The sequence below is a fragment of the Chionomys nivalis genome, chromosome 14, assembly GCF_950005125.1.
Source record: "Chionomys nivalis chromosome 14, mChiNiv1.1, whole genome shotgun sequence".
NCBI classification, from domain to species: Eukaryota; Metazoa; Chordata; class Mammalia; order Rodentia; family Cricetidae; genus Chionomys; species Chionomys nivalis.
This window is the reverse complement of record NC_080099.1, coordinates 24452969-24589331: the sequence shown is the minus strand read 5'-3', so window position 1 is coordinate 24589331 and position 136363 is coordinate 24452969. Positions and strand designations below refer to the sequence as shown.

Genomic DNA, 136363 nt, shown 5'->3' with positions numbered 1-136363 from the left:
TTTTTTTTTTTTTTTTTTTTTTTTTTTTTTAGACAAGGCTTCTCTATAGCTTTTTGGAGCATGTCCTGGAACTCTTTCTGTAGACCACGCTGGTCTTGAACTCACAGAGATCCTCCTGCCTCTGCTTTCCGAGTGCTGGGATTAAAGGCATGTGCCACCGCCACTTGGCATACCTGTGACATCTTTATTCATCTTCGAACTTCCTGATCACTGGCTCCAACTTCCAATTACTAATTCATTTCACATAGTGTTTAGACCCATGAAGCCGGCATCGGTTGTCATTAGTATGTTGAATCACTAAGTAAATTCTTACCTAACCCTCATATGCTAGGCTAGGAGCCAGCTAGGCTGGGGATATGTAAAGAGAAACAAAACAAGCAGTTGACCTCAAAGATCACCCAGTCGGAAGATACAGTGAATCACCAGACAATTACAGTTCCTATGTCTGATGCACCTTGTGGAGAGAAGGCTGAGCCCATGGAAGCTTGGAGGAGGGGCACCTAACCCCAAAGAGACTATGAGTTTAGACTCAAAGAAACTTTTGTTGTTGTGGGGTTTTTTGTTGTTGTTGTTTTTTTTTTTTTTTTTTTTTTCGAGACAGGGTTTCTCTGTGGCTTTGGAGCCTGTCCTGGAACTAGCTCTGTAGACCAGACTGGTCTCGAACTCACAGAGATCCGCCTGCCTCTGCCTCCCGAGTGCTGGGATTAAAGGCGTGTGCCACCATCGCCCGGCTGTTTTGTTTTTTTGAAACAGGGTTTCTCTGTAGCTTTAGCGCCTGTCCTGGAACTTGCTCTGTAGACAGGCTGGCTTTGAACTCACAGAGATCCACTGGCCTTTCTGCCTGCCTAGCGCTGGGATTAAAGGAGAGTGCCACCACTACCCAGCGACAGCAGAAACTTTTGCACACTGAGGAGAGGATAAACTGAAGTTACTGCCTGAATCAGAATGTAGGAATCCACCTTTGGTGTTCGGTAAAGGAATCCCAAGCAGAGCTCTGTATTGCGAGGGTCCAGAACACCAGAGGATGGAGAAGCAGGCTTAGAGTACCATTCTCCCACAGAGTTCTGACATGCTCCAAGGAAAATATAAAACCAGGTGTGGTGCCCATGCCTTTAATCCCAGCACTCGGGAGGCAGAGACAGGCGGATCTCTGTGAGTTTGAGGCCAGCCTGGTCTACAAAGTGAGTTCCAGGATGTCTCCAAAGCTACAGAGAAACCCTGTCTTGAAAAATCAAAAACCAAACCAAAACAAAACAAAACAAAAAACCTCCAAAAACAAAAAAAAGAAAACAAAAACAAACAAAAAATAGGTGCTAGTAGGCGAACCATGCCTTTAATCTTAGCACTCGGGAGGCAGATCTCTGAGTTTGAGGCCAGCCTGGTCTACAAAACGAGTTCCAGGACAGCCAGGGTTACATGGAAATACCTTGTCTCAAACAAACAAACAAACAAACAAACAAACAAACAATGTGGGCTACTGTGTTTGATGAGGGGACATTGACAAGGAGAGAATAGGAGTGTCTTGGGCATAGCTGAGACAGCCATTTTTAATTTTATGGACGGGCTGGACATCTGCTGATAGCTTTTACTCTAGGAATATTATATGTGTAGACATCCATTTCCACCCAAATTTAGGACCCACATAAGCATGTAGGATGATTAATCTTCAGTGGTGACTGGACTTTAGAATCGCCTAAGAGATACTCCCATGGGCGTGTCTGGTAAGGCATGTCTGGGTAGGGCAGCCAGCCTGGAAGCCTAACAAAGGCCTGTCTGCATTTTTCTTTCTCTGCTTCCTGGCCTGCTGACGTGTAGCTGAAGTTCCTGCCACCTTACCATTTCCTTCCGTGATGGGCGGAGTCCTGTGAACTGTGAGCCAGACTAAAGCTTTCCAATTTAAGTTGCCTCTTGCCAGAGATTTGGTCATAGGAACAAGAAAAGCGACAAAGGCGCATTCTAGGGAGAAACACAGAGGACCAGGTGACCCGAGTGAATGCTGTGCGTGAGGAAGCAGAGTAATCTATTCAGACACTGAGCAAATGTTTATTGAAAACCTGCTATGGGAAACCAAATGGTCTGTACTTCTGCAGAGCTTGCAAGGCAAGCGAGGCAGACACATGCTAAACAAATAACCATAGCATACACTGAAGAGCAGGAGAGCCTTTTCTTGGGGGAATGGTATAGTATTTGAAAGCCACACCGAAGTCACCGTATCTAGGTTTAAATTTTGGCTTCTTAATTAAATGATCTTGGCCAGTTCTATAACTTCTCTGTACCACCAAGAAGTGGAGACAATTACCCTATCTACCTCATGATGGGGGATAGAGTTCTAAGGAGAAATGTTTAGATAGAGTTCTAAGGAGAAATGTTTAGAAAGCCCCTTAATGATAGAATGGAGTACCTCAGCAATTACTGTAAAATAACAGGAAGGAGGGATACCACTCTTCTTAGGGGAGGCAGAAAGATTCCCAGAGAAAGTGGTTGTCACGAATATTTCGGTGCGGGTGTGTGAGTTCACGTGGGTCTGAGAAATGAAGACTCAGAGACACATGAGAATGAATGTAGCCTCTGTGGCTGCAGGGGGCTCAGTCTCGGTGAACTGAAGTGCCCTGCCTTCACCTCCCAGCATCTTTATTTTTGCTTATATTTACACTTTAGCTAGAAGGTTTCCATATCTCAGCCAGGCGGTGGTGGCGCACGCCTTTAATCCCAGCACTCGGGAGGCAGAGGCAGGCGGATTTCTCTGAGTTCGAGACCAGCCTGGTCTACAAGAGCTAGTTCCAGGACAGGCTCCAAAACCACAGAGAAACCCTGTCTCGAAAAAACAAAAAAAAAGATTTCCATATCTCAAAACAAACTGATAGAAGTTTCCGACAGTACAATACCAGGTGCAAAGATCTGATTCGTGAGGTACCACGGCTTTCCATGTTTCCCCTGAATCAAGTTTTGCATAGGTTTTGTATTCATGGGACTCTCCTAGTCAAGATTCACATAGGACGACAAAAGTAACTCAAAAGAAGGCCTAGGGGCTGTGTGAAAACTCCAGAGCCAGGCCAGGTATAACCTAGCTGGGTTTCATGACTAGTGGAGGTTACTTGCTATCCCTTTGGCACCAGGCCATTGGGATATTCTGCAACAGATCCCCTTTTTTTCTATACAAAATTTATTTTTTTCAAAGGTTATGCAGCCTCACAGTATATACAGCTTTTTTTCTCTCTATCTGACTTATAATCTTACATAAGTAGGCCAAAACAAGTAAGGCAAGACCACGAACAAGAGCAACACCTGATACAATAAGAATTCTATTAAAATGATTCATAGGGCTGAGTGAAGCTATGGTATCTGCAAGACTTTCCATAATATCCATTTCCATCATATCAGGTAACTTTTTTTTTTGTTTTTTTTTTGTTTTTTTTTTTTTTTTTTTTCGAGACAGGGTTTCTCTGTGGTTTTGGAGCCTGTCCTGAAACTAGCTCTTGTAGACCAGGCTGGTCTCGAACTCCCAGAGATCCACCTGCCTCTGCCTCCCGAGTGCTGGGATTAAAGGCGTGCGCCACCACCGCCCGGCTCAGGTAACTTTTTTTTAAAGAGAAAGGTGAGAAAGAAGGTGCTACCAGAGGTGGTTTTGAGGCGTGTTCACAGGTTGGAGCCGTTCAAAAGACAAGCCTGCTGAAGCTGAAGAAACAAGTCAGAGGATGGGCTCCTGGGAGGGAGCTGAGCAAGGAGTTTGGACGTCTTTGGTGGGGAGTGTTCTGAGATGCCAGAGGAGACGGACATGACTTGGTTAGAGCACCATCATGGAAGATTGACTCAGGAGTGCTGCTTGCAGAGCAGGGAGGACGGTGGAGCTGCTTGGCTCTTGGGAAGTTTCGTGTGGAGTGGAGAAAAGAAGTGTGTGTGTGTGTGTGTGTGTGTGTGTGTGTGATTTGAGGAGTTGTGTTTTGAGTTGGGAGAGACCTAAGCTGGTTTAAAAACTGATGCAGACTCGGGAGAGAGCTGTGAGAGGCGTTTTTGGTGGAAAAGCTGGGGAAGGAACGGGGAAGTGGTGTTCAAGGGCAGGTGGGAGGGAGGGATGGGGGTGTGGGTGGAGGGCTGGTCTGAGAGAGGGGGAGGGAGGACGTCAATAGAGCCCCAAAGCCGGAACCTGGATAGAATGGGTGCACATGTGGATGTAGGTTTGGCAGTGGGATGCTAAGGGAGATTTCATCTTGAACTTCTATTTTTCTCTTCGAAGTGGGAGGCGAGGTCTGCTGAGAGTGAAAAAGAGGGGGTGAGGAGTTGGAAGGAGGGAGAACAACCATTCAGAGCATCAAGTAATTTGCCCACAAGATCCTTGCTAGCTTGCTGGATCTCATGACCCAATAGGGCCTGAGAGTGGTCAGTGTGCTGTGTCCTAGCCTGTCCTGCTGAACGATACCTATGGCCAGGGCTCACCTGCCAAGATGCAGGCAAGGAAAGCACTTAGAGAGTTTTTTCAGGGCCGGGATTTTGTCAAATGGCCAGGAAACAAAAACATGTGGGAGGGCCCAAAAGACCATAGTGCCCCACCCCAGAGCCTAGGAACTAAGCCAACAGGGGAAGGATGTGAAAGGATTCAGCCTTAAGTTTTGGGAACTAGAGACCAAGATCTAAGAAAGCTGGCAGTGGGTGAATGACTAGCCTGGGATTCTGCTTGCTTGCTCAGCTGGTTGTGTGATGGGCATGAAGAACGAACAGACAAGATTCAAAGACCTGTACTATTTCTTACTACCCTCTCCTCCCATGTTTCTCCTCCTACAAGGCATTCTCACCCCAAATGATAAAGAAAAGGTAATGTGGGATTTCCCTCTGTATGATGTGAATATCACTGGTTAATAAAGGAACTGTTGGGCCTATAGCAGAGCTATAGGGGAACAGAGCTGGGGGAGGGGACTAAACTGAATGCTGGGAGAAAGAAGGGTGGAGTCAAGGAGAAGCCATGTAGCCCTGCTGGACATGGACACACCAGGACACACCAGAACTTTACCCAGTAAGCCACAGTCTTGTGGCAATACACAGATTACTAGAAATGGTTTAAATTAAGATGTAAGAGTTAGCCAATAAGAAGCTAGAGCTATGGGCCAAGCAGTGGTTTAAATAATATAATTTCTGTGTCATTATTTTGGGTCTGAGCTACTGAGTTGGCAGGAACCAACAAGCAGCCACCCTCCAACAAAACACCGTTGAAAGGGCCTTGTGATGTTGTGTGGCTGTGCACAGTAGGCTCTGGTCAGTAGCAGTGAGCGCTTTGAGAAGAGGTCAGGATGCCTTCCACCAGCAGGAGTGTGAGCAGAGAAGGAGCTGGGCGTGTATCCCCAGCTGACCCTGGAAGGAATGGAGAGCTAGTATTAAATTAAAAAACCAAACCTACCCTAAACCAGAGCGCTCTAATACTTCAGTCTGGCGGCAGGTTGTTTTGTTTTGTCCCTAATAAAATTCATTGTCAGATGCCTCTTTGGTGGACAATTTCTTTATTTCCTGGGTTTTCTAAATCATATCCTTCAGTGAATCGCCTGAGGACCCATGCACAAAATTAAGACCCATAATATGTACCATGGCAACAGTTAAGGTGGAAGCAAACAGCGATGCACATTAGAAACATTAGCCTTGGAGCATTTCTCTACCAGTTAGGAAACCTTGACTTTGTTCATGGAAGAAGCTAGAAGCTTCCAGAGCACTCAACTTAAGTATCCTTGGGCAAAGCAGCCTGCCTTAGTCACCTCAGGTTCCCAGGCAGGTCAGGAAAAGAAGGGAAAAACCAGGCTGGTGGGATGGCTCAGGGGGTAAGAGAACTCCATGCTCTTACGGAGGACCAGTGTTTGGGTCATAGCACTTACATCAGGTGGCTCATAACTGCCTGTAAATTCAGCTCCAGGGAATCCAATAGCCTCTTCTGGCCTCCTTGGGCACCTCTGCTTATGGGCACATACCCACATACATACATACATACATACATACATGCATACATACATACGTCATTTAAAATAATAGTAATCATTTAATTTATAATTAATTAATTTGAGACAAGGTCTCACTGTGCAGCACTGGCTATCCCGGAACTCACTATGTATACCAGGCTGACCTAAAGCTCACAGTGATCTGCCTGACTCTGCATCCAAGTGCTGGGATTAAAGGAGTGCACCCCTCTGCTCAGCATAACACTACATTTTAAGAAGAAAGTTCGTTCAGCGGGTGGGTCTTTCTACACTCTTCCCAGCAGGAATGGTTCTGTTGCTCAGGGGGTGGTAGCAGGACCAGGGACCACTGGAAAGCTTTTATGAGCCAGTTCTGCTGTATGGCCTTGGGCCAGTGTCTCCTGTCCTCTCTGCTCGGAGAGCCGCCCATCTGGTAAGGTTGCTTCTGTCATTAAACCCACTCAAAAGATAGCGCGGAGCCGGGCGGTGGTGGCGCACGCCTTTAATCCCAGCACTCGGGAGGCAGAGGCAGGCGGATCTCTGTGAGTTCGAGACCAGTCTGGTCTACAAGAGCTAGTTCCAGGACAGGCTCCAAAACCACAGAGAAACCCTGTCTCGAAAAACCAAAAAAAAAAAAAAAAAAAAAAGATAGCGCGGTTTCTCTCCGCCTCAAGTCGCTTTGGCTGCAGTTTTCCTAGTTCCTTCTCTCACAGGGCGATTTCTGTTTGTTGCTCTTCAATCAAAAGTTTTTGAAGGTCGTTAAGTTGTTACTAAAGTAGCAGGTTAAGCAACTCCAAGATGTACCTAGACAGTTAACTCCTCTCCCAACACCCCCATCCTTGGAGGCTGCCTTCCTGCTATAGCCCTTCCAGCCCAGCACACCTCTGCCTTGTTCCCACAAATAGCCTCCCTCTGTCTTGAGTACTGTTCTTTCTCACCTACCCCCTCCTTTCCTTCTTTTATTCCTTAGGGTGTTCGCAGTATACACAGAACCCTGTGACCCTGTCTTTTGCTTACCAGTAACATGTTAGCTCCATTTCTCCTGACACTGAGGTCTGCCTAGGCTCAGCAGTGGACTCCAAGTGGGCTTATTTTTGTGACACGGATGCGCTGAGCCGGAGTTAGCCCTCCAGGCCGATATGCACGCATCAGTTCAGCACTGCAGAAAACATCTGAGCTAGTTACTGGCCCTGCTAGTGGATGAGGAAAGAGATGCTTTGAGAGGTGGAGGCCTGGGCCACCGCTGGTGGTATATGGCAGGATTTGGGCCGCTACCAGCTGCCATGGCCTCTTAACCTGACCCAGGCTGGACCATAGGCATAGATGACGGAAGTAGGACATAAGCCATATGATTAGCCTAAAAACCAAGCGCATGAAATACATACGTATGGACTGGTCTTCCTTCCTTCCTTCCTTCCTTCCTTCCTTCCTTCCTTCCTTTCTTTCTTTCTTTCTTTCTTTCTTTCTTTCTTTCTTTCTTTCTTTCTTTCTTCTGAGACAAGGTATCTCCATGTAGCTCTGACTGTCCTGGAACTCATTCTGTACACCAGGCTGGCCTTGAACTTATAGCGATCCACCTGCCTCTGCCTCCCGAATGCTGAGATTAAAAGCATGCACCACCACTGCCAGGCTTGGACTGACTGGAGTTTTAATTCTACAAGATGTAATCAGCGGGCAACAGGTAGATACACATTCTATTTTAACATGTAAAGCCAATTTAATTGCCCAAAGCAAGTTCTCCTCAGCATAATTTCTTTCTTTTTTTTCTCTCTTTATTTGGTGTGTGTGTTTTTGTTTTTGTTTTTGTTTTTGTTTTTTTTGAAGAAAGGGTCCATGGAGAGCACCTAAGCTAGCTCTATCCTTTCATGGTTAAGGAACGAGGCCTAGGGGCAGGAAGTGAGTGGTAAGGTCCATCCCTCTGGGCTGCTGTCCTCTGTTTTTTATTCTTGGTGCTTTTCCTCCTCTTCCATTCCCTCCTCCACATAAGTGACCTCACAGCATATCTTTGCTTATCAGACTTCCCCAGTGGACCCATTGACGACAGGCTCAGGACCCAGCTGCTGTTTCATTTTAGAGACAGGGTCTCATGTAGCCCAAACTTGATGCATAGCCAGGGATAATCTTGGGTTTCTGATTTTCCTGCCTCTACCTCCTAAGTGCTAGGATTAGAGGCATGTGCTAATTTAGTGTGTGTGTGTGTGTGTGTGTGTGTGTGTGAGAGAGAGAGAGAGAGAGAGAGAGAGAGAGAGAGAGAGCGCCTTATATGCATGTCAGAGGATAACTACTTTCTCGTTGATACTCTCCCTCCACCATATAAGTTCTGGTACTAAACTCAGTGTCCTCAAGCTTGGCAGTAAATACCCTTACCTGCTGAGCTATCTTGTCAGCCCCAAATCCCAGCTGCTGCTGCTGCTGCTTCTCTTCCTTTCCCCCTCCTCCTTCCTTCCCTCTGCTACCTCCTCCCCTTTCTCGTCTTCCCTCCTCCCCCTTCTCTTCCTCCTCCTTCTGATTTTTGGTTATGTGCTTGTGTGTGTGTGTGGTCTGTTTATTCACATGAGTGCAGTGCCCAAGAAGGCCAGAAGAGGGCGTCAGATCCTCTAGAGCTGAAGTTACAAGCAGTTGGAGCTGATGATGTGGGTGCAGGGAGCTAAACTCAGGGCATCTGTAAGAGCACTGAGTCGTCTCTCCAGCTCGGTCCCAGCTTCTTAACAGTCACTCTCTGTGTTCCCGCCTGAGCCAGAACCCAAATCCTGAGAACATGGGAAGGTGTTGTTCTCAGAACATCTCACTCCCTTCACCCCATTTGGGTAGAATTGCCATTTTCTTTTCTGAAGCTGCACTGTTTCTTCTTTCTGCTTCGAAGCCAAATGTAAATGTCATTTCTTCCACAGTGTTTTCTCTGAGGCCCCAAGCTTTCCACTGTGGCCAGTCATCTCTGCTTGGTCTGTAGAGGAGGCCCCTACCTCCAGGCACTCCTTTCCAGACACATGCTACCAAAGGACTAGCCAGGAGGGGGCAGTACACAACCAAATAAAGGTCTTTGAAAGGTCAAGGTCACTAGGGTCTGTCTAGTCAACTGCCCAATAGGGAGGGCGGTGGGCACACGGGGTTCAGCCCCAAGGCCAAGACCTCTGGTAAGCTGGGTCTCCTCCCTTGGATCTTGATTTGTTTGCGTCTCTGTGCAGTGGCTGGGTTGAGCTAGTTCAGTGTTTCTGAAAGCTTGGTAACACACAATGTAACTTCAGGAGAGAAATAGATGGACATATTTAAATGGAAGTCATTATGTATTTATTTTAATGCGTATTAGACAAAAAAGAACCAGCATATCAAACCTGTTATTTTGCAGATATTATTGCTTAGGATGGTGCTAAATAGATATTCAAGTAAAAAAAAAATCCAGTGATTCAATGTAAAAGAAAGTACCAATTAAATAATACTGTACACAGAAAGCCAGCAGTGAATGGCTGTGATCATCATGGGTCTACCTTCAGCTTCTAGATGCTGTGATCCGCAGGGACTGATCTGCAGGGATGTCTGTCTTTGGTGGGGGTGGAATGGGGGAAGGAATTGCCTGAGGAGCTAGGGATAGTGTAGAAGGGCAGGAGCTTAGCAGCTGTACCTGCTGTGTCCTCACCCCAGACCCTCCTCCAACCTGTGTGTGGAGGGGTGAATGCTCGCTCCCCTCCGCCTCTTTTCTCGGCTTCCCTGCGGTTACCAGGGAGTGGGAGGCTCAAAGGGGCTGCATTCTGGAAGCTCATCTGCTCCCTCATTCTCACTCAGCACCCTGCTTGGCATAAGCTATTCAGGGCGATGATTAGCAGAGCTGCGGAGAAGAACTGGGGCTGAGGGGAGGGAAGAGGTAGACAGCATTTTCCTGAATGCATGCACACCCAACCTGGAATGACTGTCCAATGATTCTCAAGCTTGGCTGTTGGGTGGAATCTCCATGCTACCCAGTGGAAATGCAGTTTCAAAGTTCCACCGTGGCAGTTCTGATCCCAGGTTCCCTGCATCTGCATTTTTAGCAGCTTCCTAGGCAATTTGGAGGCTTCTGGGTTTGGAACCACTACGATCATCAGCATATCTCCTTCATGCACGAGAGGAGGATCAGAGAGGTTGTGCCATCGATTGAATTCATCAAGTCAGGAGCAGTTACCCAGCCCAGACACAGAGCTATCCACTGGCACATGGAGTTTATTTCCATTTTCCTGGCATCTGGCCTGGTCAGGGACTTTCTCAGCCACCTGCTGAAGAGGCCAGAGGGGTAGTGAGAAATGGTGGTGGGGAAAGGTGTTTGTGGGGGTGCCAGTAGAGGCGGTAACTAAGAGGTAGAGCTTTCTCATAGTGGCTGCCAGGCTACCAAAGGCAAGAGTCAGTGTATCTGTGTGTATACCACTCAGGACCGGCTTTCACTTGGGATTTTTACAGTGCAGAATTCAGACTAATAAGTAGGTGGCAAGTTCTACGAGGAACTAACTCTCTCTTTTCCTTCCTTTCTCACTCTTTTTTGTTTGTTTGTTTGTTGTTTTTGAGACAGGGTCTCACTATGTAGCTCTGGTAGTCCTGGAACTCACTATGTACACCAGGCTAGCCTGATCCACCTGCCTCTGCCTCCTGAGTGCTGGGATAAAAGGTGTGAGCCATCACTGCCAGCCCTAGGGGAACTTTCTAACAGTGATCAGTGGCTCAGAAGGCAGTTAACCTGGGACAACTGACCTGCTCCCTACCACATATTAAATCATGAGATGTTTGACATATTTTGAACCAACAATAGTAACAAGGAGGCCGCTGACAGATCACCATGGCCCAGATTATGAAGAAAGATGTTAAAGGTAACGAGGACCTTCTTGCTCATTCCCTTCTCTGCTGGCCAGAGAGACTCATGGACTCCTTTCTCTGAGAGTGAAGGAATCATTCCTATGAGTGGACTTATGGGTGTGCAGCTCATGGGTGTGCTCATGAAACAGAGACAGTGTTGCTTTCAGATTCTTTTCTGCTTCTTTGTACATGACATAATGCATAAGGAGCCTTCTCATTTTCACCCCACGTTATGTTTGGAATTCATCTGTGATGATGTACAGAGCTCCAGCAAATAATTTATTCCCAGTATCCAGTTGATTGTGTGCGAGCCACAGTTTATTAATCCGTCCTCCTGTGGGTGAGCATTGAAGCCGTTTTTAATTCCCCACAATAAGAACCACCCCACTGTGACTACTCCCTACGTGTGTCCTGCATGGGCCCGGAGAGGACACACGTGAATGTCTTGGGTTCATCCATGTGACCCAACTGCTTCTGCTGGCATGTGACAGGTTTCAAACTGTTTGGCACCCTGATGAGTCAAGTGATTGTGCTTCTTGCGGGTTTTATTTTTTTGAAGCAGGGTTTCAGGCTGGCCTTTGAAATCCCTACTTGTTCCTCCCAAGTGCTGAGATGACAGATGTGGCTCTCATTCACTCACTCACTCACTCACTCACTCACTCACTCACTCACTCATTCATTCATTCATTTAAGTTTTTGTTGTTGTTTGAGACAGAGTTTCTCTATGTTACAACACTGGCTGTCCTAGAACTCACTCCATAGACCTCATACTCACAGAGATCCACCTGCCTCTGCCTTCCAAGTGCTGGGATTAAAGTGCCTTTCTGTCTGTCTTTCTTATCAGTCTTTTTGACAAGTAGATCTTATCTTGGGTTCTGTTGCCAGGGTATTCTGTCAGTTTGTGGCTTGACTTTTCTCTTTTTCTTTCCTTTTAAAAATAAAGACAACTCTTATGAACTGGGTGTGGTGGCGCACACCTTTAATCCCAGCACTCAGGAGGCAGAGGCAGGTGGATCTCTGTGAGTTCAAGGCCAGCCTGATCTACAGTGGGCATTTCAGGATAACCACGGCTATGTCTCACAATAAATAAATAAATAAGGAGAGGAAAAAAAGTGAGGGGGGAGAGAGGGGGAGGGGGAAGAGAGAGAGAGGGAGAGAAAGAGAGGGAGTGGGAGAGAGAGAGAGAAAGGAAAATGAAGTCTTATGTATCCCAGTCTGGCCTTGAACTTCTAATTATAAGACTGCATCCACCTGTATCCACATGCCTCTTTCTTTCTTCCTTCCTTCCTTCCTTCCTTCCTTCCTTCCTTCCTTTTTTCCCTTTTTCTTTTGGTTTTTCAAGACACAGTTTCTCTGTGCAGCCCTGGCTGTTCTAAAACTTGCTCTGTAGGTCAAACTAGCCTCAAACTCAGAGATCCTGTCTGCCTCTCCCTCCTGAGTGCTGGAACGAAAGGGGTGTGCCTCCACTGCCCAGATACTGCTTGTTTTTATACACAAAGGATTATTGTATTCTTTAGTATATATGTGTGTGTAAATATATATATATATTATATGGGTGTTTTACCTGCATGTGTATATATATATATATATATATATATATATATATATATATATATATATATATATATGCCCGGTACCTCAGAGGCCAGAAGAGGGTGTCATATCTCCTGGAACTGGAGTTATAGATTGCTGTGAATTGCTATGTGACTTCTGGGAATTGAACCTAGGTCCTCTGGGAGAGCAGCCAGTGTTCTTAGCTACTGAGCCATCTCTTCAGCCCCATGAATGTCCTCTGTTGTGGTGTGAGACACTGTGATCCTCACGAAGCTGGGGCTATTTGACAGTATGGTATAGTCAGGAGTGGAGCTGAGTTACAGGCAAGTGAGCTTGGGTGAGCTGCTTTTCCTCTGGGCTTTAGCTTCCTGACTAATGAACCAGGGACAGGAATAGCCCCCAGCTCCCAAGGAAGCTAAGAGGCTGTAAAGGGGAGGTCGAGGGAGCACTGACACCTCCACAGAAAGCAGGGTTCACACAAAGCCTTGAGAGAAGTTGCCGCCTGAGAGCCATCCAGGGCAACATCCTCATCTTGATTTGCCCTATGGGTTCAAAGGTTCCCTTCTGAACTCAGCTTAGGAGACACGGACCTATTTGGACAGGCAATGGTGACCTCTCTGGAAAGCAAGGTAGTAGGAAGGTGTGTTCATGACCTCTACATACCCCACTTGCTCAAGCTCCTTGGTCACCTGTGGTGTCACGCTTGAGAGAGTATCAGGTGGGAAAGAAAAGGACACATATGCCTGGTCACTTCCATCCTATCCATGCTAGCCCTCACACACCCTTGTCACTTCTGAAGCAGTTCATTCCAAGCACAGCACACACATATTGGGGCAGAAACAAGCTGGGGATAGGGTAGACAGAAGGCTCTAGGGTCAGCAGCCTCTTGGACAATGTTGCAGAACCTACGGTCAATAGGTTTTCTGGACCCAAATTAGACTGCTGCCACCACCTCTGGGTGGTCAGCCTACTCCAAGGGAGGAGAATGCCAAACTTGGTTAGCGTTAGCAAAAAAAGTTGTTTCGAGTGGGATCTATGCACAACCGGGTTCAGAGATGAGTGACCTCCTGTCTCTCACGCCATCCCCTAGCCTCCCAGCAGGAAAGCCGTGCTGCCAGAGATTGTAAATCTCTGCTATATAGCATCCATGGGGTGTGCTATAGATTCACAGTAAACCTTGCTTATTTTTACCCTCTTGTCTTTTCTCTTCTGAATTTAGTAACTGGAATACAATAGACATCCGAAAATGAAGAATGGATGAGTGGGATGGGTGGTGGATGGGACCCCTGATGTCCATCCAGGTTTAAGCTCTTATACCCTGCATGTCTAGACTCATCCCTGCCCTCCAGAGTATCTTTCTCTTTCAGCATGTCACTAGAGATGGATAAATCTAGGCCTTCTTGACCCTGGCGTGGAGCCATAATGGGGGAACTAAAAGAACCAGGCAGCTGAACAGCCTAATTGTCATTTCCACCAGCGATGGTTACCAGGGAAACTTGAAAACTGTTAGATTGAGGAGGGGCCTCTGGGCAATGTGAAGCTGCAAGACAGAATCCCAGAATAGGGAGGGGGAGCTTCCCACAAGTTCTTCAAGACTTTAAAATTTAAATTTCCTCCAGTGATAATCTGAAACAATTAGGTATTATTTTTGGATCATTTTGACAATCTACCTTATATATAAAACATCCTTTGGTCATGTGATGTGGAAATCATGTTGCTGTTTGTATTACAATCATATTAGCACCAGAGTCTGCAATGAATAGATCCCCCCAACAGTAAACTGGGATTTTGATGCTAATCAAATTGAGCAAGTTTGTGTGCGTGTGAGACTGTGTGTGTGTATGTGCATGTGTGTGTACGTGTGTGAGTGCGTATATGAGTGTATGTATATGTGTTTGAGTATATGTGTGTATGTGAGTATATGTGTTTGTGTGTGCATGTGTATGTGTGTAGAGTGTATGTGCATATGTGTATACACCTCTGCTAACGTATGCAGGGGTCAGAGGTTATCACTCTTTACCTTACTTTTTTGAGGGAGTGTCTCTCCCTGAATCTGGGACTGCCTCTTTGTTTTGTTTTTGTCTCAGATAGGTTTGTAGGCAGCAAGCTCCACTGATTGTTCGGTCTCTGCTCCTCACAGAGACAGAACATGCCAGGTTTGTTCCCTGGGTGCTGGAGTCCAAGCTCAGGATGACTTACAACACACCACAGTGCTACCTCTCTAGCCACATTCTTATTTTTTTCTAATTTTATTTATTTATTATTTTATATGCATTGGTGTTTTTTTTTTGTTGTTGTTGTTTTTTTTTTTTTTTTTTTTTTTTTTGATTTTTCGAGACAGGGTTTCTCTGTGGCTTTGGAGCCTGTCCTGGCACTAGCTCTTGTAGACCAGGCTGGTCTCGAACTCACAGAGATCCACCTACCTCCCAAGTGCTGGGATTAAAGGTGTGCGCCACCACCACCCGGCATTGCATTGGTGTTTTGCAATGAGTGTCAGGTCCCCTAGATCTGGAATTATAGACAGTTGTGAGCTGTCATATGGGTGCTAGGAATTGAACCCAGGTCCTCTGGAAGAGCAGCCAGTGCTCTTAACCACTGAGCCATCTCTCTAGTCCCATTCTTCTTTCTTTTAATAGATACATAACAATGTACAGTTATGTATACTAGTGGGTGTTATGTTACATTGAGTAGGTATTCAGATTTGGGTTCAAGATCTTTAAGATTCCTTAACATACTCTGAAAGAATTCTTCAAAGAAAGTTTTTCTAAGGCTCCTGTACATTATTCAAGTTGAGAAATCCCAGAGAGGATGAGAGGCCCCATGTGAAGGCAGGGGCCTCCATTATAGTTGCTGGGTGGCACATACCTTTAGCCCCAACCTTTGGGAGGCAGAGGTAGGCAGATTTCTGTGAGTTTTAGGACAGCCTGGTCTACATAGTGAGACCCTGTGCGGTGTTTTGAATAAGAATGGCCCCTGTAGGCTCATATATTTGAATGCATAGTTACCAGGGAATGGAAGTGTTTGAAAGGATTAGAAGGATTAGGAGATGTGGGCTTGTTGGAGGAAATGTTTCATTTGGGGGTGGGCTTTGAGGTTTTAAAAACCCATGCCAAGCCCAGGCTTTCTCTCTGCCTGTGGATCAGGATGTAGCTTTCAGCTACTTCTCCAGCACCGTGAATGCTGCTATGCTCCACATTATATTAACTGTCAAACTTCTGAAACTGCAAGCAAGTCCCCAATTAAATGTTTTCTTTTATAAGAGTTGCCTTGGTCGTGGTGTCTCGTCACCACAATAGAACAGTGACTTAGACACCCTGTTTCAGCAAAACAAAACAAAACAAACAAACAAACAAGAACAAAAAACAACCAAACAAAAAACCCCAGGGCTCCAGTTGCCTTCAGTCCAGGATACCATGAGTGTAAAATGGGATTGTGTGTGTGAAAGTTCTCTTTATCAGCATGTTCAGCTCCATTTTCCAAATGTGGATAAGGAGTCTTGAAGAGGGGAACTGATGTCTCCACCGCCATTACCCAGGCTTCTTGTCCTCTGCTGCCAGGGGCAGTGGGTCACTAGCAGTAATGCTGGATTCTATTTCTGGAAAATTAAGAATAACAACCCAGGAAGAGCCTGTCAGCATTTGGGCAAACATATTACATTTTTATTTGTTAAAGAGATTAAATTAGCAAAACCAAACAAATAAATGAGCACCCTGTATTCCCCACGGTCATACCTCTCTTCTTGAGCAAAAATAAATTCATTCTCAGGTGAAGGGTCAAGGAAGAGGCACACAGTGTCAAGACACCCAAGTCCTTCAGGGCTGAGTACCTGGGCTACATTTTGCTACGTGGAAGTGCCACTTTATTACCGCGTACAGTCACTTGGAATGTGGCTTCATGGCGGGGTCGCCTAGGTTATGGTGAGGGCTCCAGAAAGCAGGGGCCATGTCTGGTCACTGCCAATTCTCACAAGCTCATCTCTGGCTTTGCAAATACATCCGAACCAAGAACGAAAGGGCAAATTAATGAAGTCACATTCTTTGCATTTAAATATTTGGAATAGTGAACACATTCAAGTGACCAAGACAGGAGGATCGAGAGTTTGAGGCCAGCGAAGTCTATATAGTAAGTCCTAGATTATCCTGGATAAAAGCACGACCCTGTTACAAAACAACAAACAGATCGGAGGTTCTCAAAGAAGGTACATTTCTCACATCCAGGTTTATGTCAGGGAACAAGGGAACTCCAAAGTGATTCCTGGTCCAGCCTTCAGGGATCAGGGACGGGTCACCTCAGGGATCAGGGATGGGTCACCTGGAAGCCACAGTTGGCCTCAAGAGACTGGTGGCCTGATTTGTTAGATCTTCCATAGGTCAGACTCTGTGATACTTGCTGGAGGTCCCAAACCAAAACAGTCCTGATCCCCAAGAACTCACAGTAGTGGAGGACTTAGGCTCTAGGGTCACCAGATCAAGTGTCAGCTCCAAACAACATGTGACCTTGGGTGTGTCCTATCTTCTCTTTGAAGTAATACCAGGAGTAGTTAACTGCTAACCCAAGTGAGAAATAAAATGTAACCACAAGGCACAAAGCACCAGCCCAGAGAGCCCAGGACTGGGCCCCCTGAAAGACAGATTGCACTCTTCCATCTGCCCTGAATCCCCAAAGGGGCACGTGTAAGCTGGCTACAGGAAGCAGCTGGGGCCCATGCCTCCCATCGGAAGAAGCCAGGTTATTTATAATGGTTTAGCTATTGCGGTTGTTGGAGTTGCTCCTGTGAAAAACACTGAGGCTATGACTAACCTTGTGCACTCCTCTTGTGCATGTGAGTCAGGGTTCCTCCAGGGTGAACACAACAATAAACAGCAGGAAGTAAGGGATCCAGGGAACCAGGTAATAGCTATAGCCTGTGTGTGTGTGGTACATGGACATGCACCCCTGTGCACACATGCTTTCTGTGGTCATGCTAATCTTATAGAGAATCAAGGGGACCTTGGGAGGATGCCCAGAGAAGCGGCTGAGTGAAGGAGACTGAAGGTAACAGTTCTTTGGCAAGTGAAGCATTTCGAAGTAGACAACTTTAATGTTGTTAAAATCATGAGCACTAACGAAATGGGATGCGTAGATATTATCTGGGAAAGGAGTTACTATGTGTTAGGAAAGGGCCACCAATCTACAAGATAATAGTGAATTGTTTTCCAAGTTACTTGCTCCTTTCCATATTCCTCCCAGCTCTGGATAAGCATCTGCTGAGCTACAAACCCTGCCAGCACTTGGTATTATCTGGTTCCCCACTTTCTTGCCAACCCAGTGGGTGTAAAATGATATTTCATAATTGTCTTAATCTTCATCTCCCTGAATCTTAATAGGATTGAACATCTTGAGCCAGACTTGCTAGCACAGGCTCCTGGAACCCTAACATTTGGAAGGTGGAGGCAGGAAGAGCAACAGTTCAAGGCCAGCTTGGGCTACGATAAGGGGGAAACAAGAAGTCTGGAGAGATGGATGACGCAGTGGTTAAGAGCACTCGCTGCTCTTGCAGAGGACCCAGGTTTGATTCCCATCACCCACATTGCAGCTCACAGTCGTCTATATTGTAATTCTAGTTCTAGGGGATCTGACATCCTCTTCTGCATTCCAAGGGCATTGTATGAATGCATGCACATGGTGCACATACATGTATGTTGGCTACTGCACATAGGTTGTACACATACATGCCAGCAAAAGCACTTGTCTTAGTTCGGGTTTTTTTTAATTGCTTTGAAGAGGCATCATGACCACAACATTTTATTGTGTGTGTGGGGCTCACTTACAGTTTCAGAGGTTCAGTCCATTATCATTATGACAGGGGCGTGTGGTGGCATGCAGATAGATGTAGCTGAGAATGCTACATCTTGTCTCAGAGGCAACAGGAAGTCAACTGACTGTCAGTCACACTTAAGGAAGCTTGAGCGAAAGAGATCTCAAAGCCCGCCTCCACAGTGACACACTTCCCCAACAAAGCCGCACCTCCTGATAGTGCCACTCCTTCTGGGGGCCATTTGCTTTCAAACCACCACAGCACTCCTATACATAAAATAAAAATAAAATACTGAAAAAGCTCAATCAGCTGGGCAGTGGTGGTGCACACCTTTAATCCCAGCACTGGGAAGGCAGAGGGAGGTGAATCGCCAAGTCTGAGGCCAGCCTGATCTACAGAGTGAGTTCCAGGACAGCCAGGGTTACACAGAGAAAGCTTGTCACAAAACAAAACAACCCAAACCTACAGAAGCTCAAGTCTCTCACTCTGCAGAATACTCTGCTGCGTGCTGTAGGCCTGTAGCACCACAGAACAAATAGTGAGGAGCAAAGAAACAAGATTTTAGTCACAGCGGAGTCAGACCTCACTCTGGCCTTACTCAAGCAGGTATCTTTTTAAAGCTTCAGTCTACCATTGGGGATCTAAGTTGAGTGCAGTGTTAATCCATTCATAGGAGGGTGTCTAAGGCATCGTCTGAGACAACGGGAGTCAAGAATAAAGACATTTATTTTTTTAAAGACTTTTTTTTTTTTTCGAGACAGGGTTTCTCTGTGACTTTGGAGCCTGTCCTGGAACTAGCTCTGTAGACCAGGCTGGTCTCGAACTCACAGAGATCCGCCTGCCTCTGCCTCCCGAGTGCTGGGATTAAAGGTGTGTGCCACCATTGCCCGGCTTTTAAAGACATTTTTATCTGGGTATGAAGACTCACACCTGTAAACCAGGGCTCAGAAGGCTGTGGCAAGAGGATTGTCATGTGTTTGAGGTCAGCCTTGGCAACACAGCAGGACCCAGGATACCCAAGGCTACAGAGTGGGACCCTGTCTTAAGTAAATAAAAAAATTAAGTTAAATAAATGAATGGGGCTGAAGAGATGGTTTAGTGGGTAAAGGGCTTGCTGGGCAACCATGAGGACCCAAGTTAGTATCCTAGGTATTCATGTAAAAGCTAGGCATTGTGGTGTAGACTTATAACCCCAACACTGAGGACAGGGCAGAGATAGACAGATCCTGGGAGCTCATTGGCCAGCCAGTCTAACTAAAACAGTGAACTCTAGATTCAGTGACAGACCCTGCTTCAAAGAATAAGGTGGAGAGTAATAGATAAAGAGAACAGACGTCAATTTTTGGCTTCTACATGTACACTCAAGTGAGTACACACACACACACATATGCACACAGCATATATATTTTTATTAATATATATATATTAATAAAAAGATAGGTAGGACCAGTGAACTAGATGACTTATTGGGTAAAGGCACCTGCCACCATATCTAATGACTTGAATTGAGGACCCACGTGGTAGATGAATAGAACTGATTCCTGTAAGCTGTCCTCTGGCAGACAAGCTATGACATGAGTGTGCCTTCCCTCTACATACAAACAATAAATAAATGTAAAAAAATAAATAAACAGGGAACTGAGAGATGGTTCATCAGCTAAGAGCACCTGTTATGCTTACAGAGGACCAGGATTTGGTTCCTAGCACCTACAAGGTGGCTCACAACCATCTGGAACTCCAGTTCTAGGGGATCTGGTTTCTTTTGACTTCTGAAGGCATCATTTCCTCACATGGTACACATGCATATGTGCAAGCAGACACACTTAGGACATATAAAATAAATCTTTTAAAAATTAAACAAAGACCACTAAAGAAGGCTCTGGTGAGTAGGAACAGCCAGCTGACATCCTGGAGGCAGAGAGCATCAGTTCCTAGCTAGGGTAAATGCTTTCTTCCTTCATCATCTCCCATCAGACACCTCTCCACTCATCAGCTTCTTACTGATGTCTGTATGCCTCAGGCTACCCCAGTAGTTACTAGAAATCCAAATTCATTCCCTTTTAGCTCTCAAGGGAAGGTGGCAAGTACTCTAGTTTGGAGCTTTCCCTAGAAGGCCTGTCATTGAGACTGCTGGACCAGGAAGTGACTGGGCTGGGCTGTCCTGGTCCAGCCATAGTGCCTAATGCTGAGGTTCTCAGTTCTTCTTCCTGGTCCTCTAGCGTCACATTCTGCTCCTGCTCCAAGGTAAAAGGTCAGCCCGCACAGGATTTCCCTAAGCACGCGCTATGAGGCATTTGCTACATGATAGTGGTTGAGTAGAATCTTGGGGGAGGTGCTTGTCAGGTCTGAAAGTGTCAGGCACTGAGCCAGGTGTTTTACAAACAGGATCCTTTGGCTTCCTGTAGTAGCTGTGAAACCGGAGCTGACCGCTACACAGGTAAGGAAACTAAGGCTTTGTGAGCTTGGGTCTGTCACCCAAGATCCCTTAACGGGCAAGTGGCAGATCCATCTTTAAATCCAGGCAACATGTCTACAGAGCCATGTTTGTTGTCAGCTGCAGGAACACTCTTGGTGACGGTTGCGTCATGGGGTCTGGGAAAAAAGAAAGAAGCAGTCTGATTCCTTTCTTTTCTTTCCCCTTCCTCCCTCTTTCTTCTTTCTTTCTTTCTTTCTTTCTTTCTTTCTTTCTTTCTTTCTTTCTTTCTTTCTTTCTTTCTTTCTTTCTTCGAGACAGGGTCCTTACTTTGTAGTCATGAATGCTTAGAACTCACCACGTAGACCAGGCTGGCCTTGAACTCTCAGAGATCAGCCTACTTCTACCTTGTACAAATTAGAATTGAAGGCATGTGTCACCACACCTAGCCAGTCCTACCCCGTGATTCAGATCAGTGCCAATTTGTGTGCTGACAGCTGTTGGAGGGTTAGAATGAAGTGAAAGAATCGCTACCCTTCTGGAAGGGACTTTAGAGGGTAATTCACTGTGGTTTAGTAGATGGGGACGCATGCCAAGACGGGCTAGTGAGACTAGGCTTTCTAGGATGTTCTTCAAGAGAAGCCTTAGGGCACCTGGAGACAAGGCAAGGAGCATGAAGCAGAGGCAGTAGTGAGGGAGCACACAAGCCACAGTCACAGGGGATGGAGAGGCCAGAACACAGGAGACGGGACCAGACGTGAGTAGCGTCTGTTACCCAAGTCTTCACATTTAGGTTTCTGGGTGAGTGGGGCAAAAGGGCACTGTCAAGAAAACAAATACCAAGAACTTGGTAGGGCCGTGTACACTTTTAATCCCAGTACTTGAGAGGCAGAGGTAAGCAATCTCTCTGAGTTCCTGGCCAGCCTGGTCTGCAGAGCGAATTCTGGACCAACCAGAACTACCATAGTGGGGACACTGGCTGAAACTGGATGGGAGAAGAGATGGGGCAGGTGTGTGAAAGCAGGGGTTGGTCCTGATGCGCTTGTCTTTGGTCTCTCTGGAACTGGGGGTGCTGCTGAGCGCTGACCTTCTCAGCTTCCCTGGAAGGAAGGCATATCTTGCTGCTGCAGCCCCTCCGCTCCAAAATATCCTGGGCAGGATGGAGCAGGATCTGTTTTGTCAACGCAGCTTGCAATAAAGACTCTCACCCAGAGAAGCAAGCAGCTGCTTGACTATTAATAGGCAGGGGCCTGAGCTGACGCCTGCTGGGAGGGCTTCCTGCAGCTCTACAAAGGTGAATCTCTCCTTCTGCCTGGCTGAGTCTTACTCCCTGCGGTGGGACAACTGGCCTGATGCTTATTTCTCAGAAGGCCAGTAGTCACCTCGGGTTTTTCACAGAACAACTACATGACCTTGCCCCGCTGGAGTGTTGCTTTCTCCCTGGCGCTAAGCATACCTGAAAAGGGAAGGGAGCATCTCCCCAGTCCTGGCCAGAGACACAGGCGCTCCTGACCAGAATGGGGATGCCTGGTTGGGGTTACCACAGCTGTGCTGAGTGACAGGTCAGGCATTGCCCTCATTGGAGATCAGAACTGTTGTAAGGTCTAGGAACGGGATGGCTGGACTTGGTGTACCATGCCTTTAATCCCAGCTCTCAGGGGGCAGAGGCAGGTGGATCTCTGAGTTTGAGGCCAGTCTGGTCTATATAGTGAATTCCAGGACAGCCAGAACTACATAAAGAGTCCCTGTCTAAAAAACAAACAAACAAAAACAAAAAACAAACAACAACAAAACAAAAAAACCCAACAAAACGAGTTGGGGCAGGGATTATTGAGAAAACAAGAGAGTCTATCATCAGGGTAAGACAAGAGAAATGGGGCAATCTTGTTCCAGAATAGGGCTGTAGAGAGCCTCTCAGACCAGACCCGAGAGTAAGGTCTAGGGAGGTCCACCATCTCCCGTTGGCACTGCCATCAGAAAACATGGCCTCACTGGTCAATCTGATGTCCCCTCTGAAGGAGCCTGTGGAGAGTGGGAGCAAGTTAATGGGAACCCACTGGGTGCCCTGAGCCACATCCAGGCCAACTCCTACTGTGCTGAGAGCCCATGGCTCCTGCCCAGGCAGTTTCCAAGATTACAGGCTGGCATTGTTACCTGCTTTCTCAGGTGGTGGCTTTGGATGGTGACCACTTCAAAGAAGCCCCATTTAAAGCAGGGCCTCCCTCAAGTTTCCTAAGGGCCTTGTCCTGGCTAATGAGATCATTTAGAGCCTCCTCGTTAAGTGGGTTTAAATAGAGTTTGCCTGTAAGGCTCGTGGTTGGGCCTTGGCTCTGGCTGCTCTGTATTTAATGTGTGCTGTGTGCTTTTGTACTTCGTGGGCACTCAGAAGGCTGGAGAGCACAGGCTCTGGCTCACACTGCCCAAGGTTCCAGCCCCCAGGTACCCCAGGGTGTGCCTTCACAACTGTTACCTAACTATGCCTCTGTGCCTCAGTTTCCAAACCTGTAAGAGCAGGGTCATTACTGCTGAATCGTGCTGGAGAGCCCGTCCGCATCTTCCCGATGTGGTCAGAAAAGTGCTGGGGTTTCCTAGAACACAGCTGCGGTGGCCTACTCTAGAAGGCTCATAGCCACATTTCTGATACCCATCTATCTCTCAGCATATGAACTCATCCTTTTGACTACCTTTTTATTTTCCGTTTCCCCAGTCAGGGTTTCCCTGGTAGCCTCTGGCTGTCCTGGAACTTGCTCTGTAGACCAGGCTGGCCTCAGACTCAGAGATCTGCCTGCCTCTGCCTCTGTAGTGCTGGGATTAAAGGTGTGCGCCACCATGTCCAGCTATGTCCACTTGACCTTCACACGTGCACCTTATCTGTCTCAGAATGCTTCACCCTGGGCTCTCATCCCTCCTAACCTCTCTTCTCCTTTGGGCCTCAGGCACATCCTTCCCGCCGAGTCCTTGCTACGCTTCATTCCAGGTCTGGTCTGTCGGAACAGTAGAACAACATGATAATGCCTAGCACACACATGGCATTGCTGGGCCAACTTGTCAGCGTTCTAGGCTAGACTGTAAATCGCATGAGGCCAGGGATTATGTCAGCTTCTCGCTGCATCCCTAATGTTGCTTGGCAAAGTTTCTTTGTAAATCCGGTGGCTGGCTTGCAGTGAATTTAAGGTGGAGGCTGCCTCTGTGTCTCCTTCCGTGTGCTTTTCCTTACAGTCATTCTTTACAACCTCTCTGTCCTTGACACAGAATCCTGTTCTCTCAAACGCTGTCCTAAGGGCAGGGCAGAGGAGACCCCGCTCCAGATGCTATGAGCTTACCCATGGGGCCTTTCCCTAGGAGAAGATGTAGATTTACAGCTGTCCACATTTGTTATATATTCTGCAGGTTTCTAGGCCCTGGATGCTTCATGTCTCTCGATGTTGCACTGATGGTGTTAAATGGGCCTGGTGGGCAGACATGTAGGGAGGTCTAGAGGTAACATAGAGCTCCATGGGGGGGTGGGGCTTGATGATCTGCAGGCTTCCTGGCCAGCAGGAGTTGAGCCAGAGCATTTCCCAGTAGAGCTATAGGGAAAGGGAAGGAGGAATGAGAGGCAGAGTGGGAAAGTCAACCTGGAAGCAGGGCCACTGGGAGAGCATCACCACCATGGAGGCTGGCAGTTCAGCATCAAGGCTGTAAGCAGTGTGAACAATCTGCCTACCCTGTGCTTCTTGGGGAGAGCCTGGTGGCTCAGAGGGGCCACCTGGGATAAATACATGCCTCTTTCCTGGGAGTGATGGATATATACTCTTCATGTCTGTATCCTCTGGATTGAAGAATGAATCCCAAAGTCTTTCAGCAGTCAGTCCTCAGCGGGAGGGTTCCATCCCCTGGGTGCTTTGCAACTGATGATGCTTTGCTACCGCTAATAAAAATAGATATCATTTGTGGGGCAATTCCGTGTACCAGGCACCGTGCTAAACACTTCACATCCATCATTTCAAAGACTGTCAGATCCACGGGAGCAGGAACAGGGCCTGTTCTGTCTCGCTGTTACATCCCTAGGGTCTAACACAAGGCTGACACAGTAGATACCTAATGCATATTTATTGCCTAAACAAACAATCCTGCCTATTATCCATGTTTTATAGACTAGGAGCTGAGTCTAAGACAGCGAAGTGACTTAGGTTACTAAGCCATTGGGACAGGAAGGCAGGATTTAGACCCAGGCCTGATTCCAAAGCCTATTAATGTGGTTATGTTCTGCTCTGTCTCCATTCTTGCTATTTGGACTGGTAAGCGGCATTATTGACATCACCTGGGACATGCAGGTTCTCAGATCTATTGAGTCTGCGTCTACACAGCAAAAAGGTGACTCAGATATACATTAAAGTGTGAGAAGCACTGACTGACTCCTGGACTATTCCACCCACACAGGCTCCTAGGGAGTCTGTCCTTGGCAGCCAGGCAGCCTCAATGCCTCAATCAAACTGCATTTGATAGTTGAGGCCTTTGTCCTTTGCCACAGACCGCTGAGTGGAATTGGAGGGCTGGCAGCTTTGACTTCAACTTTTAAAATGATTACACTTAAACATCAATAGTGTATTTCTTCTTCCTTTCTTCCTTCCTTTTTTTTTCCCTTGAGTTTCTCTGTGTAGCCCTCTCTGGCTGTCCTAGAACTCACTTTGTAGACCAGGCTGGCCTCGAACTTAAAGATCCTCCTGCCTCTGCCTCCCAAATTCTGTAATTAAAGGTGTGCACCACCACCACCCAGTTTATTTTCACCTTTTCAATCATGCATATCTATCAGGCTTCTGCCACCCACAGGCACATATTCCTAGGAATTGAAGCAGGGTTTTCTAGCTGGTGGTCTTGTCTCTGAACAGGACCACCTTAGTATGAGATCCTGTGGGGGAGATGTTTTGATTCTCCCTTCTTCTGCATCCAATTACCGAAGGTGTGGGGTTTCAGTCTACACTCTGTTTATTGTGAACAGATTATTTAATCCAGTGATTATATTCAGAAACAATTCCCCCGATGACTTAAGAGGCTTTGCCTGCTTGTGTTTTTACAGCTTATGGGTTTTAGTCTTTCAAAACATCGTAAAAACTGCTTATCCAGCAGAAGAAGTCGAGAAAGCGGTTTATTCACCCAAGTTCCCTTCGTCCCTGATCAGCTCCCCAGGCGGCTGTTGACCTCATTGTGTCACCGTGGCCACCGCATCTCTAGTCTCTTGCTGGAGAATTCAAGTCCCAGTCTGCTCCAGCTGTGCTGGACTTCTGCGTATGAGTTTACCTAAGCCAGCTGCCAGCTCCCTTCAGCACACGGAGGTTGTGCATCAGACGTGGTCCATTTTGTGTGGAGGGAAGTCAGAAATTTGCGTAGACTCTCGTGAGATCTCTGCTTGCCTTGGTCGCTCCTGTCTCAGAGCTACCACGGCTGCCCCGTCTCTCTTGCCGGATCTGAGTTTACTTGGATTTATGTTCTTTGCCAGGCAGTGGCCTGTGTTCAAGTCAGGGAGAAAACCAGTGGTGCTCACGGCAGACATTCTGCTGTTTGGAGTGTGAGGTCCTTTTGCAAATAGCATGGCAAAGATCTTCTTCATGCCAACAGACTCGGACGTCACTGTCATTTTGCCTGCACTCTTTTCTAGACCTCTGAAGATGCTCAGGCCCTGCCTGTTTATTCTACGGATCTGCAACTCACGGGTCGGACAAGATCATAAGATAGTAGAGAAGACCCCAGATAACAAGAGAAGATGTGTCCTTGGAGATGATTAAGTCTCCGCTCTCTGTTTCCTAGGCTGACAGAGGAGACGTGACTGGCCCAAAGAGCTCCTGTCAGTGCTGAGACTGTGCAGCAAGGGCTCTGATTCCACGCCTGCCTGCCACAATCCCTCTGTAGCCTCAGCTTTACAGATATTTCGAGAAGTGTTTGCAAAGCCAGAGATCAGGCAGGGCAAACAGCTGAGAGGAAGCAAGGAGGCTTTGGATCTGAAACTTGCTTTATTTACCAAAATAAAATAATAAAACTCTGTCCTCTCTCTTATGGTTATGTTTCTCTGTCTCTGTCTTCTCCCCAGCTCAGTTTTTAACCACGTTACAGTTTGAGCCTGAAAAGACAGAGGACTTTTATTCTTGGAGCACAAGGCTAAAGAGCATTGATTTGATTGCATTTGACCACAATCTCAGTCAGTAATAAGGGAATTTCTCACCTCACCACTGAAAAATGCATGAATTCATCTGCTTACTAAGATATGTTTATTTTTATAGTGTATGTATGAATGTTTTGCCTACATGTATGTTTTGTATCACATGCATAGAAGCCAGAAGAGGGCATAGGATCCCCTTAGAACTGAATTGCAGACAGATGTTGGCCACCGTATGGGTGCTAGGAATTGAACCTGGGTCCTCTGGATGAGCATCCAGTGTTTTTTAGCCCCAAGCCAGCCCTCCAGCACACTGGCAGTGATTCAGTGAGCCATGTTTCTGTGTAGGCACTGAGCTTGTCTGAGGAGTGACAATCAGTATGTATAGGATTGAGTCTGTTTTCTGGCTACGCACAGTCTATGAGGCGAAGGCTTCACCTGCTCCAGGTGGTAGAGCCACCTGCCTCCACTCTCCCAGTGGCAAGTCTGGCAGGGTCTTCACTGAACCAAAGCAGCCAGCATGGCGCCCCTCTATATGATCACCTTAGCAGTGGTGGGCGTGAGTGCACTCACGGTTCCCAGTGCCAGTACCGAGAGGAATTTAGAAGTCATGGTCTTCAATGGATTTATTCCGTGTGTGCACATAAAATGTTTTAAGGCCCAAAGAAGCCAAGGGAATGACCCAAAGTATTCAGTGTATCAGACACCCAAGTAGGACCTTCATCTGTGTCTCATGCTGCCCTTGAGAACCGCATCAGAAAGGGAGGGGTGGGCAGAATGAAAGATTGGAGGATGGGGGCAGGGTGCAAGGCAGCCCTGGTTTCTATGGCAACAAAGAGAGGCTACCTTGGTGGTGGCTGAGGTTACTGTCATGGAGAGGTCGTGAAACTAGGTCCTAAAACTGAGCTATGGCCATGCCTGATGCCTAGTCTGATTTCTTGCAGAGAAATGAAAAAGAAACATGGTTGATGAATTTATGGAGTGCTTGTGTGTCTCTCAGCCATCACCAGGCATCCCGCCTTCTGTGGGAAAATGGTTGTACACCCTGCCCTTCTTGACAGAATCACCAGGTTAAACGGTGACTGCTGTTGTTGTAGCAATCACGCAGATGCCATCTGAGAAACATGCTAAATAGAGCTAGGCACAAGACTCAGCTCTTGTTGGGGTCACAGCACACATCACACAACACAGTGTGTGTCCTTGAAGAGACCTTAAGGAGACTGGGCCACACAGGAGTCACTTGCCTGAGGTCATGTAAAGAGCCGGGGCTAGGTGGGATTAGAACCTGGGTCGTCCTGCCTAGAAAGCGGGGTCTGTTCTGATACCATCCTCACTCTGGCTCAGCAGCCAGCTCCATGAGGCCATATACACAGTCTGGAATCTCTAACCTTGTATGGAGTAAGCATGTGCTGTTTCCATAACATTCCATACTTGGCTTGGGGGAATCAAGGGTCAGCACTCCAGAGCTCTTTCCTCACAGGCAAAAGTGTCAACCACAGGCCCAGTTGTCTCCTAACTTCGTGCTAACACAGGTGCATTCTTCTTGCTGAGTCCTGGGGTATCTTTAGGGCCACTGCAGTCTCCAGGGTCTTGGCCTTGAAGGTTTTTAGCTTCCTAATGCAGAAGGAGATGAGCAGGGAGAATCCCGAGGTAACCCCAAATCAACAGACGGGTTTTGTCATCGTGCAAAGAAGAAGAGGAACCAGCTGCACTCTGGTTGTTTGAGAGTTCAAGTTCCTTTGCCTAGACAGCCGAGAGGCACTTTTTGCCCAGTGGAGGGATACACTGTGTGGTGAACACAAACTTGAGCATGTTGGGATGGCACTGAAAAACACGAAATCACTTCTTGAGAGAGATGCAAAGTTTAGCTCTGTTTTCAGGTCTTTTTTAAAATAATGTTTCCATTTGACTAAATGTGTATAGACATACACACATATATGCACACATATACATACTTTTTTTTAAAAGAGCAAGCCTTGGGCTTGGAGTCTTTGGCAAGCCACAATATCTAGTTAGAATTTAATGGCATTGTTTTATTGTATTTATTTTTACCTTTACCTCTATTTATGGTAGGTGAGACTGGTTTTCCATTTGCAACACTGACATAAAGTTTCCATTTTAAAGACATTTATTTAAGTTAAAAAGCGTCTATTTAAAGAAAAACCCTAAACGAATAATAATACAGGTGCCATGCAGACATACCTACAAGGTACAGAAATGAGCAGAATTTGGGAAACACGGATACAGGCAATAATGGAACAAAAAAGTCATATAGTCTCTGAATCAAAGACCATTGAGTTTTAGAAGCCCAGGATTCTAGAACCCCAGGACACAAAATCTTAGCACCATAAACCCTAAAATAAACCAAATAATATGTGAGATACTATAAAACAGTCTCACACAAAATGCTGGCATGTGGGGGAGAGAACCTTGATGCCATCTGTCAATTCAATGCCCACATCTTGAAGTGGGGAAACTGAGGCCCTAAGAGGCTAAGAATAGAATGAATTAGCACATGGAAAAGGGCCTGTGAAACAAGCCATGTTCCTCCAATACTAGATAATTTGTAAAGCTTCCCCACCCCTCAAATCACAGTTAGAATTGTGACTGAAACGAAACTCCTTGACCCTATCCTGTCCTTGTAAACTGCGCAGGCTCCCTGAGTGTGACAGTTTTTGAAGCTCTTGTGTCCTTGGCCTGGCCTTTGCTAGGACAGGTGCCAATCTGAGGAGCGTTAGCCTGCTGAGTTCCCACCAGAAGTGGCTGCAGAAGGAGGAGAGGCCTTGCCTGGGGATCCTCAGAGAGTAAATGAGTTTAGTTCACTGGGTTCTTTTGCAGAACCAATGTATGCCAGGAAGTTTCCAGGGGAATCCAGTCTGCGACTTGAACTCGACTTTTTTGGGACCTCAGATTTTCCTGTACAATAGGTGGACACATAAACAAGTCTTTTTTTCTGCCCTGTGGAGCTGCAAGCTTGCTTCCAGGGTCTCTTCTATAAAGAGAGGGGGGGCTTCATTTCACTGGAGTTCTAGTCTATGTCAGGACCGTGAGGCAAGGCAAAGGTTTGAGAGCTGTCAGTGTAAAGAAGGAAAACACATCACATCTTGTTGGCAAAGCATCACCTTGCTCCTTCAGGAGTGAATTTCACTTCTCCATAGACCTGGAACATAAGGCTATTCTTGGTCAGCAACACACGACCCAGAAAACTGGGTCTTCAGGGTAGGCACCCGGCTGGGCGGTGCGGCTGTTTTGTTTTGGTACTTCTACATATTCAGCTTTTAGAACTGCTTGTCTATCCAGAGGCACAAACAGGGCCCCCTGTGGGGCTTAGGCCTCAAGACACTGTAGGGTCAAAAGCAGGCTGGGCCAACAGTTGCCATGGCGCTCACTTCCTGTAGGCTCTTTCTCCCAGTGACCATACTTGGCCCTCATCGAGATCTACAGGAGGTCCGAGGCCCCCGTGTTGCCCCTTCTCATGGTCTGTGTCTTGTCTGCCAGGCCCAAGTTTTCACACTCACTTCTGCCGTGTGTGCACCCTCCCTCTCCCCCACTAGCCATTTCATGTGGCTCTGGGAAGGGAAATACTGCGTGCAGTTGCTTCTCCGTAGCTGCCGCGCTGAGGGTACAGCAGGCCTCTCTCCCTGAGGTTGCCCGCAGCCTGTCTCCACGGCTTCCAAGGGCCCCGGCCGTCTGCAATGTGGATTCCTGCACAGGTTCCAGGTGGCCTGCCGACATGCTGACCTTTCCCTGCCCACCGGCCCCCAGACAGGCGCCTGGGGAGGAGGGAAGAAAGGACCACTTCTCCTCTATGAGGCCTCTGAAGCATCTCAACCATTCTCTCCGCATTAATCATGGAAAAGACAGCACTCCCTAGCCAGGGAGGGAAAAAGCACCCTTTTCATCTTCCCCACTACACAGTCCCAAAATACAAGCTCAGCCCCCATCAGCTCTGAGCTTACCAGTTATCCCCCCATCTCAGACCCTGACAGTCTCTGGTCTTTTTCCCCTGTGGGACTCAGGACTAAGTTGATGCCACTTTTCCGAGAAAACGGTCCATGGCCCATCTTGCTCCTTGTACTTTTTGGAGGCCAGTTAATGACTCCTTGGCACAGAACCCAACTTCCCACCCACCCTACCTGGCATCACCCTGGACGAGACTAGAACTGTTAAGTATTTCCTCATTAAAGCCCTGGCAGCTGGACCCGGGCCTGCCAGCCAACACCAATAGTTCCCACCGCCCAGGAATGTTTGGACAGATTTCTGCTGTTACGAGTTATGAAGTTGAAAGATTTTTATGGCAAGGGGACCATGTTGGTGTTAGGGAACCCATTTCTCTGGGGGCTCGAGTCTGCCTTAAGATCCTGGCAGCAGGAAGTGGAAGGGAAAGGCCCAGAAAGAGAAGCTGGAGGCCAACCAAGAAGCAAAACTAATCAAGTTCAGCCCAGCTGCTTGCTCGGCTGTGTTAGGGGCTGAGCTGTGCGAGGGAAGGGATACTGAGCTGGAAGTCGAGGCCCAGGTGAGAAAACATGAACTTCACAAACAGTAACACCAAATTCGGAGAACCCTTTCAAGTCAAAGGAGCAGCTATTTGATCTCCGTTGCTTTCTGTTTTCCAAGCCGTCAAGCTCAGAGCAAGATCAAGGGCTCCGGAGCAGGCTTCGGGGAACGGAGATTTCGTCTAAATGATGCAAAACGTGACATCTGTGCTTCAGTACGCAGAGGGCCCCTAAGTCGCAGTCGAGTTTAGAGGCATCTGTGCCCAGCAGTACTGAAACTATCAGTCTCTGTGCATACTGATAGGCAAACTGAGGCCCATTCGTTCATTCACTCACATTCTCGTTCATCAAACAGATGAGCTGTGTATGAAGTAAGGACCTTCTGGGGAGTCAATGAGGCTCCATTGCTCCATTGACGACTACGGGGCTGGGGAGTAAGCATGGCAGTAAGAGGACCAGGCTGATGGCAAGGGGTTCTGGGCAGGCGCTGGCACGGGCTGGTGGGCAGAGATTGTGGCGTTTCAGTTGTGACATCTCACAACTCAAGCAGGCAGCCAGTAGAGGGTCCGGGGAAGAAAGTTCTCTGCAAAGTCTCATTCAGGGCAAAGATCCCACAGGGGAGCAAGCTTGAGGGCCAGGCAGGGAGACCAGATGGCAGATGGAGTATGAACAAGATGCAGAGACAGGAGCAGGTGAGGCCAACAGGTAAATCACATCTGGCCATGGGGATGGAACAGGGAATCTATTCTGGGTCAGCTGGGAGCAAGAAAGAGAGTGACGCTGATGTAAGAGGTCCTGAGAGGACCAGATAGGTTCACTAGAGCATCTCTTCCCGCTATAGCTATTACAGCTGGGCAAGGAGGTGCATGTCTGTCATCCCAGCACTTGGAAGGCGGATCAGGAGCTCAAAGCTAGCTTTGACTGTATAGCAATTTTGAGGCCAGCTTGGGATACATGAAACCCTACCACAAATATACAGCAATTGCCACCCCCAAACTCAAAATGCTCCTGTTAACTAGGAAGAGTGATACAGGCTGATAATCTCAACCATTCAGGAGGCCGGGGCAGGAGGATCGTCTCCTGTTGTCTGGGTTTGAGTGGCCAGTGCACGCACCACCTAAAGAAACCTTGCTCAGCTCCCTTCCCTGGTAGGATTTTCCCCGCAACAACTGTGATTTTCAGGTTATTATTTTTTTTAATTTTTATTTTTTTATTTCACCTTGAAAGAACAGCACTGTCCACGGGTTCCAAAAACTTATTAATCCTCACAAAAGTTCTATGTGGCCTGCTTCTCGATGTTTGTAATGCTGCCCTGTCCCTCTCGGAGAACTTCAAAGGCTGTTTCTTTGCTGAAATAAACACGGGCTGGATGGCAGAGAGAGCAGTGGGGGCCTGGGGAGTGGAAACGAAAATCACATTTTTCTTCTAAGGGGATCCAGGTCCAGTTGCCGTACAAATGGCTTCTAATCTGAAGCACAAACGTTTCAAAGGTTGAGGAGATAATGACTGGGAGTGTATATGGGCGGTGTTGACTGGTCCCTGCACCCCTATGTATTCCAGGACTGGCATCTGGATGGCCTTGTGGACAGGTATGTGTTAGTGGGTAGGAAAGACTGTGTCCATATGCCTGAGCTGGGCTCAGGGACTGGCTAGGTCCAACCTCAGCTTCCTCACAAAGTAGCTGTGTAGATCAGGCTCTCTCCCATGCCTCAGTCTCCTTGTCTGTAAATTGGGAGAATAGTTTTGGTGAGTATTAAACCAGTTAACACAGGCTCAGCTGCTCATAACAGCTGCCGACACATGCAGAAACCGTACAGGTAGCGGCTGCAGTAGTCACTCATGGAAAACACACGGACAGCCCCTCCCCCCTCAAATTACCTGTCCCATCAAACTAGACAAGTTCTACATTCTGGGTCTTCCATTTGGGAAAACAGATTGAAAGAAAGGAGGCCCTTGGTCCAGGCAAGGCCCTCAGGAGAGAAGAGCAGACGGGCTCCGTGTGGCCTTCTCCTCAGGACAGAAGATGTGGATGAAGAGTTACAGCATCTTGGGATTTCTGGTGCTGTGATAAAACACCACAGCCAAATACATCTTGGGGAGAAGAGTGTTTATTTCATTTTTCACTTCCAGGTAACAGTCTGTCACAGGGGGAGATCAGGGAAGGAACTGAAGCAGACAGGAACTGACGAGGAGGCTGTGGAGGAGTGCTGTTTACTGGCTGCTCTCTTATGGCACCCTGGGCCACCAGCCCAGGAGGGGCATCATCCACAGTGGGCTGGGTCCTTCCACGGCAATTAGCTATCAAGAAAATGCGCCACAGGCTTGCTACAGGCTAATCTGGCAGGGACATTATTCTCAACTGAGATTCCCTCCTTTCATGTGACTCGAGTTTGTGTCAAGTTGACATGAAACTAGCCAGCACACACAGAAAACTCCACACCTCCCTCCTCCAGTGTGGAGCTCCTGAGTAGTCTCTAATTAGATAAGTATCCCAGGCCTTCATGAATAAAATGGGAAAAAAGGAGGAGTCTTCGGGAAGAATCTGATTTATACTAAGTAAGATCTTCCTGAAAATGGCCCCCTTAGATGTCCTGCAACACCTCCTAGCAGGGATATTCCAGAGGCTCAAGCTGAAGGAGAAGGTGGGTGAGGGGAGAGAGAGTGACCAGGGTCAGGTGGGGGTGACCCTGGGTTGTTGAGGGGAAGCTTCAGAGTCTGGGAGATAGGGCAGAGCAGGAGTTAGGAGGGACTCCAGAGCAGAGGACATGGTTGGGAGGAAAATGGAAGGGGCTCCCGAGGGAAGGGCCAGGCAGCCAGGAATCAGCAGCAAGGCAGGGAAGGGACAACTCCCAGAACAAATCTGTGCAGACATACGCATTACGCAGACACAAGGTGGTCCTGCTTCCGTTGTTGTGGTCCACTGGCAACCAGGAAAGGAGCATTTTTGTGGAAACAGGCAGAGAAGACCAGGTTGAGGAGGCTCAGCCCTATTCCCGAACTGCCCTGGGCCTCACCAAAACAACTCAGGACCCTGTGTGGCGCTTCCCAGCTCCTCCTTGCCCTACTTATCTCCTGATCTTCATTTGCTGGCTGCTGACTGCAGAGCAGAGCTGTCTCACTATGTGAGCTGCCTGTCAACTCTGGTCTTCCTCAGGAGATGTAACATCTGGGGAAAAAGCCTGAAGCATCAGGATCACATGCACAGCCCCTGGGCACAGCACGGTGCCTCAGTAGAACTTGCCACAACAATGATTGTACAGATAGATACAAGAACAAAACAAAACAAAAAACGAACAAAACTGCCCGCGACTCAATGGCGACAGTGAAAGTGAGGGGAAAATAGGTGTTTTGGTGACTGCTGGCTCAATTAGTGCATGTTGACACAGTTTCCCTGCTCCCTTCTAAAATACGTCAAACATGAAAGCATGGGATTCAGGCATAGTGGTACGTGTGTGTAATCTGTGAACTCGGAGGTAGAGGCAGGAAAATCAGGAGTTCAAAATCTTCCTGGGTGTATAGCAAGTTTGAGGTCGATCTGGACTATATGAGACTCTGTCTCCAAAACAAAAATGAATATAAATAAGCAAGATTTAAAAGACACACACCAAAACCCAAGCCAAACAAAACGGACCAAGTACTTGATCAGTGCCTGTCCTACCTCAGGCCCAGGGGCTGCATCCTGAACAAGGCAGAGACAGCATCTGGGTTTGCATTCTACCGAGGGAGCCTGGCAAAAAGCTAAACTATAAATGAATATTTATCATGGCTATTCAGGGGAAAGAAAGCACCAGGGTTGTCTATCCACAAATGGTGTCAGGTGGGTGGAAAGGGATGGCCTTGCTGAGTGCTGAGGACCTGAGTAGGCTAGGAAATGCATCCTCTGGACTCTGACAACCAAGTTCCTGCTAGAGAACCCATTGTGTACTTGGGTCATTTGGGAACCTTGACTAGGGTAGGTCAAGGGTTACCTCGACACGTTCTGAAGGAGCTGGCCGTGGAGAAGTAAGTTGGAAGGGCGTGCATCCCAGCCAGGCTCTGCCTTCCATCAGAAGCCCAGAGTCTGGGAAGGGAGGAAATTGCCCAGCTTGTTAAAAGGCAGAGCAGGAGACAGACCCAGGGTCCTGGCACTTGTCCAACTCCCGTCACGAGCCCGTCACGTCAGTCAAAAGTCAAAAACATCCTAAAAGGCAGCCCTTCAGAGAGACTGTGCAGACTAGAGGCCCCTTGTAAGGTAAAGAACAAAACCAAAAGTGGTGGCAGGGCAGGTACTGAGTATCAGTGATTCAGGGGTGCCGGGTAATGCACACAGGAGAACCAGGAATGAGGAATGGGAAGTGAGATAGTAGCCTTGAGGTACTTCTGCTGTCTGACTCCTTGGGGACATCACTTGCTTTCCTACCAAATCTAGATTGATGAAGACTTAATCAAGCTTGCCATGCGTCAGCCACATAATGAATTAACGTGCTGCTCTGAAGTTTCATCTTTGCAGGAGAAGGAGATGGCTCAGTGGATAAAATGCTCGCAGCATAACCATCAATACCCGAGCTCAGGTCTTCAGCGCCCACCTCAAAGCCATGTGCCCTGTGCATCTGTGACCCCAGTGCTGCTGGTGGGGGTTGGGAGGGGGAGGATGGACAGGTGAACCCCTGGAGTGTTGGCCACCCAACTTAGCTGAGCTGATGAACCGCAGGTCCAGTGAGACACCCTGTCTCAAAAACAAGATGGAGCGTGGTTGAGGAAGAGACCTGATGTCGACTCAGGCCTCCACACACATTGCCCGTGCTTTCATGAACAGATGCGCTCGCGCGCTCACACACACACACACACACACACACACACACACGTCAAAGAATAAATCATCCTTGCAACAACCACATGGAGTGGCAACCACTGTGCCACTTCACAGAGGAGGAAACTTAGACTTGGGGCACTAAACAACCCGATTACGGGAGGGCAGGAGAAGAGGCGAGTTTATAGAGAAATTCAGGTCCACCTGGGAGGGCAGAGCGTACAGTCTGTGTGAGTTTAAGTTGTATACCTGTGCAGAGCCAGACCACATGGGCAGTGGCTAAGCCCATCTCACTCAGAAGCATGAGAAGCATGAGGGATGGGCGGTTGGTCTGCAGGCAAGAGTACCTAACTGGGTCTGGCCTTCCACTGCAAAGCCCCTTCGTGGTCCCTGGCTCACACAGGTCTCCCAGGAATATAGCTGTTACTGTTAAAGTGTGTGTGTGTGTGTGTGTGTGCGTGTGTACACACACACTCTTCTCATTTCATCAGTAGAAAGAGTAAGGCATAGGAGAAGGGAAGTCCCCATGATCATGTTGGAAGCTGAAGGCTAAGTCCTAGTGGCCTCGTTCCTGGGCTGCTGCTTCTCCCCATTCCTGAAGCTTCCATGGAGAAAGTCTGAGGTCAGTGGCCTATGTCTTCTGACTTCTGGTGCTATGGGTTACATTTAGTGTCCCATTGCCAGAATTTCTCCCTGGGGAGATGTAAACATCTACCCCCTTTTCAAAAGTTCCCAACAGGGGCTGGAGAGATGGCTTAGCGGTTAAGAGCACTGACTGCTCTTCCAGAAGACCAGGTTCAATTCCCAGCATCCACATGACAGCTAACGACTGTCTGTAACTCCAAGATCTCACACCCTCACACATACATGCAGACAAAATACCAATGCAAATAAAATTAAAAAAATAAATTAAAAAAAGGTCTCAACAACAACAACAAAAACAATGTAAGATTCTCCCTGGGGAACTAAGGAGTTTATTGGGTTTACTCACATGAGTGAGAATTACTTCCCAGAGCATCGGGAACCCCAAAACAGCTGCACTGGAGAGTCTTGACCCAGGATAGACGATAGCTTCCCCATAGGAGTTGCCCTTGGTTAACCCTTCCCAGCCTATATACTTTTAAACCTCCAGATGCCCCAAGGCCAGGCACACTTAGGACAGAATTGCATGCAAATGACTAGGAGAAATGGATGAATCTCAGGTGAGGGTACTTCTCTGAGGCAATGACAGGCCCATTGGTGAGGTTCACTTGCAAGTACGCACAGCTACACAGCTGGTCTGACAAAGATGGCGGCTGCTTTGCTTAGAGGACTGCATCCCGTCCGTCTCTCTCCCAAGCATCTCTCATAGCGCCAATTCTAGCAGTGTCTGTAATCCTCAGATTATCTGGAAATGATGGAGTCTGGCCTATGAAATAAAAACACTGTTTTATTGGATTGGTGGCTGCAGGAGCTAATCCAGTGTAACTAGTGTGATTATGATCTTTAGAGAAGAGTAAAGCTGTGGTACTAGGTCACGGTCCCACAGGAAGGACAGGGCACAAGAGCAGAGGCAGACAGAGGAGAGGCAAAACCAAGGCCTGGATTCCTCGTTCCTTATTGAGTCCCACTGTGTGCAAGCCCCCCCCTCCAAGCATGCCCAGTGGGAGGAAGAGATTAGTGAAGACCATAGATGATGGGTGCGCTGTTGCCCAGAGAGGAAGCAGAAAGCGCTGCTATTGGGGAGGAGAGAGCGTGGAAGGCCTCATGGAAATATGAACAGAGCCCCCAAAGATGGGCAGGGCTTTGCTAAGCAAAGATAATGCAGGCAGTTAAATCGATAATATCTCTCTGCGTGTTCCTATGTGCCACTTGCTGTAGACTTGTCATAGCTCCGTGTGCAATAGAATCACACTTCTGCTTCCCTTCTACAGCTGAGGAAACAAGCCCAGAGAGGTTAAGGACTGGCCCCAGAGAACAGGGCTGGCAAGGCTCTCATCCAACACAGGAAATCTTCTCATTATAACCCTGGGTCGGGCAGAGAGGGAAGTGCGTGTGGTTCCCGGCAGGTGGGAGTGTGCGCAGAAGCAGAACCCTAGGGGAGGAGTTATCAAGGGCATTTGGGGGAGGTGGGTAGTTTTCCAAGGCAGTGGGTTTGGGGGAAGGAGACAAAGGAGAAGCCAGCATTCTCCAAGGAGCCGGAAGGCTCTGCTGCAGTCTTGGCTTGGCGGGTGTTTCGTGTTCTAGCACAGTACGGTAATTAAGGCTGTGGGTTGTACTGGGGGGGGGGAGCTGTATCTTCAGTGTGATTCTGGATGGCATGCTGCATTCAGCAGAAGAGCTTCCATTATGCTGCAGTAAATAAACATCTGAACTTCTTAACGGCCCTAGCATCCAGGCTTATGCCTCTCTGGGGTTACATAACCAGTGCAGCTCAGCTGAGGGCTTTTTCTCCTCTGCACTGGCCTCACTGGGACCCAGTGCCCTGGAAGGAGAGTGCGGGACAATATCACACTATGAATTACATGTTCTAACCCAGAATCAATGTGCAGTTGACAAAGAGCTGGACCTCATCATGTGACCTCACCAGACATGAAAAAAGCCAGAGATGGTGTCTTTCCAGGAGCCATGGAGGCAGAGAGCCGGAAGAGTTCATTGAATAGCACTAATGACGCCCATGTGGTCCAGCTACAGTAACAAAGAAGCATACAGTAAAACCTCACCTTACCCCGGCTGCTTTTGGGGAGGACTTATTTCATTGCCCCTGGACCACCAACCCCCCTCTCCTACCCATGCATGTGTAGATGCATATGGGGGCTGGAGCTCCCCAGGGGACAGCTGCTTTGTGCTTTGAGACAGGGTCTCTCACCGGCCTGGAGGTTGCCCTGTGAAGCTAAACCGGCTGTCTGTCTTTCCCCAGTGCTGGGATCACAATCAGATGGAACTTAGGTCCTTGTACTTACAAAGCAAACCGTCTCCCCAAATCCCCTTTGTCTCTTTCTCCACAGTGGTGAAAGAGCAGCTTGCAGCTCAGTTCTCAGGATAGCAGCAGTTGCTAGCCAGTAGTTACTGGCATAATTAGGTTCTTGTTGTTTTTACTGTCAAACTCCATCTGATAAGGAGTTGTGTTTGCAGTAATAATAAGTAACTTCTTTTGACCAAGGGGATTTAATGTAGCCAGGCATAGGGGCAGGTGGATCTCTGAGTTGGAGGCCAGCATGGTCTACAGAGCGAACTCCAGGATAACCAAGGTTACACAGAGAAACCCTGTCTTGAAAATCCCAAAACAAACAAAGAAATAAATAAAAATAAAATGGGCTTTAGTTAGAATACCTGGGCTTAAATCCTGAACTCTGACCTTGGCCATAAAATTGAAATTCTTGAATCATCAGTTTTCTATTTGTAAAAATGGCAGTCACCAGAGTAACCGTGCCACAAGGTGGTTGGGAAATGCTGGCTGACCTTTTAGCAGATGGCTTGACCCATTAAATTCTCAGGTGGGAGGACCCTCCTCTCCCTGGCCTCAGTTTCTCAGGTCCTAGGCGGGGTTCATAGACACACAGTAGATTCAGACCCTCAAAGACTGGGACAATTAGACTCCATAGGTAGAAAAGGAGTCCCAAAGAACCTGGGAATTCCTCCCTCCCTTGCCCTGTGCCTCCCTGCAGGTGCTGTGCTTGGCTCTGGCTCACAGCTGTGTTTGCTCTGTTGAGCAAAAGCCTTAATCATAAACAGGAGAAAGGGGGTGACCCACCCCCTTAGCTCCCGAAAGCCTTGTCCTAGAGGTCTAAGCAAGAAAAGGCTCCTTGTGTCTGGGTGGGGTGAGCTATGCATTCCTTAGGTCCATCTGCTTGACAGATTGGCTCTTGGCACGCAGCTCAGGGTCCTTATGAAACAGCGAGGCACAGGGCCGCCTTGGCATGGTCTCTGTTTCTCTAACGCCTTGCTGGGGCTGTGAGGGCTGGGGGACACAGCTGCCTGTGCAGGACATGGGGTTCCACGTTGGGAGGGAGCTAAGCCCTGCCCTGCTTAGTCCTGCTTCTGGTGTTTAGGAGCTTGCTCTGACACCTCAAGTTACAGAGGCATGGAGTCACATTTAGGAAGAAGCATCAAGCGCCTTGCCCTCCTTGACCTTATTCCTCTCATCCTCCCCTCCCACAGCCTCTGACCTCTAGGGCAGTGGTTCTCAACCTTCTTAATGCTGAGACCCTTTAATATAGTCCTTCAAGTTGTGGTGACCCCAAATCATACATTTATTTTCGTTGCCACTTCATAACTGTAATTTTGCTACTGGTATGAATCGTAATGTAAATATCTGATATTTGACTCCCAAAGGGGTCAAGACCCATAGGTTGAGAACCGCTCCTCTAGCGGGCCGGTCTACACCCAGCCTCCTCCTGTTTGTCTTCCTGCCTTGTCATTGCTCCATCTGAAACGCTGCTGCCTCTTCCCAAGGCTGGCTACTGCATGTCCACCTTCCCGTCTCAGCAGAGCTGCCATCGCCTAGCCTCCTAGTTCTTCGGTGTACAGCGGCCCACACAGCATTTTCCACCATCTCTGAAATTTCTTCTTATGATCTCTTGATCTGTCCTCCATTTCCTCCTCTGACAAAGCCCACTCTGATGGTTCAGACCATGTCTGTGGGTGTCTGTTGGCCAGCATCAGCAATTGTTAAATCCTCGGTTTCTGGAAAGCTCTGTGCTCATTGGCAAGCACTTAATAAACACACATTAAATGAAGGAGCAAATGACTGAACTAAGGGAACACAAGAGGACACCCTGGGCAGCGTGTTCTATTATCTTAATCATAACCACCAATTCTCCAACACTTTCTCAGGGCCCTGGGCTGTGCGCATGGCATATAAAGCTTCCAACTAGCTCTGCAATTCTGAAGAGGTGACCCTGGCCACACTCAGCAAGAGGCAGAGATGAGGCTACAAGTCCACCAACCACTTTGTCTGTGGCAGCTTGCGCTTTTATTCCCTGCCCCTGTCACCCAGAGGTAGGAAACAATTTGTCTAAAGAGGGGTGGTGGGGTGCTAGCGAGGCTTTTTATTGCCTCGCACTGTCCTCTCCAGTCCGTACAGTGGCTAGAAACGTTTGCTTTGTATGCCCTCGCAGAGAGCATGCGAGGTTAACAACAGCTCTGCAGACAGTAGAGGTTACTGGGGTCTCTGAGTCATGGAATCCTTAAGACCTCGTAGGTCAGCCCCCAGGCCTTCAGGCCATGACCTGAATCTGCTCATCAGGCTAGGACTTTCACCCCAGCTAGCTGGAGGACACCCCAGGCTTACCAAGACTTACAGGAAGAGCCTGTGGCTGAGCTGTCGGGCTCCAGGCTACCAGGAATGCTGCTGACTTACGGAACAGGACCTCTGTGACTCAGAGACTGCATAGGCTCAGCCCCCTGGAAGGGGCATGTGAGGGTCTCAGTCCAGTGCTAGACATGCCTAAGGGACTATACACATAGGCAATACAGTATTGCTAGCTCAGAGACAGCAGGCACCTCGTCCTCCAGGCCTTCATTTCTCTGTGCACAGAGCGCATGCATATTCACAAGGTGAGCCTTGGAGTGCTGGAATCCCTGATTGGTGAGAGACAGGCAAGGCATGGCCTCAAAAACCAGAATCAAGTCTGGACCTTATGGGTACCAAATCTCTGAGCTGACAGCTGCAGGTTCTAGCTCCATACCCGAGAACCATTCACTGTGAGACCTTGTATATGGGTGGAGCAAGCTATGCATTCCTCGGGTCCGCCTGCTTGACATATTGGCTCCTAGAGTGTAGCTGGGGGTCCTTATGTAACGGTGAGACAGACACGGGGCAGCCTTGGCGTGGGGCTGTGAGGGCTGGGGGACACAGTAGCCTGGGCAAGATTGTGATATGATGTCATCTTTAGCGCACCTACCCCTCACCTCATTCCTGCATCTACGAAGGCCAGCTCCTAGTGGACAGAATGTCCTGTCACCGCTTGGACTCTTAGCACGTTCTATTCTCTGCCGAGCAAGCCCTGGCCCCCATCCTTGTCTCCGGATTTCTTCAAGGGCCTGTGCAATGCCACACAGCACTTTCAAGCCTTTCTGAAGCTTCCACTCAGGATTCATCTCCCACAGATATTAAAATGATGGCAAGCATCTACAGCTGATGACATAAGAAATGTCTGAAATACATTGTAAAAAAATCAGGAGACAGAATAAAATGCATTTCTCTCCATATATACCTCTCTATAAGTAGAAACGCGCAGGGAACAAAGTCTAGTGGGGTATGTATATATACACGCATGTTAATTATGATAATCTCTGAGTCATGAAAATCATGTTGATCTTTACTTTTTTTGAGGTTTTAAAATTTGTGTGCAACAGGAACATTGCTTCTATAAACAAATAATCGAGCTTCTCTTTACTGAAGAGTTCCACCCGTCCTTCTCTGACACTGAGATCTGAGCTGATCTGGTTGCCCCTAAATTGTCAGATTAAGTCCCCACTTCTCACTTCACGGCCCTGACTAAACACCAGAGGTCACTGACTTGAAGGACAGATTTGTTTTAGCTCAGAGTTTCAAAGGTCTCAGTCCACCATCACCTGACTCTATTGCTCCTGGTCCTCAGTGAGGCAGTCCGTCATGGCAGAGCAGAGCCACCCACTTCCTGGTGGCCAGGAGGAAGAGAGAAAGATGGGTCAGAGAATAAGCTGTGTCCTTCAAAGGCAAGTCCCTCAGGGACCCACTTCCTCCCACCAGGTCACACTGCCTCATAGGCTGTTCAACATGAACTCAGGGTGCTCTCATGATCCATTCACCCCTCAGTCGCACCCTCAGCTGGAGATCAGGGCTTTATCGAGAACACTTTATAATGCAAACCATTAACGCTAGGTAGGCATCATTATCCAGAGAAGGAAGAGCTGTTCTCTGTAATGCCTGAGTTAGCGCTCTTCCTGATGGGAATTTTACAGTTTTGGGGCTGGTGAGATAACTCAATGGGTAAAGATGCTTGTCGCTGCCAAGTATAACAATCTTAGTTTTAACCCCAGGACCTTCGAGGTGGAACGAGAGAACCAACTCCCGAGACCTCCCCATACGCACCCCGGCATTTTTACACCTGAACATGCGTACCCAATAACTTTTTTTTTTTTTTTTTTTTTTTTGAGACAGGGATTCTCTGTGGAACTTTGGAGCCTGTCCTGAAACTCGCTGGCCTCAAACTCAAAGAGATCCAGCTGCCTCTGCCTCCTAAGTGCTGGGATTAAAGGCGTGCGCCACCACCGAGCGGCCACAGTAACATTTTTATTTATTTATTTTATTTTGGTTTTTCGAGACAGGGTTTCTCTATAGCTTTGGTGCCTGTCCCGGAACTTGTAGACCAGGCTGGCCTCGAACTCCCAGAGATCTGCCTGCCTCTGCCTTCCGAGTGCTGGGATTAAAGGCGTGCGCCACCACCGCCCGGCACAGTAACATTTTTAAATGAGTGAATAAATGTTTTAAAAGCTAAAAACAGGGGGTTGGAGAGATGGCTCAGAGGTTAAGAGCATTGCCTGTTCTTCCAAAGGTCCTGAGTTCAATTCCCAGCAACCACATGATGGCTCACAACCATCTGTAATGAGGTCTGGTGCCCTCTTCTGGCCTTTAGGCATACATGCAGACTGAATATTGTATATATAATAAATAAATATTTAAAAAAAAAGCTAAAAGCAGAGTTATACATTTTTTGTGCCCAGTAAGGTAGCACCAGTTCTTACAAGCGCATCAGCACCATTTATGAGCGAAATGATCTAAATCTAAATAGCCACAGGACCTACCACGCTGATGGAGTACCGCTAAGCTTCCTATACTCTGATAGTTCGTGGAGTCATCTTATTTATAGAGCTCAAGTTTCAGTCTCTTTGGGCATGTGATTCCCCCGAGCCATCTACTTTCAATGGGACCGGCCATCTCAGCTCTAAAACCCACCCCTCAGCTGTGTTCATTGGTCAGGATGGACACTTGACTCAAATTTGGCCAATCAGAGTTCCTCTCTGGGAAATTTAATTTTTTACGTGGCAAAATTGATAGAATCTAAAACTCGACATTCTAAGGCAAATAATTCAAGAGCATTTAGTGCGTTTATAACATACAGCTTTCACATTGACCTAATTCCAAAACCTTTCTGCCATCTCAGAGAGAAACCCTGCCTAGCCTGGCTTCCTCCCTGATCCCTGATCCACACTCTAGCTCTACGGATTTACAGATCCTGTGTCGTTCACACACTATGTGAACTTTTGTTGTGGTTTCTCTTACTCAGTGTAGCATTTTGGACATTTATCTGTGCTGTAGGTGCAACAAGACTGTATTTCTTTTTATAGCCAAGCAATATTCCATTGTATGTATTTACTAATTTGTATATTCACCCACAGAAAGGACATTTCTGCTCTTTTCACTTTTGGGTTATTATAAATAGCTCTGCTATGAATATTCATATAAATGTATCTATTTAAGTCCCTGTTTTCAATTATTTTGGGTGTTTACCCAGGAAGGGTGTTGCAGGATCCTATGCTTACCTTTGGTAAGTACCTATGCTCACTGTCAATCTGTTAAGCACAGTGGCTGCCCTATTTTATGGTATTCACCGGCAGCGGCGCATTTGAACTTGGGCTTTCCTGGCACTCTTGAGGGCAATTTACATGCAAGAGTGGAAATTATTCCCAGAGCTGTAAAGACAAAAGGTGAGCAAGTCCCAGGCACCCCCCGAAGCTTGGCTTTGTCCTGTGTCTTGGTTACACTGTTGGAGAATCCCTGTTTGCCTGCCTGCTGGTCGGGTTATTTCTGAGTCCTGATGGACTCCCTCCTAGTGTTATGAGGTCTTGATGGCTCAGGCTGTGCTTGACGGGGTTCTGGGGAGACCCCAGCACACTGTCGGTTGTGGAGTCTCCATGAAGACCCCCACAACTGTATCCTTTTCGGTTCTCCTTACGCCTCCTCACGCCTGTAGACAGGACCCCAGGCAAAACCTAGAAGCCAACTTGAGCCCTGGCAGTTCATATGACTAGAAGGAAGGCGGAAGAGGCTTGTGGTTAAGGTGGGTGGGAGATGCCTGGGGTTCCCCTGAGGACAAGGTGGAACAAGGAAATCAGAGGGAGGCCAGAGGCCAGGCGGAGGTGTAGGGGGGTGTGTTGGGTGGAAAGGAAAACCCAGCAGGAATGCCAATGTTTAGATGGCCTTTTCTGAGGTAATTGAGACAGCTTGGCTGTGGCCAAACACGGTTCTGAGGAGAAGTAACTTCAGTTTCGTTTTCTGGGTGAAGGGAAGGAACGGAGGGTGATGGAGAAAGGCGGTTGTGGGGGTCAAGACCAGGCCACACTGCCACTTAATTCTCTGTTCTTACCTCTGACCTTCAGCCCCATCCTCTCTTCTTCCAGAAGAGAGCACAGGCAGTTGTCTCTCTTAATAGGACTTGGGAAGCACAGAGCCTCAGGAAAAGGGTCCTCAGAATGTGTGAAGGGGCGCCCCGGCTGTAGGAAATGGGGGAAAGGCTTAGAGGGCAGAAGAAGCAACCAGTGTCTGGAGGAAGAGGAGGAGGAGAAGCTTGGGCCTGCCTTTGATAGGAAGTGATTTCAGAATTATCATCTGTAAAGAAAATAGAAAGATAATCTGCTGTTCCCCCTTGCATGGTGAATTGAAATTCTCGCTAGTATTTTTAAACCGTGTGCATGTGTGTGTGTGTGTGTGTGTGTGTGTGTGTGTGTACAACTTACCAGATTTGGTTCTCTCTTTCTACTATGTGGGCCCAGGCAACAGAACTCAGGAGTCAGGCTTGGCAACATGTACCTTTACCAGTTTTACCCACATACACAGCATACCCTACGAGCCATCACATAGGTCCCCCTTTTTAACTTTGTGAACCTGAATGCAGAAAAATGGGCTTCACATGGGGCCATGCTATGTGGCCTCTCTCGTTTACCCTAATTCCCTAGGACCACCTTAACCTAGCACCTCCAGGTGGGTGCTGTCCACAACAGAAGCCTGCTGTCTCACGGAGCTGCTGACAGGGTCAGAGGTGAAGACAGGGTTGAAGCCCTCTCAGGCTGGCCTCTCCCCTGGCTGCTGGCAGTTTGCTGACAGTCTTCCTGTGTTCCTTGGCTTGCAAAGTCCTCACTCCATCGTCAAGTGGCGGCCTCCCTCTCCCTATCCGCCTCTGTGTTTCGGTTTCCCGGTTTTTAGAAGGACGCCAGTTGTGGTGGACCAGGGATCCATCCTGAAGGCCTTTTTAAAACCTGGTTACCTCTGAAAACCCCTTGTTTCCTAATAAGGTCACGTTTTCAAGGACTTCAGGTCCAATGTTTCTATCTCTGTGTAGTCCTGTCTGTCCTGGACTCTCTCTGTAGACCAAGCTGGTCTTGAACTTACAGAGATCCACCTGCCTCTGCCTCCCGAGTTAAAGGCATGTGCCACCACTGCCTAGGATATTTAAAAAAGTAATTTATTAATAATTTACTTTTATTTAATGTTCATTGGTATTTGCCCGCTTGCCAGTCTGTGTGAGGGTGTTGATTCATTCCCTGGAACTGGAGTTACAGACAGGTATGAACTGCCATGTGGGTGCTGGGAATTGAACCCGGATGCTCTAGAGGAGTAGTCAATACTATTAACTACTGAGCCATCTCTCTGCATTGCCCCCCCCACACATATCTTTTATAAGGGAATATAATTTAACCTATAGTATCATATTTATTGTAAAACGCTGTCCTCCAAGCGAAATGGCAGCTATTTTTGTAAGATCAGCTGTATCTGCTTGCAAAGTATCACAGACACTCACAAACAAAACAAACAATCACCACAGTTGAGGCTTGTTGACTTTTTTTTTTTTTTTTTGGATTTTCGAGACAGGGTTTCTCTGTAGCTTTTTGGTTCCTGTCCTGGAACTAGCTCTTGTAGACCAGGCTGGCCTTGAACTCACAGAGATCCGCCTGCCTCTGCCTCCCGAGTGCTGGGATTAAAGGCGTGCGCCACCACCGCACGGCTGAGGCTTGTTGACTTTTGACAATGACATCCTCTCATAGGAGGTGGTAGGGAGGGTCATTCGATCCTCAACTGAATATCCAGCCACTCCTTTCTTGTAGTTTTGCCCTAATTGCGCATAGTCTTGGGGTCTCAGGGAGGGTCTGGAGTACAAAGGCTAGGGGAGACTAGGGAAGGGGACTTTATCCATGCAGCCATTAGGAGGCCATCACCCATGCTGGGAAGAGACTGTCCAGGGCATCTGTTTTAGGGTCACCTTGGCTCCTACTGTAACCCCTTACCCATGCTCTATAACTCAGACTAATAGACTCATTGATTACCTAGGGTGAACTTTGGTGGAATCAAACTTTGATTTGTCTTTGGTACATTCTGAAGAGGTTGTGAGCATTGCATAGTCCTCCTCCAGGAGAAAATTCTCGAAATCCCATCAGGAAAGAAAAACCCAATTATGGCACATTTGTAACTGTATCCATTCTATTAGAGAGACTCCTTCTGATGGGAAATAGTTGCCACTTTGTCTAAGTAGTATCTCTGAGCACTGAGCCTTCTGCTTCCAATTTTACAGGCCCAATAACTGGAAGAATTTTCCACAGCCTAGTGTCTGTCTCCTCTGATTTCATTTCTCTCTGTTAACGTGATGGGGCAAGACAGGGCAAAGATTCCCCCATCTTGGATTCTTGCTGAGGCTTTCTATGTTTAGCGAGACTCAAATCTTCTTGATGGAGAATTCCACGGAAAACTACCCAATTCTGTTCTAGGAACCAAAAAGGCCAGAATGTCCTAGCACATTTATCTTAGCTTCTGTTACAACCGCTTGCTTCAAACTGCCTGCTCTGCGAAGCCCCCACTGCAGCTGCTGAGTGAGATGCCTGGCTGAGGTCTCTGCCTCTGGACACTGGGGGACACACCTAGGTCCCCAAACATTTAGGTGTGTTCCCATCCAGCTGGCATAAAGACTTTCAGTTGGCTACACACTGTCTGAATGGTCATCTCTGATGGGTTTGGGTCCTGTTTCTGGGATCTTGGTAGGATCTCCAAATGTTGTGGGTAGACACCAGAGATGACCAGATGACCATTCAGTTCAGACACAGTGTATAGCCATCTGAAAGTTTTTCTTCTTCTTCTTCCTCTTCCCCTTCCCCTCTCCTCCTCCTCCTCCTCCTCCTCCTCCTCCTCCTCCTCCTCCTCCTCCTCCTCCTTCTTCTTCTTCACAGAGTTTCTCTGTGTAACAGTCCTGGCTGTACTGGAACTCACTCTGTAGACCAGGCTGGCCTCAAACTCAGAGGTCCACCTGCTTCTGCCTCCTGAGAGCTAGGATTAAAGGCATGCACCACCACCCAGTGAAAATCTTTATTCTAACAGGCTGAGACCACACTTAAGTGTTTGGGTATACAAAGGGATTTGGAGGAGGCAGATGGCTAGAATAAAAACTTTCAGTTGGCTCTACACTATGTCTGAGTGGTCATCTCTGGAGATCTCCCTGTAACATCACTTCTATTACTAGGCATTGAAGGACACATTGGCATCACCATCTAAGCTCAGAGCTTGCATCTTTGTGTTGCTGTACAATGTAAGTCATTTTATTGTGTGTCAAGAGTCCCGAGAGGGCTGGAGAGCTGGCTCAGTGGTTAAGAGCACTGGCTTCTGTTCCAGAAGATCTAGGTTCAATTCCCACCACCCACATGGCAGCTTACAACTGTCTCTAACTCCAGTTCCAGGGGATGTGACACCTTCACATAAACATATATGCAAGCAAAACATGGAATAGAAATAAAGCTAAAAAAACAAAACAAAACAAAAGTTAAAAAGTCCCAAGAGAGAAGAATCAAGCCTTAAGCACACATGGGTGCATTAGTCAAGGTTCTAAAGGAACATGGGATTTATTATTCAACTATGTCTCCTGACAAAGGCCAAGGGTCATTTGTTCATCCCATAAGACTGGATATCACAGCAGTACCAGTCTGGGGCTGGAGTCCCGGAGAATCCCTAAAGAGCTGCCAGTTTTCAGTCCCATGTTGGCATCCTGAAGAATTGGGGTTCCAACACCAGCAAAGGAATGCCTCAGCTTTAAGGTCTGTCTGGACTGCTTATCTAGACCCTCCCCAAAAATAAGAAGCAAAAAGAGGACTGGGATGAAACTCAGTAAGAGAACACCAACCCCAGGCCCTGGGTTCAGTTCCCAGTGCCACAAAAATGAGTAAATTAATTACTTATAACATTTTTAAATGAAAACCCAAAACTGAGCCCCTTTTTGGCAAATTTTGAGCCTATTTTTCCCCTCTCTCTATCATTCCTGAATTAGTCACTGGGGCCTGGGACAATGATACTCTGACGGTCCAAGCCTGCTCCTAGAGTTGACCCACCAGTGGAGATTGGAGTAGTTTACCAAGGAAACTCTCTATTCTGTTACTGGGGAAAAAGGAAATGTTTGTGACAAACAAGTCTAACATACCGTTGGACAAAACTCTGAAGGACTAGGAAAACCTTCCAAGCCTAGGTCTCCTTGCATGTCGCTGATGCTTGGTGACACTAACTAAAACTTGAGTCTACGCATGCTTTCTTCTAGGAGCAACTGTGAGGTCCTGGGGAGATCAAGAGTCATGGTATTAGTTTACACTGAGGTATTGCCAGGCAGACCCTGCGTGAGGCAAAGCCTTTCCATCTTTACTTTCACTTGCAGAGCCATCCATCCTGCGGATAAAAGGCAGCCTGGGAGAGGTTACAAGGCTCCAACACTGTCACAGGGCCAGGAAGGGTGGAGCTGGCATTGAAAGCAGTGCCCTCAAGCATGAAGCTATATATAAACTGTAAATAATTTTACAGGCATAAGGGATTATTAGTAACGGCCTGGGCTGTTAATAATAGTAATTTTTTTAAAACCCTGAAAGGGAAATTCAAATAAATTCAAACAAATGTTTGTTTAGCACCTACTATGGGCTCCCCAGGGGCTCTGAAGGAGACACATAACTAACTGGGAAACAGGTTCACTCTGATCTGTAGAGCCGTAAACAGGCCCCAGGGGGTGTGGAAAAGGAAGGCCAGGAGGGCTGAGAAGGTTCTCTTGGAAGAAGTGTATGTGTGTGTGTGTGTGTGTGTGTGTGTGTGTGTGTGGAGAGGTTCCTTAGACTGATCTAAAGAGTTCTTAGATAAGGGTTCAGTTCAGTCTTTCTATGCAAAACAACTTTCACACCAGCAGGAGCTTCAAAAGTGATTGACTAAGTAGAGAGCAGCAGTTACCATGGGAACAGAGGCATGCTACATCTCTGTCATTTGTGAGCATCCCTGGCTTCTAGCTGTTTAGCCGAGGCCAGGAGGCAGCAGGAGAAGTGGGGTGGAGAGGGAGGCTGGGTTGCAGTGTCCCTTAGAAGAAGAGAAGATTGCTGTCCTGGGGTTGTGAGTCTTTAACGGGGAGGCAGGGCCGGGGAAGATTAGCAAGTGGAAGCCTCTGTCTCCTTACAAACCTCCTGAAGGAACCCTAGCAGGCCTGGGAACTCAGGGAGGGACTTGAGAGGACAGGCTCAAGAGCAGCTTCCAGGTAAGCAACTGCTCACCGTGAATGTCAGTGTGCAGGGTAGCTTTCCCCGGCCTGTATCAGTCAGTCCCAGGCCTAGTCAGTCCTCCAGTGTCTCAGAGGGGTGTTGGTTTGTCATCCTTCACTTGCAGAGGGGATACTGTAAGTGAAACCTCAGTTGTCAGGCCTGGCAACAGGAGGGACCATGAGGAGTCTTACAAAGCAGGCAATGGGGATGGGTGAGGCCTAGGGTCAAATGTGAGCTTTGACACTGTTAGCTGTTTGAGTTGGGATGAACAGCCTACCTTTTCTGTGTTTTTTGGTTTGCTTTTCTGGGGGATATAGGTGATAATAATTTTGCCTAGTTCCTAGAACTGTGTGAGGATCAAGTGAGGTGGCTGGTTTATGAAGAGTCATGCAGACATTCAGTTCCTGGCACATTCAACAAATGCTAGCTATTAAATTACCATTGCTTGTGTGTGTGTGTGTGAGAGAGAGAGAGAGCGTGCATGCACACGTATACATGTCTGTGTGAGTGCTTAAAATCTGTGTTGGTATGCTTGCAAGTACATGGGCATACTTGTACATGTGTGTACCCGTGCATGTGGCGGTCAGAAGACAGCCTCAGGTCTGTTCTCAGGCACCATCCTTTATGAATGTATGTTTGTACGTCCTCTTGACAGGCTCTCTCACTGGCCTGGAAATTACCAAGTAGACTGCCTGGCCAAGAAGCCCCAGGAATCCACATTTCTGCTTATCCAGTGCTGGGATTCTAAGCATGTGCCACTATGGGTGCCTTTTTTTTTTTTTTAATAAATAGGTTCTGGAGATCAAGCTCAGGTTCCAGTGCTCGCAAGGCAAGCGTTGTACTGACTGAGCTCTCTCCCCAGCTGGTACTATTGCTTCTGGATGTCAACTGGGTATGAATTCAGAGTGTTCTGCCCCTTGTAGGACCTCCTTGTAGCTTGTGCTAACAGCCTGCTTCAAGTAAGGTTGGTGACGACGATGAAAACAGAGATGACATCTCCCACGTACCCAAGAACTGTTCTGCAGGGAAACGCGGTTTGTACTGAATGCCAGCCTTCAGCATTTCATTATAGGCAGCTCAACCCATTGAAAATTTGGGGGGAGGAAAACAATGGGACCTTGGCAATTCAATACCTTAGTATTCTCTCTCTGTCTCTCTGTCTCTGTGTCTCTGTCTCTGTCTCTCTCTGTCTCTCTCTCTCTCTCTGTGTACACGCATGTGCTTATGCACACAGGTCTTTGTTTATGGAGGTCAGTGGTCAATATGAGATTTTGGGGAAGGGGTTCTGAGACAGTTTCTCCATGAAACAGCCCTGGCTGTTATGGAACTCACTTTGTAGACCAGCCTGGCCTCGAACTCACTGAGATCTACCTGTCTCTGCCTTCCAAGTGCTGGGATTAAGGGCATGTGCCATCACTCCGGCTCAACATCAGATATTTTGCTCAACTACTTTCTACCCTACTTTTTTTTTTTTTTTTTTTTTTTTTTTGGTTTTTCGAGACAGGGTTTCTCTGTGGTTTTGGAGCCTGTCCTGGAACTAGCTCTTGTAGACCAGGCTGGTCTCGAACTCACAGAGATCCGCCTGCCTCTGCCTCCCGAGTGCTGGGATTAAAGGCGTGCGCCACCAACGCCCGGCCTCTACCCTACTTTTTGAGACAGTGTCTCTCCCCAAGGACCTGGAGCTCCACAGTTTGGCTGGGGAGACCTGGAGATCCTCCTATCTCTGCCTTGCTAGCACCGAGACCACAGGTATGTGCTAGCATGACAGTTTTCATTTTTTAAAACTATTATTTTTATTTTTTAAAGCGAGTTATCATCTAGTGATAACATAGGTTCTCATGGTTTATAGACTGAGCCATTTTCCAAGCCTGGTATCCGTTTTCACTTTTCTGAAATTGTGAAGCTCTTGGGCTGGGGGGCTGGGACAGGTTGGGAACTGGGGGACCAGAGGACAGCCTGTCAACCCCCTTTTTTTGGGGGGAGAGCCTTCGATTTGTCTTGGTAACCCCACTCTCTGTTTCCCTGGGATTTTACCTTTTTATGAGAGAGAGAGAGAGAGAGAGAGAGAGAGAGAGAGAGAGAGAGAGAGAGAATGTGTGTATGTGCACAAGAAAACTTTGGCTGACCGTCGAGGATGGTGGCTTCCAGACATCAAAGTGGGCAGAGCCCCGGATGGATGGGCTGGAGGTAGGCCTGAGTCCCTTTAGGCTTTCCTTCCGAGGCTGGCAGAGGCCCCGGCGGGAACTTCTAAGAGTCCAGAGAACAAGTCCTTTCATGTGGCCTCCCTTTGAGCTGGCCTCTGGGTGGGGTCGGGGTCGGTGGGTGGAGGGTGGGGTGCGTGTGGAGAGGTGAGGCCACAGTCAGGTTGGGAAAACAGATTGGGCAGTGGCTGCGAGCACAGGGCGCCCATTGTGCAGCGAGCTCTTGCTTTCAATAACTGGCTCTGAAGAATGTTTCATTGAATACCAGAGAAAGGAGCCATTGAAATGCCTGGGGCTGGGCTCCACGAAGGGTTAAAGACAGGGGCTAAGTTGCTGGGGCTTTTGCTGTTCCTGACTTAGATAGGTGCTCCATACAGGGATCCTGACCATTAAGATGGGACTCAGGGCAGGAAGCAAGGGTCAAGAGAACGTGAATTCACCCAGAAATGCTAATGGGTGTCGGGGACGAAGCCCCTTTCTTCCATGAGCCACCTTGTCCAAGTAATATTTAGTAAGCATCCGGCCCCCAAGATGCCTGTGGGGTTGCCTTCTGGGGACAGTGGCGTGCACACGTACATGCGCACATGCACGCACGCGCGCACAAGGACTTTTCTGAGAGGCACTTACCAGGTACTCCACCACTCTCTCCATGACACAGCCAACATGGCTTTCTTAAACCATCCCTCATCTTTCTAGTGGTCATTAACTATTGCAATTACCATTGTCCTCCTAGAGAGCCTGCACAGTGTAGTAAGAATAGCAGTCACTAAAGCAGGTGACCCTCTTTGGAGGGTCTTTTTCCAGAAGGAGTTGCTGGTTAGGAAGTCATGGCTGGGCTGACAGAGGGCACCAGAAGTGGGGTGCAGTAGCTTTTTTTCAGGACATTATGCATTGTTCCCAGCTCTGGAGGAGTGTATAACCAGAGGTGTGTGAACAGCTTTGAGCTGCGGGCACCTGTGTGGAGGCTACGAAGAACAGGAAGAAGGTAGATGACCGGGATGGACGCACAATGCTGGCTTGCTGTGAATAACCCCCATTGCCACAATGGTGTAGCTTCCTGGTGGCTACAGAACCCTCGGAGGACTTTACTGTCCCCAGAGCCCCAGTCTGCCGGAAGGATGCCTCACAACTGAAAGGGAGCTTTGACTTACACATTAAACTTACTTATTAAATATTCTGGATTAAAAACCTTAAAAAAAAAAACAGACCAGGGGCTTGGGAGATGGTTTGCTTGGTAAAAGTCCTTGCCATACAAGCACAAGGATCTGAACTGGATCTCCAGGACCCGTGTTAAAAAGCTGGGCATGGTGGTGCACTCATGATCTGCTAGGAGGCAGAGCCAGCAGGATCCTTGAGGATCACTAGTCAGCAAGCCTAACCGCTTCAAAGAACATAGTGGATAGTGTCCTGAGGACACACACACAAATACACACATGCACACAATGAGGCATTTCAAACACCCCCCCCCCACACACACACACACACGCCATCAGTTCCTCTGTGCTGGGTGGCAACTGGGTGAGGTCCCTGGGTCCCTGGCTCTCTTTGCTATAGTACCACGTGCTCGCAAATTTCCAGACTTTTGGAACTCACCTGTCTGATTTTGTTTATTCTTGTATTTCTCTCTAATGCTTTTCTGGGTGCTTATGTTACTATAAAATAGGCAGTTACCTCCAGCCACTTTTAGATATGTCCTCTGAGCTGCGTATGATACTCATGGACTGGGAATAAAATGATGTCCTTGCAATAATTGTGTACAAAGTAAGAGGCAGGGACTTAGAGCAAGGAAGGCTTGAGGGGTTCCCTTCCCAGGTAAGGGATTGGACTCTGTGATATTTATGCTGTAAATCATGTAAGTCTCTGATTAGTCCGGCCTTTCAAATGCCCTTCAGTGAGCCAATGTCAGCATGCATAATTAGTGGACAGAGCCTTTGGCAAGGACCATAACCAGAAAGCTATATCTAGCTGTGTATAAACTAAGATCATTTTGGTTCAAAGGTGGTTAAATATACATATCTATGTATCTATTCACACATATGCGTGCTGTGTATGAGCATGTATACACACAATGACTCGTCTTTTACTTTATTACCTTTTTTTTTTTTTTTTTTTTTGGTTTTTCGAGACAGGATTTCTCTGTGGTTTTGGAGCCTGTCCTGGAACTAGCTCTGTAGACCAGGCTGGTCTCGAACTCACAGAGATCCGCCTGCCTCTGCCTCCCAAGTGCTGGGATTAAAGGCGTGCGCCACCACCGCCCCGGCTTACCTCTGCACCCTAAGAAGCTGCCTTGGAGACAAAGGACTAGGATAATGACACTATTGAGCTGGAAAGCCCTTTCAAAGACCATTCAAAGACTTTCCATTTTGATTCAGGAATCTCACTTCCAGCCAGGTGGGTATCTTACTCCCTTCTTGCTTAGATCCGGGAATGGGGAACTCACTTTTTTTTTCTGAGTCTAACTTCATGGGTGGAAATGAAATCTCTGACAGCTAGGAAGTAACAGAGCGACACCCCTGCCATGTCTGATCTGCATTTCGTGGGAAGATGTTAAGTTTCTTGCAGTGTTTTGATGTGGATGTCTTGTGGGGAGTAAGGGATAAGAACATGTGAATTACGTGAATGGGAGGCCGCTATTACCTGAGTGAGGTGGGCATCCATGATGGCAGCCATAGGAAGTAGCTAGGTATGGAGGCATCAGAAGGTGCCAAGTCTGCCTGGGCTGTGGTGGCGCACGCCTTTAATCCCAGCACTCGGGAGGCAGAAACAGACGGATCTCTGAGTTTGAGGCCAGCCTGCTCTACAAAGTGAGTTCTAGGACAGCCAGAGCTGTTGCACAGAGAAACCCTGTCTCAGAAAAGAACAGAAAACAAGCAACATAACAAAAAGGAATGTGCAAAGTCTGAATTAAAGATACCTTAATATACTGTGGTGTGTGTGTGTGTGTGTGTGTGTGTGTGAGAGAGAGAGAGAGAGAGAGAGAGAGAGAGAGAGAGAGAGAGAGAGAGAGAGAATTGATGGACTTCGTCCCAGGAAAGAGGGCAAGTACCCTGGGGAAGACACAAAAGATAACCAGCTCGTCTTGAAAGCCACATGACCTGGATCTGCATTACACTGTGTGTTTATTTCCACCCTGTGGTCTCTGAGCGTTTGGAAAAGTCTGCTCGAAATGTTCCAGCCTGGCAGCTTAGTAATGGTAGTCAATGGTATTTATTTCCCCAGAGCTTTGGTGGGGAACGATGACTTCTGAGACACACTCTAGGTTTTAGGGATTACCAAAAGACTCCTAAAAGAAATATGAATGTTGGGAAGCAAGAACTGGGCCCCAGCGGTGTTCTGCCCGCCTCTCTTCACTGGTCACTCACCCGTTGCTGGTATCCTTTTGTTAAGCAAGCTGCCAGCGTGCTGAAGAAAGTCATCCCTTAAACTGGCCTGGAATCTGTCTCCTCGTGACTTTACCCACAAGAGTCAGTTCTCTGAAGTGGGGAGCAGAACTGTTAACCAGCCACAGCCACTGAATGCTGACATCACGAACGTGGTAGAATGTCTCATTGGTGTGATTATCCCATTTCACAGATGGGGAAATTGATAGGCAGGAAAAGCAAGTAACTTGTCGAGGCCAGACTTTAAATAAGTGGCAGGATTTGGACTTAAACAGTCTGATGTTAGAGCCACAATCTTGTGCCCTAAAATACTGTCTTATATGACAGCCCCATGGAGATATGCAATCTGTGATCCTATCCTTTTAGGCCATTTTGTGGGGACAGAATAAAACTTCAGCCTGTTCGCCCTTTACATATGAGCAGGGGGAAGGCCACCTCGGCCAGTGGTCTGGGGACAAATGTAGAGACTGCAAAGCCCTGGTCTCTGTGACCTCTAATGACCTGCCTGTCTCACCTTGTCACCCAGGACAACCTCCCAGAAGCCTCCGGAAACACCATTTTAGCAACCCTCCCCTCAGGAGGCTGTACTTTTCCTGTCTGTCTTCAACATTTCTTTTGCCAGAACAACAGGCTGCTTTCCCTTCTGATAAATCTGGTCACCCTAAATATGGGGCTTGGAGCACACAGGAGCGCTGGCCCCACGCAGCTCTCATTTCCAAATGCAGATTCACATTGGGCTACTATTTTGGAGGTCTGGTTTCCTTCCACACACAGTGGTTTTCAGTAAGAGAGGAGGAATCTTGGCAGGGAAAAGGTGCTAGGCTGGAAGGCGTACCTGGGAGTCTTTGTCCCTAAGATCCCGGCCCTCAAGATGATCACATAAAGGTCACACAACAGAGGGAGATTTGGCATTGTACATCCCCTTTGTTGGCCAGTGGGGTACATGTTAAACAGCTAAAGTCCTAGGAACAAAGAAACAGCCTAAACACCAGCAAGATGGCTCAGCAGGTAAAGGCCCTTGTCACCAAGCCACAAGCCCGATGACCTGAGTTTGACTCCCACAAGCTGTCTTCTGCTCTCCACGCAAGGGTCATGGGAATCTCCGACTCATCCATATACATACTCATAGAGAACTAACTAAATAAACAAATACAAATGAAAAATGGAAACTTATGCCGAGCCACATTAGGGTCCCGGTTCCCCCAAAAGTACATTACCACTGATGTGTCCAAAATGACAGTCTGTGGCTGTCAGGGAAATAGAAGAATTGCTGGGGGAGACAAAAGCGTTCTCTCAGCGTTCCTTAGAAACCTGTGAAATGGGTTTCTGTCTGCCAGGAAGGGCCACTTCCTTCTCTCCCCTGCCTGTGATGAATGGAACAGGGCATCTGGTTCTCTATGCCTCCGGTAATATCAACACCCATGTTAACTTTCAGGCTCCTTCAGTCCCTATGAGCACAGACTGTCATGCATATCAAAGCCACTGGGCTCTTCTGCCCCACAAGCCCCCTTCCGGCTCTTCTTACCTCCCTGATTCCTCCTCCACTATGAGAGCTCCCAGACTGTTCCAGCCCTGCCCCCCCCCACAGCCCCACCCATCCCAGCAGGTTTCCTTTATAACAAATAAGGCTTGCTTCTCTCTGCCCCTGAGATGACCCTGGCAGTCACCAGCCTGCTGGCTTCAGTGCCCCCACCCCCAACCCTGTAGCCATGGAAGCTTTGGACTCCACCAAAGGGCTCTGGCTCTTCTTTTTCTACAACCTGAGAGATAGGCATGCAGCGGTTTCATATTTACAATAAGCCTTTCTTCTCTGCATCTGTGAAGTGGTCTACTTCACTGTACCCGCAGGCTTACAAGCCAAAGTTGCACATGGGCACTTGGTGCTCAGCCGGGTTCGCTGTGGTCTAGACAGGACTTAAATCAGTTGCACTTAGCAATCGGAACAACTGTCCCTGTCTCACCGGAACACTTGGCTTGACTCCGCCAGCTTACCTTCTCAGAGGGGAGTTGGCCTAGGTGATCCTCATTCATGCAATAGACAGGACTGAGCTCCTACTGTGCATGGAGGGAGCTTCTGGGTAGAAGATGCATACAATGCCTCTGCCATCTAGACCAGGGCGTGCACCCTACCAAGCACCCTACAACTAGCTGAGAAGTGGTGTGAGGAAGGTGAAAAGTGGAGGGAAGGGAAGCTGGCAGAACCTGAAGAGAGCTGCCACTCAAGCGGTACCTTGGTCTGTGACTTAGCAGAGTTAGCTCCTGGTCACCTCAGGACCTCGGTCTCTCCATCTCTAGAAATGACCTAGTTGGCTTGGAAAATAAACCCTTCTAGGGGTGGCATTCTTATGCTAAGGCTCCATGATCAAGGAATGTCTGGCCGGACCATTCCGGAATTGTTCCACTGAATTCCAAGCAATCCCCCTCCCTTCTCTGGGTAGTCCTGGCCAGGAGCAGGCCTTGGAGCTGGCGGCCAGCCGCACGGGGCCTGGGCTCTCTGCCCGGGGGCGGGACGCTTTTCGGCGTCCCACCCCTTCACCTGGGGCTCAGCTAGGCAGATGTTACAACTTTTTTGCCCTCTCTTGGGCTGTGTCCCTTCCCAGACCCGCCCAGCCCGTGTCTCCCTCCCCTTCCCTTGTGGGGTCCTGCCCACCTCCCTGTGGGGAGCACTGCTTTGCGGGGACTCCGGGCGGGGTCAGAAGCTAAGCTGGGGGGAATTGGGGGTCGGGGAGGGAGGAGAAAGGGAATGCAGAAGTGAGAGAAATTAAGAGGCGGGAGGGATCGAGGTAAAAAGGCAGCGAAGAGTCCCGGGATGGTGGAGAGCACTTTTGGGAAGCCGCCACTCCACGACTCGGGCTGGCCCGGCTGAGCTGGGGGAGAGGGAGCGAGGGCTACGGGAGGCGGCTCGGCGCGAGCTTGACCTTCCCGGGACGCCCAACTGTTTCACCGCGGATCCCAGACGAGACCCCCAGGGGCTCTCACTGCATCCAGGAGGGCGGACGAGCAGGCGGGCGGGCGGTGCGCCCCTGGCGCGGGAGGCTCTGAGGCCCTGGGAGCCCCGCGTGCCCAGCTAGGCGTCACGATGCATGCCCTCTCTGGATTCTCCCTGGTCAGCCTGCTCAGTTTGGGCTACCTGTCCTGGGATTGGGCCAAGCCCGGCCTCGTGGCCGATGGGCCTGCTGAAGCCAGCGATCAACCTTCGGCCGCTCCACCGCAGCCTCCTCACATCATCTTCATCCTCACCGATGACCAAGGGTACCACGACGTGGGATATCACGGCTCAGATATCGAGACCCCAACGCTGGACCGGCTGGCAGCTGAGGGTGTCAAGCTGGAGAACTATTACATCCAACCCATATGTACACCTTCTCGGAGCCAGCTCCTCACTGGCAGGTAGGCACGACTCAGACTCACGGGACTGGGTGCCCAAATCCCCAACTAACCCAGCTGGTAGGTTGCAGACCCAGCGGAACAAGGCTGTGCACGTGTTATAAGCTAGCTTTGCCTGTGACATCCGTTATCGATAAGTCCCTTGCCTTCTTTGGACCTTAGTTTCCCAACCCTCATATTCACTGCTTCTGATGGTTCGAGACCTACTCTGTAGTTCTAGGATAACTCACGTTCCACACGTCTGTTCCTTTCTTTATCAGAGGACTCTTTTACACTTATTTTGAATACTTAGTGTATTGACAGATGGGGAGTCAGTTAAAATGGAGTGAAGGGCAGTTTCTATCTTGAAAGGGTGAAAGGTGAATGAATTATGTGTAACTTTCCTGACTCTCAATAAACGACAGCATCTGTCTTTGTTACTGAAAAGATTCTGGTCCCATGTCATTGATGGCTCCGTTGGGAGAAGATGAAGAAATCATGAGATGCAGAACCCTTAGCCTGAGGCTGTTTGATTGCTTCACTCTCCAAGTCTCCAAGTTTTTTACTGGAGACTCCTCCCCAGTGTTGAATCCTCTTACCATGAGCTGTTCCCTGATGGGACTGGAGATTACAAGAGCAAAAGAGCTCAGCAACAGGAGGGAGTTGTGGAAGGCAAACTCCCTTCACTTGGGAGAAAATCCCTGGACTGGGCTGAAGCTAATTCTCCTTGGAAGGAAGCTCTGGAATGCTTTGGGATCACTACTGAGATCCCAGGACTGGAGCCCATCTCTCCCTGTTTCCTGGGTGGGACAATGAGGCGTGGAATCAGAGAGAGAGAGAGAGGCCAACTTAGTGTCTCTGCCCAACTTCAGACTCTTACGAAAGAGAGGGTTGCGAGGTCAGATGCTGGGCTGGCGTCACAGAGCTGGAAATCAGCTGGCGGTGCTTTCCCTCTTTCCATCTGTGTCCCGAGTTTAGATCCAGGGACTGTGAAGAAGAGCAGGAAGAGGGAGAAGGGTGGGCGGTTTTGTTGCAGGTGTGGCTTGGTAGTGGGGTCAGTGCAGGTGTGGCCTGGCACGGGACAGTGACTAACCCCCTGAAGAGGGAGGAGAATCTGCCATTGTGCTTCCCTCCCCGGAGCAACAGGACTTTGGGAAGCAACTGAATGGGCAGCCAGGCTCTTATTGGAGAAGTCAACAGAGCATCACAGGGCCAGCCGGTGTCTGCTCTTGTCTTGCAGATGCTTACTCCGTGGCTTCTGTAGCCAGTCCTGTTTGGTGGACCTGGAGAGACCCAAAGTTTCTCATGTTACTCCCTGACAAATGGACTTTGGCAAGGCTTAGCTGGCCCACCCACATTACAAACCAGTGCTTCAGGCACCCCGCCCTTATACAGAAATGCTCAGCTGGGAGTCTGGGCTCCAGGATGCTTCTCCCATCAAATCCAATCATTTCTCAGCTTGCCTGAGGCCTGGAGAAACTGTATCACACAGATTTTGAGCATGAGTTGGGTAGGTTTGGGTTTAAAATAGTTCTAGTTGCCAGTTGTCTGACTTTGGGTCACATATTGCACTGGTGGTGGTGAGGGATTCAGTTTCATTATTTGTAGATTGGGGATTGTGATAATGTCCCATGTTTTCATTTCACAAAAGAGGTGTAGGTCGGTGAGATGGCCCAGGAGGTACAAGTGCTTGCTTTGTAAGCCTGGTGACCTGAGCTTGATTCCTGGAGCTTACTGTGGAAGAGTGCTGACTCTGGAAAGTTGTCCTCTGACCTGACCTGTGCATGCCTTGGTATGAGTAGACCCCAACTCATGAACACACACACACACACACACACACACACACAGTGAGGGGAGAATTAAATCAGTGTGTGGCACGCAAAGTCTTAAGAATGGTCTTAAGGAAAAACTGGTGTCAAATACCAAGTACTCAGGCTAACTCAACTGCCTAGGGGTAAGGAAAGGTGTGGGAATTCAAACTGCCTTGTGACATTCCAGTTGGTTTATTGACTTGCAACTTTTAAGACACTTTAAAGCAGATCACACAGATCTCTAGCCACAGCAGCAGAAGATACAATGTAAACGAATAAGGGAAACCAGGATTCTGCTACAAACTTACTGCGTCATCCCCTGGTGGCAGGCCTTGGACTCTCAGCAGGCACCTGAGGGCTGGTCTCATAAAGCCTGGGAGTACAGTGCCTCTTAGGGATTTCCCATTCCAGTCAGCTCACTTACACGTGTAAACATCAACTGGTCCCACATGTGAGGAGCTGGGCAGGTGACTTTGCTTGAAAACACTGCTGCTCAGACCGTTTGGACTCCTGTTCAAGCCTCAGTGCTGCCCCTGACTGCTGAGTGGCCTTGAGCAAAAAGTCCTTCCTTCCTCCGACTTTTGTTGTTGCTTTTTTTAAATTATTTATTTTTATTTTATGTGCATTGGTGTTATGCCTGCATTACATGTATATCTGTGTGAGTTACAGACAGTTGTGAGCTGCCATGTGGGTGCTGGGAATTGAAACTGGGTCCTTTGGTTTATTTAACTTTTTATTTTATGTGCATTGGTGTGAAGGTGTCAGATCCCCTGGAACTGGATCTTCAGACAGTTGTGAGCTGCCATGTGGATGCTGGGAATTGAACCTGGGTCCTCTGGAAGAGTAGTCAGTGCTATTAACCACTGAGCCATCTCTCCAGCCCCTGTTTCTTTCTTCTTCTTTTTTTTTAAAGAAGATGAAAAACCTAGAAGAGGACTTAGTTCACTCTGACTCCCATAACGTCCAAATTCATTCATTCACTTGCTCAGCCAGCCAGCCATTCCACAAGTAACTGAGTGAGCTTTACATATCACTGGGGTGCTAGGAATAGAAAGACAACCCTATTCTGCATCATTGGGCCCCAAAGCATATACAACTGTAGTCCCAGGGTCAAGCAGTGAGCAAAGATGTGCACCAAATCCATGGTATGGGGGAGGAGGAGGACCCAGAAACAAAGTAACTCGCTCTTTGAGTGAGTTGTAAGAAACTACTGAGGGAATAATACTGTCGTGGGTTTTCAAGGAGTAGGGGTTTGCCTTGGAGAGCAGGACTTGGTGTATCCAGGCTCTGCTCTATGTTTATAGCTTAGAGCTCAGGGATGGGGTCTGGAGCCTCTGCTGGGATACCCAGCCTACACTTCGTACTAGTCATGTCAATCATTGAGCTTTAGTTTCTTTATTTGGGAGGTAGGAATAAAAATGTGTACTTCTTAGTTTACAGTGAGGATTTGGTGAGCAGGATTCAAAGGGAGCGCGATGCTGAAACACACGGGCAAGAACCTGGTATTAGCTCTTAACTGTTGTCATTAGCGAGCCTGGCTCAACTCATAACGTGCTAACTTCTATTAACGTGGTCCTGCCTAACTGTTCTGAGCTGCAGTTATTCCATCCCATCAATAACCTGGCATAGCTACTTCACTTGTGTGAGGATTTGACAGTATCTGATACTTTTGTTACTGTTCTTGCTGGTGGCACCAGACCAAGGACCATCTCAGGTTGCTACTGGGGGACAGGGTTGGGAGGAGTGGTCTACAGTTCACTTGTATTTCCCATGTATCCATTCTCTACTACCAGGTACCAGATCCACACTGGATTGCAACACTCCATCATCCGCCCACGGCAGCCCAACTGCCTGCCCCTGGACCAGGTCACACTGCCCCAGAAGCTGCAGGAAGCAGGATACTCCACCCACATGGTGGGCAAGTGGCATCTGGGCTTCTACAGGAAGGAGTGTTTGCCAACCCGCAGGGGCTTTGACACCTTCTTGGGCTCCCTCACAGGTAATGTGGACTACTACACCTATGACAACTGTGATGGCCCAGGGGTCTGTGGCTTTGACCTGCATGAAGGCGAGAGTGTGGCTTGGGGCCTCAGCGGCCAGTACTCCACCCTGCTCTACGCTCAGCGTGCCAGCCACATCCTTGCCAGCCACAGCCCTCAGAAACCCCTGTTCCTCTACGTGGCCTTCCAGGCAGTACACACACCCCTACAGTCACCTCGAGAGTACCTGTACCGCTATCGCACAATGGGCAATGTAGCGCGGCGCAAGTACGCAGCCATGGTGACCTGCATGGACGAGGCTGTTCGCAACATCACCTGGGCCCTCAAGCGCTATGGTTTCTATAACAACAGTGTCATTATCTTCTCCAGTGACAACGGTGGCCAGACTTTCTCAGGAGGTAGCAACTGGCCCCTTCGAGGACGCAAGGGTACTTACTGGGAAGGCGGTGTGAGGGGCCTGGGTTTCGTCCACAGCCCCCTGCTCAAGAAAAAGAGACGGACGAGTCGGGCCCTGGTGCATATCACAGACTGGTACCCAACACTGGTGGGTCTGGCCGGTGGTACTACCTCGGCAGCTGATGGACTGGATGGTTACGATGTGTGGCCAGCCATCAGCGAGGGCCGGGCCTCACCACGTACGGAGATCCTACACAACATTGACCCCCTCTACAACCATGCCCAGCATGGCTCCTTGGAAGGTGGATTTGGTATCTGGAATACAGCTGTGCAGGCTGCTATCCGGGTGGGAGAGTGGAAGCTGCTCACTGGAGACCCGGGCTATGGCGACTGGATCCCACCACAGACACTGGCATCCTTTCCTGGCAGCTGGTGGAACCTAGAGCGGATGGCCAGCATCCGCCAGGCTGTGTGGCTCTTTAACATCAGTGCTGACCCTTATGAGCGAGAGGACCTGGCTGGCCAGCGCCCTGACGTCGTCCGCACCCTGCTGGCTCGCCTTGCTGATTATAACCGGACTGCTATCCCTGTGCGTTACCCAGCTGCGAACCCTCGGGCCCATCCTGACTTTAATGGGGGTGCTTGGGGACCATGGGCCACGGATGAGGAAGAAGAGGAGGAGGAGGGGGAAGGCAGGGCTCGAAGTTTCTCCCAGGGTCGCCGCAAGAAGAAATGCAAGATTTGCAAGCTTCGATCTTTTTTCCGTAAACTCAATACCAGGCTGATGTCCCACCGGATCTGATGGCTGGGGTTGGCAGGGAATCTCAGCTCCTCCTCAGATACTGTCCCGTTGCTGCTTCTCAGGGAGAAGGCCGAGGTCAAGTCTCCTCTGCAGGCATGTGGAGGGAGGGCACAGAAAGGGCTGAATCATGTGGGGCTTGCGAGAGGGCACCAACCCAGCTGGGATGCCTGGGTCCCAATCCTGCCTTTCTCCCGATGTGTTTGTTCTGTGACCTAAGGTTACCTATAGCAGTCTTCTGCCTCAATCTCCTCACCTCTAAGATGAGCTCTGGTAACTTTATGACTCCAGTGTATACATGTGACTGGGCTCATGGCAGAGTTCCTTGCTGATCTTGCCCCCTTCGGGATGACGTGAGTCCGTGACTTCTTTCCAGGTCTCTGTGGTGCTCTTGGACATCAGCTGGAGCATAGCCAGCTGCTCTGTTAAAGGACCCGATGAGGATGGACAGTTTAGGGTATGAGAATCTTTACATTCCCAGAGCCCTCAGATGTGGGAGCTAGTGGAACACCCTCTTTTTGTCCCCAGCATCCAGGAGGACCTGCCTGGGTCCTGAGGAAACAGCTGTGAAAAGTCTTTGAACCAATCATCTCCTTTGGCCTTGGGCACAGTCCTTTCCCCCGGGGCCTTGATTTCCCCACTTGCAAAGGGGTAGGGAGATGCTAGTCCTGGCTTGGCCTACCTCACAGTGCTGGAGAAAACTGGCCACGCTAATGGTTGTGGAGGAGCCTGTGAACTTGATTAAAGTGCCTTTTCCCACGGGCAAGAGATGCTGGTCTCTGTGTGTGTGCATGCATGTGTGTCCTGGGGGCCTCGTGTGAGCTCTCTGTTAGCAAAGGGAACGGGAAGAAAGGTGGGAAGGGAGTCCTGCCATGGGTTCACTGTGTGGCTGCAGGCAAACCCATGACCCTCTCTGGGCCTCCGTGTTTCTCTGCGTACAGCGGATGATCCAGAAGTCTTTACTTCTGGTTGTTCTGGGCACCACTGTGTACATTTGCATCTGGGGGACCCAGGCTCAGTAGTGGTGAGGAGGGGGTGGTGTTTGTAAAGCTTGCTTGCTGCATAACAGCGCTCCATCCGCACACTGCGTTCTGCATATCTCCCTTCAGGTTCCAGTCGGCGCAGTGTGTGTAGGCGAAGGCCCTGCTGTGAATTTTGAAAATAGTTATTTTTGTCACTGGCAAAGGAGGCCTGTTAGGACTCGTCAGCTTGTGGATGAGCGGGATGGGTGGGGTGGGGTGGGTGCAGTGCCGTGAGGGTTTGGGTGGCTGGTTGCAGGACTGCATCACCCCGGCAGCGACTGAATTCTGCATGAGGGTCTGGCCTGGGCTGCAGGGAGGAGGTGACCATTGCATTCTAGGTGCCTCCTCTCAGCCCTGTACTTTTTTGCCTTCCTCAAGCGTTATTTTTAATGATGTGTAGATGTGTGTGCTTATGTGTGGGTATATGCGTGTGAGCAAAGGACCTACAGAGGCTAGATGCCTCAGATTCTCCTAGAGATGGAGTTGCGGAAGGTGGGAATTGTCCGACACAGGTACTGGAAGCGACTTCCGCCCTCCGGAAAAGCAGTGTGTGCCCTTCACTGCTGAGCCATCTTTCCAGCCCAGTCCTGTTCTTTTTGCCTTTTCTCATCTCTCCCCACCTGTATGTTTTCCCTTCCCTGGTAATGTTAATGCCCAGATGGTAGACAGGGCCCGGGACTGGCAGAGGTCTCTGGGCTCCTATGGCTGTGGCATTTTTGCCAGTTCAGGAGCTCTGAAGAAGATGTTTACTAAGGTGGTGTCTTAGCCTAGTGTGTCCAAGAGGGGCTATTCATAGTCTGCCCACTGCCCAGGACACTTCAGGCCTGCTAGAACCTGTTCTAGCTATGCCTGCTGGCTTGTCACACTGGCACCCAGCCTAGGCTTCCCTGTAGATCCAGGATTTAGGAAACTGTATGGATGCTTCTTTGAGGACAACTGAAGGGTATCTGACAGGGCTTTCCAATGTCCAGCCCCATCGTCTATTTCCCTTCTGCGGACCCCTTTGGGGCCACAATAGCAGGACCATACATGGCCCCTAAGCTCTGTTCCCTGTAGACAACCTGGCCCCAAAACATAAGGAATAATTGGTGCTAGGGCTGGTATCGATTTCTGAAGTCTTGAAGAGCAGGCTTGGCTCAAGCCCTCCTCTGCTCAGCCTTACGCTCAATGTAGAACTCAACAAACTCTCGGTTCTCCTCAACCCCGATGCTGCAGTTGAGCTTCAGTCTGCAACCTGGTCCCCAGGAACTAGCGCCTGAGAGGCCCAGCGTAGCAGTCAGTGTGCCTGCTACCTGTTCTCTATTTGGTCCGGGCCCCCTCAGTGAGCACACCTGAAACTGTACTATGTCAGTTCCCAGTTGACTACGGTCTTAGACTTACTATTGCTGTGGTGAACACCATGACCAAAAGCCAAACGGGGAACAAAGAGTGTATTTTTCACTCACAGTTTCTTATAACAGTTCATCATTAATTCAAGCAGCAATTTAAGCAGGGCAGCAACCTGGGGGCCAAAGCTGATGCAGAGGCCATGGAGAGGAGTGCTGCTTACTGGCTTGCTCCTTGTGGCTTATTTGACCTGTTTTCTTATAGAACCCATGACTACCAACCCAGGGATGATGGCACTACCCACAATGGGCTGGCCACCCCCCATCAATCACTAATGAGAAAATGCCCTACAGCCTGGTCTTGTGGAGGTGTTTTCTCAATCGAGGCTCCCTCCTTTCAGATATCTCTAGTTTGTGTCAAGTTGACTTAAAACTAGACAACACAGCACCTCTAGGTTTTTGTTTGTGTCATCCAAACCCACCTGAAGAGGACAGAGTGGAGAGGCACCCAGAGGCAGTCCCTAGGTCAGGTCTCTTCTGGGGCCTCTGTTTCTCCCTGGGCTGGATTAGATGGAGCAGACCCATTAGCTGGAGGAGTGAGGTTCGGGTGGAAGCCTGTATTAGCTGCATCCTGGTTATGGAGTCCTTGCCTCTAACGACCAGCTCCTCAGAAGCCAGGAGGAGACTTAGACCTACCTACCTCTTCTTCCAGGCCCTTCTGACTTCCCTGGGGCACAGGCTAGCATCTTGGCAAATACCAGGAAGGGGCAGGGCTCAGGGAACCTGAAACTCCAGGCCCCAGGCTATTGCCCTGGCTACCACTAACTTGTGCTCCCATGAGAAGGCTGCCTCTATTGTCTGTACCTTGGTTCCCAGCTCTAAGGGACATGTGGACCCTAACGGTCTACTCAGCTCTATATGGGACCTAATCACGCAAGCCAGGAGCAGTGTGGTCACACAGACATGGATTTGATTCCTGGGTGTGCAGTAAGTAGTTTCATGGCTCTGCAGAATGGGACCACTCTACCTGAATTTACCACTTCACTGCAAGCTCCAAACAGTGTCATGGAAAAATGCTTAGGACAGGGCCTGGCTCTGATGTAGGAGTAACTGCTTCGTGTCTTTGGGGTCCAAGAATGAGTGTTTTGTCCCTGACCTTTCCAGGAGGAAATGAGACCTCTGGGAAACCTCTGTTTCCAGCTGTTCTGGCATAGGAATGGAACCTCCAGCTGTGGGCTGCGCATTGCTGTTCCCCTCAGGGGGCATGGGACACCCCAGGGCACAGGGCTGCCTCCTTTCTCTCCTCTCTCAGGCCTGGCATTACTGCCCTAACTCGGTCGCTCTCTACCAGACCCTCACAGCATCTTTCTCTCCTGGCCCACTTTCTACTGAGCCTGCTCCCCACTTTTTGCTGTCCTTAGTGGGACAGGCCCCATGAGGATCCTTCAGATGGCACGCTTTCTGTGGTGTGTGCTCAGGCCCTGCAAGACCCCGTGACATTTAGCATATGCATGAGAACACACGGAGGAGCTGTCACGGTGTCATCAGGGCTGTAAACCTCCCTCCCATCATTCCCCATCTCCTGGAACTCAGCCCAGCCTCCTTCTGTCCCTCCCATTGACACAAGGCACTGTCTGTGTACACGGCCAATCTCTCTATGGCATTGTCGTGCTGGCTCAGCAAACTTCAGGGTTCCCACACCTGGCCACCAGCCCACGAAACACAGGCCTGTGCTTGAGTACTGCACACATGTTGAAGATGGGGTGTACGTGCTGGACTGTTATGCCTACTGTGGCCCTGGGGAGTGAGAAGTCTGGCAGAACCAGTCCCCCTACCCTGATGCCATCATCAGCTTAGTCTCATTGCCACACAGGCATGGCTGACTCCGTGGTGCCCGTTGCCACTAGGCACAGCTGCCAGCTTTGTGGGCACAGAGGAGGAGAATGAGTGGTCGCACCTCCTCAGCAGAGTGGCAGTTGCACTCAGTATGTGGTGTCCAGCAAAGCCAGCGCCTGCAGCCCTGAACTAGTCTCTAGAAGGCCCCAAGAGGTAGGCACACATACAGGTGTAAGACAGACCTCCACAGACAGCTTCTCCGGTCTAGCTAGTTCTCCACCATCAGGTGGGCCTAAGGTCCTGGGACCTGCCTCTCCCCTAGCTCTGCATGCATAGGAGAGAAAGGTATCAGTGAGAGAGAAGAGGTAGGGAAGGGAGGGTGCTAGGACAGAGGACATGAGGGAGAAAGGGAGGAAAGGGAGCCCGAAGTTGAAGAACAAAGAGACATGGTGACCACAGTGATGTTAGGACCTGTGGTCCCTGTCATAGCTTCACTGAGTCCCTGGGTTTTTCTAAACACTCTACTGGCCTCTGACCCAACCCCTGCATTTCATCTGTGGGGAGCAACAGGAGCAGTGACCAGGCCAGCACTGGTCCGAGAGGATGGCCACCTCTGTTCATGAGGTTGCATTTCCATGGTTACAGCCTTAGCAATTCCCTTTAGTGTTTAACTGGTTTTAAAGCAGCTGCCATGCCCTTGGGCCCTAATAAGTGAGGGTCCCAGTGACCTCAGTTTTTTTTTAGTTCTTGATGCTTGTTTTGCAGGCATTACTGCAAATAAGGCCAGCACCAGGCAATGTCTAACACGAGCTAACACCCAGCGATGTTTCGGTGAACAGTGTCCCAAAGTGCTTTCATGGCCCAGGGAGGATTTCAAGGAGAAAGGATTTCTAGTTCCTTCTGTAACAGCCGCTGTGCTCATCTCATTTGAACCACAAAATAGCCTTATAGGTGAGGGACATTATTTACCCAGTTTTGTACTTGAAGAGGTTCAGGGAACCTCAAAAATCACAGCACTGGCTGGGTGGTCCCAGTGATTCTCCCGAGGACAGGCTAGAGCAGCTGTTCTCAGCCCTTGGGTCAAGACTCCTTTGGAGGGGGGTTGTCAATCAACCCTTACACAGGAGTCATCTAAGACCATCGGAAATCACAGCCATTTACATTACAGTTTCTAACAGTAGCGAAATTACAGTTAGGAAGTAGCAATGAAAATAATTTTATGGTTGGGGGTCAGCACAGCACGGGAACTGTATTAAAGAGTTGCAGCCTTAGGAAGGCTGAGACCCACTGGGCTAGAGGATCGGAGGCAGAAGGATGGCAATACAGCCCTACCCCACCTCTGCCTTTCTCCCGTGCCTCTAGCCCTGGCCATGGTGTTCCGTGCCTGCTTGCTACCCACCAGCTGTGCGGCCCTGCGAGCACAGGCCTCTCTGCTCTGCCTCCGAATTGCCACGTTGGCGGCAGAAGCGGGAAGCGTATTGTGCGCAGAAACAAAACGGAGTGGTTTTTCCTTTTCTGAAGGTGGTAATGGTGCAATTAGTGGATAAGCCATTACCCCCTCCTCCCTGGCTTGCCTCCCTCCTTCCTCTCCACCTCCCTTTTTTTTCTTTTCTGACAAAACGTGGCTGAATTGAAGAGCTCTCCCTCAATCTCCCACTGACTCTCAGGAAGAGGGATAGAGGGTCTCCCCTCCCCTCATGTCTCAGTTGGGTCAGGCACTTGTTGGTGTTGGAGAATAATTGAAGGTACCACTATGTCTACAAGTGAGGCAGGCAAATCAGTGATTTATGGATTCTGAGGGGTAAGTTGGAAACCGAGAGAATTTGTATTTCCAGGTCCTTTTATCTGCTCTTGCTCATTGGGGACAAATGCTGACCTGAGACCCCTGCACAGCCACCTGTGAGAGAGACTGAGGCACCTTTTCTTTTTCTGGATGGAGGGGTGGGGTGTTAAAGACCCAGCTGCATTATGGGAGTAGTCATGGACTTACTTTAAAACTATTTTTGCTTTCTATAAACTGAAACCCATTCAGGTTTGTCTACTTCCCAGAGCCCATTTACGGTCTAGACCGTTCCATCTTTATGGGGGTCTTCTGCAAGGATGACTTCCTATTTTCTAGTAAATGATATGGGGTTTCAGAGAGCTTCCTCGGAGACTTGCTTGTCAGGGTCACACAGCTAGTAAGTGGCAGAGCTGGGACTTGAACCCAGATCCCTGGTCTTAAATGCCGTGCCTTGGGGTGTGATTTGGAGCTGCAGGTGTGAAGAGGTGAGGTCATCAGGGAAGATGACTAGGGTGTGGGAAAGAAGGCACCAGGGCAGGATACATCCATGCTGCTGGCCCAGCCCTGGGTGAGCCAGGCCACACTCGCCTCATTCTAGTCGCCTCTCTCCAATCCTACCTTGACAGGAAGCACAAGCCGAAACTGGAACAGTAGCCCCAGGAGACCAAGTCTGCATGGTCCCTCTAGGGGTATGGGTGGGGAGAGCTGGCAGAAGAGGTCTTGGGAGGGTGACAGCTGCATAGTGGTGACAGCTAGGGGTGAGAACGCAGCCAGGACCATTCCCTCAGAGTCCTGGGTCCGCTTCCTACTTTTCCCCCAAACTCGAGTGACAGTGTGATATACACAGTGGCTAAAAAGCAGGGAGGGCAGGCACAGAATAGGGACAGAGTCAGAGGCTAAGTCAACCAGACCAGTTCTCAGAGGGAGCAGAGAAACTGCAGAGACTACAAGGGGGAAGGGAAGGAGAGAGAGATGAATTAGCCATCATTCCCCTGTAAACCTTAGAACGGAGCTGTTTCCAGAGCAACGGGGCAATACCTGTCTCTCTAGAGGAGATGAAGTTGCCAGGGTAACTACATCCTGTCTTTCTCAAGGACCATCCCAGAATGTGGCACCCACTAGCCGTTACCATAGCAACTGCCTCTTTGCCCCACTTAATCCCATCCCGTCTGTTAGAAGGGCCCTATAGTTGGAGGTGGGGGAGGTAGGAAGAGAGAAGATCACTTGTGAACTAAGTTTGTTCTCTTCCCCTTTTCCATCCCCCTCAGCACATCACCCTGGGAAAACAGGGTCCACTTACTCCTGGGTCCTCACAGTCCTGCAGTATTGTGTATACGGGCAGCCAGGGCAACCCAGGAGCAGGTTTTGAAGTGGAAGGCAGGCAGGTGTTGGGGAGGCAGTTACCGGGGCAACGGGAACAGGGCGTTTCGGAGGTGGTTGCCATGGGGACCTGGATGCTGACGAAGGCTCGCGAGGCTGTGAGCAGCCACAGTGCCCTGCTCAGAAGCCCCAAGCTCGTCAGTCAAGCCGCTTCTCCATTTGCACTCAGGAGCACGGGCAGGCGAGTGGCCCCTAGTTCTGGGAGCAGAGCAGCAGCGTCCCAGTCCTAGTTCCCAGCCTAAAGCCTCACTTGCCTGCCCAGTGCCAGGATGGCCACCATTACCTGCACCCGATTCACAGAAGAGTACCAGCTCTTTGAGGAACTAGGAAAGTGAGTCACACCTCAGGGAGTCTTGGAGGGCTTGGGGGATCAGCCTCTCGGGCAGGGGGCGTGTGCCTATGTGGCTAGAGTTCTCCCATGCTTGCAGAGGAAGGTATGCTGCATGATTTGGGGGCACTGTGTGTGCACAGGATGTCCAGTCAGGCGTTGACACATTTATGTGCCCATCCAGCCTGGGTGTGTGTGTGTGTGTGTGTATGTGTGTGTGCGCCGAAAGGGTAACAGATTGATGGTATATGTAACTACGTATGTAAGTGCACATGACCTGGGTACACAAAGATTCTTAGAAACTTGGCATTTTAAAGGGATTTTCCCACTTGGCGGTGTCCAAGCTGTGATTTTTTCTGTTGTTGAACTTAGATACCTGCATCAGCAGAGAGTTCATCAGCTCCCACCTGGAGACCCAGACTGGAGACACGCTGCCAAGTGGCATATCCCCTTTCCCTTTCCCAGTCCCCTACCAGGAGCAAGGGCTTTGGTACCGAAGGGGTTAACGTGAAAGCGATTGAGATGTCGGGAGGAGGGGAGGAACAAGCGGCAAGCTGGGGGGGGGGATGCCACTGTGGCAGCGCTATGCACAGAAAACAGTAGGCAAAGTTACCCCTCCTGTCGTCCCTCTGATGTTGAGAGAAGGGTAGGAAGTAGAAAAGAGCAAGGTTTCTGAGGGTAGATCAGTAGGCTACAGATATAAGGGAAGATTTCTAGATGTTCCCAGCTGGGCTTGTGGGGGTCCTGGGATGGACGGATCAGGAGTTGGGGGGCAGTTTGGCAGAGTGCCCTATGGACGCAGAAGTGCCCCTACCAGCCCTGCTTGGTTCCTGCTGTAGCAGCAGGAACATGAGACAAGGGGCCCGGGGAACAGATGTGTGCCAGTGTGAGATCTGGAGGTACATGTACCAGTGAACATCTTTGGGAAGAGGCTATATATGACTTCCATGGGAAGCAGATGGGATTGTATAAGAACTGACAGTGGGCGCAGTGTGAACTGAAAAGACACACAAACACTGGTGCAAGTAGACCACGAAGAGACGTGCAAGTGTGTTGCTTGTGTGGAAGGTCTAAAAAATATCAGTGTGCCCTGCAAGAGTGCATGTGCCCAATTATGCAAGGGATGCTCTCGATTAGGTTGCGGCAGAGGTACAGACATGCATCTGCGTGCAGATGTGCGGCAGGACAAAACTGTGTGCCTATCAGTGAACATGAGTGTGCATGAGATGTATAAGGTCACAGATGAGAAGTGTGGACAGAATGTTCTTGAGTGTGCATGTATCTTGAGGAATATATACAGAAAGTGTGTGTGTGTGTGTGTGTGTGCATGCACACGCGTGTGCCTGTGTGAGGCCTGGGCTCGTGTGGGTGTGTGGGTGCTATAGGCATGTGTGAGCTTATGCTAGTGTCTGCATATGTGTAGGAGGCAGAGCTACGGCTGTGGATAAGCATAGCCCCTGAATACACACACACACACACACACACACACACACACTCAGACTATCTAGAGACCTACATATACCCTAGCTCCCTTGTGCAAATGTGTGTTCTTGTTTGTCTCCAGACTTCCTGCTGTTCTGTGTGTCTTTGTGTTGGAAGTGGAGGCAGGAATACACTTTTTAAGGCTGCTCTGGAGGACTGTCTCTTAACTTTATCTGGGACCCATTTCCAGAGTGTGTCTGGTGTTTACCTGGAACTCAGGGCTTCCTGAATAGACAGGAGCTACCTTTCCGGAGTCCCTGAAGCTGGTTCTGTCAGGACTGCGTCACAGAGCACAGTGAAATGGAGTTGCGATGTGATTCCTCCAGGGAGCAGAGCCACACCAAAGTGCTCTTTTGCCCTGAGAAGAGATGGGGGATCATTAGGACTGGGCTCATTCGTCTGACTTGGCTTTCTCAGCCCCTCTGCCTGCCTGGATGTGAACAGATTCTAGAGTAGGGGCAGAATTTTAAGGGATAAGGAACAGAGTTATGGCCATGGCAGGAAAACCAAGGGTGGCAGGGATATCCAGGCCTTGTCCAATCATTTTTAGACCTCTTCCTTCCAGAACTATTGGTGCTCTTAACCTTTTTTAGGTCATTTATTCCTCCAGGAATCCGATAGAAGTCTAAATAGACATTCCCTAAAAAAACCGCACAAACCTTCACAACATTGCATGCAGTGTCGGAGCTTGTGGTCCCTCAGGGGACCGTGCAGAAACCTGCGCTTGAGGATCCTTGTACAAAGGAGAAGGGGCTGTGGTGGGTCCGTTTTATGGCTTGGGTATCTCTGTGACCAGGGCCAGAGCACCCTGTGGAGGATGAGTCGGATGGCTTTTGCTCTGCACCCTAGCCTTAGTCTGAACTAAAGCGGGGGTGTTCAGGGAGGGGCTGCCCCACATGACCCTCAGCCCTGTGACGTTGGGTGGACTGCCACTCCTTCTGGCCTGTACGTTGTGAGGACTAGATAGATGGTGTGTGGAGACACAGTCTCAAGCCTGACACACGGGGGGCTCTGGGGGGCGTTGTTGCAGGGGTGGATGTTACCCCTAAGAATTGGGCAGGCCTAAAGGAGGAACAGAGCCTGCTCCATGTTTATCTTTTGTGTAGAGGGGCTCTTGTTTAGGAAGACGTTGGCCAAGGTCTCCTTGGGCTTTTCTTACGGGGCAGAAGTGATGAAGAAGTCTGCCTGAATAGTTCACCGTTCGGTTGATGATCCTGCATCTTCTAGCTAGGATACTGGGTGGCTACCCAGATTCTGAGCCCCCACCCAGAACTCTGCCCACATAACTATCCAGTCACCTTGCTCAGCAGGGTCTAAAAGAGACTTTGGTTGACCTCTGTCAGGGCTCTGGGTTGCCACAGCCTTGAAGAGGGCTAGCACATCTCGAAGACTTACTGGCATTCTGCCCAGTGAAGACTGGCTTGTCACCAGCTGCCTCTGAGGAGCCTAGGATGCAAGCAGAGATTTCCTTTCCTGCCTGGATGTAGGCCTGAGTCGGGGTTTCTGAAAGTTCTAGATGTTATCAGACTGACAATCCCCTCCATGCCTTGGCACGGAAGCATATGCATTCAGATAAGCTAATATGTTGATTCTGGGTCCCCTAAAGGGTTAGGATGGGGGGAGGCTGTTTCTAGGGAACCAGAGATGGGCTCACTCCCTTCTCCCACCCTGGGATGAAAGAAAGGGAAATGCTTGCTTTGAGTAGACTGCAGTGCTAGCTGCAGGGCCAGGGTGGGCCAAGGTAGCCCTCAGTATTCCCTTCCATTTCCTCAGCCTTCTCTGATGTCCAGAACTGATAGAAAAGCAGGAAGGGTGGTAGTGGTGGTGGTAGTGGTGGGGGGTGGGGTAGAGAGGGACAAGGGAAATTCTAATGAGCTCAGGCAGGCCCCGTGGTAGGAAGTTTCTTCTAGCCATTGCCTCCCCAGGCCTCCATCTGCCCAACCTGCACAGGTTAGCCAAGCAGAGCCTTGCTCTGCAGGCCTACGATTGCTGCTCTGGACAGGAGGAGCCCCAGGAGGAGATTTTACTAGAGAGAGAGAGAGAGAGAGAGAGAGAGAGAGAGAGAGAGAGAGAGAGAGAGAGGATGAGAGAGCATGCAGCCCACTCTTTTCTCTCTAGAAACAGGGATCTGAAGTTGACTCAGGCAGTGCAGGGTAGGGGAGGCTGGTGGAAGTGTGGGTGGCCACAAGTTGACAGGGACTTGGGGGCTGGCCCCTGATCCCAAACCCCTTCCTCCATAGCTTTTCATCCTGTACCACACTGGGGTGGGCTGATCTGTGGGTGGTGGCCTGGCTTTGAGGCAGCTCCCCGTCCCGGGCTTCTAGGTGCTGGATGCTCAAGGCCTCTTTGGGACGCAAGTTCCAATGCTCTGTAGCACGTGTGTGGCCATTCATCCTTTCCCTGCAGTGCTGGAAGGAGAGTGGACGGTGTCATGGTGAGAGGACACTAAGGCACCAGGGCTGCACTTAGGGTCAGGGTTATTCTGCTCCTGAGTCTTCCTACCAGCAACACTGGGGCTCCTGGTGCCTTTCCATCCATTAGCTTGTGCTGAAGGAAGTGGACAGAGCCTACTCATCCATTCTACAGATGAGCAGATTGGAGCTAAAGGAGGTGGCAGGAAAGCTCAAGGGCCTGGTGCCTGGGAGGTTGCTGAGCAAGGCACCATCTGGGGCTGTATCCGTGAAGAGCTTTCCTCTTGCCCATGAGCCGGAGAAAGGGGCAGTGGTCTTGTTGGTGGCAGCAGGTGGCGGTGAGGGGGGTAAGGATGAGCTGGTGTTTATTTTCTGGCCACGATTCGGCCCGGAGTTTACTGGGCTACCTGGGGTGACTCACTTGTTCTTTGTGTGCTTCCCATTTACTGTCAATAAAATGGGGGTCCTCTCTCTCGAGATGTCTGAAACGCCGCCTTCTGTGACCTCCCTCGGTGGCGGAAATCAGTGGATCCTCTGCTCCCACCATGGGTGGGCTGTGGAGACTGTCCATGCATACACAGATGGACACCTCATGGAGGGTGGTGTTTGGTCCCAGGCTACTGGAGGCTACAGTGAGAGGGACCGGAGGCCAAAGGATGAAAAATGGGGAGGCAGGGCCTGGACGGCAGGGAAAGGCACAAGGACAGGGGAAGGGACAGCCTTTCCCGGCTTCTCCGCAACATCAGAGCAGCAAGCAGGCACATGTTCTGGTGCATGCCGCAACCCTCCACCCCCACACAGGCGCCCCCACACAGGCTGAGACACACTGACACTCTCCAAGCCTCCTCCCTTCCTCCTGCCTCCCTCTAAAGCACGGTGACACTGCTGTCAGCAGCCCTTGCAGCCTGAAGCCACAGCCCTCTGTGTGGTGTGAGGGCAGCCCTCTGGGCTGATGTGCACATGCATGTGCGTGCACACACACGCACACACGCACGCATGCACACACTGGCAAATAACATATAGTATGAATTCACCTTCAGTGCAGGGACAGCAAGACAGCACCGCGTGGGCTTCTGGACTCTGCCTCACCACTTACCTTTCCATTTCTCTGGTCTCTATTTCTTCCTCTCCCACTTCCTGTCTCTGGGCAAGCCCCCTGCCCCTGCTCACAGTGTCCCTGAATGCACACTGCCCAAGCCCTGTCGTCTTCTGATCATTTCCATGAACTATTAGGAAGAGCTCACATCAGGCAAGCCAAGCGTCACCCACCCTGCTGAGCAGCAGGTCCTCGGTGTCCACGTTGTCCATAGTATCCGGCGGTGCTATAAGACCTCTGGGACTACCGAACCATAGAATGTTGAGGGTCTTTGTACCTTGGGGTCATAGAAGGGAGAAATTTTTCTGTGATCCTTGTGACCTTTTCCACACACGTTTTTCTGTCCCATCACCAACTTGAATTATTCTTGTTGTGTGTCATACACAGGACTCGTGTGGCCTCTGCCCTCAGAGTGTGCAATCTGATACAAAGCCGAAGTTAAATCTCTCCTGGAATTGATTATTTAGATGCAGCTGGGTGCCGGCTGTGGCGGCACACGCCTGTAATCCCAGCATTTGGAAGACAGAGGCAGGTGGATCTCTATGAGTTCAAGCCCAACTTGACCTACATAATGGGTTTCAGATCAACCAAGGCTACATAGTGACACCTTGTCTCAGAATACCCAACAACAACCTAACAAAAAAGGGGGTGGTTACCCCAACCTTCAGTCCTCAAAATACAGTTGAATAAGGACTAGAAGCACAAATAGGGAATTTGAAACTTGAGATTCTGCTAGTAAGGGACAGGGCTATTGGAGAGGATGCCCAGAGAAGGTGGCACTGGGATCTGGAGGCTAAATAAGAACTCTCCAGAAGGAAGAGGGCATGAGTGTGTTCCCAACCACAGTGCAGATCAGACAAAATCTCTGAGGTGTGCCAGTGACATGCATCTTCCTGGTGGTGCGGGCAGCCTAGGGTTCCACTCTTCTCTGGTTTGCACAGCCCATTCCCAAACTCCCAGATGCTAGGTCCTAGGAGGAGCAGTAAAAGCCTGTGTCCGTAGAAGGGGAGGCTGGTTGGGTGATGGAGACTGGAAAGCCATATGAAGCACTGAGGAGTGGGAGAACTTGGTAACAGGAAACAGAGCCCCCTTTAGGACTTGGCCTCTCTTCCTGGCTGTCAGGGAATAAGGGGTCCCAGAGGGTAGAGTGTCTGAACGTGCAGAGAGAAAGAGGCAGATTTAATCTTAACAGCAGAGAGAACTTCTAAGGATCAGAACTGCTCCTGGTGCCAGCAACTTCTGGAGATGGCATTAAGGCAGGAAGGCAAGCTCCTATTACAGCCCTTGGCCTCCCTGATATCCTCGTAACCAGCGTCTCTGCCCTCACTTGGTAACATGCCTGTAAGGATGGTCTAAGGGACAGCGAGGGGCTGGGATACTCTCCATTCTGTTGAGAGTAACCTAGGGCCCGAGGATACTGCTCTATGGATAGAAAACTATGGCCCAGAAGGTAGTGTCTCACAGAACTGGGCCTTCCAGCCTCTACTTCCACCAGGACATGACTCTCTGATACCGGAGTAAGTCCCTGGGGGTGTGCACCATGGCAGGGGCAGGCCAAGTCAGAAGAGGTGGTGAACAAGAATGCCTCTTTGCCTTTCTCCTGTCTCATTCAACTCTGGCTTGGCCACTAGGCTATATATGTGTATATACACACACACAAACACATATATAGTATAGGGGATATATATATATCCATATCCTCATTTTTCCTTTTTGTAACCCAATCAAGAAAAGGCACGTGCCACCAAAACCGGGAATATGTTGGAACTTCTGTTGATTCAATGTTCTCTTCAACAACCAGAATCTTCTGGTTCTGAGGCCTTCTGTGTCCTCCAAGAGACTTCTGCTGGGTTGGCATTGGAGCTGGGGGGGGTGCAGGACAGCTCGTCCCCACAGCATCTTCTGGAGTCTGGGAGTGGGCGGTGCACCGCCGGGGACAGGAGGAGCGAGGCGAGGTTTTGGTAGCAGGTCTTGGGATGTTCTGGTTGTATTATGTTGTGGCGGGTGGCCATCTGCTCACAGAGGTGCTGTGGAGACAGGGAGAGAGAGCACCCGAAGCCGAGGGCATCCTGGGCCGTATCTCCTCTCATCAGTTTGCCGTCTGAAACTGGCATAGCTCAGTTCTGCTTGCTGATCATTAAGACAGGGTGGCATTGTCAATAAACAAACAAACAAACAAACAAAAAATGAAAAGAAAAAGAGGGCTTGGGCATAATTTCATCCACTGTTAGCTTCCCTGGTGGGAAGGATCTGCTTAAGGTTGCCCAGCGCTGAGACCTGTGGAAACACCACCTCACGGAAGATTTCCTCTTTGCTTTCAAATGGACTCTGCCGGCCACAGTTTTTTAATGATCTTGAGAACTGGGAGATGCTTGTATAAGTTATGGCCACCCTTCCTGCACACTGCTCTCTTTTTCTAAAGAGACTCTTGCCTATTTCTCACAGACCTAAAACACAGCTGTGGACCTAAAGCCAGCGCTCTCTCCCACCCCAACCATGTAGGGTATCGAAAAACAGTGGATGGAATCAGAAGGCCTGGTTCAAGTTTTCTCGACTCCATTTCTTTACCTATTGACCTTTGTAATAAGATACCCTGGGCATGCCAGTTCCCCACATAGCCACATAGGTCCCACACTGTCATCTAACAGGTGACACCATGCTGGTGGCCAATCGTAACTCTTTGCCGACCTGTAGATATTTTAACCGTACCTGTTCTGAGCGCCACATCCCGGGCAGTCAGATTAGCTTGCCTAGGCTAAGTTACTGAGAAGAATAGGACTGGGTTTGAATCCTACCCCAGACAGCAGGTCCATCTGTACTGCATCAGGGTCCTTCTGAGATGACCTCAGCTTGACCCAAAGAGGTGGTAGGTTTGCAGATCTTGACAGAGGGAGGTTTGGAGGAGGGACTGGTCAGAAGACACCTGCCATGTAGCTAGCATTCAAGCAGGAGAATGAAGAGCTCAAAGGATGGTACTAAGATTCTAAAGGCAGGAGGAGTCCATGTTTATAGATCTCAGGGTAATGGTTAGAATGGATCCAACCCTTTGCAGGAGTCACGGGCTCCTTTGTGAAGCTGAAGAAGAATGCAGTCTTTGCCCAGAGCATCCCATGCACAGAATCGTTTTAATGACATTGTAAATGGGCTCATCAAAGCCTAGAGCCTTCCTGGCGGCCCAGGAGGAGGAAATGGCAAGAGGACAAATGCAGAGAGAATAAGGAGTGGCGGTTGGTTGGGAATGGGCAGGAAGAAGTACTGTCGGTGCGGATGAACCACAGAGTCAGGTGTTCAGGGTACCCAGGACCCATAGGGTGGAGCAGGCGAGGCAGATTAGGCCCAGGGGGGTGCTACCAGGGCTGGGGGAAGGGGAGGCACTGGGTGGGCGAGCCTGGCATAAGCATTTCTTCCATGGAGCCTTGGGGGCGGTGACCAGATTGCGGTGGGTTCCCGGAGCGTGGGAGGTGGGAAGACAAGGCAGCGGATGTCGGACATTTGTTCTGGAAGTTTGGCAGCATGAAGGAAGGGGGAATCAGGCAACCAGGCTGCTGAGTTGAGAGGATGGGGGTTGCTTTACTTTATCGGGGGAGGGGTATTTGTGAAAGCAGCCAATGAAGGGAAGTCCTGAGGACTCTGAGGATGCCAGACAAGTAGACTCCAAGGGTGCAGAGTGCAGGGCAAATCCGTGAGAAGGCTGCACCCAGAAAGTCCCCACACAGAAATGTTCCTCTCTGCTGAGACCCCCAAGAGCTCCGTAAAAAGGGAAAGTGACCTGTCTTGGGTTTTCCAGGAGGAAGTTAGTGTTAGGATCCGTCATACCCCTCTTTCACATAGGGAAACTGAGGCCCGCCAGGATAAGTCAGCTTGCAATCAAGCTGGGCAAGGATTCGGGACTTCTTATTTCCATTGGCGCTGCCCCCCGGCTACCATGGCAACTCTTCGAGGGGTTCTAGGCCAGAGATGATTGTGAGAACCTGTGGCTGGCAGTCAGCCACACCCAGGACACCAGGACATCAGCTCTGCTAGTCAGCCAGAAAACAATTTCCCAGTGCGAGCCGCTCTTCACAGCCCGTTAGCACGTTCCCACGTTCTCAGCAGTCGAGTAGACCCGCTTTGCTCCCTCTTCGTGCCAAACGCAGGGTGCTGGGTGAGGCCTCCTTGCCTGCTCACGTTCACTCCTGATGCACACAATCAGGGGGGCCTCCTTAGCCCTAGGGAGAGGCCCCTTCCCCCTTTGCCAGCCCCCCCCTTTCCCCCAAGCTCAGCAGACAGGGTCCATTTTGTTTCCGATGAGGCTGTTTTCATCCTCTTGATGTAATGAAGCCCATACAAGGCATCCTTTCTTGAGCATTTACTATACTCCAGGGACTCCTGCTGAACACATTGTCTGCCTCATTATCGCATTGAATCCTTGAAGCAACTGCTCAGGGTGGGGACTCTATTGCCCGCATTTTATGGGGGAGGAGGCAGACAGACCAAGATGACATCACCGGCTAGCAAGGGGCCGAACTGTGATGGCGGTTTGAACTCGGGTTGGACCACTCTTGCTTCGAACTGCGTTTGCCTGCGTGATAGGCAGGAGCCCTTGACTAGGGTACAGTACCGAGGTCAGACAGGTCTCTGTGCCGTTGAGCCTCAATCTTCCCTCAGCTTCGCGTTGTCAGTGAAGAAACTGAAGCCCCTGGGGCCCACCCCATCTAAGTTCTGAAAGTTCCTCTCTCTGATGCCTGGTGTCTTTGTCTCTCTCACACCTCTCCCTGACTTTATCTCTCAACTAGATGGATAAATTCTGAGAGTGACACACTTGTGCTGCATCATACCCAGGACCTCTTGTTATCACAGACCCAGCTAGAGCCAGGTGATTGTTACCACCTGTCTCCTTGTGCCTGGGAACAATGTTCCCTTCCCCCGCTCCTTGCACTCGGGGACACTGTCTACCTCTGCCCCTGCACCCAGAACAGCCCCCTCCCCCAATCAGGAACCCAGGAACACTTCCACAGGTATTCTCAAGACCTTCCGCCTCCCCACTCCGGCATCACTTCTTCCTCCTCTGGGGCCACTTCTTCCCCCTACTGTCTCCATCTTGGCCTCCTTGATGCTCCTGCTCTGCCTGTCTTTCTGCTGCTAGGCCTTGGCCTGCCTGCCCACCTGCTGGCCTCTGCTCAGCTCAGAGCCCTCCTCCATTTGCCAAGGCTTCCGGGGCTGCGGTCACTTCTCATGCAAGATGAGAATGAACAAACATGCTTTTTTATAAACAAAAGATGAAAGAAGCAGAAGTGAGAGCCGCCGGCTGGCTGCCTCGCTCTCAATCTGGCTCCCTGACTCTCATCTACCCTGTTTGTCTGATTCCCCCGCACGACAGGAAGGGAGCCTTCCTCTGTGTAGATGGAACCCCCATTCATTCTCTACTGTGTCCTATGATCTGTGGTTAAGTGCTCTGAAATGACCACCTCGCCTAGTCTCTGGGAGCACCCAGAGTGGTGCTACCACTGCCCTCTTCAGGGGAGAAAGAGAATCAGAGGCTAAGTTCCGAGTCAGGCAGTCAGTAGGGGCCAGCCAGGACGGGACCTCAGTGAGCTATAGTCCCAGCTCCTGAAGGCTCCGCACCCCTCTCTGCCTTTAGAGGAGCCAGGAGGAAAGGTTTGAGAGTTCCCCTCACTGCTGCCCATTCCTTCTCGCTTGGGGCTGCAGTTTCTGGATCTGTGTGTGAAGTGGGGTTCATAATTCTGATTCCTTCAGGTTGTTGTGGTATCAAGAGGAGTCTAGCAGTACCTGGACTTGAGAGCATCTGTATCCTGGAGCCAGGAGCTGGGCCCTGACTTGGGAAGTGTACCAGAGAAAGGCTGTGCATCTCTGTCCAGGGATGCATGCTAAGGATGTCCTCTGGGGGGCTCAGCATCCCTGCGTAGCCATTCCCTGGTTTACAGAAAAGCTGTGCTGTTCTTGTTCAATAGATCTCACCCCTGGGCCCCTGCTCCTTGGGTTCCGCGAAGCTTCCTGCACCCAGCCCATTCCCTGGCCCCGTCAATCTGATTCCAGGAGGCGGAATATGAACTAGGATAGGAGACAACTGCCAGCAGAGGAGACAGTTAAAATTCCCCCCTCTCATTTTAATGTTGCAATTGATTGCATCCTCCTGACTCACCCTAATGGAGGTCTAGCTGTGAACCGGCCATGGGCCAGGTACTGGTGAGCAAGGCAAGGCCCTACTATCTCTAGGCATCTCAGAAGCCTTTCCGGAGGAGGTCACCGAGACACTTCCCTTTAAGACTTTATAGGAGTCAAGGTCTACAGCTGGGCAGGAACCTCGTAATGGCTCTCAGGCCCATTCCCCTGCGTAGGTGAGATGGAAGTCTCTGAAATACCTGTTGTCTCCTCGTCCTCAGGTGCCCATTTCTGTCCCCAGTGCTCCTGACTTCCTGTCTCATTTCTGTTCCTTTTGCTGTTGTATAAAATCCCTCCCTGCCTGATCTTGCAAGTTCTGTTTATGGAGGTGCTAGTTGGTGGTACTGACACTGGGTACCAAGTGCTAGATGTTAGATTCCCCGTGCTGTGTTGAGTACTAAGTACTAAGTGCTAGACATAAGAACTCGTTAGTTGGGTGGGGGAGACAAGAGAGTGGGTAAGCTGATAGAATAGAGTGCACATTTAGTCTTCTTACATGGTTTTTGGTGCAGGGCTCCTAAAACTCTTGCAGTTTCCCGAGTAACAGGAGTGACTGGAGTATTAGTTGCTGTCTTTGACCCCAGTTCCCAACACAAACCTCTTAATCCCCCCTGGGATTTCCAGATGCTGGAAACATCTTTGACTCTTATGGAGTGACTCATGGTGGGTTTCAGTACGGAGGTGGCCAGCAGAAAAACCAAGCTCTGATTGGACACTTGGAATCTTCAGCCTCATTCTCCATTCTCTGGGGAGATGAGACTGGAAATCAAATTACTGACTGGTCACAGTTACATGGCGAAGTTGCCACAAGACCCTACGTGCAGGGGTAAGGACACTTTCTGGGATAGGGAGCACATCCCAGTGGCAGCAGAGTGGCGTATCTCAGCTCCAGGGGTGGGGGTGGGGTGGCGCTATGCTCCAATCTCCCAGGCTCTGGCCTCTTGTTCCTCTCTCCAGCTGCTCATCTGTATTCTTCACCGTGTCTTAGATTGTATAACAAATGCGCAAACGTGCTTTCCTGAGTTCTTGAAGCTATCATAGAAAATCCTTCAATTTGAGAACAGCAGTAAGAACTTCCAGTTGTTAGCAAAGTTGTCCAGGAGCACGGGCGACCTGGGGAACCATTTCCTACAGTTAGCGCCTGAAGTGAGGGCGTAGTGTTGTGGAATGGAGCCCTGAACCTGCAGCTCTGCCCCAACTCTAGATGACAGCATAAGTGACTTGCAAGACTTTCCACGGGAGTACAGGCAGCAGGAGGATGGATTAGCATAAAAGAAGCCACCTTTATTTGGTGGCCAGTATGTGGGGGATGGCTAAGAGCAGGTAAGCTTTTCCTACGCGGGGGTTTCATGCAGTACAGTGGAGGCCCTGTAGTAGAGGCAGTGTCTCAAGGAGATGGCTGGAGTGTCTCTGCTTTCTTATTGGTGATGAGCAGGTAGAATGTGATGTCCCAGGGAAGAGCCATTACTGTGTGATGCCTTCGGTATATACGTGATCCTGGCCATTCCTTTCTTCCTTGTCCTCTTCTGTCATTTTCTGCCCACTTACGTCTTGCTGCCCTGTGTTGAGGCAGCTAGAGTGTGCTCATCTGGGATCTATGCCAGGCGGAAGGCTTCCTCGGGGTCCACTCGCCATCGCCCCTACTTCACATGTTAATGACAAGAAGACAGACTATGACCCGGCTCTCCAGATAACAGGGTTCACAGAAATCATCTAAGCACCTTGTGGCTTGGGCATGCCCATCATCTTAGGTGTAGGAGTGGAAGTTTGGAGGCTATCAGGAACTGAGCATGGTCAAAAGGAAGCTGGAGGAGTACTCAGTGCCGACATTAAAAATCCAGGAGTGCAAATGTGTGAGGCCCAGGTACAGCTCTGCTTATGATGTGCAGTGTGAACTCGAACAATCTACGTGGAGTGTACCCTGGAGCAGTACTCCACACAGGAGGCCTCTGGACTATGGTTTTTGCACTGTGTTTGGATGATTCGTCCAATGACAGCACACTCGCTTTTGAGAAGTCGTCCCAGGCTCTCTTCTGGTCATTGGTGTGAGGACAGTGATGATGGTGACACTTTTCTGTGGTCTTTTCTGTGGTGTGGGGGGTTGACAAGATGTCCTTCATGAAGCACAAAAATGGTAGCTCACGCTCAGATCCAGCCCTCAAACTAGTTTTCTTTGGCTCTGTGCTCAAACTCTTTTGAAATAAAGGAGCCAAACACTGCTACATATGCCTTTAGTCCCAGCACTGGGGGCACAGGACTGTCTTGGGAGACATTCCACGGGTGTACAGACAGCAGGAGGACTGGTTAGACCTCCTTTATTTGGTGGCCAGTATTGTGGGGAGATGGCTAATACCAGGTAAGCCTTTTCTACACGGGGGCTTCATGGCACCCTGAGAATCTGATGGACAGCCAGTTTAGCTGAAACAGCCAGCTCCCAGTTCATGAGAGACCGTATCTCAAGGCAATAAGGCAAGGAGCGGCAGAAGATATCTGACATCCTGGTCCAGCTTCACAGTGCTTGCACGAGCACACATATCACAACATACATGTGCACACACCACACACATGTACAAAACTGAATCTGTGCCAAATTGGCATTCCCTCTTACCAGCAAATACAAAAAAGTTTGGTAACACACCACATTGACAAAGGCAGAGAAAATTGGTTTCCATATATATATATATATGTGTGTGTGTGTGTACATTATATATATCACTAATATATATACTATATATATATATATATACTATATTAGAGATTTTTTTGTATGTCTATGACAAAATTGCCTGACAGAAGCAGCTTCAGGGAGAAAGATTTAATTTGGCTCGCAGTTTCAGGGGGTTTTACTGTTTTGTGGCCAGGCAGACATGACAAAGTGTCTTAGTTCATGGAAGTAGCACACACGATAGTCTATTAACATCACAACAGATCAAGAAGCAGAGAACAGTCGGGCATGTTGGTATACACTTCTGATCCCAGCACTGGAAGCCTCTGGGAGGCAGAGGCGGGTGAATCTGAGTTCTCGGCCAGCCAGGGCTACACGATCAGACCCTGACTCAATGGAAAAACTAAGTTAACAGCAGAAAGGAGAAAACAGAACAGTATACCTACCTGGTGCTGTGTGTGAGGCAAGGTCTGCAAGGAGGGACTCCAGGCCCCAGCAACGGAGGCTATGGTAAAGAGGACAGTTTGCAGGCTGGGGCCTTGGAGTGGAGGCAGGATGTTTCCAGGTCTACATATTTATCTCCTTTGAACCTGGAGCTGTGTGATGTGTTACTTGTTCTAAGAACAAAGCTCTAAAGATTCTCCGAGACCCAGATTCTGTGGTTCTCACTCCAGGCTTCTAATGTTTTATAACTTGGTGACCTAACTTTTATAGACCCGGAGGGCTCATCTTGCATGAGACCAAGGATCTGGGTCCCTCTCTGGATCTTCCTGACCAATGCTGCTGTAAGCCAGGCCCTGCAGCTCTCATGACATGGATGGCTCCGACGAAGGGGGTCTCACGTCTTTCACAGTTCAGCTGTAGGGGCTCTTGGTAGCCTGTGGACACAGCTCTCAGGTTCTCCCTCTGCCATGCTGTTCTTTGTCCTCCAGGGGAGCTTTCTCCGTGGTGCGCAGGTGTGTGAAGGTGCTGGCTGGCCAGGAGTATGCTGCCAAGATCATCAACACCAAGAAGCTCTCAGCCCGAGGTGGGTTCCGTGCTGCCTGCGTACTGCCTGTTTTCCACTCTGCCATCGCTCTCGCCCTGGACCCGAACCCCTGAGCTTGACCTCTGGGAGATGCTGCTGGCAGGCTAGGAAGCTCTTCCTGCTGAGTGTGATGAGAATAGATCCGTTCTCAGGAAATCCAGGCTAGGGGTATCAGTGTCTCTCACATAGGTCAAGCCCTCTGTGGTACTCCCTCTCCCTTCCCCTCTACCATGTCCTCCATGGCTTGCCTCCCAACCTCTGCCTTTGCTGTAACTCTTTAGCCTGGCTCCTTCTATGGGCAGCCCCTTTGCTCCTCCCAGGTCTCTACTCGGGGTCACATCCTCGGAGCATTATTCTTGCCCTCTGCTCAGTCTGCATTTTTCTCTTTCCACTGTTTTTGATTTCCATGTAGTTGTCCCCCGGCTCACTTCGCTATGCTCACCACTTTGGCTCTTTGTTTAATCCCTGGTTCAGAGTGGACAGCACTTACCCACTGCTCTGGGCTCAGCACCCAGGACAGCGCCCTCACCCGGCCTCTGTGCTATCTGAGAACTGTCTATGGCTCTACTCCCAGGGCATTGGCTTTTGAATAGGTGCTCTGAGGTGCGGCCTGCTTTTGAAAAGAACATCCAGCTAATTGTAGCTTCAGAGGCTTTAGGAACGTTTTCTCCCAAACCTTAGAATGACCTGGCCAGCAGCAGCACCACCATGCCCTGGGAGATGGCCCCTGTTTCAATCTAAAACAGTTAAAGTTGCATCTTTAAGATGCTCAGGAGCACTGGAGTTTGGGAACTCTGCCCAGAAGAGTCCTGGTCATTCCTGTGTGCTTAGGACAGAAGTCGATGACCAAGTCAGTGTATTGATAAGCCAACCCCCCCCCCCCCCCAACACACACACAATAGATGCCTCGAAGGCCCGTGTAAGGAGAATTCTGCTGGGTGAGATGGGTGCAGAATCTTGGGAGAGAGGCTCAGTGTGTCTAAGTGTTTGTCTGGATGAGGGCCCAGCAGGTGCACAGCTTATGAAGGTCCTAGGGATCATGCTGCTCTCTGCAGGCCTCCCAGCAAGCCCTGGACTGGCCTGTGGTTGCTGCCTTTTGTCTCCAGCTCTGTCGTCTGGCTCACAATGCTTTTTACTTAATTCTTTGCATCCGGCGAGGAGGAGAGGCTCAGAGAGTCCCCAGCTGGCATGACTAGTGTGAAAAGGCCAGGTCTGCAGAAAGTCTGGGGTTGGAGTCAGAGGCAAGGAAGCAGATGGGCAGGAAGTCCGAACAGAGTGCTGCCTCCTGTTGGCAGCCTGGCGCAGCCTTCCGCTGTTACGTGCCTAGTTGTGACCCAGTTCCTGAGACCCTGGGGATAGGGCTGGAGCAGTGGTTCTCAACCTTCCTGACGCCGAGACAGAGACCCTTTAATACAGATCCTCGTGTTGTGGTGACCCCCCCCAACACACACACACACACACACACACACACACAGTTATTTTCATTGCTACTTTATAACTGTAATTTTCTACTGTTATGAATCATAATATAAATGTCTGTGTTTTCTGATGGTCTTAGGCAATCCCCATGAAGGGGTCATTCGACCCCCCCAAAGCGATCACGACCCACAGGTTGAGAACCCTGGGCTATAGTTAAGACAGGTCAAATTTTGCCCTCCAGAGGAGCACCGGGAAGGAAGATTAGAGGGGAGCATCATGCTGGCTGCTGCTGCAGTTCTATCTTCTCAGGGGACACAGAGACACATAGGCCATCACCCCCATTTGGGACGGTGACTAAGCATTCCTGGACAGTAGAGACTCGCACTGTTAATGTCGGGCAGCTACTACCTAGGCCTTCTTTCTCTTTCTGACTATCTGTTGAGACTGTGACCTCCTGGGAGGAAAGGAAGCCTGCCTAAGCGACTAGGAGCAGGGGAGTGTAAGGGAACTTTCTCCAGGCTGTCTGCCGCCACCGAACCCTCTCCCCAGTAGGGGGGAGAGCAGAGACTCCTTTAGCAGGTCTCTTTGTGTCACTCGCCTCCACAGGGGGCATTAAAGCTGTCACATTTGGCGCTATTCTCTAAACCTCCCCTGCTGGCTCTTTGGGATGGCTTCCTGCAGCTCCCAGCAGGAGCTGGACCCACCCAGGGCTTCTATCCGCCCCTCCCAGCAAGCCATGGCTTCCCCTAGCACACCCCACATGGCCTCTTCTAGCAAGTAGTTCCCAACTCCGGGAGGTATTTTTATATGTATTTTAAAATTAGTTCTTAAGAACAAAACCTTCACATTCAAAGTGTCATTCAAAGAAACCACAAGCAAATAAAATGAAACGTAGAGATTTTGCCTGTTTACATCCCTGCTGGTCCTGAATTCCAGTCTTGAAAACAAACTGCAACTGCCTGAGCTTCCCCCTGGTGTTGAATTGTCTCAGTTGAGGGTTTTGGACCCCAGAAGTCCTGGTATAGTAAATGACAGCTGTGCGCTCCAGGCTAGACCCTCCCAGGTACTCGATGAACCTCTTAGGGACTCTGGGCATAAAGGAGAGGTTGGTGCAGTGCTCAGGGGTGGTCTTCTAAGACTCTAGGCTCAGACTCCTGGGGCAGGCTCATGAGCCATCTCTGAGGTTCGGTAAGATGCCTGTTACAATGCCCTTAGGAGGCTCTGAGGTTCACGAGTATGTCTTCCCCATACTCTCCTGACACCTCTGGTCTTTGGATTATTTCTCTCATATCCCAGGATGGGCGGGGAAGGGCTGTTTTTGCTCCCAGTGCCCTCCCCCATTCATCATTCCCTCCTGCTACAAACCTGTGCTCACCTGTTTGCAGGAGCCCTCCTGTGTGCTTGCATGGCTCTGGTCCTGCCTGGGACTGTCTGGCTCCTGGCATTAGACTGTCTCCAATTTGGCCTCAATACCCTGAGGTTGACCCAACCAAAGTGGGATGAAGGTCCCCAAGGTGTCATCGTGGGTCTAGGGGCTATGTTCTCAGGTACCAGGCAGGGTGTGGAGACTCTAAGCTTCCTCGGATGTCTCATCGCTGTGGGCTGGGACTGAGTCATACACCGATTATCAGTGCAGTTTTTTGCAGGAACTGACACGTAGCTCTGCCGCTTGCCTGTGCTAGGGGTTTAGACAAGCCTCTCAGAAACACCATGCTAGGCCCCTAGGCAGTAACCAGTGGACATGGTTATGTTCCCACTAGGCCCATTTTCTTGGGAATGAGATATGAAACACACCTATACACTAGGTAGAGGGAGAACTGAGGGGTGTTACCAAGAGAATCAGAGAGGAATGGGGGCACACACCTTTGAGTTCAAGACCAGTCTGGTCTATATAGTGAGTTCTAGAACAGCCAGGGCTAAAGCATAGAGAGACAGTCTAAAAGAAAAAAAGTCAGACCTGGTGAAGGAGAGTGAAGGGCAAACAGACATATTTAGAGGGACCACTGCAGAGAGCTGGGGAAGCTCTCTGAGGAAATGACTTTGTCCTGGGATCTGTCTGAGGAGGAGGAAAGCAGTAGAAGAAGGCCCAGGGGAGGAACACTCTAGGAAGGGGGCACAGCAAGCCAAACGCCCTAAGATAAGAAACATGGTATAGCCAGACAGTAGTGGCACATGCTTTTTATCCCCGCACTTGGAAGGCAGATCCCTGTGTGTTCGAGGCCATCTTGGTCTTCAGAGGGAGTTCCAGGACAGTCAGAGTTGCTACAGAGAGAAACCATGTCTTGAAAAACAAACAAACAAAACAGAAATATACGCCAGGCCAGAAAGAGGTCAGTGTAACTGGGCTTCGTGGCTCAGATGATATAGCCTTGGGTTGGATCATAACATGTTGGGAAGCTGTTAGTCTGTTGGATACCCAGGAGGAGCAGCGGTTTATTTATACACCCCCCCCCCCCAAAGACTTTAACCACCATACCTAGGATGAGGAGTTTCAGTCTTGAAGCGAGGTCCTCAGAGCTCTAAGTTCTGAAAGGGGCTGGTTGCCTTGACTAGTGACATTGAAGAGGGGACTACCCCTTTATCACCAGGTCTCCCTTTCTCTTCCTATACCCAACAGAGCAAGAACAATCAAGAGAACATGGCCCTGTAGCACTGGGCCTCTTGGTACATTAGCAGATGAAAACTTTACCAACAGGGCTAGGAAATCCTGAACAACATTCTGTTCCCATGCAGCAGATGGGTATGGCTAACAGGGAAAGGCAGCATGCAGGGCAGCTGTACCATGCCTGCGGGTGGCGTCAGAGTCTTAAAACCAAGGATTTGACAGTTTCAACAGGGAGGTCTGGTAATCAGACAGGGTTGATGGGTTTGTGACCAGCGTTTGGCCCCAACCCCTGTCTAGTTTGTCAGGGGAACATGTCACGTCATGTGCAGGAAGCGGCACGATTCCCCATTTAGACTTGCACACTATGGCTCTGAACGTGTTTTCTGGGCCAGAAGACCCCATTCCTTCTGATAGGCTGGGCCTTGCCTCTGCAGATCTCTGGTTCTGCTGTGAATGAAAGTGAACTGTGGGGGGGGGGGCAGGGGCTGGTTGGGGTCCCCTCCTCTGCCAGGAATCAGCACCCCACTTCTGAGGGTGCTGAAGGAGGCTGGGAGGGAGGGAGGAGGAAGAGGGGTCTGTGGAATTGATCTAGCCTTGCACCCCATCCCCACTCCCTATATATAGCCTGCAGCAGGTTGTCAGCTGGGGAGCTGAGCCGTTCAAATCAGAATTGGACTTAATTGCATTGCTGATGGGAAAGCCGCATTTCAGCATTGATCTTGGCTTCTGCAGTCCACAGAGGGCAGCCAGCAATTTTGATCCAGTGGAGCGAGCAGGGGAAAAAAGGGCATTCTCTGTCTTTACCACACCTGCTCTGGAGGGGCCATCCTGTGGTGAGGTTTTAGTCCTGGGTCAGCCTTGGACTATAGCTTAAGTGTCCCTCTGTGTGTTCCAACCTCCTCACTGGGGCACAGGCAGGCCGAAGGGACAGTTCTGAGTCAGGTTACAGAGAACAGTACAACATAGGGTTTAAAGTCCAGCTCCAATCACACTGCCTGGACTGGGTCCTTAGCTCCTCCTTCCTCTGTGAAGTCAGAACAGTGACAGTATCCCCTAAGGAGTGCTTGAAAGGTAAGCAAATGCTCTGCCCTGTGCCTGGCATCAAGTAAATTCAGGTTCAGAGTCTCCAACTAGAAAATGCAAACTTTGAGGATGGATGTAATACGGAAAGTGGAACATTCCACACTAGGAAAAACTGGGTTTATGTACAACACCATGAAAAAGTCATATAAAATTACCTTTAGGTGCCGACTTTGGCAGCACATGTACTGAAGTCAAATTACCCTTAGGATGCATGCATATCTCACATACATGTACTCTGGTGCTTAGACTATAGTCTCTTTTCCAAGACAACTCATTTTGTATATGCAGATATTCCAAAAACACCAAATCTCAAACACTTTTGGTCCCTGTTTCTAAGCATTTTGGACAAAGGGTGCTCAACCTCCATTCCACATTTGCTAGCAATTTCTCTTTAAAGGTTTTGTTTCTTTAACTCAAGCATTAACTAATGAATTGTGGACACACAGCACAAAGGGAATTGAAGACTGCACAATAGCCACGGCAGCCCCAAGACTACCCCTGGCTTGGGCCACGTGTCCTTATCTGTGAAATGGGGATGGTGGTGCCACAGAGCACCATGGCAGGCACTGACCAGGCGGTAGCTACGATTGTTCCCAGCAGCCTGAGGCTGAAACCACACAGGCTGTTGAATTTGTGCAAGCTCTTACAGGTTTCTGGTGGACAGGGAGTTTTGGACAGAGGTCCTGGCAGGTAGGTGTGCAACTCGGGTCCAGCCCCAAGGGAGGGACACAGCAAATTCTACCTTGTACGTCTTTGGAGATGCCTGTCCCAGTTTCCAGTGTCCTATAAAATGGAGGGGGCTACTGGGGTACAGCTCTTCTGAAAAAAAAATTACCTTAGGAAGCTTGCCTCATCCATCCATCTGTCCGTCTGTCCATCATTCATGCATGTACCCATCTATCTGTGCATCCATGCATCCATCCATGCATCCATCCATTTGTGATTTCTTGAATAACTAGCATGTACCAGGCCTTCAAGCAGATACAGGTGGTACAACAGAGACCCTGCCCAAGGATGTAGGTTCTATGAGACATAAAGATACTGCCTGGCTCTCTGGAGCATAGAGGAGGGTCCCTACAAGCTTAAAGTCAAGGTAAGCTTCTAGAAACCAATGGCATCAAGGAGCAGTAGGATCGAGTCATGGCTGGTGATACGGTTTGCCTGCCCAGGGAACTGGTGGTTCCCAGAAAGGACCCAGGAAAGGCAAACTCTGCAGTGCCTGGAGCTAGGGTTTGAGGGCAGGCCTAGGATGTTACAGGGAGTTGTACCTGGGCTCCAGACCTCAGGGTGGTTGGTCCCATCATATAAGAAGGGGTTGGAGAAAGTTGTCCTTGAAGAGCCCTGGATACTGAGGCCTGGAGCGGGAGAGGGACTCATCTAGGTCCCCACCACTTACTTGCCCTTTCTGGGAACTCAGAACTCAGTGCCCGGGGCCACCCTTTCAGAGGAAAGGACGGTAGAAGCAGGGTGGCAGTCTAACATTTTTGGGATTCATGTGGGAATCCGTATTTCAGATCACCAGAAGCTGGAGCGTGAGGCCCGCATCTGCCGCTTGTTGAAGCACCCCAATATCGGTAAGCCCCAGGAGTGTGAGGGGGGTCCTGGCACAGAGTGGGGTGGTGGGGAGCAGCCACTTTCTTCTCTGGGGATGGAGGCTGTGGAGGAAGATGCAAAAGGGGGCGTCTTGTTCAGGACCAGCTTGCTTTGGGGGAAGGTGAAGAAAAAGGACCCTTCCTCCCTCCCACGCTGCCAGCAGCCTCCTTCGGAAAAGCTGTCTCAAGAAAGCTCTTGAAGCTGAAAAAGAAAGATGAAAATAGGCCAGGGGGAAGGTTGGCCTTGACCAGCAAGGCCCACGCCCCGACCCACCATGTGCAGTATTAGCTTGGATCTGTGGCCCTGTCCGGCTTCTGAGTTCTGCCCCTGCCAGTCTCTTGCCTTCCAGGAGCTTGACCCCTGCCACAGAGTTAGACCTAGGGCGGTCTTCTGGAGATGCTTGATCCATGGTGGCAGGACCACAGGGAAGGTCCTAAAACACACTTCATTGTCTTACGTTTTGCTGCCTATCCCCTCTGATGCATCGATGCATTGGGTCTGCAGATCCCGCCAGTCAGGGAGGAGCAGGGCTGTCAGGTCCTGCTCTATTGGCACAGCTGTGAGACCTTTGTGGGAAAGCTGCCTTCCAGAGCCACTTCCCTCATCTTCACTGGCGCATGACCTTGTCTTGTCACCTAGGGGTCCTGTGTCACGGCAGCTTCTGCTTTTATAGGCTCTCAGACCGGAAGCTAAGCTTCTGGTTCCCAGGGCTTGTTTCCAGGTGAGCTGCCTCTGAGTTCTCTGAAGGAGCTCCAGTTCCTATAGCTCTGCCTTCTCCCATGGAGGGGAAGCAGATTCCTGCACAGAGCAGGAAGGGTTAACTTTCCCCAGGGAGGCTGCTCCATCTGCTATTTCAAGCAGAGGCCCCTCCCCTCCCCTGCATAGCAGCCAGAGGCAGCCAGTAGCAGAGAAGAGGCCAAAGGCCACAGCTGGAGGAGGGCCCTAGCTGGACCCTGCTCTGCTTACCTGGGTCCTCCACAGCTCACTGCTGATGGACGGTTCCAGGGAGCTCTGACAGACACCCCATGTCCTCAAGGAGGCTGTCAGGTTGGGAGGAGGAGAGTGACATACGTGTGTGTGTGTGTGTGTGTGTGTGTGTTATCTGTGTTTGTGGTATCTCTGTGTTTGTGCATGTGTCTTTGTCTCTGTAGGTGTGTCTGTATCTCTGTGTGTAGTGTCTATGTGTGCATATTTCTGTATGTGTTTCTCTTTGTGCATGCGTGTCATCTCTCTTTGTGCTTGTTTCTATATGTGTGTCTCGGTGGTGTGTCTCTATATGTGTGTGTCTGTGTGTGGTGTCTGCATGTGTGTGATGTCTGTATGTGGTTGCTCTGTGTGTGTGATGTCTATATGAGGTTTCTCTGTGTGTGTATGTGATGTGCACACATGTGTTATCTATGTGTCTCTGTATGTGTGTGTGTGTGTCTATGTGTGGTATCTCCGTGCATGCATGGTGTCTGTATGTGGTATCTCTGTGTGTGTCTATGTGTGTTATTTCTGTGCATGTGTGGTGTGCATATGTGGTATATGTGTATGTGTGACACACACACACACACACACACACACACACACACATATCCAGATGGGTTTGCGCATGCAGCTGCTCTGTCTAAACTCAGTGCTCCTGTCTATGTCTCTCTCCCTCACACTCCCGGCTGTAATGGGAGTACATGGGCCGTGGGGTAACAATCTGTGGCTCAAACACTGTTTTGTTACTGTGTAACAAACCCTAGACACACTGCCTTACCATTCTGAAATTCAGACTTTTCTGGTAATTCAAGAGAGCATAGTGCAATGCCAGGGTGAACGTACTTTACACTGCTCAGGACCCCGAGTCCCACCTGCCCATTTTGCAGCACGATCTCCCCAGGAGACAAGTTTTACCTGTGACCCCACACAGCCCTTGCTCTGCACCATTGTCACAGGTAGACACCCTGACATGCTGAGGTGCAAGAGCCCAGAGATGAGTTGCCACCTTTCCACTGTCTCCATAGAGCTGTTTACTCCTTGTTCACACAATGTCAAGTTCGCTGGAGGCTCTAGCACATGTTCAGACCTCTTCTAGGCATTGCGGCTGTCAGGAGAAATGAGGGTGGGAATGCACTTGAGTAAACATGGCTATTTGTGGGGAGCAGAGTTGAGCATGATGCCGGAAGAATCTCAGAGGAACAGAAGCCATGGGCAACTGCTGAAGAAGCTGGAAAGGCCCCCATCTTGCCCAATAGCTCATCCCAAGCTGATGCCATCTTGCCAGAGAAACCTAACATGGTATAGATATGGTGCAGGAGCCCAGAGGGCATCGTGCCTGGAGAAATCTCACAAGATCTTATTCTGCTTGGCAAGTCCAGGCAAGGCGGATGGGCTGTTACCTGCTTGTGTCCACTGTCCTGTCCAAAGGCGTGGGAGTGGAGATCTCAGTACAGGCTGATCCAGCCGTGTCTGCAGACATTTTATCCCTCCATTCCTGCCTGGGTGAGGGTGGTGCCATCACCACTTATGATAGACAAACCCCTTGACGGGCTATTTGCAACCTGAGAGTTCAGTGAATAGTTTGGGATGGGAAGATATTCATGAACCATGGAACCATGCTCTATCTGCTGATAGCCCATTCATCAAATGGGTGGAGGTCAGTATCCCCACGACCAGTCACTCCCCATAGCACTATTCACTGGAGAGCAAGCCTTTAACACTCTAGTCTTGGGAGACACTTCATACCCAAAGCCTTTTTTTTTTTTAAGATTTATTTATTGTGTATACAGTGTTCTGTATGCCTGCAGGCTGGAAGAAAGCACCAGATTTCATCTTGGATGGTTGTGAGCCACCATGTGGTTGCTGGGAATTGAACTCAGAACCTTTGGAAGAGCAGCCAGTGCTCTTAACCTCTGAGCCATCTCTTTAGCCCCACCCAAAGCCTTTACAGCTTACAGGCGTCTAGGAATGCTTTCACTGGCAATTAAGAACCTTTACCTGCTCTTGCAGAGGGACAAACTTGGGTTCCCAACACCCTCCACACACACACACACACACACACACACACACACACACGAGAGAGAGAGAGAGAGAGAGAGAGAGAGAGAGAGAGAGAGAACTCTAAAAGAGAAAGTATACTTCACACTTGGCTTAACATTCCAGGCACATGACATGCTTGTAATCCAGCATTTAGGAGGCAGGAGGATTGTGAATTTGAGCTATGTCTCTCTAAAGACAAACAAGCAACAAACATCAACAAAAGCCACAGACAAGGTCTGGGGATGCTGCTCAGAGGTAACATCCCTTTGCTCCATTTAATCCCCAGCGCTATTAAAAGGGGAAAGCTCTTACCATTTTCATTTAAGATTGTGTAACCCCTCCGCCCCATCATCTTCTATCTCTGGTGGCCATCTCCCGACCCCTGGGGCATCCATTCAGAAACTGCCTCTCAATCCACCGAATTTATATATGAGTCTGAAGGCCATGAACCACTCAAGGGCTCCACACTGAGTTGTACTCAAAGCTGCTGTCACACACCCAATGATGCTAGCTATGGCTTCCAGCGGGAAAGGAGCTTACAACCCTGTTGTCCACTTCTTCATCTTCCCAGACAGACGTGTATCAGACCTGAGCTCAAACATCTTTTTTAGAAGGACACCACACAAATGGATGCAACTAGAAAACACCATTTTGAGTGAGGTAACCCAGACCCAGAAAGACAATTATCATATGTACTCACTCACAAAGCAAAGAAAACCAGCCTACAAATCATAATCCCAGAGAACCTAGACAACAACGAGGACCCTAAAAGAGACATACATAGATCTAATCTATATGGGAAGTAGAAAAAGACAAGATCTCCTGAGTAAATTGGGAGCATGGGAATCTTGGGAGAGAGTTGAAGAGGAGGGAAGAAGAAGGGAGGGGAGCAGAGAAAAATGTAGTGCTCAATAAAAAAATCAATAAAATAAAAAAAGGAAAAAAATATAAAAGAAAGAACGCCACAGCTTTACATTTTGCCTTTCCGCCAAACGACATAATTGGGAGAAGATTCCAAACCAGCGGGTAAACTTCCAGATCATCCCAACAGCTGTGTGGCTTCTATTGTGTAGGAGGATCCTAACTGTCTCAGTCAGCATCCCCATGTCGACTGTCAATGACACAGAGAAGGATGGGCAACCCTAGGCTTGTGAGAACTGGTCCTTGGCTAACAGGACCTAGCTTTCAGAACCAGTCCTAGGCTGCAGGCCCTTCTTTTAAAAGCTGAGCAATTTAGGGAGCTCTGGGCTCCTGGGAGCTTTGCCTCTCTGTTCCCAGTAAATGAGGTGTGAAGAGATGGCAAATTTGCAGCCATCAGAGTGCAGGAACCAACTGCTGTCTCTCTCATTCCAGCCCCAGGGAACACTATTGTCTTAGACTACAGAGCAGGGATGTCAGTTGGGGGGGGGACAGCACTGAGTGGGCATGGCTGTGCACCTCATGGGGCTCCTGTAACGACCTAGCACAGTCTAAATAAGGAAAAAAGGGGTTCAGGGAGGCATAGTAACTTGCCCAGGTACCATCACACAGCCAGTTTGTGGCAGAGACCAGCACCGCCGGCTCTTGTAGCATTCTGGTTTGGCAGAATGGATGTGCGGGCTGGTACAGGGAGAGGGACCAAGCTGACACACAGAGATCTTCGGTCTTTACGCCTAGTCCCCTTTCAGTAATGTTGGGGGTCTTGGTGTGGTCAGTCCATTCCCCTTGCTTTTGTCAAAGTCTGTGCTCAGGGACTGGGAGTTGAGGTGGTGGTTCCAGGAATCCGATAGGGACAGAGGGGAGGAGAGCAGTAAACCCCATGTAACCAGTCGCTTTGGTCCTGTCCACAGTCCGACTCCATGACAGCATCTCCGAGGAGGGACATCACTACCTTATCTTCGATCTGTGAGTCTTTTCCACACACACCCATGGGAGAAGGGTGTCTAAGCAGGGACGACCCTGATGGACTAGGTCTGAGGACTCAGTCCGAATGCTCTTAGAGTTCCCTTAAATGTCACCGGTCACTGCCCAAGCTGTGCAAGCTGGTCTTTCTGTTTAAAACACAAGACACATTCGACCAGCATCATCAGTTTATTTTTGCTTCTCTATTTGTGGCCAGTGATGCTGCCTTGCCGTTCATGGTAGTGATATCAAGTTCCATTTTGAAATCTGGTTTGTCAAAGCAGGAACAAAATGACAGGCGTCAGTTGTTCTTGGGTGGGCAGTGGCAATCGGTGAGGATGCTGGCCTGGTCTGTAAAACAGTGGTGTTGGGGAGCGGGCATGTTGGGGACAGGAGCACCCAAGAAATCTCCATAGCTTCCAAGTGATTAAAAAAAACAAAAATGATTTAAAAATAAACAGAAAAGTAAGCTAAGCAAAGCCAAATGGACCATGGGCTTCCAGAAGCCTCATGGACCTAGTGATTGCTTCTGAGCTATTGTCCCCAGCAGTCTGGACCCAGTGTGAGGAGGAAGAGGCATCAGGGAAAACTGGCTGTGTCAGAAAACAGGAAGGGGGTGGCAGCAGGGGCATTCATGATCCAGTTCTTCCTTTGAGGGTTGGGATTCTAAGGTCCCTGGCCCTGCCCTTCTCAGATGATTTCCAGAAGGTTCCTCCAGGCCAGGTGGCACCTGGAGTCTCAGTGGAAGGGTGACTCCATGCTGTCTCCCCAGGGTCACTGGTGGGGAGCTGTTTGAAGATATCGTGGCCCGGGAGTATTACAGCGAGGCCGATGCCAGGTGAGTATCAGGTGCAGCCAAGCAGAGGCTGCCTGGAGGGAGGGGGAGGGTGCCCTTGCCTGTAGTCAGCTTCCCAGGGGGCCTGACCCCTCCCCTTTCTCTCCAGTCACTGCATCCAGCAGATCCTGGAGGCTGTGCTGCATTGTCACCAGATGGGAGTGGTGCACCGAGACTTGAAGGTGAGTAGCCCTGAGAGGCCCAGCCCCTTGGCTCTGCTCTCCCATCCTGCTCCCATAAAGAGCACCACCCAAGTCCCTTCCGACTGGGGCCTGCAGAGGGAACTCAGTAACTCAGCCAGGTCCTCTGCTCTGCATCCCCCCCCCCCCCCGCCCAATTCCTTTAATTTCTCCACTTTGAGGTGGGTGGCTGTTTTCCCAGCTGTCAAAGCTGTCAGGTCAGGAAACTGAGTTCAGGGAGGTAGGACTGCTAGGCCTAGGCCCCATGCTGTTTGTGCCAGGCAGGTGAAGTGCTTGAGACTGAGGCAGCCACGTGGGTTGGAAAGGGAGCAGAACTCAGCCTCCTGCCTTGTAACTACTTGACTTTTTTTTTTTAAGTTTCTTTATTTTATGTATATGTATCACATGTGTGTGTGTGCCTATGTGCACCCCATGAATGCCTGGTGACTGTGGAGACCAGAAGAGGGCACCAGACCCCCTAGAACTGGAGTTTCAGACAGTTTCGAAACTCCATGTGGGCACTAGGACTCAAACCCTGGTCCTCTGGAAGAGAAAGCAGCCTGTGTTCTTAATCATTGAGCCATCTTTCTTCTTCTTCTTCTTCTTCTTCTTCTTCTTCTTCTTCTTCTTCTTCTTCTTCTTCTTCTTCTTCTTCTTCTCCTTCTCCTTCTCCTTCTCCTTCTCCTTCTCCTTCTCCTTCTCCTTCTCCTTCTTCTTCTTCTTCTTTCCTTTTTATTTATTTATTTATTTATTAAAGATTTCTGCCTCCTCCTCCCCCCCACCACTTCCCATTTCCCTCCCCCTCCCCCAATCAAATCCCCCTCCCTCGTCTGCCCTAAGAGCAATCAGTGTTCCCTGCCCTGTGGGAAGTCCAAAGACCATCCACCTCCATCCTGGTCTATTAAGAGGAGTATCCAAACTGCCTAGGCTCCCACAAAGCCAGTACGTGCAGTAGGATCAAAAACCCATTGCCATTGTTCTTGAGTTCTCAGTAGTCCTCATTGTCTGCTATGTTCAGCGAGTCCGGTTTTATCCCATGCTTTTTCTGACCCAGGCCAGCTGGCCTTGGTGAGTTCCCGATAGAACATCCCCATTGTCTCAGTGTGTGGGTGCCCCCCTCGCGGTCCTGAGTTCCTTGCTCGTGCTCTCTCTCCTTCTGCTCCTCCTTTGGATCGTGAGACTTCAGTCCGGTGCTCCAATGCGGGTCTTTGTATCTGTCTCCTTTCATCGCCTGATGAAGGTTACTGTTCAGGAGGATGCCTATATTTTTTCTTTGGGTTCACCTTCTTATTTAGCTTCTCTAGGATCACGAATTCTAGGCTCAATGTCCTTTATTTATGGCTAGAAACCAAATATGAGTGAGTACATCCCATGTTCCTCTTTTTGGGTCTGCCTTACCTCACTCAGGATAGTGTTTTCTATTTCCGTCCATTTGCATGCAAAATTCAAGAAGTCATTGTTTTTTACTGCTGAGTAGTACTCTAATATGTATATATTCCATACTTTCTTCATCCATTCTTCCATTGAAGGGCATCTAGGTTGTTTCCAGGTCCTGGCTATTACAAACAATGCTGCTATGAACATAGTTGAGCATATACTTTTGTTGTATGATAAGGCATCTCTTGGGTATATTCCCAAGAGTGGTATTGCTGGGTCCAGAGGTAGGTTGATCCCGAATTTTCTGAGGAACCGTCACACTGCTGTCCAAAGTGGTTGCACAAGTTTGCATTCCCACCAGCAATGGATGAGTGTACCCCTTTCTCCACAACCTCTCCAGCAAAGGCTATCATTGGTGCTTTTTATTTTAGCCATTCTGACAGGTGTAAGATGGTATCTTAAAGTTGTCTTGATTTGCATTTCCCTGATCACTAAGGAAGTTGAGCATGACCTTAAGTGTTTTTTGGCCATTTGAAATTCTTCTGTTGAGAATTCTCTGTTCAACTCAGTGCCCCATTTTATAATTGGATTGATTAGTCTTTTACAGTCTACTTTCTTGAGTTCTTTATATATTTTGGAGATCAGACCTTTGTCAGTTGCAGGGTTGGTGAAGATCTTCTCCCAGTCAGTGGGTTCCCTTTTTGTCTTAGTGACAGTGTCCTTTGCTTTACAGAAGCTTCTCAGTCTCAGGAGGTCCCATTTATTCAATGATGCCCTTAATGTCTGTGCTGCTGGGGTTATACGTAGGAAGCGGTCTCCTGTGCCCATGTGTTGTAGAGTACTTCCCACTTTACTCTTCTATCAGGTTCAGTGTGTTCAGACTGATATTGAGGTCTTTAATCCATTTGGACTTGAGTTTTGTGCATGGTGATAGATATGGATCTATTTTCATTCTTCTACTTGAGCCATCTTTCTAACCCATTAGCTGAAGTATCTTGCAGGTGACTCAGCTTCCCTACAGAGGGGTTGTCATGGCAACCTCTGCCCATTGGTGAGGTTGTTAAAGGAAACCACAATATCCCTGGAATACAGGCATCCTGTTTCTCTTGCTCCTGGGTCTCTGTCAGGCAGAGGAGAAGAAAACAGGGCTTGGAGACCCTCTGTGCCCCCTTTCTGCCCACCTGAAGGAAAGGGATAGCATTAAGAAGTCTAGCATTATCAGTCATGGGCTGCGTGACCTGACCCAATAAGTATGGACCTCACGGATCTCCTTCATCAGCCTTGTCGCATCAGCAGTCAGTAACTCACAGAACCCTCATTTTACAAAAGAGGAAACAAACAGAGAGAGTCCGAGGGGTTTGTCAAGGGTCTGCATTTCGGTGGAGTCTGAGCAAGGACAAGAATCCCTGGCTTGCTTTCAGCCCGGAGCCTGTGACCCCTCCCCTACAATGTAGGTCTAGAAAGCTATTTAATCCAATTCAGCTTCTGCAGTAGCCACTCTGGGACAAGCATGCCAGGTGTCCAGGAATCTTGGTCATCAGCAACTTTGCGGATGTCCTCTGGGGTAGCTCTGGCAGGAACACTCACTGTGGAATAAGGACTTGGGAGCCCCAGAGCCATTGAGGAATCCTCAGGCTTCCCAGAGCTACAATCACCATTCCCACCAGGATTGACTCCAGGCACTTTTGAGCCTGGATAACCTCCCTGGTCAGCCAGTCCCCATCCTTGCTCAGGGCACAGTGCTCTGAAAAGGTCCCCTACCTTTTTCCTACTATCATAGGCCCTCCTTGAGGTCTCACCTGTGCTCCGGGTGAGTTCTTTCTACCTTGGTGACAAAAAGATAGGCCCAGGAACAAGGTCTCAGTCCGAGGGAAGGGTGGCTTTCCCCAAGGGTCTGCTCTCGTTATGGTAACAGACTACGCTGGGGAAGAGGAAGCCGGAGAGCTGAGAAGCGGCCCAGATTTAGGCCACTCTGGAATCACTAATTAGTGGTACATTCATCAAATCAGGGCAGAACACTACTGAGACACAGGACATGTTGGGATAAAGGAGGCCTCACCAAGCCAGAGGCAAGGGTCTTATTTCTTTGTGCCCTGCTAGCTTTGGACCACCAAAGGTTGGGAGGGGGTCCTGGAAGTCCGGCTGGGAAAGAGCAAGAGCCAGAGCAGACACCAGCTGTCTCTACAGAGGGCTTCAGCCCCGCCCCCAGCAGGAAGTTTGAGCACCAGGGCCTGGCGCCCATCAAGCAGAACCCGAAGCACTGCTGTTTACACACCTAGACACCGCGCTACAAGGCAGGCATCTGTCCCTTTTCTCTGAAAGGAAGCCAACCATCAGAGCAGGGAAATCATTTGGCCAGGTTCCATCACAGCTCTGGCAGCGCTGGAATTAGAAGCTGAGACAAAGTGTGGAACTCCATAGTCTCAGCTCCCCTTTGTCCAGAGTCTCAAGGTGGTAGGAAGATTTGGGCACCTAGGCCAGAGGCAGCAGCCTTGATGCCCCAGAGGTCAGCTGTGGGCATCCCCCATGTCCCACATCCAAGCCTTTGCCGTGACAGCCGTCATTTAACAGCTATAACAAGTCACGTACTCCTTCAGGGCTCCACTTTCTCCATCTTATGGACGTGATAACATGCACATAAGGAGCTAGCACGGACTAGAGAGAGCCCTTTGGAGGGCTGACATGAGTCTGAGAACAGGACAGGTATTTGGGAGAGAGCAAGCCATGTAGGGAGCACAGGCAACACAAAGGCCCTGAGCTGGGGACTAGGGGACTGTTTGGAGGGGTGGAAGCGGTCACCGTGGGAAGCAAGGACTAATACCTGTCCTGAGGTTCCTGGGCCCACTGGTGAGAGGTTGATAGTGGACCACAGCACTGAGCTGGTGCTAAAAGATGCAGCTGTTTTCTTAAGGAGGCTGGGCTGTGTCACCCTGGTCCATCTCAGCTCTCTCCAGGCCCAGCTCTCAACCCTGGGGAGGCTGTGGGAGAAAGAATCTTTCTGTTGCAAAAGCTGAGGGTCTTGCCATAGTCGCACGCTTGGGCACAGGAACTCAAGATCCTGGATCCGGAGGTGCGGGAGGGGATGAGACCCTGAACCATTCAGCCACTCTTTGGGTATGCCCAGGCTGTGGGTGAGGTTCTGAACCTACTGACTATCTCTTGGTCCCTCCTTCCCTCTCTCCCTTCCTGGCCCCGGGAAGCCTGAGAACCTGTTGCTGGCCTCGAAGCTCAAGGGTGCTGCAGTGAAGCTGGCAGACTTCGGCCTGGCCATAGAGGTTGAGGGGGAGCAGCAGGCATGGTTTGGTGAGTGGGGTGTGGAGTGGCGGGGAAGGGAGGGGCATACTCCAGGCAACATGTGTGCTCCTGGGAACCCTCTGTTCAAGATGAGACGGCCTAGAGATGGCTGTTTGGCTGTCTAGGGTTGCCCCTAGTCAGCCTCTGGACTAGTAGGCAGTGCCCACTTCTTTCCCTCAGGACTAGGTTTAGGCAAAGGGCCATCACTGACCAGTGGTACGTCTTGTTTGTGAGGGCATGAACTTCAGGGTTGGCGGTTCCCCTGGGTGTTACAGAGACTGGACAAGCTAAGCGGCTTGGGAAAGGTCAGAACTGGATAGGCGTAGAGCCCTGGTGCCTGAGTGCAGATAATCCAGCATGCCTCAGGACTGGAAATAATGGGGCACGGTTCCTTCTTCGGGGTACTTCTTAGTGAGCAATAGCGACCAGTGGTTAAGACCCAGAATGCTTAAACTGGGTGTGACGGCAATGGCCTCTAACTCAAGCACCTGGAACTATAAGCACAACAACAGGGGTTCAAGGCTAGCCTGGGCTACATATGTGAGACCCTGCCTTAAAACTAAACAAAAACAAGTAAGAGCCAGAGTTCTGGGTTCAAATCCTGACTCTGCTACTTACAAGGTGTGTGGTTTTAATCAAGTCTTGTTTTCTTCATCTCTTAGAAGAGGATAGTAGCATGTCCCTCAGGGATCCCAAGACGGTAACTAATAGCAGGCATGTGAAGTGACCAGCCCAATGCTTAGCACACATCTGCAGCAACTAGTAACTACTTCTGAGGTGACTAGTTAAGATATCTAGTTAAGATATCTTGGTGTTTATTATTCCAACAATCTTCTCAGTATTGAGAAGTATTAAAGGTAAGATCATCTAATCCTTTATCTGACAGACTAGGAAACTAAGGTCTAGAAAGTAAATACACACACACACACACACACACATATATACACATCACACACACACACATACATATACACACACACCACACACAATACACGTACACATGCACACATATACACAGCACACACTTACATATACATACAGCAACACATACATACATGCACACACATACACACATACACCACACAATGCATGTACACACACACGATCACATACACACAGCACACACACACACAGAGCTTAGCCAGAGTTAGGACCAAATTTCCGTCATTTCATGAGCAGCCCTTGAGCAGGGTGTGTGGTATGGGCGATGGATCAGCTCTTAAAGCCACCAGCAAGTGGTAGGTAATGGTTACAGGGAAGGTTGGGACCCACAGTAAAAGGAGCTCTGTAATTGATTATTGTTGTCTACTGAGGCTCTGGGTGGCAAGTAGAAGGCAGGTGTGGTATATACCTGTCTGGTAGAGACTGGAGTACAGGTCTCATCAGCTTACCAAGACCCCTGGGTTTGCACAGTATGACCCCAGTCTTGGGGCGGGGCTGTGTTCTCCAGCTCCAGGGCTATCCTCGTCCCCTCTCCTGCAGGGTCTTGCTCCAGGCTACTCACGTGCCAACCTCTGTGTGTGTGTCTGCCTGTCTGTGTGTCTGGGGAGCAGGGTTCGCAGGGACACCTGGATACCTCTCCCCAGAAGTGCTGCGGAAGGACCCGTACGGGAAGCCCGTGGACCTGTGGGCCTGCGGTGAGTCCATCCAAAGGCCTGATTGTCACCCGGACCCAGAGGTCCCTCTCCACTTCCCCTCACTCTCCCGTTTCACCGTTCCTCTCCTGCTTCTCTCCCCAGGGGTCATCCTGTACATCTTGCTGGTTGGGTACCCCCCATTCTGGGACGAGGACCAGCACCGCCTGTACCAGCAGATCAAGGCTGGCGCCTATGATGTGAGTGTTGCTCCCCTCTCCCGCCCATGCTCCCCTTCTGGTGAGAACCAGTGGCCTAGGAGGCCAGAGACCTGGGGACACACCACTACTCTCACCACTGTAGGGTGGGTTGCCCCAAGACTGACCAGCAGAGCCAGGCTATGACCACATGGTAACTAATGGTTAGGATCTAAAAGTAATGGAATTTATTCTATGGAGCTCTAGCAGGTAGAGGCAAGGAATAGGCCCCAAGCATATTTATTTATAATTAATTAATTTAAAAAAGATAATGTCTCATGAGACCAGGTGGTCTGAGAGTCACTATGTAGCCAAGGTCTCCTGAGTCTCCTGTCCCCACTTCCCAAATGCTGAGATAGTCATGTGTCCCACCACACCTGACTCTGAGACATGCCTTTTTTCCCTCTATATATTAAAATAACTGAGCACTTCTGTCTTGTTATTCTAAATATTTTACATGTATTATCACATGGAACCATCACCCCAATCTATGACATAGTCATAATCTGTTACCCTTCAGTATACACACAGAGAGAGGTTGAGGAGGAAGAGGCTTAGTGACTGGGACCCTGGTGTAGCTGTTTGCATCTGGCACCCGAGTTTCTAAGTACCTTGTGGATGCCTGAGAGGTTGGGCATGAGAACCCCTGCCTGCTCCCCTGCCAGTCAGGGGCTGGAGGATCGCAGGGGTGGCCTGGGGCAGGCTAGGCAAACCTGGCCCCTCTGCCCCTTCCAGTTCCCATCGCCAGAATGGGACACCGTCACCCCTGAAGCCAAGGATCTCATCAATAAGATGCTGACCATCAACCCATCTAAACGCATCACAGCCGCTGAGGCTCTCAAGCACCCCTGGATCTCGGTGAGCCTTTTTCAGCCCAGCCCACTCAGGAGGCCTGGTCCCTCAGGGTCTTCTCCTTCACCCCCACAGCTCCAGGGTGGGGCTGAGGGGGCCTTATCCAAGGATCTCTGGCTCACTGTGGGTCTCAGGGACAATATAGAATTGAGGGATATTCTGGGTTTGTTGGCATCATACTGGGGGCTGGCACTGGCATTGACCCATCGGTGCCACCAATCCTAACCACCCCACACCATGTGGCAAGATGAAGGATGATCCTCCTTAAGATGTTGTCATTTCTGCTCAAATGCCATTGGGTCCATCTGCCCTCACACGGCTTTTTCCCTTTCTCCAGCACCGCTCCACTGTGGCCTCCTGCATGCACAGACAGGAGACCGTGGATTGCCTGAAGAAGTTCAATGCCAGAAGGAAACTGAAGGTAACTGGTCCCTATCTGTGACATCCCTGAACTCACTGCTTCTTTCCTTCATCAGTTTCACGTGTGCTTGCTGGACAGTCTTGCACACTGGTCACCAAGGGTTTGGGGGAGTGAGCAGCAGATCTGACCCCATCCCACCCTGTCTGCACTCTGTTGAGAGGACAGACAAGCAGGCCACTGCTGGGGCGTGGTGAGGGTGAGTACTGTGCCTGACGGGGTGGGAAACACAGCAGGGCAGCGGCATTCCCCGGTCTGAAGGATTCTGGGGAGGATTTCAGGAGGCCTTCCTGGAGGCAGGGGCCTCTGAGTTGACTCTTGGGGACAAATGGGTGTAGAGTGGCAAGGGGGAGATGATCCAGATGGAGCAACTGTTTGTACGGATGTCTGCAAGAAGGAGCACTACTCTCTAGGGGACCACAGATGGTTTAAGAGAGGTTGTTTTTGTGTGCGTGGGGGGGGGGGCAACATGTGACCAGACATGATACCACACTTGTGTGTATAAGAAAGAAAACCCCAGCATGGAGGAAGAATGGATGAGTCCATTAGAGATAGGTTGGGGAGCCTGAGAAAGCCACTGTAGAATCAAAGAGGGGCCTGAGCTGAGTTTTCTCAGCAGGTCTTGTACTCAGTAGGCTTCTCTAGGATAGCTAGCTGTCAGTGTGTCCGACGGGGACAGCAAGGGTAGATGTGGAGGCCTTGACTCACTGGCAACTCCCTTACCTACTGCTTCCAGACCTGGAATGGAAGCCCATCATGACCGGCACGATGTCGGGGAAACAGTTTTTCTCACCCCACTGGCAACTTCCCCAGAGAAGGAAGCTTCCCAGTGCGGGAATCAGGGATTCTTAACCTGAGGGGCTGTTGGATTCAGAGATGGTCTGAGTCAGGTCTTAATGAGACACCACGAGGACCAGTCGTGCCCCGGTTTCCAGCCACTCACCAACAGAAAGGACTTCTCCAAGTTGATATCCTCCTGGCTACGGTCCAGGGGCTGTGGAGGGAAGAACTGATTCTAGAGCCAGATTCTCCAAGCCTAGCAGCACAAGAAACTTCCGGAGCCTTTAGGGGCCCCTGTTCGAGTGTTCTTGTGTCCATTTGTTTTGTCTAGACCGTGGGACCTATTAATGTTTACTCCTATCTCAAGAACTGTGCCTGCCAAAGCTGCTCCTCCAGGGAGAGCAGATGGGCTCTGGGCTGGAGGGTGGGGAGGGGTCACATGGAGGGGCAGGGGCTTTGGTTTGTCTCTGAAGGCCACACTGCCTGTTCTTCCCCCAATGTAACTTCTGTTCCTGCTTATGTTCCTCCCCTCACCTATGCCTCTTCTCGGGCCCATCTTATCTGTTGCAGGGAGCCATCCTCACCACTATGCTGGCCACCAGGAACTTCTCTGGTAGGTGGCGGGGCTAGAGTCCCCGGTACATCCTGCACTGGCCTGCTGGATGCCATTACACTGTTGGGTAGCTGGGTGTCCCCAGAGACAGGGCTGCAGAAGATACCGCGGTCCAGGCTTTGTTAACCCATCACAATCGGCACGGAGAAAGGAGAGATTAAAAGTCAGCAAACGGAGGCCTGGTTAGAGCTTCAGTCTGGTTTTCCAGCCCACAGCAGCACTGGGGTTCTCAGGCCGGGCCACTAGAGGAGTAGACAGTTATTGCGGTCTAGTCCACCAGGAAGGAGTGGGACTTTAGGAGACGCTGATGTTAGAGCCGTATACAACAGGCATTTGGCTTCAGCTCAAGTTGAACACAACACGGCAGTGGGGTGACACCCTTTCCCTTTTATTCCCAGATGGGGTGACAAAAATTTAAGTGTGCTCTGTCTCCTACCAGGTCTCAGAACTCAAGAGAGGCTGACCCTGTCTTCACCATAGGTCTGACCAACTCAGGGCAGATGCTCTTATCCAAGCTGGGTTACCAGCAACCCAGGGCAGGAGACTCCCAGGCAGGGAGTGGCCAAGTCCTGGGCATGTAGCTTCAAACAGGAGGAAAAGGGATTATTGTCAGAGCTTAACGACTCCTCTTGGCACACGGGTCAGGGGCGGGCCAGCACCGCTTCAGGCCTCTCCCTAGGGAGTCCTGGGTGCTGACTCAGATACTGACAGTGGAAGTGGCAGAGCTCACTGGAGGGGCCCTGGCACCGAGGCGGGGCCAGCACAGACAGCTGCACACACAGTCAGGCCAACTGCAGCCAGGGGTCACTTCTGAGTAGGGCACAGACCTGGGTCCCCTAGGAGGGTTTGCCTGTGTGATGACCTAAGAGAAGACCCAGCTTTAGAAGTTGGCTTTGACCACACTGAACTCTCTTTGGTCATGGACCTGGCCATTCCTCTTGCTGAACACTGGAAGCTGAGCTGCTTAGACAGGGGTTGTTTTGTTTTGCTGTTTTACAATGATAGCTAGCACCCTGGAGAACAGCAGTCTCAAGCTTAAGAACAGGGGCCCATGGCTTGGTAAGCCAGGGCTGTGTAAGAGAAGTGGGTTTTGTTTTGTTTGAGGGTGGCAGAGGAATGCTGGAGAGATGGCTCAGCAGGTAGGAGCATTTACTGCTCTTGCATAGGACCCAGGCTTGGCTCCCAGAACCTACATCGAAACTCCAGTTACAGGGAAATCTAATACTCTCTTCTGGCATTCATGGGGGGTCCTGTATACATGTGGTACATGTAAATTCATACAAACACACACAAATAGTTAAATAAAATTTTGAAGAAGAATAATTTTTGGACCTGACTTTGGTTTCCAATACAAAAATGAACAGGAGAGAGAAAGAGGAAAGAAAAGAAAAAAGTTCGGGGAAATATATTTCTAATCATTAAGAATCAAAGATTTGGGGGCTGGGGAGATGGCTCCGTGGGTGAAGTGCTTGCTGGGCAATCATGAGGAGCTGAGTTCAGATCCCCAGCACCCATGGAAAGCTAAATGTGTCAGTGCCTGCCTGTCATCCCGACACTGGCAGAGACAAGGTTAGCTGGCCAACTAGTCCCAGATCCATAAGCTACCCTGTCTCAAAACACAAGAGGAACTGGTGGTTTAAAAAGGTTCCCCTTTTAATCCTAGCACTTAGGAGGCAGAGAAGCAGGTGGATCTCTGTGAGTTTGAGGTCAGCCTGGTCTGGTCTACATAGCAAGTCCTAGTCAGAACTATGTAATGAGACCCTGTCCAAAAAAAAGGAAGAACATGACCAAGGGACCAAGGGAGGTATCCAACATTAGCGTCTAGCATCCCCATGTGCACACAGACAGACACACATCAACTTTTTCACACACACACAAAAAAAAACAAAAAACAAGAGATTATGAAGAGAGAGAGAGAGAGAGAGAAATTTCTGTGATCTTTCGGAAATTTTGGAACCTGGGGATGTAGCTTAGATTGTAAAGCATTTGCCTACCATGCATGAAGCTTTGAGTTCTTGTTTTTTGTTTATTTGTTTGGTTTTGTTTTTCCAAAACATGGTTTCTCTGTGTAGACCAGACTGGCCTTGAACTCATAGAGATATACTGGTCTCTGTCTCCCCAGTGCTGGGATTAAAGGCGTGTGCCACCACAGCCAGACTGAAGCCTTGAGTTCTTCTCCAGCACCAAATAACAATCAAGGGCAGCCCAGTCTACAGAACGAGTTCCAGAATAGCCAGGACCACACAGAGAAACCTTGTCTGGAAAAACAAAACAAAACAAAACAAACAAACAAACAAAAAAATCAACATCACATGTGTGTGGTGGCACCTGGTTATAATCCAAGGTTCAGGAGATGGAGGCATGAAAAGGTCACACAGTAAATAAAGGCCAGTCTGGGTCTATTCTGTAAAGAAAATAAAATCAAGGTCTGGCTACACTGGATACAAACCTGTCCTGGAGTGGAGTGTCTCCAAGGTGAACACTTCCCTGCTCTGCATTCTGGTCCCCCTTGCATAGTCTGGGGAGACAGATACCAGTCCTTTCAGGGTTGGCACACAGAAACAACCTCCACCCCTTGGGAGTTTCGAGAGGTCATGGGGGAGTTATGGAGGGACTGAGAGCTGGGGCATCTGTGAGTTCATCCCTCAGAGCCCCTGGGGCATCTGTCCTGTACCCTCAACGCCCTCACCCCCATCCCTAGTTCACCTTGGGGCTCCCTGGAGAAGGACTAGTCATAAATGTCATAGAGGGCCAACTATATATATCCTGAATGCTGTGCTAAGCACTTCACAAAAACGTGTGCCATTTAAGGTATTTTTGAAAGGTCTGAAGTGACCGAATACCAGTCAGGGCAGGACTGGGCATTTGTGTTACCTTCTGGCTCATGCCCACTGCAGTCAGGAAATGAAGTGGGGAAGGGGAATGCATGGTCCAAGCCTCTGTGAGAGTATGGCTACCGCCAGGACTCAGCCAGCCCGAGAGTGAGATTCCAGAGGTTGAACTTAGGCCCTGTGCTGCTGAGAAGAAAGGCAGAGAATGAAAATTCTGACAGGGGTGGGCCCCAGCAGGGGACGTCTGCTTCTTGTCACCAGCAAAATGCAGTCTGCAGCTGTCCAGAGTGAGTAGGCAGGGCTGACACATGACCTCAGCAGCAGTATGGGACTAAAATTAGAGAGGGAGGGCCGGGGCAGGTGGGGGCCAAAGCAGGGAGCTTCCAGCCCTGAATCAGGCTGCAGGCCTCTCTGAGTTGGCCACCAACAGCCCTGGTGACAGGAATCCAGAGGGAATCCCCAGGCTCACACAGCAGCCCGACAGTCCCGAGACGAGACGCATTGGACACCTCTCCAAGCCCCAAAGTCACAGGGCTATCCCCGAGATTGCTGAGAACTGGGGATCACAGGCCCACTCTGTTGGACTGTGGAAGAGGGAGTGGAAGGAGGAGGAAGTCTCTCGTTGGTGGCCAAGCCAGCTCTGTTCCCAGACAGCCGACCCTCCTTCCGCTACTCTCGGCCAGTCGGCCGGCCGCTCTGCTGCACGCAAATGCTGCTCTTCCTCACCCTGTGGGCCCTGGTGCCGTGCTTGGTGTTACTAACGCTCTACTTTCTCTCCTCCACAGGAGGGAAGAGTGGAGGAAACAAGAAGAACGATGGTGTGAAGGTAAGTCCCCCAGAGCCTGCAGGCCTGTCTCTGGCAGAGACCTGCTGTCAGGCCTTGGGCAAGTCCTGGCTTCACTCACGGTGACATGTCAGGTCCAGGGCCAAGCTCTCCCCAGATCACCTAGTTTGTGCTCTGGTGTCCGCCTCTTACCGTGTTTTCTGGGAGCAGACTGGGGATGGCAGGTGGCCTGGGTTGCGTGGAGCTCAGTAAAGGGGGCCGATCTTGAGGAGGCTTCTGGGGCTCTACGGGACTGGAAAACTGTGACAAGAGGGTCCAAAAGGGACAGAAATGGTCACTAAGGTGACCTCATCCTGCCCAAGGGTGAGGGACTGGTTGGGCTCTGAACTGCATACACTAGTGTAGCCTGTAACCCGTGGAGAATGGGCAGATATTTCTCCAGGATTTGGGATCCAGAAGGCCCTCGTCTCCACCCATGCCTGTCCCCTGTCCCCACCCTTGGTGCCCAACCTACCTCTCTCCTTACCTAACTGGCCCCTCTTTCCTGTTTCTTCTCATTTCTCGCTCTGCTATCGGGGGGGCCTAGCCCCGCTGCTCTCTGCAGCCCTTCCTCCTCCGCTATCTGATTGCCTCACAGGGTCTCATCTCTGGAGACTGCCTTATTCTGAACTCTGCACCCACTTACCCAGGACATTAGATGGTGTGAGGTCCTGAATGGCCACCCAAGCCATTCAGTGTGTGCTGGCGGCTGCACCGCTTCAATTAGAATGGCTACGGACTGCCTGGGACTGCATGGAGGAGACTTTGGGCTGGGTGTCCGGCCAGAATTGGGCTTCCCCTTTGCCCATCGCTTTTTCCACCCAAGGTATCTCTTAGGTGCCTCAGGTGGTATACGGACTTGGTGATAATTTCTAAGATTTCAGCTCTGAAAACATACCGAAGAGCAGCCTTTCTCCCAAATCTAGCTGTTCTCCCTTCTCATCTTGTGTGTTTGAGGGCTGTGGCCACATTCTGTGGAATGATGCTTGGTCAGCGACAGACTTTATATGCATTGGCATTCCTCACAGACCATAGTGGAGCCATGAACTTGCTATTGCCTAGCAGTTTTACTGTACTCCTTCCCCACTCTTCCCTTCCTTTTCCTTTTTTTGAGGTAAAATTTCACCCATGTAGCCCAAGCCAGATTCAAGCACTCCATCTTTTTGGCCTAGCCTCCACAGGGCTGGAATTGCAGGTGTGCACTGCCATGCCAGGCCCTTGCCATACTTAGACCAGCCTAGATTGGCTTAGGTGCACGGTACTTGCCGTGTATTACAGATGCGTACTGGATTTGGTACAGTAACATGCTGTGTGGATTTGGAGCCTAGAGATATCGTATGCCCTAAGGTCACTGTATGCTGCCTGCGTAGTGACGTAATTTCTCATGACACATTTCTCAGAATATATCCTTGTCATTAAGAAACACATGACTATATATAGTTATTTGGTTATTAGGAAAAAAAATCAATGCTTTTCAAAATGAATTCTTTGGACCCGAATATTCTGGGGAGGTTCCTCTGGCAGCAGATGGAGTTGAGGAGGACTAGAAAGGGGAAGACCCAGCTTTTAAGGTCCTGGGATCCCTGCAGTCTCAACAACTTCATGCCAAAGTTATCATGGTGGGTCAAAGAATAGGGTGGGTTACTGACAGCTGGGGCTTGGCTGGTTCAAGTCCTGGACTGTGCTTCCTTTCCTCCCTTCCACTTGGCTGGCTGTGAGGATCAGCGGGGCTAACACACATTCAGAGCGTGAACAGTGCTCATGTGCATAAGAAGCCACTGAAACAGGAGTATCTTCCCTGTTTTGTGGGTCAGACTTCATTTTTCTCTTGAAAACAAAGTATGCTCAAGAAAACCCTTGGACATCTCAGACGAAAAGTTAACACACGCTTGTCATAGAATTAACACACATGTTGCGGTTGGCTCTGGCCTGCCGTCTGAGTGTCCTTGAGACAACTTTTGCACCCAACCTGAGACGGGTGCTAGAGGGACGTACTACATGGGGCTGCAGGCCTAAAGCGGCTGGGGACCCTCTCCACCCACAATGTCTAGATGCTGAGTTGAGGTGCCCTGGTCTGCCTGGGTCTTGGACTGGCCCTGGCAGATTGCTGAGGAGCCACTGAGTTTGGGGTCAGGAGAGTCTCGTGTTGGGCCAGGGTCAGGACTGAATCTCCAGATCCAGCTGCTCTTGGACAGAGGCAGCAGGTAAGACTGGCCAAGGCTAGGAACTTACAGCATGATGCTCTGCTTGCCACCAGGGTGCTTTCCAGCAAGCACAACTGGCAAAAATATCTCTGCTTCCTTCAGGGTAAGACACACCCTAAGTGACTTCTTAGGGTGGCCTAGATGTGGATGAAGAGAAATTCAAATGTTGTCCCTGGCCCAATCACCTCTTTATAGCTCATCCTCCTTCCTTTCCTAGAAATGAAAGAGGGAGGAGTAATTTGGGTCTGGCCTGTAACTTGGGGAACAGCTGGGGGTGCCCTGCTCCTTCATGGAGTGGGGAGGGCAGCAGGCTTGGGGAAGTGACAGTTCCATTCTCTCAAATCCTCAAGTCAAAAAGCCATGGGGCTGAATGCATGCCTCGCTGTTCCCTCTTCCCAGGGGTTGGTCCTGGTACTGCCATCTCTACCAGGAGAGTAGAGAGCTGTTTCCAAAGGTTGGTGAGATGGCCTCACCAGAGCAACCCCTGGGATTTGCATCATGTAGACGCACACGCAGCTTGAGGGGGAGGAGAATCTGTGCTCTTTCTACAGTTGTGTGCTGAGAGATGAACGGTTCCATGTGGAGCTTAATGGAGAGGCTATGTGGCCTGTTCTGTCACCAAAGGAAGGGCTGCTCAGCCTGAGTGACAGGAACTTCTTGAGCCTTTACAATCTCTTCAGGGCTGAGACTGACTAGACTGCTGTTCTGGAACCCTTGCTGATCTTAGAACCAGCTTCCGTTTGTGGTTCTAAGAGAGGCAATTCTACCTTTGCTGACAGAGCCCCTTTCCATGCCACTTGCAAGTGCTGGTCAAGCAGGATGACGGTCACCCTCATTTGTCATTCTAGGAGACAGAATCCCTGTCCTCAAGGAGCAGTGTCCAGCCCTGGCCTCCTTTAGGCCTCGGTTTCCGTAGGAGGCGTCCACTGCTCCCTCCCCTTACCGCACTCACTGCCCTGTTGGTGTCCCATCCGTGCTGTTGTTAACCTCTTCCCCATGTCCCATCCTGTCACTGTACGTCCGAATCTGATGCAGTCTCTGCTCTGTGTTTCCTCTTCATGTTCCACCTGGAACCTTCTGGCCCATGTGGGTCTCCTTGGGTTTCTGCTGACAGCTGAGCTATATGGGCTTGTCCCCCTTCCCCACACAGTTTGGCCAAGCTGCAGCCATGGAGGGAGGCCAGCATAGAGGAGAGGAGAGCAGAAGAGAGGAGAGCAGAGGAGAAGAGAGCAGAGGAGTGGAGAGGAGAGAAGAGGAGAGGAGAGCAGAGCAGAGCAGAGGAGAGGAGAGCAGAGCAGAGGGAGAGGAGAGCAGAGCAGAGGAGAGCAGAGCAGAGGAGAGGAGAGCAGAGGAGCGGAGAGGAGAGCAGAGGAGAGGAGAGCAGAGCAGAGGGAGAGGAGAGCAGAGCAGAGGAGAGGAGAGGAGAGCAGAGCAGAGGGAGAGGAGAGGAGAGCAGAGGAGAGGAGAGCAGAGCAGAGCAGAGGGAGAGGAGAGCAGAGCAAAGGGAGAGGAGAGGAGAGCAGAGCAGAGGAGAGCAGAGCAGAGGAGAGCAGAGGAGAGGAGAGCAGAGGAGAGGAAAGCAGAGGAGAGGAGAACAGAGGAGAGCAGAGCAGAGCAGAGGGAGAGGAGAGCAGAGGAGAGGAGAGCAGAGCAGAGGGAGAGGAGAGCAGAGCAGAGGAGAGGAGAGCAGAGCAGAGGGAGAGGAGAGCAGAGGAGAGGAAAGCAGAGGAGAGCAGAGCAGAGCAGAGGGAGAGGAGAGCAGAGCAAAGGGAGAGGAGAGGAGAGCAGAGCAGAGGAGAGCAGAGCAGAGGAGAGCAGAGGAGAGGAGAGCAGAGGAGAGGAGAGCAGAGGAGAGGAGAGCAGATGGAGAGGAGAGCAGAGGGAGAGGAGAGGAGAGCAGAGGAGAGCAGAGCAGAGGAGAGGAGAGCAGAGGAGAGCAGAGCAGAGGAAAGGAGAGCAGAGGAGAGGAGAGGAGGAACAGTTGCAGTGTTTTACGATGAAGCCACACTTGCCAGCCACCTAGGAAGGTGGGCATCTGTATCTCGTGAAGACACGAGATAGAAATGTCCAGCAAGGAGGCTCTGGTTAAAAGGCACACATTTAGGCCCTAGCATGCAGATGCCTACTGAACTATTAAAACAGGAAGCCCCAAATCTAACCTGAGTCTCTTATAGCATATCCAGTGCTTATCGTAGATCAGGCGACCCTGGAAAGGTCTTAAGACTCTCCTTTACTTTCTTCTTGGGGTCTTAGGCAACGGGCTCCTAACTCTCAGAAGGGAGGTATCTAAGGTAGCACAAGCCTTTAAGAGGAGCCAGTTTGGGGTCCTGGACAGATGCAACCTTGTCCCCCCCAGCACCTCTGTTTCCCCTAGCATAGCTATTGACTTCTGAGAGAGCCCCTCTCAGGGTCCCCATTCTTTTTCTCTGGATGTAAGTGTCACTCAGGACCTGTATCACTCTATGAGCAAGTCTTCAAATGCCTGGCTATGAGAACTGAGTGAAGGAGAGGCAGCCCACATTGTCCCCACCTCCTTCCTGGACCCTAGAGCTAACGCATGGTTGGTAGAGTCCACAAAGATTAGATCAGGCCAACCAGCAGAGCCACTAGACTCAGGATCCAGACTTCCGGTCATGCCTCAGTTCCTCTATCAGCATAAAGGAGCCAAATAACACAGTTATGAGAAGTTATGAACAGAAAGGTGCCCCCAGGGTCACCTGAGAATATTCTTGAAAGTGGATATGACCAGTCCCACAGAGACTTAATCAAAGTCCTTAGAGGGGACCTGCTTCTGTGTAGGGCTCAGTGACAGAGAGCTTGCTTGTATAATAAGGCCTTGGATTTCGGAAGGAACAAAAACAAGGCAAGTTTCCCCAGTGGCAGGTTGCCTGGAGTTAAGTCTGCTTAGAAATGCATGGAGAATTTGGGGCTCATGTTCAGTTCTGAGCACCCTGCTGTCCCCTAAAGCAAACAGACAGTCAGCATCTAAGAGCCAACTTCCCTGTCAGAGCAAGGCATAGTAGACAACCCTAGTTGAAGACAGACTTGGCCTTGAAGTTGGATGTTAGATCAGAAGAGACAGGTACAGGACCCAGAATTCGCCAGGCCACACGTTGCTGATCGGAAAGGACCACAGAGGACGGCCCCGAGGCCATCCTGCTTCCGAACCTCCCTGCTGTTTTCATGCGGTGTCTTTTCCTGTCCCATCTCTTCTCCTTGTTTTTCCAGAAAAGAAAGTCCAGTTCCAGCGTTCAGTTAATGGTGAGTGTCCGCCGTCTCCCAAACACCGGTAAATGCTGGGCCTCAGACCCTCGCTCCCTCGCTCCTGCCTCCCTCCTGCAGGCTGCACAGGAACCCGGGGCGGGGAGAGAGTGCTCAGGGCATGTGTGGTATGTGTGCATTGTGTGACAATATGTGTGTGTTGTGTGTGTGTTGTTTGCGTGTTTCTGTTGACACCTCCAATTCCATGGCCCAGACCAGCAGGCCAACAGCAGATCCAAGGCCTTCCTCCAGTCCAAAGGTGGATTTGAACCAAGTCCAGCCCTTGGCTTCTTGCTTCTCCCACCCCTCTGCTCAAGGGCTCGTCTCAAGGCTTGGTTTGTGCAGTTTGCTGCTAGGGCGAGGCTCGGTTTGGCCAAAGCAGCAGGCTTCATGGAGGCTCCTTGAGCTTGTGCAGGCCACTCCAGCAGAAGAACCACAACCCTGCCTCTGTCAAGAGTGCCAGGGGTGACATGGTGGCCCATGCCCCTCTTCTTCTGGTTCTATGGCTGTCTCAGTTGCGCGGTTTTTCTCCCCTCTGAAAAGCCCACCCTCTCTCCTACTGGGCCTGCCTCTCTCTTTCTTCTTTTTCCTGCCAGTGTGTGTATTCCTCCCCCATTCTGTGGCTCCCATGGTGTCTCTCTGCTCTTCTGTACCCCGTCTTTGTCCCCTGAGCAGAAAGGACCCAGGAAGCCCCTCTCAGCCCTCCTGAGAGGCCAGGGATCTCCTTGCAGGTTACCGCTTCATACGGGCCCTGCCCCAGCCACCTGCTTAGCTGGGTCCCCTCAGACTGAAGGGTCTGGCAGGGTTTGTATTAACCATCTGGACCGCATAGCCTGGGAAGCCACAGAGCCCAGCGAATCACCAGGCAGCCAGGCAGCCAGGTCGCCAACCCAACCCAACCCCTCCTGCCGCCAGGCCCTCCTCACCGCTTCCCTCTTCTTCTCTTTGACAGGAATCTTCCGAGAGCACCAATACCACCATCGAGGATGAAGACACCAAAGGTAGGGAGGCCTGGCCTGCTGAGCAGACCCTCACCGCTGTTCCACTGCCACAGCCTGGATTTGACTTCCGATAACCAGGACATATTGAGGGTGTGACTTCCCCAGACAGTGCCCAGCACTGGGGGTACTTAGCTTACAGATTTATCTCACCACCTATCAGAGGAAAAAATAACATTTAAACCATAGATACACGGGGGTGGCATAAATTTTCCTTTAGAAATAAATTATTTTAGTTTTTTAAAACTGACTTCATTTTAAAATTATGGAGCAATAAGAATAAAGGAACAGAGAACAAAAATCCACCAAGTTTAGTCAACTGGGGCACGTGAAGTCAAAACCAAAGACCAGCAAAACTAAAGATGCAAGGGTTTTGCAGCTCTGGGTCTGTTGTTTTCAGAAGCGCCCCGATCGCTCCAGATCAACAGGCAGCTGGGGTGGAGCAGCTGTAGTCTCAGTGCATGAGCAGCCAGCAGAAAAAGCATGAGCTGGGGCCAGCATGCTGAAACCTGGGCTTGTAGCAAAACCTACCAGATGAAAAAGGGAGCAAAGAGCCCCATGTGGGCGGGAGTCTTGAGAAAAGAAATAGCAAGAGCTGTCTTCGGTTCACTGACACTTGTTAAACCTATACATGGACCGATAAGTGGGTGTGTCCAACTTGCAGCCTGCAGGGCACTTGTGGCCAAGGCTAACCTTGAACACAGCCCAACATAAAGTCACAAACTTACTTAAAACCTGATATCTTTTAAAAGATCCATGCAGCCGGGCGGTGGTGGCGCACGCCTTTAATCCCAGCACTCGGGAGGCAGAGGCAGGTGGATCTCTATGAGTTCGAGACCAGCCTGGTCTACAAGAGCTAGTTCCAGGACAGGCTCCAAAGCCACAGAGAAACCCTGTCTCGAAAAACCAAAAAAAAAAAAAAAAAAAAAAAAAAAATCCATGCATTTTAATCTTATGTGTATGAACATTTTGCGCACATGGATCAGTGCACTAAGTGCATGTCCAATGTCCTCGGAGGCCAGGAGAGGTCACTGAACTCTCGGAAAATGGAGCTATGGATGGTTGTAAGCCGCTGCGAGGGTTCTGGAAACTGAACCTGGGACTTCAGCCAGATCTCTTAGGTGCTGGGCCATTACTCCAGCCCCCAAAACATAACCTTTTTTTTTGATTTGTATTGTTTTAAAAAAACTTTTGTTTTTGTTTTTTTAAATATTTTATTTATTTATTTATTTATTTATTTATTTATTTATTTATTTATTTATTATGTATACAGTGTTCTGTCTGTGTGTATGCCTGCATGCCAGAAGAGGGCACCAGACCCCATTATGGATGGTTGTGTGCCACCATGTGGTTTCTGGGAATTGAACTCAGGACCTTTGGAAGAACAGGCAATGCTCTTAACCACTGAGCCATCTCTCCAGCCCTTTAAAAAACTTTTGTGACTGTACTGTATAGCTCTTGTTCCGAACACTGCAGAGAATAACATTACTTCACAGTGGGAAAAGAGGGGACCTAGAGCAGTGGTTCTCAGCCTTCCTAACGCTGTGATCCTTTAATACAGTTCCTCATGCTGTGGTGATCCCCCAACCATAAAATTATTTCACCGCTACTTCATAACTGTAGTTTTGCTGCTGTTATGAATCATGAGGTAAATATCTGATATGCAAGATATCTAATATATGACCTGTAAGGGGGTCAAGGCCCATAGGTTGAGAACTGTTGACCTGAGGTTTTCCGTAGCCTCACACTTACCCTTCCATGAGACCTCTTCTCCAGGCAAGAATACAGGATAGATAATTTGGGGAAACTGGCTCAAGGTGGGGTCGGGATCAGAACCCAGGCAGTCTGCACCTGGACCCTGGCAAGCAGACAGTGTACTGGAGGCCTCAGGAAGGTGTTCTGGGATGGGAATGTGTGCTGATTCTGCCCAGGAAACTCAGATCTTTGATGGTTAGCAAAGTTCCATGGTTCCACCTGCACCAGCACCCCCACATTTCCCAGGCCAGGAAAACGAGAGCTCTCAACAGTCTGCATGCTGGGGAAGGGGCCAGAGATACCCTTCTGGGAAGGGGTTGCTGAAATATAAAAAAAAAATGCTGGTCTGGAGGAATCTCAGCTGTACTAGTTGAGACTTTTTTGGAGGGGGATTTTAGATATTTTACTGTGAAATAATATACAGTAGGGCAAGAATTATGGCTTGGTGATAGCATTTGCCTAACATGTAGGAGTCCTGGGTTTGATCCTTAACTGGAAAAAAAAAGATTGTGTTTATATGACAAGCATTTTATAATGTCATAATGGAATGCAGGGTGCAGTGAGGCTTGCAGGCAGTTTCCACACACGGTGACCGCCTTCCCATCCTGCAGGCACCTGGGAGAAAGTCTGTCTGCTGATGTCCTTCCTGGCCATCCCCAAACTGATGGGGGATGTAGCCTGGTGCTGGTAAATTGGTGCTCCATCCGTCGTGGCTCCATGGACAGCCTCACCAATGCCTTCTCCTAGAGAACTGCAGGCTAGCATCCTCTTAGTTGGCTTCATGAGTCTGTCCTTAGCACATGCCTAGCCCTGCCTCAGGTCACAGGTCTCTGGCGGACTGAGTTGCTTCTTAGCTGTGTACCATATGGGAGACTCTCGGCCCCAGTGTGAAGAGATGGCTTCTGGGATTCTGAGGTGACTTGATTCTATTCCTGGCTTTAGGGCAGATAGAGAGCATGGAGGTGATTTCGTTCCTTACTCCATTAGCTGAGTGAGCTTTGACAACTTACTCAACCTCTCTGAGTCTCAGTTTCCTTTAGCACCGTCTTCTGGTATTCCCGTACAGGTGAAATGGCAGCTGCGTGTACAGTCCCCGTGCAGCATTTGGCATGTGGTGGTTATTGGAAGACATCTTTATTTCTTTTTTTTTTTTTCCAAACTGGAGTTTGTGGTTGAGTGACAGTAAGCCCCATGACATTTTCTTGGAGTGTCAATTTGATTCAAAGACTATTTTAAGACAAATATTTATATGTTAAACAGACAGACTATTTGGAATAGAATACAAAATGTGTATGCACTGGTGATGAAAACTAGGGGCTGTCAGTGATATATTCCTCCTGGATGGTGGCTCTGGGCTGGGCCGTGAGGCCTCGCTTTGCCAACAACCTCCTCCGCTTTCAGGGATCCGGGGAACAATTTGTCTCGGATTTGAATTTACTTCTTTCCCTTTATACAGAGGGAGGGAAGGCCCACGTGGGTTATGGTGTTGCAGTTCTTCCTGTTGCTGTGGCAAGTAGTCTGTCAAAAGCAATTTAAGGAAGGGTTTATATTGGCTCGTAGTTTGAGGACACCGGCCATTGTGGTAGGCAGCCATGACTGTGGGAGCATAAGGCAGCTGGAGATGCTGGATTTGCAGTCGGGAAATAGAGGCAGATATCCAGGCTTGGCTCATCTTTTCCCTTCGGTCATCCAGTCATAGAAAGATGCCACCCGCATTCAGGGTGAACCTGCCCTCTTCAGGTGACCCTTTGTGGAAATGTCTTCAGGGACTCACTCAAGGGTGTGCTTCTGTGGTAATTCTAAATCCTGTCTGTTCATTTTACCATCAAGATTAGCCATCATGGTTACTAGCTGACAATTTGGGGACTTGTTCTCTGCCCTAGCTTTCCTTCCTCGTGCACAAAAGGCCCAGTAATGCAGTGTTCTGAAAAGCGTGCCCCTGTAAGAGCAGAGCAAAGCCCTTAAACCCGGCCACCAGCCACCAGCCCCGCTGGCACAGAGGGAGCTCCCAGAGTGTGATGCTGTTTTCTGGAGTTAGCCTGTTAAGTCTTCTTACCAAGTGAGATAGTAGTCAGTCTGGTGAACACTGATCCAGTGTTACAGTTAATTGGAAACGCTGTTTGTCAGAACGACATCCCTGGAGGGAAGTAAGGACAGGAATTGTTCAGAGCTTTAGCAGGGCCCCTGATCTATGAGCCATACCACACTCTGCTAGGCTTTACCCCATGCCTTTGCCTCTGAGTGCAACCCATCCTCTCTCCAGGTTAAAGAGCATCTGCCAGAAGCTGGACATTAGGTAGTACTAGTTAGGAATGCAGGCCCCAACACACATCAGTGTGTTGCGTGAGCTTAAGAGAGTTTCTTTGTTTTTGTTTCATTTTGTTTTTTGAGATAGGGTTTCTCTGTGTAGCCTTGACTGTCATGGAACTCATTCTGTAGACCAGGCTGGCCTCGAACTCACAGAGATTCACTTGCCTCTGCCTCCTGAGTACTGGGATTAAAGGTGTGTGCCACCACCACCTGACCAAGAGGTTTTCTTAATATCTTTGGGGCCTCAGTTTTCTTGTCTGTAGAGGAATATTCTAGAACATCTGGTGAGGAAACTAGCCAACATCTAGAAAGCGGCTTGCAAAGCAGTCGGGGCTGCTGGAGTCCCGGGAAGGGCCCCTGTCAGAGTGCCCTTCAGGTCCAGCCTCCAGTCCAGTCTTCTGCCCCAGAGAATAAAGCTAGAGCTGGTATATTTGACTTTTAGAAAGCTTGGTGTCCTGGTGCCTGAAGGCATAGCCAAGACAGGCCCACCTAGCACCGAATTCATAGAGGTGCAATGTTCAGTTTGTCTCCAGACCTGATACTGTACCATCTGAGAGTGCGTGTCACACCAAGACATGTTCAGACAGTTTCGGGAGCTTGGAGGACAGATGCAAACTTGCAGTGGATCTGGAAACCACATTCCTGAGAAGAGAAACCTGGTCAGGGAAGGACAGAGACTAGGGAACGGGTGTTTACTTGGGGGCAGAGTTCCTACACATAGTTTTCAGAGGCCGACTTCAGCCTGGAAGGCCCCAAACCCATGAGGTACACATAGTCATCAGACTGGTGGCTACTGCAGCCTCTAACTCCAGAAGGACTGTGTCCCATGACTCAGACTTCCAGGAAGCTCACAGCCCATTGGGAGCCTCGAGGCAGGGCTTGGCCAAGCTTCTGTTCCCTAGTGCGCAGATGAAGGTTGGCAGCCGTCTCTCAGTGAGTGCCAGGCCTTGCTCTCTGATTGCTTGGGTACAGACACTATCACTCAAATGATGCATTGATCTTGGGTGCTCGGAGCACAGGTGCTCCCAGGTAGGGTTGCATATAATGGCTCTTCCTACCGAGCCTCAGGTTCTGAAACCCCTATACACAGGTGTACAGGGAACCTGGGCAATTCCAGAGACAGGGCAGATTCTGATTTGGAGCCATCTGCTCATTTATTCATTCATTCACTCTACATATGTGTGTTGGGTACAACTTCTGCCCTGGTGGCTCCCTGAAAAGAGGAGAACAACCCTCATGATAGATGACACTCAGGATATGATAGACGTTCCCAGCCCAGGAGATTCTAACCAGAGTCAGGACAAGCTGGCTGAGAGCATCGTGGCGGCTGTATTGCTGGAACACTGTTTCCTCTGCCAAGGGCTACACCGGGTGTAGATGTGGGGAGAGTTCAGTTGTGGCGTGGGTATGAAGCTCCGAAACTCCACAGGCTAAGTCCCTGGTGACGGCAGTGTTGACTCACCCATGTGCTTAGTCCGTACGGTAGCCCGTAGGGTCACGCTAGCTCCAGATTTCAAGGAAGCCCAAGCCCCACCTCCGTGAGCTGGCACCTAGTGTAGAGCTAGGTGGTGAGTGCCAAGCAGCCGTGTGGGGTTAGTGTTATGAGAACATGGGGTGCGATCATGTGGGCTGAAGCGCTAGCGTCCTGTAGAAAAGGTTCTGGGCTGTCAGCCAGGCTGTACCGTATGTTCCATGTCCTTGGGCAAGTTGTGAACTGGGCCTTGATTTCCTCAGTAGCCCAGAAAGGAGTTTGGATTTCTGGCCTGCAGTAGTTCCCAAGCCTGGATGCCCTCAGAGTCTATCTCCCCTGGGTCTGAGATGAGCGCCCGAGGCAGCATAGGCAGCTGGCAAGGAAAAGGGCGAGTCAGAGATTTGCTCAGACTTGGTTCTGAGGCTGGGAGGTGCTGAGAGCTGCTGGGCCCACTTTTTGGACAGTGTGACTTCTGTCCCACCATGGAGTGGCCAGGTTTGGGGGAGAACAGCATCTGAAGGGAGGAGGGAAAGAGGGCCTGCCCTAGACTAAGGCAGTGTCTGTTCAGCTCCACTGGGAACCAGGACACTGCCAATTCCTTGTTTATTGAGGGTCAGTCATCTCCTTGTGGCCTACCTGCCGGGGGTCTGGGAGGAGCAGGGAAGGCAAGCTGAAGTGTGGGCTGCAGGCAATGGCTATGCTTACCATGAACACTTGCTATGGGCAGGGCTTGGGAACTGGTTCATGCTCACCCCATCATCCCACCTTCAGACCAGCTCTGGGAGGAGGACACTTTTGTCTCCATCTGACAAGCCAGTCAGTCTTGTGGTCCTCAGCCGCCACAGACCATAAGGCCCCCAGGTGGTTTTAGGATGAAGATCTGTCTGGAATTGAGACCCGAGTTCTTGGCGCTGCCGTCTAACTCTGAGTGAATCTTGTTCCATGGGGTGGGAATGCTGAGGGTCAGGCCATTACCCGTCTAACAAAGGGACTGGCATTTAACACTCCACCAGAAAAGCAGCTTCTTGGTGTTCTGCGCCAGACGGGGAAAAGCGGTTGATTCTAGAAGCTTCTAGCCGGGCAGTGGTGGCGCACGCCTTTAATCCCAGCACTTGGGAGGCAGAGGCAGGCGGATGTCTGTGAGTTCGAGACCAGCCTGGTCTACAGAGCTAGTTCCAGGACAGGCTCCAAAGCCACAGAGAAACCCTGTCTCGAAAAACCAAAAAAAAAAAAAAAAAAAAAAAAAAAAAGAAGCTTCTAGATAACTCTGCCTGAATCTTATAGTCTCTCAAATTGAGCAAAAACTTCCCAGACAGTAAGAGATGTGTTACCTCTAAGACTTTCCTTTGTGTCCCCATGTTTGCCTGTGGGGGAGCCCTGGTTTGTAACAATTGATAAGCAACATGTAACACTGTTTGGATTCACACAGCAAATCAAGATGGCTATTTTGTAGTCAAAACCTAGCTTCAAACAAGACCTAGAGTCTGAACGTCCACCGTGGTGTTTGGAGGTCAAGGCTGCCAGCTGAGGCAATGCCTCTGCCTTTTGTAGCTCAGGGAACTACATTTCCCCCACACCCCGCTTTGAACCTCAATCTCTCGTGGGAAATGGAGCTAACGACCTCTCTCTCCCAGGGACAGCAAAAGGACGGGTGAGCTCGTCTGTGCACAGTGTCAGGTCGCCGCAGAGCCCGCCTGGCACGTGTTGGGGACTCGGAAGCTGGTGCTCGGTCCTTCATGACTATCACTGTTGTTATTTGTGTGCCCCCTCTACCTTACAGTGCGCAAGCAGGAAATTATAAAAGTGACAGAACAGCTGATTGAAGCCATAAGCAATGGAGATTTTGAGTCCTACACGTGAGTCAGCCAGGCTCTTTCTGCATGTTCTGCTTGGATCGGGTTCAGGGGTGCTAACCGTGGGTAACTGAGCCTACTTGCTCTCTGCATGTGCTGTGAATGAGAATGGAGGCCCCCTCGGCCGGCCGGGTGCTCATGACACTATGCATTCCTCTTCCTGCCAGCCTGATCCAGGGAGGAGCTCCAGTAAAACTGCTTTGTTCCCCGCACCAAAAAAAGAAGGGTGATCTGTGCCTTAGTATGGGAAGGAGGGAATGGAGGCAGGCCCTTCTCCAGCCTGCCCAGTGGGTCTGAGTCCTTTTCCTGGATCTCCAGAGGTTTTCAGCTGAGCAGGAACAGGCAGGGACCCAAAGGGTGTGTACCATTCGTGAGCAAAGTGAACCTTAAACCCTTTGGGGAATAAGGCACAGTCTTAAACTGAACATTCTCTGTTCACACACCCGCCCCAGCCTTTAGCCGGGTGACTGTGTGCATAAACTGGGATTCAGCGCCCCCTAGTGGTCATTGCACATTTGCTGATCTCTCTCTGCCTGGCCCAGAGAAATTGGACGTTCTGGGTGTCTAGGCGTTGCCATTTGACCAAGGCTGATGGGGCCTGGACCTGGCAATCCAACACCTGCTTTTTGGAGGTCGAAAACGTCCAACCAAGACAGAGTGACCCTTGCCTGTGGGGTTAATGTGAGGTGGTGTTAATGTGAGCATGGCTAGTGTGATCTCAGGCCACCTGAAGCTCTCAGGCCACCTGAAGCTGCAATGTGCATTCTAACCATAGAACTGAATTCAGTCACTGGAAAGTCACTGGCTCTCTCTGGAGGAGCAAGGTACTCGCAAGGCATCTGTGAAAGCCCAGGGGCCTCACACACTATACGTAGGCTTGCACACGCACCTGTATGTGCACAAGGTGTAAGTCTATGCTCAAGGAATGTGCACAGGGGTGTGTGCCAGAGTGTAGCAAGATGCTGCAGCAAGGCATGGAAGCAGACTCTGTCGCCAGTCTTTCTGGGTAGCCCTAAAGAAGTTAAGTCAGGACACACCAGGTTGGTGACTCTGAAAAACCACAGCCAGGGAATAAAGAGCTAGTGGGGTGACTTTTCTGGGGGGTCCCTCTATAATGTTACAGGCAATGATGGCATTTTCATCCTGCTCAAGACTCTGAAACTTACCATGGCCTTGGAGCTGTGGTGCTCTGGAATGTAGCCTGGCATGCTTATCTCCCTGAGCCTCAGTTTCTACATTTGTATGATGCACTTAGAGCAGAGAGCCTTCAAGTCCTTGACGGATGCAGAGAGCCCAGACGACCAAGTTCTGCAGCAGGGGTAGACTTGAGGGAACCCCAAAGGCTTTGTTCATCGCAGGCAAGGCCGGGACTGATGTCCTCTTCTGAGATTTCCAGTTCTCCTGTGGACTGGAAGCTTAGCTTGTGTGGGGGCATTTCCTGCCCCTGGTTTCTTTCTTTTTTTTTTTTTTTTTTTTGGTTTTTCGAGACAGGGTTTCTCTGTGGTTTAGGAGCCTGTCCTGGAACTAGCTCTTGTAGACCAGGCTGGTCTCGAACTCACATAGATCCGCCTGCCTCTGCCTCCCAAGTGCTGGGATTAAAGGCGTGCGCCACCACCGCCTGGCTCTGCCCCTGGTTTCTTTGCTATGGTCATAGGAATCTATGTTGTACTTGAAAAGACCCTCCAGGTATGTAAATGACTCCCCAGCCTAGCAGTCACTCAGGAAGACTGACAGCTGGAAGGGCCAAACAGCTGAAAACACACAGCTTCCTTATGCTGAGGGCCACCACTACCACATCCTCTGCTTCCTCTTTGACATCACTTTCTTAAAAATTTATTATTTTATGTATACGGGCATTTTGCCTGCATGAATGTCTGTGTACCTGGTACCTATAGAGGCCAGAAGAAGGCCTGGAGTTTCAGATGGTTGTTGCCACCATCGAACCCAGGCCCTATGGAAGAACAAGCAATGCTCTTAACTGCTGAGCCATCTCTCCAGCCTCATGGGCATCTACTTCATTAAGATTCTTTCCCCCATTTACAGCTGAAACAGTCATGGTTTTCCAGACATAGGGTAATTTTGTCCAAATTGTTAAAATGCATGTCCTCCATATACACACCTGTCTTGGGGAGCTGAGGTCACTTTTTGTAAAGGGAAAGGCACCTCACTCCTACAACCCAAGAGAAAAGCCCCTTTGGGTCACTGCTAGGACTGGGGTAAAGCGTGGAGAATAAGGAGCGGACTGTACAGCATGATCACCTCACCCCCCTGGCACTCTTGCTGGGGACCTTCTCATCAGTAAGTCGCAAAACCAGAACCTGAACTTGGGCTCCCTGGATGTAGCCGGCACCCTCCAGTTCTGCCCACACTCCGCATTGTGTGAACTCCTCCTTTGTTGAGCCCTCAAGGAAGGCGTGGCCATTCCCATTCAGCTGCTGCCCTCCAGGGCGAACGACGAGATGTGGTCTTCTCAGGCCCCTCTTTCCTCTGGTTTCCTTTCCCCAGGAAAATGTGTGATCCCGGAATGACAGCCTTCGAACCTGAGGCCCTGGGGAACCTGGTCGAGGGCCTGGACTTTCATCGATTCTATTTTGAAAACCGTGAGCAATCCCTTCTCTCTGGGGTGCCTGTTGTCTGCTCTCCTTCCATGTCCTGCTGACGGCACAGCAGGGTGACGGGCAGGGCCTCAGGGGCGGCTCAGGAGCCAGTGAAGAGGAAGAGTCCCTGTGGACAGGGGTTGGTACTTTCTTGGTTCCCTCCCCATTGATTGCCCGCTGAGCTGGACTGCCAGCTGTCCTTCCTGTGGCTAAGGATGGGGTGAGGCCGGGGTGGGTCCCCAAAGACAAAGGACATAGACAATAAGCCTCCCTAGCCCCCTCCTGCTTTCTAGCCTAGGAGAGTGGCGGGTCTTTGTTCCCTCTGATAAACAGGGAACCTTCACTAACTCACAGGGCTAGCAACAGTCATCTGGAGGCTTGGGACCACCCCAGCTGTCCAGCGGGTGACACAGCAGCTCCTGGGGTGTGACACATATGACCTCATAGGTAGGGAGGGCCAGGGATTTCACACTGCTGTGCCCTGCCTGTGTGTCTAGGTCTCTGTCCTGCGTGTCTGTCCTTCCTGGGCCTCTCCTCTGCAGGAGAGGTCTCAGAAGCTTGCAACGAGGGTGGGCAGGGTGTCGAGCCTGGGCCTGAGCCAATGAGCTTCCCGCTTGTTTGTGTCTTACCCAGGCCGGGGTCAGACAGGGACCAAACCAAGGTTAGGAATATGGAGGATGAATCTAAGGGGTGGTATAGTGATCCTAGTCCCAGATGACAGGTACAAACCACATACAGACTTTCTGGTATTTCTAGGCACCTGGAATTGCATTGACTGGAATGGCAAGAAAGCCCTTCCTGACTAATTCTCATGGAATTCTCAGGCAGAGGAGGACTCAGCTCACACCTCTCTCACAGTTTCCAGTTCCCTCTTTTTACAAAGGGCAGCAAGGGTTCAGATGCCTTGCAGGCAGGAATGTGGGTCAGGAATGGTCTAACTATATTCTCCTCACCGGACTTTCTGCTCCCTGCATGCTCTGTGTGGCCGATCGTCCATGAATGCTGGTGCTGGGAAGTCTTATTTACAATATTCACATTAGTGCTGGAGAGATGGCTCAGAGGCTAGGAGTGTGTCCTGACTCTTGCAGAGGACCTGGGTTCAAGTCCCAACTCTCCCAGCACCCATTGCCGTGTCATAACTGCCTGGAGTTCCAGCTCCAGAAGATCCAGTGCCCTCTTCTGGCTTCCGCATGCCATTGCGCTCCTTGTACAAAACTCACCCCCTCCCGCGGACCCTTCCCTGCTCCCAGCAAGCGTACAGACACATAAAAATAAAATCTTAAAAATAAATACAGTAAACATATCATGAAGCTAACCAGGAAATCATTTCATGAAATAAGGACAGATGGTGCTCACATATGGTTTAACGAACGCGGTGCAGGTGGTTCTGCGGCGACTCAAGGTGAAGCCCAATTCTGTCACTCAGAAAGACATTTCCACTGCGGCCAAGAGAGGGGAAACCACTCGTCTCAAAGGGTGCACAAAGCCAGCTGCAGATTTAGCTCTGTCTCAACCTGGCTCCTTTCTTTGCTGATAGGGTCCATTCTGTCAGCAAAGCAGCAGGTCTCCTCACCTCCGAGTTTGCACCCCTCTGGTTGTATTTTATGATTCCAAGTATTCCCTCCTTTAAAAAAAAGCAAAGGAAGAGGCTACATTTCCTTAAAGAATCTGACAGGATCCTCCACACTGAGTGATGGAGACTGAATTCTAGTAAGAGAAGCTGGATCTTGGGCTCTCTCATCCTATGCACAGTTCCCTACGTTTGAGGATTGCCTTGGCTGTCATTATACCTCTGTCCTCTGGGGGCACTGTTTCCCAGTTGCGGTCTGCTAGTCTTCCCAGAGCTGGGCAGAGACCAGGCTAGGGTTCAACAGTGCAGGTGCGGGGACCACCACTAAGGAGTCCAAATGCAGAAAGAAGTCCATGTTTCTGGTATGCTCATGCGGCAGATGCTACTTCAGCACTGACTCCTAGACCCTATGCTTAAGCCTCTGGTTACCTCTAAGGAGGTCTCACAGGGGTGTGACTCAGTATAGCCTCTCACCCCTGCAGAGCTTTCTCCCACTGCCTGCCCTTTCCTGCCCAGCACCTGGCCCTATCTACCACCTTATCGAGGAGAAGGGTAACCTGGAAAACACTAACCTGGTCAAGTAACACCGTATCACGCTAGAGTCCCTGGGATCTCAGCCACAATCAACAGCGGCAAAGCTTGTCCCCCACCACTACCAATGCTAAGCTGTTTGTCCCTTCTGGAATGGACCTGGATTGTCCTAATCCAGGCACTGCGAGCTTGATTTCTTCATTTTTTCCCCCCAGAAATTAACAGCTTTGACCAAGTCAGATAGTGGTTTTGGATTCATTTTCCATACATATTAATGGACACATTGCTTCCAGCCTCATATATGATACATTCAGGGAAGTCTCAAGCACTTTGGAAAAGAGAGACTTGGTGATCTTTAGCCTCTAAGGTGGTGGTTCTCAACCTTCCTAATGCTGTGACCTTTTAATACAGTTCCCCATGTTGTGGTGACCCTCGACCAAAATATTATTTTTGTTGCTACTTCATAACTATAATTTTGCTACTTGTTATAAATCATAATGTAAATATCTGTATTTTCTGATGGTTTTAGGTGACCCCTGTGAAAGGGTCAGCTGACGCAAAGGGGTCATGACCCACAGCTTGAGAACCACTGCGCTAAGGTTATTCTAAAGGTTTACATTTTCTGTGTCTGAGAGCTTCTGAATCTGTTATTCTGCTTCTCTGAGACTTGCTTATTGAAGGCTTGAGCAGCAACGATTATAGCACGAAAGGGTGGGGCCATTAGGTGCTCTTTTCAGACTAGAAAAAAAGCCATTTTACTTGTTTCAGGGGATATCAGTTTATATATTTGTTGGGTAATGGAATCAAAGTAAGGGGATGGGGAGGAAATGGTGGTTATAGGGTCTCACACGGCGGCGTCTTGGGTGGCATTGGAGACTCCACATTTGAGGCTAGCTGTTGACACGGTTGCAACCAACATTTGGGCTCCATTAGGGGAAGATACAAGGCTTCTTGTCGGAGTGAGAACCTGAAGGCCTCTGTCTGTCCCTGGGCCACTGTCTTTCTGTGCTTCCGTTTCATATCTTGATAAACAACTTGAGAGTTTCTAGAACACTCTAGTGATGTTGAAACTGGAGGTGGGAACCATTTCTAGGCACTCCGGTTAGTTGTCATGGCAGCGAGATCTTCCTGTGTCCTCCTAGCCCCCTGAAATTGAAGGTTGGAAGATTCTACAATTCTTTTCCCCCTGTTTCTATAATTCAATAGATCACAAAAGAGTTGATAAGCAGGGTGGGGCATGTCTAGATTACAGACATTTCATAGGGTTTACAGACTGTGTTACATTTGAAAAATAGAACAGTGGTGAAAAGTGAAGACTTTCCATATGAAAATCCAGACAGATTTCCAGACTCCCTTGAGCAATAAGGTGTGGCACACATGGTACCCAGAGGAGATGTATAGGCAGGGTGCCCTCGAGATGGGACAAGGTGTTCTATCCACCACCGTCCCCCTTACTCTCTACTGTCTCCCTGACCCAGAGATAGAAGTTCCGTTGCTATCCATCATCTTATACCCAGCTCAGCCTCTACCATTTAAGTGCTGGCCTGGTCCCAGTATGGATCTGTGTTGAAGAAAAAACAACCTTACCTGGCTCAGTAAATTGTCTGGGATTCATGCTTTCGTATGTACAAGACGCTAATTCTAAAATCCCACTCCTCCCATGTTTGAGCAATTTGGCATGTCTGAAGTTCATTGTACCTTATCTGGGAGGTGGTATCCTGTTACCTAGGTTACGTGGCAGTTCTACCTTGACTCTCAGGTAGCTGATCCCTATCCCAGAGATTCCCCTACTGTGCACGAGTCAGGCAAAGGTGTCTCCCTGGAAAGGGAAGTTGGAAGCTGAGAGCAGGATGAGGCAGGATGAAGAATGAGGCAGGAACCCCTGGGTTGCATGGCCTCAGCCCCTCCCGTCCCTGCCTCCAGTGTGGTCCCGGAACAGCAAACCCGTGCACACCACCATCCTGAACCCCCACATCCACCTGATGGGCGACGAGTCAGCGTGCATCGCCTACATCCGCATCACGCAGTACCTGGATGCGGGTGGCATCCCCCGCACAGCCCAGTCAGAGGAGACCCGTGTCTGGCACCGCAGGGATGGCAAATGGCAGATTGTCCACTTCCACAGATCAGGGGCACCCTCCGTCCTACCCCAGTAAGAATCCTTTCTTCCTGAACCTCTAGGGGGGAATTAAAGGTATTGACCTGGGTAGGGTGGGGGTGGGGGCAGTGGGGCATGCCCAGGGGAGCAGGCTGCTCCCTTCTACCTCTGAATAGCTACAGAGAGGGTGACAAACTCCAGCAAGGAGATTCTGAGTCTACAGATGCTGAGGGAAGGTGGGTGGAAACCCTGGAAGGCAGCGGTAACCGAGTCTAAGGTGGTGGACTTACTGTGTCTTACAGTTGAAGGACCGTGCCGGGGTCCCTGCGTTGTTGCACCGCAGAGATCCACTCTTTGTCCGTGGAACGTGGCTGCTGGCTCTCTCTTGGATTTTGTTGGAATTCTCCCTGTCACAGCGCCCTCCTGTCATTGTCACCTCTGTACCGGCATCACGAAAAAAGCCATTGCAACATCAAAGCAAATGGCCCGCTCTTCCCAGCTCTCGCCCGCACCCTCTTCCTGCCAGTGCGGACCTTCTTCAGGCTTCGGTACCCAGGATGCGGGCCCCAGGAACCCCCACACTCTCCAACTACTGTTGTTGGCCTGGCCTAGCTTTGACTGTAGGTGAGGAGGCCCCAGCTATGTGTTTACCAGGAAGCCAGGAAGAGGAGGGCAAGTGTGACACGGGTCCCCCTCTTCGATCTCTCCTCTTCTGGGGTCCCCAGAGAAGCAGAGATGAGCCCCCTCAATCTCCAAGCCAACTGTTTCTGGGAGAGAGTAAGAGAGGAGCCAATGCCAGGAGCTCCTGCTTTCAACTGCCGCTCTCATCTGCTTCCCTCCTATGCTGGCCCTGTGCTCATCAGACCATCCACTATGGGGAAGGGGGTGGGCTCTACCCTTCAGGCACCCCACTCGCTGCCTCAGTCCTTCTGCAAAGTTTGCCTCCAGTGTTAACCTGCCCAATCTGCCCTCCAACGTCCACGGAGAATTCCAGCCTCTTCCGTCTGAGAGGAGATCGGATGGTGTTTCGGGGCAAAGCAAACAACACTTAGGTATCATCTTCTACTTGGACGCATGCCTTTTTACAGCCAAACTTCTGTGTATTTCGTAACTGGATTTTGCGTTAACGGATATGTATGTGTGACTAGACCTCAAGAAGAGTTGGATCGGGTCGGGAAGTGGGAAGAGGGGTGAGGGGAATTTTTCACTCTGTTCCAGATTTTTTTGGGGGGTTCCTTTCTGAGGTGGCCTCACCCCCCAGGGAACACAGCTGCCTTCCATTCTGGTCCCTACAGTCAGCTGACAAGATTTCTTCCAGGGCCAGCATGACTAATATACAATGAGTAAGTCAGGGCCGGGAAGGCCACCAGGATGAGAAGCTCCAGATTTGACATCTCTGTGACTGGAGTACTCACTACTGTACTTCCCAAGACTTCTTTCCCTATATCTTTGTGCCACCTCCCCATCCCACCCCCCACTACCTCCTGAGCACGTATCCTCATTGCTTCTCTTAACTTGGACAAAACAGAGCACCAGAAACTTATTTTCCTACTTCATGCTGAACTTGGGCTGGCGAGCACTCTAGTGTGCTTGCCTGCCTGCCCCCCCTCCTGCCCTTCCCTCCCTCCCTCTTCTCTCTCCCTCCCTTTCTCTTTCTCTTCCCCTCTCTCCCTCTTCTTGGCTCTGATCTGGAATGCTGTGTCTCATCCACGGGGATCGCCTGTCTGCACTGTTTTCTTTGCATGACTTTATATGCAGTAAGTATGTTGAAAAAAAAAACAAAAACAAAAAAGAAGAAAACACTCAGCAAAAATCAAACGACATGTTTTGGACAAAATAATAATATTAATAACATTCGAGGTTGTATTCTCAGTGTCCAACTTGGGATTACGTTGCTGCCTCTCTGTGCTTTCAGTCTCTGTGTGGCCGTGTTTTGCCAGCATGAGACACTGTGCCCTCTGGAGGATCCTAGGGGAGGAAGAGCCATGTGCCCAGGGGTTTGGAGATGACACTGATTCTCTCGGCTTCTCTGAGGGTTGGTTGGAGCAAAAGTGGAAGGGATGTTTAATCCAGAACTTTCTGGTGTTCCCCCTTCCCCTGTGTAATGAGCTATGTGCTGGGCTCTTCTCTCAAGTCCTGCTGCCCAGGGACAAGTACAGGGCAGGAGAGTGGCTCTATTGTGTAAGCCACCCCATGGTAGTCCTCTACCCTTGGTAGAGACACTACCGCCTAGGTCCAGGGATGGACCCTGGCCCTGCCCCAGAACCAGGCTTCCTTATAAGGCCCAGTGAACCCATTGTTCCCAGCCATCCCCAGGCAAAGGTAAAGGAGGGTGTGACCTTTACCAGGGGATGCTGTAATTACCAAGCAAGATCAAATCCCTTATTCAAGCCTCAGTTTCTCCATCAGTGTTCTACCCAGAATGATGGAGGGTCAAATAAGACAGTGACATGTCTACGCCACCCCGCCTATGAGAACCTGTTGGGTTTGTCACTGGCTGACCTTCTTATGTGCCAAGCCTGGCCAGTCCCTATCCTTTTCCCTGCCTGCCCCTCATTTTCCTCTTTGGTGCCTGTCTGTTGCTTGCCAGCAATGGACTGCAGGGAAAAGAAGTGTTTGGGGACTTTGGTGTCTTTGATTCCAGGCTCTGATTAGTCCTGCTTTGGGTGAGTCCTTGCCCCTCGTGGGGCCTCGGTTTCCCCAACCAGAAGACGCCTATGCCCTGCCTTCTGTTGGCTAACATGCCCCATGCCCACTGTGCCTCTCCACATGTGGAAGAAATGGAGGCAGATCCCTACCCCAGTCTGAGATGGCCCGCTCTGCGGAGGCCGCTCCTGTGGATGCGCAACCAACTAGTATAGACTTTGGGACACTACAGTGGCCCCAAGGTGGCAGGAGAACTGGCAGAAAAAAACTGCCCAGAGCCCACTCTCACCAGACAAGCTCCATGCTTCTCCCAAATACCCTCTAGATGAAAAAGAAGAAAGAAAGAAAGAAAGAAAGAAGGAAGGAAGGAAGGAAGGAAGGAAGGAAGGAAAGGAAAGAAAAAGAAAGGAAGGAAGGAAAGAAGGAAAGAAGAAAGGAAAAGAGAAAGAAAGAAAGAAAGAAAGAAAGAAAGAAAGAAAGGAAGGAAGGAAGGAAGGAAGGAAGGAAGGAAGGAAGGAAGGCCAAATCAAAACTCAGCCTCTCATCAGGTTTATAGGAAAAGCATCTCCAGCCTTATGCGCCATAGCTCAAATCCTGCCCCATGGCTTCCTGGCCCCCTTCAAAGGGCTTGGGGGAGTATGTTTGCTAGGCTCCCATGCTGGTTTCTTTGTTACTATCTGTTTAGAGTTTTGTTTCAATTCTCTCTTTCTCTCTCTTTCTTTTTTTTAATATGTGGCT

The 136363-nt window shown here is 49.8% G+C and overlaps 2 protein-coding genes across 5 annotated transcripts; both read left to right on the top strand.

The window, feature by feature from the left end:
- The first annotated feature begins 58942 nt into the window (after positions 1-58942).
- Positions 58943-65136, top strand: Arsi (arylsulfatase family member I). Its single transcript, XM_057788868.1, has 2 exons — positions 58943-59409; positions 62990-65136. Exons 1-2 carry the CDS (start codon positions 59099-59101, stop codon positions 64392-64394), a joined length of 1716 nt encoding a protein of 571 aa, XP_057644851.1. The 5' UTR covers positions 58943-59098; the 3' UTR covers positions 64395-65136.
- Positions 65137-71832: 6696 nt separating this feature from the next.
- Camk2a (calcium/calmodulin dependent protein kinase II alpha) lies at positions 71833-134797 on the top strand. Of its 4 annotated transcripts, XM_057788263.1 has the most exons (19): positions 71836-72068; positions 86814-86908; positions 93530-93589; positions 98447-98501; positions 99271-99336; positions 99443-99515; positions 104090-104192; positions 105737-105820; positions 105923-106017; positions 106750-106872; positions 107204-107287; positions 108635-108677; positions 112294-112334; positions 117764-117796; positions 118749-118797; positions 126111-126186; positions 128689-128783; positions 132805-133033; positions 133282-134797. In XM_057788263.1, the coding sequence occupies exons 1-19, from the start codon at positions 72007-72009 to the stop codon at positions 133283-133285; spliced, it is 1470 nt and encodes a 489-aa protein (XP_057644246.1). In that variant the 5' UTR covers positions 71836-72006; the 3' UTR covers positions 133286-134797. The 4 variants fall into 4 exon arrangements, with proteins under 4 accessions (XP_057644244.1, XP_057644245.1, XP_057644246.1 ...); XM_057788261.1 differs by having other exon boundaries at positions 71833-72068; positions 105737-106017; XM_057788264.1 differs by lacking the exon at positions 117764-117796 and having other exon boundaries at positions 71838-72068.
- Positions 134798-136363: the final 1566 nt, after the last annotated feature.

Excerpts from the sequence above, each read along its gene's own strand:
- Camk2a (XM_057788261.1), top strand. The coding sequence starts at position 72,007 with ATGGCCACCATTACCTGCACCCGATTCACAGAAGAGTACCAGCTCTTT. Across the intron at positions 99,337-99,442 it reads TACAGCGAGGCCGATGCCAG|TCACTGCATCCAGCAGATCC; the intron begins GTGAGTATCAGG and ends CTTTCTCTCCAG. Across the intron at positions 107,288-108,634 it reads ATGCCAGAAGGAAACTGAAG|GGAGCCATCCTCACCACTAT; the intron begins GTAACTGGTCCC and ends TATCTGTTGCAG.
- Arsi (XM_057788868.1), top strand. The coding sequence starts at position 59,099 with ATGCATGCCCTCTCTGGATTCTCCCTGGTCAGCCTGCTCAGTTTGGGC. Across the intron at positions 59,410-62,989 it reads AGCCAGCTCCTCACTGGCAG|GTACCAGATCCACACTGGAT; the intron begins GTAGGCACGACT and ends CTCTACTACCAG.